The 143,380-nt window shown below is 40.2% G+C and overlaps 10 protein-coding genes, 1 long non-coding RNA gene and 2 pseudogenes across 18 annotated transcripts in view; 4 read left to right on the top strand and 9 right to left on the bottom strand.

The window, feature by feature from the left end:
• The first annotated feature begins 5,087 nt into the window (after positions 1 to 5,087).
• On the top strand, positions 5,088 to 7,952 carry LOC146367805 (chemokine XC receptor 1-like). The gene is made up of 3 exons (XM_084912696.1): positions 5,088 to 5,653; positions 5,825 to 6,707; positions 7,881 to 7,952. The coding sequence occupies exons 2-3, from the start codon at positions 5,835 to 5,837 to the stop codon at positions 7,950 to 7,952; spliced, it is 945 nt and encodes a 314-aa protein (XP_084768822.1). The 5' UTR covers positions 5,088 to 5,653; positions 5,825 to 5,834.
• Positions 7,953 to 26,325: 18,373 nt separating this feature from the next.
• On the bottom strand, positions 26,326 to 29,238 carry LOC146367804 (chemokine XC receptor 1-like; annotated as a pseudogene).
• A 7,555-nt stretch (positions 29,239 to 36,793) lies between these two features.
• On the bottom strand, positions 36,794 to 38,412 carry LOC146367803 (chemokine XC receptor 1-like). The gene has a single exon (XM_084912891.1). The coding sequence runs from the start codon at positions 38,405 to 38,407 to the stop codon at positions 37,418 to 37,420; it is 990 nt and encodes a 329-aa protein (XP_084769017.1). The 5' UTR covers positions 38,408 to 38,412; the 3' UTR covers positions 36,794 to 37,417.
• A 1,109-nt stretch (positions 38,413 to 39,521) lies between these two features.
• LOC146367802 (chemokine XC receptor 1-like) lies at positions 39,522 to 51,576 on the bottom strand (annotated as a pseudogene).
• A 1,907-nt stretch (positions 51,577 to 53,483) lies between these two features.
• LOC146367801 (uncharacterized) lies at positions 53,484 to 55,658 on the top strand. Its single transcript, XM_084912776.1, has 3 exons — positions 53,484 to 54,268; positions 54,970 to 55,134; positions 55,212 to 55,658. Exons 1-3 carry the CDS (start codon positions 54,212 to 54,214, stop codon positions 55,377 to 55,379), a joined length of 390 nt encoding a protein of 129 aa, XP_084768902.1. The 5' UTR covers positions 53,484 to 54,211; the 3' UTR covers positions 55,380 to 55,658.
• A 1,741-nt stretch (positions 55,659 to 57,399) lies between these two features.
• LOC146367800 (chemokine XC receptor 1-like) lies at positions 57,400 to 59,115 on the bottom strand. Its single transcript, XM_084913347.1, has 2 exons — positions 59,070 to 59,115; positions 57,400 to 58,932 (listed from the first exon to the last, which is right to left on the bottom strand). The coding sequence occupies exon 2, from the start codon at positions 58,920 to 58,922 to the stop codon at positions 57,927 to 57,929; it is 996 nt and encodes a 331-aa protein (XP_084769473.1). The 5' UTR covers positions 58,923 to 58,932; positions 59,070 to 59,115; the 3' UTR covers positions 57,400 to 57,926.
• A 3,671-nt stretch (positions 59,116 to 62,786) lies between these two features.
• LOC146367799 (chemokine XC receptor 1-like) lies at positions 62,787 to 63,988 on the bottom strand. Its single transcript, XM_084913346.1, has 2 exons — positions 63,952 to 63,988; positions 62,787 to 63,816 (listed from the first exon to the last, which is right to left on the bottom strand). Exon 2 carries the CDS (start codon positions 63,804 to 63,806, stop codon positions 62,787 to 62,789), a length of 1,020 nt encoding a protein of 339 aa, XP_084769472.1. The 5' UTR covers positions 63,807 to 63,816; positions 63,952 to 63,988.
• A 1,328-nt stretch (positions 63,989 to 65,316) lies between these two features.
• On the bottom strand, positions 65,317 to 69,415 carry LOC146367797 (chemokine XC receptor 1-like). 2 transcript variants are annotated; one of them, XM_084911939.1, is made up of 2 exons: positions 69,343 to 69,415; positions 65,317 to 67,197 (listed from the first exon to the last, which is right to left on the bottom strand). In XM_084911939.1, the coding sequence occupies exon 2, from the start codon at positions 67,163 to 67,165 to the stop codon at positions 66,152 to 66,154; it is 1,014 nt and encodes a 337-aa protein (XP_084768065.1). In that variant the 5' UTR covers positions 67,166 to 67,197; positions 69,343 to 69,415; the 3' UTR covers positions 65,317 to 66,151. The 2 variants fall into 2 exon arrangements, with proteins under 2 accessions (XP_084768065.1, XP_084768064.1); XM_084911938.1 differs by lacking the exon at positions 69,343 to 69,415 and adding an exon at positions 67,775 to 67,817.
• LOC146367798 (chemokine XC receptor 1-like) lies at positions 67,299 to 69,414 on the bottom strand. Its single transcript, XM_084911940.1, has 2 exons — positions 69,343 to 69,414; positions 67,299 to 69,169 (listed from the first exon to the last, which is right to left on the bottom strand). The coding sequence occupies exon 2, from the start codon at positions 69,139 to 69,141 to the stop codon at positions 68,134 to 68,136; it is 1,008 nt and encodes a 335-aa protein (XP_084768066.1). The 5' UTR covers positions 69,142 to 69,169; positions 69,343 to 69,414; the 3' UTR covers positions 67,299 to 68,133.
• A 147-nt stretch (positions 69,416 to 69,562) lies between the features above and the next one.
• LOC146367796 (chemokine XC receptor 1-like) lies at positions 69,563 to 74,867 on the bottom strand. Its single transcript, XM_084911937.1, has 2 exons — positions 73,634 to 74,867; positions 69,563 to 71,774 (listed from the first exon to the last, which is right to left on the bottom strand). Exon 2 carries the CDS (start codon positions 71,760 to 71,762, stop codon positions 70,719 to 70,721), a length of 1,044 nt encoding a protein of 347 aa, XP_084768063.1. The 5' UTR covers positions 71,763 to 71,774; positions 73,634 to 74,867; the 3' UTR covers positions 69,563 to 70,718.
• Positions 74,868 to 74,906: 39 nt separating this feature from the next.
• fyco1b (FYVE and coiled-coil domain autophagy adaptor 1b) lies at positions 74,907 to 100,354 on the top strand. 3 transcript variants are annotated; one of them, XM_084911935.1, is made up of 18 exons: positions 74,907 to 75,010; positions 75,550 to 75,633; positions 76,616 to 76,722; positions 77,734 to 77,859; positions 79,189 to 79,295; positions 82,215 to 82,358; positions 83,732 to 83,828; positions 83,935 to 86,367; positions 87,623 to 87,715; positions 88,976 to 89,094; positions 89,478 to 89,645; positions 89,987 to 90,127; positions 91,434 to 91,642; positions 91,796 to 91,931; positions 94,156 to 94,260; positions 95,993 to 96,203; positions 98,191 to 98,300; positions 98,392 to 100,354. In XM_084911935.1, exons 2-18 carry the CDS (start codon positions 75,573 to 75,575, stop codon positions 98,465 to 98,467), a joined length of 4,443 nt encoding a protein of 1,480 aa, XP_084768061.1. In that variant the 5' UTR covers positions 74,907 to 75,010; positions 75,550 to 75,572; the 3' UTR covers positions 98,468 to 100,354. The 3 variants fall into 3 exon arrangements, with proteins under 3 accessions (XP_084768061.1, XP_084768060.1, XP_084768062.1); XM_084911934.1 differs by having other exon boundaries at positions 74,908 to 75,010; positions 91,790 to 91,931; XM_084911936.1 differs by lacking the exons at positions 74,907 to 75,010; positions 75,550 to 75,633; positions 76,616 to 76,722; positions 77,734 to 77,859 and adding an exon at positions 77,982 to 78,090 and having other exon boundaries at positions 91,790 to 91,931.
• An 11,411-nt stretch (positions 100,355 to 111,765) lies between these two features.
• LOC146367794 (uncharacterized) lies at positions 111,766 to 132,681 on the bottom strand. Its single transcript, XR_014797641.1, has 4 exons — positions 132,182 to 132,681; positions 131,614 to 131,656; positions 126,070 to 127,981; positions 111,766 to 112,558 (listed from the first exon to the last, which is right to left on the bottom strand). It is a non-coding gene; the product is annotated as an uncharacterized LOC146367794 (long non-coding RNA).
• Positions 132,682 to 139,903: 7,222 nt separating this feature from the next.
• LOC146367792 (pituitary adenylate cyclase-activating polypeptide type I receptor-like) overlaps positions 139,904 to 143,380 on the top strand; it is a 34,042-nt gene continuing 30,565 nt past the window's right edge. Inside the window, exons 1-2 of one of the 5 annotated variants that reach the window (XM_084913513.1) lie at positions 139,904 to 140,233; positions 143,370 to 143,380. The exon at positions 143,370 to 143,380 is cut by the window's right edge and continues 159 nt beyond it. The gene's annotated coding sequence lies outside the window, so the exon portion shown is untranslated. Of the gene's footprint in view, positions 140,419 to 143,369 lie in introns of all 5 variants that reach the window. The other 4 variants (XM_084913512.1, XM_084913514.1, XM_084913515.1 and 1 more) reach the window with 4 other exon arrangements.

Genomic DNA, 143,380 nt, shown 5'->3' with positions numbered 1-143,380 from the left:
TCGGGTGTATCCTTCGTGGTCCAACCTATCCCAGAATTTTCTGGGATAGGTTTTTCCCATATTTTTAGGTGAGAATGTAGCTGTGTAAACTTCAAACGTCTGCTCAGTTTATCGAGACATCACATATTTGCAAAAGTGCTCTGACGTTTTCGGAGACGTCTGTTACCCACCAACTCGATAGCTGACCGGGTGGTCAAGGTTCAATAGAGCCGGCTAACACCGGACTCCCGGCACATCGTTTTCAGACCCCGCGGGGTCTCTTGCTACTCAGGTTAAAGATGATATATAAGTCACTAAGATAACTTTAAAATTTTATTGTTTGGCTTTTTTCAGTGTTTTATTTGTTCCTGGGTGAATTGGTTTGGCTGAGATTAAAGTTACAGTTTTTATACAGCTGAATAAACATCAAACAGAAAACTGATTAAACAAAAGTGTGAGATGGTTGAGAATTTACTCCAGTGTCCTCTTATATTTTAGATAACAAGGAGCAGACGGCTGGGTTTATTAAACTCCACCGAGACAGCGGTGATGCAAATCTGAAGGCTAGACCGTCCCATTTCAGAGGTTCACATTTACAGCCTTCTCGGTCTTTGGAGGACCCGGCCTTCGCGGTCTATGTGGGCCGGGTCCTCCAAAGGATGCAACTCCTGAATTGAGACACAGCTAATATGTCTGGGTGCCCAGGATTTCTTCCTCCATAAAGTAATCTAGCAAATCACCAAGTGGTAATCAGTGGACAGCTCAACACTAAGCTCGTGAGTTTTGAAAACCTACCTGTTACGACGACAGGGTAATTTGCTTGTATATCTAACAAAATTTTAGCAAACTAAAAAGTCTAAGTTGTATGAATTTATTAGGAATCATTTTTAATGAAATTAGGATATGAAAATAACCACAATATACCATGTGAGGAAAATATCTCAATTTGAAAATTTGAACCATGGGGAAAAAAACATGGAAATAAAATCTGTAGCTTTGTGCTAGTTTAATTTTAGTATGTTTGTCTCCTGTTTTAAATGTCATTAACCCATATCAGTTTGATGATCTGTGTTTGATGTTATGTTTTTGCATTTATGTGTATTAATATCATGTTTACATATTTTCAGCAAGAAATACTTTCCTTCCAAAAGAATACTGGGGTTTCTGCCTTTTTATTTATTCTAATTTTAGATACCCTCATGCTTTACACAAAAAAACAGAACAAAAGTTACATTTCTTTTTGAGTCTGTTTCAGTTAGTAAAAAAATATATAAAATAAACATAGATTTTATTGTTTATTTTCAGTGTAAAGAAAAAAGAGGCTGTTGCTCAAGTCACCATATGGGTTTTGTATAGCTGGCACAATAGACAGTTATTTCCCAGGATTATTTTGATGAAGCTTCATTTTTCATGTGAAAAATTGTTGCACAAGATAATTTAAACCTTTTTTTCATGATGTCATTTTTGGGTTTTTTGTGTAATCTCTGACTTAGTGGGAAACAAAAACAGGAACTAATGAATTTCAAAAGAACATCCATTTCACAGCATTTTCACAACAGTAAAATTCAACGGAAGACTTGACAGTTGTTGTTTGGAGTAAGTTGCTGTGTCTGTTTTCTGAAATTTGGTACTTTATTAGTCCTTTTGGTGTGATATATGTGAAAGATCCACAACAGACCCAAACGCATTTTCATGCTTTTCAGCCTACACTTTTACTTATGGCTGAAGCTTTTCAGCTCACCGTCGACCACATACCAACAACAACCACAACAGGACCTAGTTCGGTCTATTGGTGTGTGTGTTGACGCCGCTCACCTCCCCCACAGCTGCACCGCACACAAAGCTCTGCCACAATATAATATACAAAATAGAACCAAAATCAACAGTTTCTGTCATTTTAGAGAAAACTGCTCAATCATTGTGTTCAATTGTGTTTTAATTTCATATTTACCAGAAAATTCAAAATGGCAAACTTCACATCCACTGATGACAAAGTGAGTGATCATGCTGTATACATTTGTTATGCAAAGTTTTGCAAGGTTTTGCTAAGCCTTGCAAAACCGTCTTGAGGGTGGCGGTTTTGCTAAGCCTTGCAAAACCGTCTTGAGGGTGGCAGAGAGGTACAGGATTATAGCTCTGCTTTTATTGTCACATCACATGTTCTGGTACACTGGTACAGCACATATGAGTGAAATGCTTGTGTGCAAGCTTCACAAGCAACAGAGGTGTGATACAATAAACATAAGACACAACTAAATGTAAGAGCAGGAATGTCAGAATTTTAAGAATAAATATATGTACAAATATAAGAATGTATGCACATTACTAGATATTTATACTAATTATATATATACAAATAAAATAAAATATACAGAGGTCAGCAGTTGAATATTGTGCAAAAGAAATTGCATAGATGTACATATGGAGTGCATAATGTCAAAGTTGCCTGATGGAAAAAGCTGTCTCTCAGTCTGCTGGTTCGGGACCGGATACTGCAGTACCTCCTGGCTGACGGAAATAGTTTGAACAGTTTATGGCTGGGGTGACTGGAGTCTCCCTGCTTTCCTCAGGCACCGCTTTTTGTAGATGTCCTGGAGGGAGGGAAGCTCACCTCCAATTATCCGTTCAGAGTACCGCACCACTCTCTGGAGGGTGGTGCAACACTCTATTATTGCAGCCTTTTTCATTTGCTGGGGGCCATACCATATTTGGCTTTTAATCACCTCTTTCTATATACCCAAAGATTGTAAGGCACAGGAATACTTGCATATCGCTTACAATATTTGTGAAAAACGTACGTATTCTCATTGCTGGGTAAAACCTCTGATGTGTATGCTCTCGCAGAAGTTGTGAAAGCATCTGTTGAATCTTTTGCGCAGTGAAAATGTCTGCAGGAAGAACAGAGAGACAGACACTGGTCAGACTGTAGATTTCACTGCACAGAGATCTGCTGTTCAGTTGGAATTACACAACCTTCCATTAAACAGCCACTTGTTAAATTAAATGTTGATTCAGTCTGTAAATACTTTCATACAATACATTTTGTATTTATTTAATGTCACATCTTTTGCATAATCGCTTGAAGTCATCCAAATCTATTTTTCACTTTTTAATGCTTCAAATCAAAGTTTTGTACAGCTAAAGATGTGCATTTTAATGTTGCACTACTGTTCCTGGAGATAATAAAATGCTGTCAAAATCCTATGAAGCTGTTTTTATTTTTCTCTTCTCTTTGAAATCTGTGACATGTGACTTTAGGTTAGACTGAAAAATATTCCATTGTCATCGGTCACCGAGGAAAAACATTGAGTAATATCTAGAGTGAAATGGACTCCACACACAAGCATTTGTTGTCACAGGATCACAGCAGACTCATTTCATATTTGATGCCATTTGACACGGCCCACTTAATTAAAATTGCATTTAATCTTCTGATTTTTATCGCTATACTTCTTTTTACATTTCATTTATTTATTTTTACAACTGTGTATATATTTGTACCAAATGCATTTATTTAATTCGTTGAGTTACATGAACTTGACCACATCAGTGATGTGATCGTGACACCAGCTTCGGCTCCGCCCACTGAGGAGGACACCATATTTTTTTGAGGTCTCTGCAGACAAATATGAAGGCTGAACCACGGTAACATAATAATGCAAACACATGGCAGTGAAGATCGCTAAGGTGGTGTACAGTACAGTACAACACAGGGGAGCATGATTGCAGAAATAAGGGTGCAAAAGCAACCTAAAAACTAGATAACCAAACTAAAACCTGACATTACAAAGAATAGGTGTAGAGGAATTACAGCTATAATAAGAAGCAAAACCTGGAACACAAACAAGTGTGACCAGAATCAGAGTCTTGGTGAAAAAAGGGGTGAGTGTTAAATCGACGCTCTTGAATTACCGGTCAATCTACGTCCCTACGCTCACCTATGCTCATGAGCTTTGGGTAGTGACTGAAGCCAAGTCAAGTCAAGTCAAGTTGCCCTGCAGCGAAATGGGCAACTTGCCCCCCCCCCAATAATCCATAGTATTATGGAAAAACACTGAAATGTAAAATACAATGGGCAAGTCGAGGAGGGGGAAAAAAGATACCTCTACTAGTTTTTTTGTTTTCTGAGAACAGAAAACAAAAAAAACTCCTCTGCACAAAGAGCACATAAATGTCCACATCACAACATCATGAAGCACGTGACAAGCAACAGGAGTGGGTAAGGGGTGAGAAGCCGATGCAGACACAGCCATCCTGCCCTGCAGCTATTTTTCCAGTGCTAGGCCCAGACCCGCCGTCCGACTTAGCCTTGGACATAAGCGTACGAGGGCGTTTGGAACGAAGAGTCTAAACACAGTTTGTTATTTGTTGTCCTACAAGGTACTGCAAAGGTGTAACAGAAAAAAACAGATCAAGAGTGTGAGGCTTCTTTTTAACAACAGTGATGTGTAACATGTTTTGTTTCATCAAGTTTTCTTCCTCCACTTATCTGCATACTGATCAAGAGCCTTTTCCTGTTGTTCAAGTTTACCAATTTTAGTATGTTCTTCTACTTTTTATGCTCTACAAAGAATTAGAGATATCATACATTTACATCATTTTGATTATCTGTGTTTGTTTTTGTCAATGGAAAATTGTACTTAGTAGTCAGTATAAGCTTTTAATGATATAAGTTTACATGTGATAGAATACTGCATGATGACCTTTTTCTTACTTAGAACTGATTGCTCTTTATAAAACTTGATATTTTTATCTGAATCTTCCCACAGCGATAGTAAGAAGCTGAACAAGCAGTTCTGAACTCTTACCAGGAAAAAGAGCTGCTTCCCACATTCCACACACACACACACACACACACACACACAATCACATACGCACATGCTCACGTACCAACATTCCACTGAACAAATGTATTCATTATTGTATTACTTTTCTTGTGTATAAATAAAGACAAGTGCAAGAACAGAGCGCTGATCACAGGGCCCCCACTCTCGTGTGAGCGCTCTGTGACTGCCCTTACAAGTAAAATCTGCAGCGTGTGTGTGTCTTCACTCTCTGACTCTCAGCTGAAGAAGTGTCTTTTAGAATAAATCTCTTGACAGTTTTATATGTATTCATATTATGTCTACATTTTTTTCCAGCAAGAAATAGTTTCTTCCTAACAGTACTAGGGTTTCTGCTTCTTTTCTAATTTTTTTATCAGCAGTATCCTCATGCTTAAAAAAACACAAAACAGAACAAAAGTTTTTTTAGTCTGTTTCAATTACACAGCTAAAACAAATGAAGTAAAATAAACATGTGTTTTATTGTTCATTTTCAGTGTATAGAAAAAGAAGAGGTTGCTCACGTCGTGATGTGGTTTTTGGTAGGGCGGCACTCTAGCTCAAGAACACAACAAACTTTAAGATATCTCAGGAACGTCACAGGTTTTTCACCACAGTGCAATTCAGCAGAAGACCTGAGTTTGAGGTAAGATCAGAGAAATGCAATATGGATGTAGGCAGTTATTTGTCAGGTTTAAATTTGGTGACATTTTTTTTCATGATGTAGTTTTTGTTAAGGCAGAATCTCTGAATTAATGTGAAACAAAAGGAGTTTTCCTTTTCAAGAGAACACCCTACAGCTTTTACACAACAGTAAAATTCAGCGGAAGACTTGAAAGTTGATGTTTGTGGTAAGTTGCTGTTTTTTTCTGAAATTCGGTACTTTAATCCCTTTGGTTTTATCTGTTATACAAAAACTAGAAACAAAACCAAATCAACAGTTCCTGTCATTTTAGAGAAAACTGCTGAGTCATTGTGTTTAGTTGCATTTTATTTTGTATGTATGTTTTATTTTTTTCCAGAAAACTGAAAATGGCAAACGTCACATCTGGACTGAGTAATGATGCTGAATACATGTGTGATACTAATGTTCCCACCATCACTGGTCCCCTTTTCATCTTGATCTTCATCCTCAGTATCATAGGCAACAGCCTCCTCTTATGTGTTGTCTTCATCTACGAAAATCTGAAAAGTATTACAAATATTTTCATCCTGAACCTGGCCTGCTCTGATTTGATCTTCACCATCACACTTCCATTCTGGGCTGTTGATCACCTACACCACTGGGTCTTTGGGGACTTTGTCTGCAAATTCGTGACTGCTGCATTCTTTGTTGGTTTGTACAGCAGTGTCATTCTGCTGACTGCCATGACAGTGGATCGTTTCATTACTGTGGTACTGCACAACTGGCCGATCAGCCATGCCAGAGTGAAGAGGTGTGCAATTGGTGCCTGTATAGCTGCCTGGGTCATCAGCATCTTAGCGTCCCTGAGTGATGCAATGAAAGTAAAGGTTGAAATCTGGGATGGTAAAAACTATTGCAATGATGAACCTGAAGACAAGCTTGGACATTATCTCCAAGTGTCACTGCTATTCTTCCTCCCATTTGCCATCATTATTTTCTGCTACTCTGCCATCCTCAAGACAGTTTTGCAAGGTTTAAACAGAAGGAAGTTCAGGACTGTGGCTGTGCTGTTGTGTATTGTTGCAGCCTTTTTCATTTGCTGGGGGCCATACCATATTATGCTTTTAATCAAGTCCCACTGTGCAAAAGGTATCACATCACATCAGCAACATGTGAAAGGTACACAGACTTGTATACAAATACTCAATACCCTTGAAAAGTACCCCCTTATCTCACAATGTTGCCCTGAGGCAACGGAAAGAAAAACTGAATGTCTGAATGTACAAAAGAAATTTTTTTAATAAAACCTTACAAAAAACCCTTTCTATATCTTTTATATCTTACTCTCAAACATATTTTTTCTTAGAGTTTATCTCATTTTTAATATGATTACTACGGCAAATATTCTTAACTTTCTTCTCACACAATATGGTCCTGTGACCATTTGTCAGAAAAAGATTCAAACACTCCTATTGGTTGGCATAATTTAAATTTACATTTGCTGGGAATGAGGCTTAAAAACATTTTCTGTTGCCCAGGATCAACACTGTACTCTACAGGGCTAAGATTACTGACCCAGTATTGTTTGAAAAAAATGTATGTAAAAAAAGCAAATCCAATGTTGATATTATAATCCCTTCAGCTATATATATATATATATATATATATATATATATATATATATATATATATATATATATATGTATGTGTGTGTGTGTGTGTGTGTGTGTGTGTAGTGAAAGACTCTGCAGTTTGATGTAGAAGTATTTATCTTTTTGTCCTACCCCCTTGGCACATAGTGCTTGACAATATGGAAAAACAAACAAGTGGTTTGCAGGTGGGCACATGACATAGGGTGGAAAAGTGAGAGCAACTGGCTTCTCTGTGCTTAGATTATAATAATGTAGCTGTGTGTCTGTATGTGTGTGCAGGTCAAACTGACTCAATCAATGAGGCAAGGCAACACTAAAAATGGATAAATGGATTAGTTAGAAAAACAACACCCAGTATATTTCCTGTTAAAACTCAGTGAGGTGTAACAGTATAGAAATATAACTGCAAAAACCCTAAAATGATAAAGTGCATAGTGTAAGGCTGTTTTGAGAGCAACTGTTGCAAAGCCACATACTAGCTAATCAGATATCAGTCCTGTTGTTCAGGAAAATGTGGTTGCATTTAATACAGAGAAAGGATTGGTTGTAATCTGTGAGACATGCGGACTAAATATTGAATTGACGACCCACATCCAGACAACGACAAGTGGAGTGTGGTGAAATTAAAGCAAGCTCTTAATTTCCAGGCTGTTGAAATCCAAAAAGGCAAAACACATAATCCAAAAAAGGTGAAACTGAAACTACTGTATTGGGGAAGGCTTCAGGACCCAGGGGATCAACGGGAAGATATAAAAGAGGAAGTAGAATCAGATGCTCTTATTCTCTGATGTGTGGCTCTAGACAGTTGTGGTTTTGGAATGCTGGGAAGTTTTTGAGTGTGAAGAACATGAGATCTGGTCCCTGGGCCCTTAGAACATGAGGAGATCTGGTTGCCATTTAAGCACTTTATGATCATACTGCCCTTTATCAAAGATTCAAGGTGTAGACTTAATGTTTTTTAATGAAGTTTGTTGAAATGTATTGGTGATGTCTATTGTATTCATTAATCATGTGGTTTGGCAAGCAGAGGAGTCAGTTGGAGTTGACCTTTGACCTTTGAATATAACATGAAAAAAAAATATTGTCAGGTAACACTGTATCGTCTCCTGCAGGACGGGCTGCACATGTGTCACCATTTTTCTTTTCTCCTGTTGTCGATCTTACACCCTAGTTTGTTTTAGGGAAAGGGCCGTATTTTAAAAAGGATTATTTTATGCTTGGGTTTGTGTTCATGTCAACTGGGCTAGGGGCAATATTGTTTGGGCAATGTGCAATCCCTAAGTAGGGCGCTAACAACTCATAGGAATCTTCCCTTGTAATTGTTTATGATGAAATTACTTGTTGTGTCTAGTATAATTTAGTTGCAGTGGTATCAATTATTTTCTCACGGAAGCACATAGTGCATGTAATAAGTGTCCCTGTGGTATCGTATTTACTTGGAGTGGATTTAGTTAAAAACAGCACCTGTGTGGGTTGTAAGGTTGTTAGTGGTCAAATTGTATTGCGAACCCTAATACAATTGTATAAAGATTTGCTGAAACTGACCTATTGTGTTATTTATTCTTGACTCGTCCCTGGACGATCTTTTGACTTGAAGTTTGTATAAGTGGGATTGTAGTGATTGACCCAACACAACTTTGAGGAGTGTTTATTGCAAATCACACAAAATGCTTAGTTGACTGGTTTGGTACCCAGTTCAGATTTTCAGATGGTCTCCAGCACACACACACACAAGCTGTGTGTTAGTGGAAGCTGCCCTGGCATCCCTGTGTGAAGATGTTGCTGCTGCATTTGCAAAGGAGAGAATGTTGGAACTGGAGACCCAGAGCAGAAAGGTGCATTGCTGCATGTAATGGGGAAGGGATAGATGGCAGAGAAACTGGAAACCCTGTGACGAGAAAAGGTTTGCTGCAGTTTATTGAAAAGGAGGGATAGTGGAGCAATGAACCAGCAACCCGGTGCCAGTAATGTTCATAAGGTGAATGATGGTCAAATGGCAGAAAAACCAGCCCCTGGTGCCAGGTTTGCTGCTGCATACTGCAAAGAAGAAAACAATAATGTAGAAACTGGCAGGAAGGGCTGCTGTGTTACAAATGAACAGTACAGGAGAAGAAAAACTGTCATCCCGGTTCCGGGAAGTTGCATCTGCATGATGCAAAGGAGCGATAGAGGAGAGAGAACCTGGACAAAGAACTGATATGGAGAAGAAGACTGGCAACACGGTGACGATAATGTTTTGTTGTTTTTAATAGTAGATGGCACAAGCTGCTAATCCAGTGCTGGAAAAGTGAGCTGCTATATTTTGCGAATGGAGGTTAGAAGAGAGAGAACTTGGTATCCCAGTGCAAAAAGCTTTGTGCTGCATTTGCAAATGAGGGATAGAGAGAGTGAGAACCTGGCGTCTTAGTGGTAGAAAAACTTGCTTCTGCATTTTGCGAACGTGAAGCTGGAATCCAGGTGTCAGGATGCCGGTGCCCAAAATCTTGCTGCTGCATTTTGCGAAAGAGGGATAGAGGGAAGTGCCCATAGCTTTTTTGTTTTTTGTTTTTTGTTTTGCAAACAATAGATAGATGGCAGAAAACTGACATCCGGAGGCAGAAGGGTTCCCTGATGCCTTTTGCAATAATAGATGCAGAGAGGTTTGTTGCTGCATTTTCCAAATGAAAGATAAAGAAAGAATCTGGCATCCCAGTTCTGGAAGGGTTCACTGCTGCTTTGCATTTAAAGGATCAATGGAGAAAAACTGGATTTTTTTAAAAACCGCAAAAACATAATAACCCAAAGACGAGGTGTGCAGTCTCAGATAATAAATTCCTGTCCCTACTCCACAGACCCACTCTCCGAAGATCCCGTCATGGAGTTCTTTAAAAGCCTCAAAATTGCACCACAGGTTAGAAACTGAGTTGCAGACGTAGGATATCTGATGTGATCTTCCAAGCTTGTTCCCTTTAGAAAGACCCACAGGAAGCTGTTTTAATGCAGAGGACGTAAAGTGCTGATTTCTCCATGTGGAGCTCAATTAAGCTGCTTTCATTGCAGTGTGTGTTCACACAGCGCTGTACACAAAAAGACTAAAAGTGCCATAATAGCCAATAAAAAATACAATAAAACACAATTAAAAAAAATGATAGTTTCAAAACAAATAAGGAATTCAAAAATAATATTTATTATTTAGTGACAATAATTACATAATGGTAGTCCCTCTTCAAGAACATGATTTACATGTTCAGGTCTTGTCAGCAAATAACTACTGAGTAACCGAAGTAATGACGATATAACATTATTACATCATTAATAGTTAAAGCTGTATCAATCAGGTTAATGTCATGAACTGAATTAATAAATGCATTGTGTTACAAATACATTAGTCACATCTTGATAAAAACAAATGCAGTTTAGAAGCATCCAGAAATAATCTTGGAGCCTGAGAAGGGGCAAATGACAACACCCAAAGTCCATCATGGATAAGAGCTATTGTATAAGGTGAGGCTCAAGAAATTAAAAATCACACATAGCAATGTTTTTCTTTTCTTTTTCTTTTTTTTTAGATTTTTTTTTTCTGAACAACTAAAGAAGCAGGATGTGCACTGATCAGCATGAAAGCAAGAGATAGCATTTGTGCAAGAAATTGATCAAAGCATTACTAGAATAAATATTCATTCTGATACACAAGCAAAGCAACACCTAATACATTTCCTGTTAAAACAGGAAGTTAATTCAGGTGCTACGAAAAGGAACTAACCAATCAGACCACAGTTCGTTAGTTCAGGAAATTGTGGTTGCATTTCATTATAGAGAAGGAGCTGTCATAAACTGCAAGATAAGCAGACTAAATGTTGAATTGAGGCCTGGCCCGTGAAGGGAATCATGTTTCCATGGAAGCCTTGTTGTGTGCTGTTTAAGAGACTTTTCTCTTTTCAGAAGGCTTTATTCTTGTCCCATTATCAGAGAGATCGAGATCATTTGGTACTTTGACCATTGTACTATTCAAGAATCTGCTTGTTGATCTGGCTATAACTACAGATAGGCCGTTGTGTGTGCGCTGATTTTTTTTCTAAAACTTGGTTGCCTGTTTTCTGTTTGATGTCATTCAGGGACCGCCATGTGAGCGCTAATATTTAGACCACCAAACAGGTGGTCCTCTGATTGCAGGCACTGTTGTCCTGTTTTGTTGTTTATGCATAACAAAATTTTCAGCCCAGGTTGAATTTCAGATTGGAAGTGAAACGATAATTCAAGTGAAATGAAGTACGAAAGCATATGATTTAGACCACTTTTATTTACATATATATTATTAATTACATGAACAACAGGAGAGGATAAAAGAAGAAATCAAATTCTTAGTGTGTGTGTGTGTGTGTGTGTGTGTGTGTACTTGTTTTCATGACATCTTAGGACAATTTTATGATAACACACTCACAAAATGAGGACGCTCAGAAAAATGAGGACATTTTTGAGGTCCTCATTTTTCTGAGCCTTCTAAAGTGTTCTAGAGGCTCCCAACATGCTCCCAAACCAAAAATCTCGAAAGTCCTGAAACATCACAATTTTATGAAAAAGTGTGTTTAAGTGTGTTTAGCGTTTTTGCTCACTTTCAGTTTCACGCCCTACTGGCCAGTTTTGGAACTTAACACACTTTAAACACACTTTCAGTGACGTCACTCTGCGAGTCCTCATATTGTAGGTGTGTCAGACACAATAACACATTTGACCCAGGTTATACCCTTCTGGGGCTTAGCGGACACATGCGTGGACAGCACCTTTTAGCTCTTATGTCCACAGTCGTATTCAATGTTGAAATGGAGGTGAACTTTATTTGAATCATTCGTGGAATAATAACAGATGAATTTTGAGGCTTCTGAAAATTGTTTGTTCAAACCTTGCCAATTAAACAATCATTCTAACACGCATCAAAAACTTTTCACATTTTTATACATATTAAGGTGAGCTATAAGCAAGGGTAACAACAGTTAAATCAGGCAAATCTTGACAAAAATGAAGGTCTTTAGATTCAGTTATCAGTGCCTGCACTGCTTGGTTTTCTTTTGTTGTTGACAAAATGTATCGAAATATAAAGTTTCAACATTTGTCTAATTATATTACTATTAATTAATGAGTCTTACTTCTCAAGATCAATGCACAAATTGTCTGACCTTCACTATGCAGAATGATGTGTGTGCAGATTTTGACCCTTGAAGAGTTTATATTAATCTGCATTAATATAATTGCATCTGCAATCTGCAGTTGAACTTGGAGATTCCTGCCGCTGTCATCTGATTCAGTATGATCATCAGGCTCAGTCTCGACTCTGTGTATCTACAAGAATTGATGAAAAAAGTCAACACTTCATTAATTATATTTTAAATTCAACTTACCTTATACTTTTTACAATATAGTATAAAATGCATATTGTTTCTTTAAAAACTAATAACACACTATTAAAAACTGCAGAATGCACAATTCCAGCTTCATTTAGTAATTCAATTAGTAAATAAAAGTGAGTAATTAAGTCACTTAATTAACTAAGCAACTGTAAATGTCACAGTATGCAGCAGTACAATTCAATTTCAATTCAATTTTATTTATATAGCGCCAAATCACAAAAAAAGTCGCCTCAAGGCGCTTCATAGGTACAGAGAAAAACCCAACAATCATATGACCACCTATGAGCAAGCGCTTTGGCGACAGTGGGAAGGAAAAACTCCCTTTTAACAGGAAGAAACCTCTAGCAGAACCAGGCTCAGCGAGGGGCGGCCATCTGTTGCGACCGGTTGGGGTGAGAGAAGGAAAACAGGATGAAAGACATGCTGTGGAAGAGAGACAGAGGTTAATAACAGATATGATTCAATGCAGAGAGGTCTATTAACACATACTGAGTTATAAAGGTGACTGGAAAGGAAAAACTCAATGCATCATGGGAATCCCCGGCTGCCTACGTCTATTGCAGCATAACTAAGGGAGGATTCAGGGTCACCTGGTCCAGCCCTAACTATATGCTTCAGCTAAAAGGAACGTTTTAAGCCTAATCTTGAAAGTAGAGATAGTGTCTGTCTCCCGAATCCACACTGGAAGCTGGTTCCACAGAAGAGGGGCCTGAAAACTGAAGGCTCTCCCTCCCATTCTACTTTTAAATACTCTAGGAACAACAAGTAAGCCTGCAGTGCGAGAGCGAAGTGCTCTAATAGGGTGATATGGTACTACAAGGTCATTAAGATAAGATGGGGCCTGATTATTTAAGACCTTGTATGTGAGGAATAGAATTTTGAATTTAATTCTAGATTTAACAGGAAGCCAATGAAGGGAAGCCAAAACAGGAGAAATCTGCTCTCTCTTTCTAGTCCCTGTCAGTACTCTTGCTGCAGCATTTTGGATTAGCTGAAGGCTTTTCAGGGAGTTTTTAGGACATTCTGATAATAATGAATTACAGTAGTCCAGCCTGGAAGTAATAAATGCATGAACTAGTTTTTCAGCGTCACTCTGAGACAGGATATTTCTAACTTTAGAGATGTTGCACAAAAGAAAGCAGTCTTACATATTTGTTTAATATGTGCATTGAAGGACATGTCTTGGTCAAAAATGACTCCAGGGTTCCTCACAGTATAACTGGAGGCCAAGGTAATGCCATCCAGAGTAAGAATCTGGTTAGATATCATATTTCTAGGATTTTCAGGGCCGAGTACAATAACCTCAGTTTGATCTGAATTAAGAAGCAGAAAGTTAGCGGCCATCCAGGTCTTTATGTCTTTAAGACATTCCTGCACTTTAACTAATTGGTGTGTGTTTTATGGCTTCATGGATAGATAGAGCTGCGTGTCATCTGCATAGCAGTGTAAATGTATGCTATGTCTTCTAATGATACTGCCTAGGGGAAGCATGTATAATGTAAATAGAATTGGTCCTAGCACTGAACCCTGTGGAACTCCATAATTGACATTAGTGGGTGAAGAGGACTCTCCATTTACATGAACAAATTGTAGTCTATTAGATAGATATGATACAAACCACTGCAGCACAGTACCTGTAATACCTACAGCATGCTCTAATCGCTCTAATAGGATATTATGGTCAACAGTATCGAACGCTGCACTAAGGCCTAGCAGGACAAGCACAGAGATGAGTCCACTGTCAGAGGCCATAAGAAGATCATTTGTAACCCTCACTAAAGCTGTTTCTGTGCTGTGATGAGCTCTGAAACCTGACTGAAACTCTTCAAATAAGCCGTTCCTCTGCAGATGATCTGTTAGCTGTTCGACAACTACTCTTTCAAGGATTTTTGATATGAAAGGAAGGTTGGAGATTGGCCTATAATTAGCTAAGACTGCTGGGTCTAGAGATGCTTTTTGAGTAAAGGTTTAACTACAGCCAGCTTGAAGGCCTGTGGTACATAGCCGATTATTAGAGATAGGTTGATCATATTTAAGATTGAAGCATTAATTAATGGCAGGACTTCTTTGAGCAGTTTTGTAGGAATGGGGTCTAAAAGACACGGAGGTTTGGAGGAAGTAATTATAGAAGTTAACTCAGAAAGATCAATTGGAGAAAAAGAGTCTAACTTAACATCAACGGTACTAAAAGTAGCTGTAGATAATATTACATCTGTGGGATGATTATTGGTAATTTTTTCTCTAATGATAAGAATTTTATTTGTGAAGAAGTTCATGAAGTCATTACTAGTTAACGATGGTTGGCTCAAAAGAGCTCTGACTTTTTGTCAGCCTGGCTACAGTGCTGAAGAGAAACCTGGGGTTGTTCTTATTGTCTTCAATCAGTGACGAATAGTAAGATGTTGTGGCTTTGCGGGGGGCTTTCTTATAAATCAGCAAAATATTTCTCCAATTATGATGATCCTCTAAATTTGTGACACGCCATTTCCTCTCCAGCTTACGAGTCATCTGCTTTAGGCTACGTGTTTGAGAATTATACCACGGAGTCAGGTACTTCTGATCTGAGACCTTAGTTTTCACAGGAGCTACAGTATCCAGAGTCATACGTAGTGAGGAGGTAAAATTATTATTAACAAGATAATTGACCTCTGTTGGGGTAGTGTTCAGATAGCTGCTCTGCTCTGTGTTGGTACAGGGCATTGAAGATGATAACAGTGGGTGGATTACATTCTTAAACATAGTTACAGCGCTTTCGGAAAGACATCTAGTGTGATAAAGTCTACTCTCCACTGCTGTGTAATCAATTATTGTAAATGTAAATGTTATCAGGAAATGATCAGACAGGAGAGGGTTTTCAGGAAACACTGTTAAATGTTCAGTTTCTATGCCATATGTTAAAACAAGATCTAGAGTGTGATTAAAGTGGTGGGTGGGTTCTTTTACATTTTGAGAGAAGCCAATTGAGTCTAATAACAGATTAAATGCCATGTTGAGGCTGTCATTCTTAGCATCTACATGGATGTTAAAATCACCCACAATAATTATTTTATCTGAGCTGAGAACTAAATCAGATAAAAAGTCTGAGAAATCAGAGAGAAACTCTGTGTAAGGCCCAGGTGGACAATAGATGATAACAAATAAGACTGGTTTCTAAATTTTTTCAGCTGGGGTGGACAATGTTAAGCATCAGGCTTTCAAATGAATTAAAAGTCTGTCTTGGTCTTTCATTAATTAATAGGCTGGTGTGAAAAATTGCTGCCACACCGCCCCCTTGGCCTGTGCTTCGAGATTTCTGGTAGTTAGAATGACTCGGGGGTGTTGATTCATTTAAACTAACATGATCATCCTGCTGCAACCAGGGTTCTGTAAGGCAGAGTAAATCGATTTGTTGATCAATTATTAAGTCATGTACTAACAGAGACTTGGAGGAGACAGACCTAATATTTAATAATCCACATTTCACTGTTTTACTCTTTGGTTAAGATGTGGATACTGTATTGTTCTTTCGTTGTGATTTTTTTAAGTTTAAGTTGTTTATTGCTGGTTTTTATTTTGTTTTTTGTCTGTTTGGGAGCTGACACAGTCTCAAAGGAGATGGGGTTTTTTTGGGGGGGGGGGGTAACAGGAGGAGAGAAGCTGCAGAGAGGTGTGTAAGACTGCAACTCTGCTTCCTGGTCCCAACTCTGGATAGTCATATTTTGGGGGGTTTAATTAATTTGTCCATATTTCTAGAAATGAGAGCTGCTCCATCCAAAGTGGGATGGATGTCGTCTCTCCTAACAAGACCAGGTTTCCTTCAGAAGGTTTGCCAATTATCTATGAAGCCCACATCGTTTCTGGGACACCACTCAGACAGCCAGCAATTTAAGGAGAACATGCAGCTAAACATGTCACTCCTGGTCTGATTGGGGAGGGGACCAGAGAAAACTACAGAGTCCGACATTGTTTTGGCAAAGTTACACACCGATTCGATATTGATTTTAGTGACCTCCAATTGGCGTAACCGGGTGTCATTACTGCCGACGTGAATTATGATTTTACTGAATTTACGTTCACCCTTAGCCAGCAGTTTTAAATTTCCTTCAATGTCGCCTGCTCTGGCCCCTGGAAGACAATTGACTATGGTTGCCGGTGTCTCTAGCTTCACATGTCTGAGAACAGAATTACCAATTACCAGAGTTTGACCCCCGACGGGTGTGTCGCCGAGTGGGGAAAAACGGAGTGGACCCAAAATGCAGACCCAAAATGCAGACACAAAGGAAAGTGAAAGAAAATTTGAATATTAACAGAAAGCAAGCCGTTTATTAATCTCTACTTTTAAGATTAGGCTTCAAACTTTCCTTTTTGCTAAAGCATATAGTTAGGGCTGGATCAGGTGACCCTGGATCCTCCCTTAGTTGTGCTGCAGTAGACGTAGGCTGCCGGGGGATTCCCATGATGCACTGAGTTTTTTTCCTTTCCAGTCACCTTTCTCACTCACTATGTGTTAATAGACCTCTCTGCACTGAATCATACTTGTTATTAATCCACAGCATGTCTTTGTCCTGTCTTCCTTTTCTCACCCCAACTGGTCACAGCAGATGCCCGCCCCTCCCTGAGCCTGGTTCTGCTGGAGGTTTCTTCCTGTTAAAAGGGACTTTTTCCTTCCCACTGTCGCCAAAGCGCTTGCTCATAGGTGGTCCTATGATTGTTGGGTTTTTCTCTGTATCTATTATTGTGCGATCTACTGTACAATATAAAGCGCCTTCAGGCGATTGTTGTTGTGATTTGGCGCTATATAAATAAAATTTAATTTAATTTAATTAAAAGATTACAAAACAAAAGGCAGAGGTGAAGCTAAACAATAACCTAACCTGGGGAAAATATTTTTTATTAAAAAAACAAACAAACCATGAAACCTGACATGGATACAAAGATACCTGGAAACGTGGCACCAAAGACAATCGATGACCTGACACTGAACAAATGAGGACAGGACTTACAGTGGCTTGCAAAAGTATTCGGCCCCCTTTAACTTTCCCACATTTTGTCACATTACAGCCACAAACATGAATCAATTTTATTGGAATTCCACGTGAAAGACCAATACAAAGTGGTGTACACGTGAGAAGTGGAACGAAAATCATACATGATTCCAAACATTTTTTACAAATAAATAACTGAAAAGTGGGGTGTGCGTAATTATTCAGCCCCCTGAGTCAATACTTTGTAGGACCACCTTTTGCTGCAATTGGATTCCATTAAAATTGATTCGTGTTTGTGGCAGTAATGTGACAAAATGTGGAAAAGAGGGACGAATACTTTTGCAAGCCACTGTAAGTACACAGAGAGATAATGAGGGGATGAGGAACAGCTGGGACAAGGGGAAACAAAACTAGACTCACTGCATATAGGACAAGGACTTTCCCAATAAAACAGACATCACAAGGGTAATCTAATAAACAAATGAATTTAGCAAACCTAAAGAACTTATAAATAAACATCGACATCCAAACAAACTAAAACTTAAAACGCTGGGTCAACAGACCCAGGAAAGTGACAGTAAAATCATTTATTATACACATTATACTTATTTTCTTAAATTGCTTATCTATTATCTGTATTTTCACCTGGGGGACAAGGGGTGCTGCTCTTCTTTTCATGACAAATTAGGACATGTTTATGATAACACACTGACAATATCAGGACAATTTTGGCCTTACTCTATCAGTGAACAACATGCCCATGCTAACTTAAACTAGACAGGCAAGCTAACCACATGTGTATTAAGTGTTACTTAAGAATAGGAACCAAACAAATTAACGGAACGAAATTAACTGTAACAGCAGTTTGCAAAACATTGTGACAGTTCTCAAGTGTTCCTACCTCAAATACAGCACGTGTTGCTGTGTTTTTGTTGTTAAATGGACGAGGAGAGACCGTGGCTGGTGAGAGGATGCAGCATTTCGTCAGTGGAGCATACAACGACGTCTCTGATTGGTCAACAAGTGAGTAAAGATGCATCTGATTGTTCGAAAGCCTCAACCAAAGAGCTGCTGGTCACGGCAAGATACAAACTCGCCGGAGCTCTGCGTGAACGGCACATCCGGGACCTTCAGCACTCAGGAGAGATTTATCTTGACGTATGTATTTACCTTTGATATCCATGCTTCGACGCACACTTGCAAGGTAAAGTTGTATGTTTAACAAGCTAATTAAGGTTAGTTAAACGGAATTAAAACAATACACAATCGATTTGAACAAATTGAAAGTGGTGAATGATGATAAATGTTAAAAAATTACTTAAGATTTATCTTTAACAATAGATATTAGAAGTTAAATTTAACTGTTTTTAAATTCCCACCGGAGTTAAAGGTACCTGCGGCCTTGCATGTGCTCTGCATCTTCAACTGCAGAGACAGTCAGTCTAAGCTCAGTGTAGCTAACTGCAACACACATTTTTTTTCAACACAAGATATGCTTGGGGGGATTTAAATGATAATATTAATGTTTTCGTATTCAGCACAAATCAATAATATTATAGTTATTTGCTCACGGTCTGGGTATCTGGCCCAGCGTTTCTGATGTTATTCTAAGGTTTTTGAGTATCTTATGTTTAATGGCGGGTTAGTTGAGTTTGGCTTAACGTTATTAATATCGTTTTAAGGAGTTTATGTTAGGGCTGTATATTACCACGTTTGTATTTTCATGCCATGTTTCCTGTTTTATTTTGAAAGAGTCTGTTGCGTTCAGTTCATTAATCTCACTTCCCTGTTGTGTCAATAGAATCATTTGTGCGAGCTACTACCCTGCTGTCCCTCTATCCTGTCTCAACCTCCAACAGGAAAGTAGAAGTCCTCATATGGTAGGACCAGTGATTATAGTGTGTGTTACATTGTCCTCATATTGTTTTAAGCTGTGAAGGACATGACTGTGTTTCAGTTGCCTTCCTCATGTGGTAGGACCAACAACTCTAGTGTGTGTTACACTGTCCTCATATCGCTGGGTAGCAGAACCGTACAGTGTTAAGTTTCTATAGAATCTTTTAAGTCTTTTAAGTCCATAATTCTTCTCCTTCCCCACTGCAATGTGGAAATATAAAATATTTAGGTATTAATGTCTCTCCTAAACTTTCAGAATTAACTAAATTAAACCACATCCCACTTTTAAAGACAGTAGAAGGCGACCTGGCTAGATGGAAATCTTTACCCATATCACTCATGGGAAGGGTCGCCGCTATAAAAATGATGATCTTGCCAAAAATAAACTATTTATTTTCAATGATCCCAAATAAGCCATCACAAGATTGGTTCAGATCTCTAGACTCGTACATTTCTAAATTCCTTTGGAAAGATAAACCCCCACGTATCAGCTTAAAAACACTACAAAGGACCAAGGATAAAGGAGGATTAGATCTGCCTAACTTTAATCACTATTTTTTAGCCAACAGGCTTCAGTTCATCTCTAGATGGTTTAAACACACCCTCTTAGATGAACCTTGGATAGATGTAGAACAGGCACTATGTAATAACCTAGAAATTTCAGACCTACCATTTATCAGCTCAAACATCAAACGACATGAATGCTTTAAAAGCATCAATATTAGCTCTTCTCTGACAGCATGGTGGGAGTTTCTAAAAATGACAGTCTTCATTAATCCCATGCAAACGTACACCTATCTGGAACAACCCGGACATATTACAAAACAATAATATGATAAACTTTTCAGATTGGAGTTGCAAAGGAATTAAATACTTGGAACATATATTGGAAGGAACAGACTTTATTTCGTTTGACAGACTAGTTATACAATATGGGATCAACAAGAAACGATTTTTGGAATATCAACAAATTAAATCCATAGTAAAAAAGAAATTTAATCCCAGTGAAGCTGAATTACAAACACCACCAAGTGTGGTACAATTTCTTAGTCTAAAACCCCCCAAATTATTGTCTAAAATATACAGAACACTTTCTAAAATAGATGAATCAATATCCCTTCCTATTGCAAAATGGGAAGCAGATTTATCAATCAACTTAGACCCAAACCTTTGGTCTCAGATATGCTTAAAAACCTTTGAATGGATCAGAAATCCCAGTTTGCAATTAATACAATACAAAATATTACACAGAGTGCACTATACTGGTCATAGGATGTTCAAGATGGGCTATACGCCTTCCAACAACTGCTCACACTGCACAGCAAATACACCGGACAATTACATCCACGCTCTTTGGTTCTGTCCACCAGTTCAGAAATTTTGGCGTGAGATATGTGAAGACTTATCAAAGTGTCTGAAATGTAACATTCCAGCCTCCCCTTTAGTATGCTTGCTGGGCAACTTGGATGAGGTCACTGCAGAAATAAACACAGCCCACGTTGTTTTTACGGCCCTATGCATTGCCAAGAAAATGGTCCTCATTAACTGGAAAAATAAAAATAATCTTAATTCTAACCAATATAAAAACCATCTAATAGATCACATTAGTCTTGATACAACCTCTGCCATCACATTTGATCAATCCCTTTGGGCTCCTTTGATCGGCTTCATCACCTAGTGGGGGTGGGGGGTCATGGTTTGGTCCTGCCTTCGCTATTGTGGTTGATGTGGGGGTAGGGACGGCCTTAGGGCGTCTGGGGAGTCCCTAGGGACGTTTCCCTGGAGGGCCTAACCTGGGGGCTGTGGCCATGACCTGGTTAGAAGCTCTGGGGCTCTTGGATGGTGTTTTCCTTGTGGCTGCGTACAGCGGAGATGGGGGAGGGTCTGTGCTGGCGGACGTTGGTTACTGGCCTGGTAGCCTGGCTGCCCCTGGGGGGGTCCGGGACGGGCGTGGAGGCTTGGGGGTCTGGGGGTGCTCCGCCCCCCGGTCTGGGGTGCTGGCCGGGCCTTGGGGGCTTGGGTCCTGGCTGTTGTGTCGCCGGAGCAGTGGGCGGGTGGGTGCAGGGGGGCTCAGCCCCAGTGCAGGGGACCTCTGGTGCATCGGCCCAACTAGGGGGCTCTCTAACTGGTGGGGAGGTTGTTACATCTTTGCAGGTGGTCTCCTCACTACAGGAGCTCACTCTGCAGGTGGGGGGAGAGATATAGGAGAGGGGAAGAATGAACTCAACCTGGGTGTCTATTGTCTTGTGTAGTTTGGGAGATGATTGGATGATGGGGTGGGTGCAGTTTTCTCTGGGGTGGAGTCGGGTGGGCTGCCCCGGACTCTGTGGGGCTGGGCAGTGCTGCTGCTGCGGGCCCCGGTCCGGATGGGCCTGGGCCCCCTTGCCCTGGTGGGTTCCAGAGTGTGGGGGTGCCTACTGGGGTCAGCGGGGGAGCTGGCCCCAGGGAGGGGCCGCTTGCCCCTCCCTTTCTTCCCTCCCCATCCTCAGCTGCCTCCCTATTCCCGCTCTACCACACCCACCCACACACGCAGGGCTTGGGGTGCAGGTATGTCACCAGGGTGCAGGGGAGGCACTCCCCCTCTGTCCCCTTCTGGCCGCCTGTGCCTCAATTTTATTCTGCAACCTAGACATCCACATTACTCACACTCTCACATAACACATACATATAGGGCCTTGGGGGTGGGCACGTTTTACAGCATCCAGAGGATGGTCGTTGTACTCCAACCCACCTCTGGCGCTGGTGCCCTACCCTCAATTTTAAATGCATTTAGACACTGAGGGTTTTCGGGAGGAGCTGTGCTGCTCTCTGAGAGGAAGCTAGTACCATGCTCTCCTGAGTTTTAAATGCACTTTAGAACAGCACACAACAACATTACATATGAGCGGGCGTAGGGAGGTTTGAGGTCTTCACTCACCCCGGTTCTGTTAGCCGTCAGGGCTGGGGGGCTGGGAGGAGGTGCTGGCCGTCAGACTGGGGTCTGGGATGCGGGGCCTCCCTGCTACTGCAGATAAGGAGGTGGTCCGCTTGCCTCCACCCCAGAGAGAAGGGTTACATCTCCTGGGTCTAGGTGCGGCTTGCCCCTCTGGGGGCGGGGGTACCTGGACCTGGGATATAGAGTATGTTTGGGGAGTGCGACTGTCTGTGCAGTGTCTATTTGTGTCTGTCTACACGTTGGGTGAGTGCCGAGTATTTGGTTGTGCATATGGGGGTGGGAATGCACGTCTGTGTCCGCGTGTGCCTGTTTGTCTGTGTCTATATGTCAGGTTGGGTCTTAGACTCAACCTCTCTGGGTACATCTCAGGCCCTCTAAAGTACGGAGGCCTATCTCCCCTCACCACACTCCCTGCCGGTGGCTGATGCCCTCAGACGTTGGTGTGTTGGTGGTCCTTGTCGTCTGGGGCTGGGCGCTCATGCATGTACCGGCTCACTCCTGGTGGCCGATTGGCGGGGCCGGGCGCCTGTGGCCCGGCTGGGCTCCTTCCGGGGGGTGGGATGCCCTCAGGCCTCTGGCCTCTGGGCCTGAAGCTCGGTCCTCTCTGGCACAGCTGGCTGCCGGCAGAGCCCGCGGGCACGCCACTGCAACCCCCTCTGGCCTCTGCTCCGTAGCTGCGGGGTGACCTCTCGTTTGGGGCTCTACTCAGCTCTTCCCAGGAGGGTGGCACGGTGACCCCTTTGGTGGTCCTCCTCGGGTCCTTGTACTCTGGGGCCTCTGGATATCTGGGGCCTGGATCTCCTCCATACCTGCTTCATACCCTGGTGGACGGGGCTATGGCTCCCCATACTCCCTAGCAGATCGTTACATGGAGAAACCTTTGGAATACAAGCATGCTGATCCACACAGGTATGCACACAGGTGTACACACGGGTGTTCACAGACGCGGACTACACCTTTCTTGGCTGCTGCCTCAAAGCACATTGTGCGCTGTCTATCTTGCGTGCTGCACAATATCGTTTATTATTTAGTATCTACTGTTATCTACTGCTAGCTAGTTTATTGTGATGGTGCTGTTTTTATTATGTTGCTCTTTGTTGTTTGCTTTCTCTTCTGTTTTTTTTCTCCATACAGGTGATCCAGGCATTTTGTTTGTTTGTTTGTTTGTTTTTTCCTTTCTTCCCCCCCTTCTCACCGTCTTTTCTCCCCTTTGGTTTTCTTTCTCTCCCTCTCTTTCTTTCATTCTTTCTCCCTGTCCTATCCCCCAGTCACGTCTGTCCCGTTTGTAGCAACCGAAAATAAAATAAATACATAATTATAATAAAGGTCAATCAAATGGACCAATATGGCAAGGCCATGATGATCCACTTGGTAAAATAAATCCGCTTGGCATCTTTCTTGGCCCTAAGACAACAATTCTGATGGCTAAAGATCCAAACGGGACACACAAAAAAAAAAAAAAAAAAAAAAACAAAAACAAAAAACAAATATGATCTGTAGTTAATTAAATAGTCGGGATTTATACTAGAGAATGTTTCTGACGTTATATTGTTGTCTTTTGTTGCAGAGACCAAGTGCTGAGATCCTGTCTCAACCTCCTTCAGACCAATTGGTGAGTGACATACCCACTTCATTCTTCCAACAGGTTACACATTATTTTTTTGTATTTGGAATCAAGTATATGTGTCAGTTGGGCCTAGTGTATAAATGAAATGCACTTTAATTGTATTAAAACAATCAGTTTGAGTCGAAGTTAACCAAAATCAACATTAGCATTAGGATAAAGTAACTGTCTATACCATTTGTTAGTCCAAACTTTCCCTTAAAGCATCAGCTTGATCTTTATTCTGACTAAATTTGATATTTTTGTCCTTTTACACATGTTTTTGTCCAATTAAGCTCCCGCTGATCAGTTTACATGATTTAATTTCTGGGGAAATAGATGGCTTTACATCAGTGTTGGGTTTGGAGCTTTTATTGACAACAGCAGGAGAAGTTAGAAGTCAGGAACATGAACTCTACACGTGTTCAGTCGTCATGTCCTCATATTGTTTTAAGCTGTGAAGGACATGACTGTGTTTCAGTTGCCTTCCTCATGTGGTAGGACCAACAACTCTAGTGTGTGTTACACTGTCCTCATATCGTTGGGTAGCAGGAACCGTACAGTGTTAAGTTTCTATAGAATCTGGTATAAGGAAGTCAGATCCTTCTGTAATAATGTTCACTGATACAAATATGATCTGTAGTTAATTAAATAGTCGGGATTTATACTAGAGAATGTTTCTGACGTTATATTGTTGTCTTTTGTTGCAGAGACCAAGTGCTGAGATCCTGTCTCAACCTCCTTCAGACCAATTGGTGAGTGACATACCCACTTCATTCTTCCAACAGGTTACACATTATTTTTTTGTATTTGGTATCAAGTATATGTGTCAGTTGGTCCTAGTGTATAAATGAAATGCACTTTAATTGTATTAAAATAATCAGTTTGATTGAAAGTTTCCCATATTCAACATTAGCATTACTTGTTTGTGAACATCTTAGGAGAAAGAAATTGGCGTATCATTTGTTAGTCCTAACTTTCCCTTTAAAGCATCAGCTTGATCTTTATTCCTACTAAATTTGATGTTTTTGTGTTACATTGTCCTCAGATTGTTTTAAGCTGTGAAGGACATGAATTTGTTTTTTTTAGCCTTTCTCAATTGGTAGAACCAACAACTCTAGTGTGTGTTACATTGAAACTGAACAGCAGGGATGTTTGTCATGATGATAATAACACTATCCGATTTCAAACAATCACACTGTGATGAGTATTATTAGTAGATTATGTTCACATGTAAAATATTCATATCAAATGGTAAATGGCCTGTATTTGTATAGCGCTCTACTAGTCCCTAAGGACCCCAAAGCGCTTTACACATTCAGTCATTCACCCATTCACACAGACATTCACACACTGGTGATGGCAGCTACATTGTAGCCACAGCCACCCTGGGGCGCACTGACAGAGGCGAGACTGCCGGACACTGGCGCCACCGGGCCCTCTGACCACCACCAGTAGGCAACAGGTGAAGTGTCTTTCCCAAGGACACAACGACCGAGACTGTCGGAGCCGGGGCTCGAACCGGCAACCTTCCGATTACAACTCTTGAGCCACGATCGCCCCTTAGCCCCTTAATGTAGAATTACACACTGCCCAACGCTGACTTTGCCTACAATGCAGAGAAAAAAGCAAACATACCTATTGCATGCATTGATTCTCATATTTCACTGTTACTTTTCAAAGGCTCAAGGACCAAGTATTCCGGGGGTTCCAAGCCACACGCTTTACTCAGCTGCCCTGGACAAGATGAAGGGCACCTCTGCCTCAATCACCCTGGACAACAAAAACATTAGCAACACTTCACCAAGAAGGGGTAAAGGCACCCAAATACAAAATGTTTTAGGTGAATATACTTGTGATCAAAGGACAAGTTTGTTTTCAGACATGACACTATTGAGAGCTTTTATCATAAATCATTTCATCTTATTTGATTCCCAGCAGAACACAGCACTTCAAATGGTTCATTCCAAGCATCCTTAAAGGAGCAATAAGAAATATCTTTTCACTGCTAGGTGTGCTGTTTTGCACTGCCTGTAAACCAAACCAAAGTCTATGGCTGGAGATCAACACAGAGAGAGGGATTGTGACTTCATGCTGTACTCCAGATGTAATTACACCTCTAGTTCTTCACATAGTCATTTTTAATTCCTTCAACCTAAGTATGATGAATTGTGCTTATTGCTCCTTTAAAGTGCTCCAGTAGAAAGCAAGGTTTAAGAACATTTTGTATTCACATTATAAACTAGAATATTTTCTATGTTTTCTTGCATTTGCATTAAGATATTTTCTTTTGTTTCCATTTATGACAGCTGGGACGGTGAGAAGCAAGTGGACAAATGATGAAGTGAAGGTTGCTGAGCGGCACGTTTCACTTCATAAAAAGCTGCAAAGTACCAGGTAAAAAGGAATGTGACTGCTGCCTCCAAGCAGAGCCGGCAGCTCTGAAAGGCAGAGACTGGGTTGTCATAAGGTACTGCATCCACAACAGGATCATAGCATTAAAAGAAAGATGCAAGAAAAAAAGAAACAAGCAAGAGAGATACTTTGTTACTTCCACAGTTATGTCAGTATTGCAGTTTTCTGTATTGCATTGTTCTTACTCATAAATCTGTGGTTTATGCTGGGTGCTTTTTGCAATTAAATGATAAGAAAGGCAGATAATGTTCCACGTTTTTATTCACATGAACATTCACTGCAAAATGAATTAATGCATTACAATATCAAGACTTAAAAAGTAGACTGACCACATTTGACCCATGTCTTTTTTTTTTAAGTCTTTACACAGCTTAGATTTACTGTTTTATTAACACATAAATGTCTGATATTTCTGTCAGAAGTTACCCGACTGGTGAGCATTACTATTGTGCATCCATGTCTATTATATTGTAATCTCAAAAGGAGCTAAGCTAAAAATACAGAACCTACCCTTACCTGGTCCTTATAAGTCATGTATACTTGAAAATTATGTGTTTCCATGGGCTTCACAATTCACCTAAACGTGAAATATCTGTGTGTGACCTTATGGTACTCATAAGTCATATAAACCTGACAGTGTCCTCACAAGTAGCATTAAATTCAGGTTTGACCAAAATTTAGCCCTAGCCAAAATCTCAACAGATGGGCGTGTTCCTGGAAGCATGGGTCAAACTTTTTGTGATTCCCATGCCTCTAGGACCTTCGGAAAGGCACGTTCCCATTTGTCACATTTTTGTCATACGTACTGATATATCACGAAAACACGTATGTGTGTGTGTGAATTAAATTGAATACATTCTTATTTCCCCTTCTACATATTGTAATGTCTAAACTTCAGAGCCCTGCATTAAACAGCTGTTCTTATTATTAATGCTAGGCCCGTGGCCAGGCCCCTCAAAAGCTGATATGTCCTCCTCTGAGCTTTCAAATTCCTGCTCTGATGTCTGGCCTTACTCCACCTATTGCCCCTTATAGCTGTCCTGAGTAAAATAATTTCTGCCTCATCCTGCCCTCTACTTCCTGAAGTATGGACATTGGTTGAACATGCGAGGTACTCACACTTCTTTTCGAAGGGGTAAAACTATTGTGCATTTCTGAAATCCTACTAAATCAAAGTTCAGACTTGGAAATAGAAGAAACAACTTGAGTTTAAGCAACAGAATCATGCTATCTACAGTACCACTCCCTTGTGTCCATAAAATCTGGAAGTTTTAATTTCCACCATTTTGAAAAGAACATACAGAAGGAGTCATATAGATTGCATAGATGGAGCTTGATGGAGCAGTCTAATACTGTTTTTCCCTAAAGTTTAAGTAACTGGATACAGATTGAATTGTCTATTAAGCACAATTCATTTAAATTTTCACATTGTATTTAAGGTTCTGGTTATCTAGTTAAGGTTGATTGATATTTCTGTTACATCAGTGTCAGCATTTCAATAATTTTAAAGCATGTTTATCCCAACCTTTACACTTTTTGTTAATTAAAAAAGTAATTTGTCTACTTTAAAATAAAGGTATAAGTAAAAATACACCAGCTATTGTTACTTTTACAGTCCAAGTTGACAGTCCAAGTTTGCCTCAGTTGGACTTTTACAGTCCAACTGAGGCAAACAGAGAGCAGTAATTAGATTTAATTACTGCTCTCTGTTTGCCTCAATGAATGTGTTAATACACTTACACATCAAAGTACTATGACTGTATCAGCCTGAATCAAGGTTTAATTTTATTAGTGACTGTTAAATGGATAGTTGTGCAGTTCCATCTAAACAGCAGAGCTCTGCAGTGTGAATTGTTGTGAAGTGTTCAGGCTGGTGCTTCTCTCTCTCTTCTTCCTGTTCACTTTTTCACAGCGCAAAAGATTCAACAGATGCTTTCGCAACTTCTGCGAGAGCATATATAGCAGAGGGTTCATACAGCAGTGAGAATAGGCAAGCATTTCACAGATATGGTAGGCAACTTCTATCCGTTTCAGTACCTTACAATCTTTGTTTGTATTGAGAGACTTGATTAAAAGCATAATATGGTATGGCCCCCAGCAAATGAAAAAGGCTGCAACAATACACAACATACACAGCCACAGTCCTGAACTTCCTTCTGTTTAAACCTTGCAAAACTTTCATGAGGATGGCAGAGTAGCAGAAAATAATGATGGCAAATGGGAGGAAGAATAGCAGTGACACTTGGAGATAATGTCCAAGCTTGTCTTCAGATTCAGGCTCGCAATAGTTTTTACCATCCCAGATTTCAACCTTTACTTTCATTGCATCACTCAGGGACGCTAAGATGCTGATGACCCAGGCAGCTATACAGGCACCAATTGCACACCTCTTCACTCTGGCATGGCTGATCGGCCAGTTGTGCAGTACAACAGTAGTAAAACGATCCACTGTCATAGCAGTCAGCAGAATGACACTGCTGTACAAACCAACAGCGAATCCAGCAGTGATAAACTTTGCAACTAGAGTCCCCAAAGACCCAGTGGTGTAGGTGATCAACGGCCCAGAATGGAAGTGTGATGGTGAAGATCAAATCAGAGCAGGCCAGGTTCAGGATGAAAATATTTGTGATACTTTTCAGATTCTCGTAGATGAAAAGAACACATAAGAGGAGGCTGTTGCATATGATACTGAGGATGAAGATCAAGATGAAAAAAGGACCATTGATCATGGGATCATTAGTATCACACATGTATTCAACAAGACCACTCGTTCTGGATGTGGATGTGAAGTTTGCCATTTTCAATCTTCTGGAAAACATACATATGAAATAAAATGCAATCAAACACAATGACTCAGCAGTTTTCTCTAAAGTGACAGAAACTGTTGATTTTGGTTCTAGTTTTTGTATATTATATAAAACCAAAGTGACTAAAAAAGTATCAAATTTCAGAAAACAAACACAGCAACTTACCGCAAACATCAACTGTCAAGTCTTCTGCTGAATTGCCCTGTGATTCAGCACAAAAGCTGTACAATGTTCTTCGGAAAACTAATAGTTCCTCCTTTTGTTTCACATTAATTCAGAGATTCTGCCTTAACAAAAACCACATTATGAAAAAAAAATTCAAAGTTAATTTGTGCAACAAATTGTCACATGAAAAATGAAACTTCATCAAAATTAAACCTGACAAATAGCTGTCTATACGCATGCTACATTCCTCTAAACTTACCTCAATGTTCGTGAGATATCTGATAGTTTGTCTCGTCTTTGAGCTAGAGTACCACCCTAACGAAAGCCACACTGTGAAGAAAAAAAAAGCAAAAAGCTTGAGCAATCACTTTTTTCTACATTGAAATGAAATGAAACAATGTTGAATATATGTTTTTTTTTTCAAAGCCATCTAATCAAAACACTCAATCGAAAGTTACATTTATTTACATAAATAAATGCAGAAACCCTAGTATTCTGTTCAAAAGAAAGTATTTCTTGCTGAAAACATGTAAACATGATATAAATACAACTAAATATGAAAACATAAAATCCAACACAGATCATAAAAATGGTGTTGATTTATGATATCTCTAATGCTGTGTAGAGCATAAAAAGGTAGACCAACATATTAAAGTGCTAAAGTAGTACAACAGCAAGGCTCTTGATGAGGAAGCAGATAAGAAGAGGAAAAAAACTAAAATTGAAACAAAACATGTTACACACCACTGTGGTTAAAAAGAAGCCTCACACTCTTATTCTGTTGTTGTTGTTTTTTTCTGTTAGACTTTTTACAATAGGGCCACACTCTGACCCCACCAGCCTGATTTGTCTGAGATCTTGCCACCAGAAATTTGCCATTGTTATAGAGCCTGAATATTTGAGTTACTGTAATAGTTTTGGTAGTAAAAACCATCCATCCATCCATTTTCTTCCACTTCTCTGGAGCTGGGTGTTGGAGTGATTTTGTTAAAAGTTGTCATTGTTGCATTTAAAATTGTAAACCTTGTCTTAAACTGCAGGCACACTTGCAGGTAACATTCTGGTTTCCTTATTTAGTAAGGAATGTTTACTTCCTGCCATTTATGGGCTCAGCTTGTATATGGTGGACCATTAAAAGGGGTTAAGCCATATACGGGGTGAGGGGAGATGACCCTTTTTATGACTAGGGATGTTGTTAAAACAGTTGTAACCAGGAAGTTACATATACAAACACAAACACACACACACACACACACACACACACACACACACACAGTGCCTTAACTTTTATGACACACCATATGGGTTTTACAATGGGAGGGGAGACTGGAGTTTTGAAGTTGGCTGGGATCAGGTGGGGAGCTTGTAGCTCCAAGATCCTGACCAGACCGGCTTCCCTTGCAAGTTAAAATGGATTGAGCTCTGATTATCTTGCTTTGTTCATGGTGAGAAGTCTCTGAACTAGCAAGGCCTGCAAGTGCAGACCTAACACCGGGTTGCAGGGACAGCAGCCAAAGCAGAGAAAGCCAGACCTGCCTTTCCCTGCAGGGACAGCAGCCAAAGCAGAGAAAGCCAGACCTGCCTTTCCCTGGCGACCTCCTCTAGGTTATCAGGGGAACACCAAGGCATTAACAGGTCAGCCAAAAGGTATATTCTCTCCAGCATGTCCTGGATCTGCCCCAGATTCTTCTTCTGGTGGGCCAAAACCACCTCAACTGCATCCTTTTGATGTGGAGAAGATAATCGGAGCCCCTTCCAGATGGCCAAACCTCTCACTAGGGATGGGTATCGAAAACCTTGTTGAGAACCGGTTCCCACTGTTTCAATTCCTTGGAATTGTTTGCCATTTTTGTAAACGATTCCCTTATCGATTCCAGTCGCCCCGAATGACGTCACCACGTTGCGGAGCGTCATTTACCTGGAAGGAAACATGGCTGCTCAAACGCTCAAAAGTTTGATTATACTTTACGAGAACGGATGACAACAGGGCAACTTGCAATACTTGCAAAGTAGATATTTCATTTAAGGGAGGAAACACTACGAATATGAAAAAGCATTTGCTCACAAAACACACGATAACCTTAAATGAATGTCATGTTTTTAATTCCGCTCGACTTGTGAATCTCAACCCAGCAGCAGCGGTAACGTTTGCATGTCCTCTCCCGTTAATGCGGCAGGTAAATAATCAACTAACAGTGCATATTATGTTAGCACGATCTGCCTTATTACAAAACCTGCCATTACTGTGCATTTAGGTGACCATGATGAGAGAGACAGACAGAGTCTGGCTGGCTCAGATGCTGGCAGTTCTCACTGCAGTCTACTGGTAGCGTCTCCTTTTAGGCCAGGATAGACGAATGTCACCGAGCAGTGACTACGTTTGTGGTAAAAGGCTTGCACCCATTTGCCACAGCAGATGCCCCCGATTTTCGGTAAGTGAATGTGTTTAATTGTAGGCAGGGACATTTTTGTATATTCTTGTGTAATTGCTACAGAATAATTTATGTTATACTTTGTTATTGCTACAGAAGAATATTTATTTTATTATTTTACATTTACAATTTTTTTTCCTGGGGACCCTGTGACACCCCATTGAAGAGCCGTAGGCTGTGGATCTCTTAAGATCTCACTGTTGGGTTTGTAAGGCCATGTTACTCCTAAATTTCTATCTTGTTCAAAGAGAAGATATAAAACAAAGTTCTAAGCTATTCGACCTTAGTGTTCTCCTTTTTTAAAAAGAATCGATAAGAGAATCGATAAAGAATCGAATCGTTAAACAGAATCGAAAATGGAATCGGAATCGTGAAAATCTTATAGATACCCATCCCTACCTCTCATCCTGTATCTAATAATAATAATAATAATAATAATAATAATGTACACTTTACTGATCCCCGTGGGGAAATTCCTCTCTGCATTTAACCCATTCACTCACTAAGGGAGAGGCCAGCCACCCTTTGGAGAAAGCTCATGTTCACCACTTGTATCTGCAGTTTTGTTCTTTCAGTCACTACCCAAAGCTCATGACCATAGGTGAGCGTAGGGACGTAGATTGACTGGTAATTCAAGAGCATCACTTTTACGCTCAGCTATCTTGTAACCACGACTGCATTATTGCGGCTGCAGCACCAGTCTGTCCATCGCTCTCTTGCCCCCCTCTCACCTTAGCTCAAACCAATTTTTAATAATCTTCGCTAACCAGCAAAAGTTAATATCTGCCATTGACAGCTGCCACTCCCTTTTAATGTTGTTTTGTTGTGTTAATCCCAAATTATTAAATGTTTCTAGAATACTGGAACCAGATCTTTGTGCACAACAAATCTCAAGTCACTTATCTCTTAAATTTGGCTTGAACAGCTAAGCCTCTTGACTGTGTTTGTAGGTGCCAGTCACTTATTACAACTAATTTTCTAACATAAATATTTTTAAGTAATAGAAGTAGTTCTAATCTGAGTTGAGTAGAAGTTTGGGTCTGGGTCCCAGTGGGTCTGTGGCGCAATGTTTATGATTTTGGTCTTTTATTTCTGGTTTCTTTAATGTTCTGAGGTTAAGATTGTGTTCCAGGTTTTGTTTCTTATTATAGTTGTAATTGCTCTATGCCACAGGTGTGGAACTCCAGGCCTGGAGGGCCAGTGTCCTGCAGGTTTTAGATGTGTCCTTGATACAACACAGCTTATTTAAAGGCTAAATTACCTACTCAGCATGTTTTGAAGTTCTCCAGAGGCCTGGTAATGAACTAATTATTTGATTCAGGTGTGTTAACCCAGGGTGTTATCTAAAACCTGCAGAACACCGGCCCTCCAGGAGTGGAGTTCAACACCCCTGCATGCCTACTCTTTGTAATGTCAGGTTTTAGTTTGGTTATCTACAGGGTGGGCCATTTATATGGATACACCGTAATAAAATGGGAATGGTTGGTGATATCAAAGTCCTGTTTGTGGCACATTAGTATATGTGAGGGGGCAAACTCCTCAAGATGGGTGGTGACCATGGTGGCCATTTAGAAGTCAGCCATCTTGGATACAACTTTTGTTTTTTCAATAGGAAGAGGGCCATGTGACACATCAAACTTACTGGTAATGTCACAAGAAAAACAATGGTGTGCTTGGTTTCAACGTAACTTTATTCTTTCATGAGTTATTTACAAGTTTCTCTTTGTTCACAGCCATTGACATGTCGAAGAGGTTAACACGTGAGGTGCATGTATCCAGTCTAAAACCCTGGTATAATTTGCAGCCACTACAGAGGTTAGATAGCGCCTCCTCACAGTTCGCACCGAGGTCTCCCACTGAATAAAACCGGTGATGTTAAAAAACACACAGTAGTGGTCAGAGACAGCCAAATCAACAACAGAGGACACACTGGTGGACAGCCCATGGGTGATGACCAGGTCCAGAGTGTGTCCTCTGTTGTGAGTCGGCTGCGTGACGTGCTGGGTAAAATCCATACAGTGAAGAATGTTTAAGAATTCTTTTGATGTACAGTCAGAAGGATTATCTATGTGCAGGTTAAAATCACCGGTTAAAATGATCATGTTATATTTTGAGTGTATGTTTGTTAAAAATTCTGAAAATTCCTTGATAAAAGCAGCACTGTCTTTAGGTGGTCTATAAATTGTGACAGATAAAAACTGGAGGTGTCACGGTCCGCTGTGGCAGACCGTGTGGAGAGTGTGTGGAGGACTCAGGTGCAGACACAGGCGAGGACACGAAACTGAGTTCGAACGAAAAGCGAGCCTTTATTGTGGCTGAAGACAAGGAGTGCAAACAAGGCAAAAGCGCAGTGACAAAACTAAACCATAACCAAACTGGGAAAGTGATACCAGGATAAACTATGAAGACACAGGAAACCATAACTATGAATACAAAGGACTGGCTGTGACAACATGGAGGGTGGGAACACAGACGACGCGACACAGACTGTATGAAACACAGAGACTAAATACACATGAGGGATGATCAGGGGAAGTGGCCACACATGGGAGCACAGCTGACACACATGAACCTAACGACAGGACAGGAGAGGTGAAACTGAATACACTGACAATGAATACAGACTTTCAAAGTAAAACAGGAAACATGGAGATCAGACATGACATGAACTAAACATAACCACGCAGACATGACGCATGAACCAGGGAGACTTAGTACAGGGGGAGATGACATAAACAACTAAGGAACAAAACTAAACTGCAATCTAGAAATTAACTAGGTGAACTAAGCTAAGGCACAAATGAATACAAAAGATACATAAAACTCAAACACTGGATCGCTCAACCCAGGGCCATGACAGGAGGGCTGCTAAAAACAATAGCATGGAATTCAAAAGTGGTAAAATTGTCAAATAAAATTTGTTTGGTGGTGAGTGTAATTCTGTTGCTCTCTGTTTGTGATTGTGACGGGTATTGTGTTGACTGTGGGAGAGAGAGGTCCGAGTCCAGAGTTTTGTGTATTACTGTTAAAAGTGGAGCAAATATAGGAGCTGGGACCAGGGGGACATCAGTCAGTGGCGGACAGATCAGCAGGTAATGTCGGTTTGGGGTAATGACAGGGCCGTGTGCGGGAGTGCCGGACATCAGATCTCAAGCAAGATCTGATGTCCGGTGCTCGAAAAAAAAAAAATCGATGCTACACATTTCTTTCATTCAAAGCATTTAATTTATCCAAAAATTTTAAATATCAAATCTGTGATCACTACAGAAATCAGGTGAACAGGAAAAGAAATGTGCACTGAGCAACAGGAGAGTAAAAACCCCAAAATGATAACCTGTATTATGTATGGCCATTACCAGACTTAAATCTTTGAAACTCAAGTCACAAACTTATCACATATCAGTTCCTTAGTTCAGGAAGCTGTGGTTACATTTCATTACACAGGAAAAGGCTTTTTCAGCAGCAAGTTGGTTGACTCAGAAGAAAATCTGTACAATCTAACTAGCCAACGCAATAAGTTACATTATAATATCTTAAAATAATCAAGGCTTCATAGGAACATTATTCAAATGTGAAGACCATACATTCTGTCTCAGTTTTTAACTGACCAGGGAGGTAATGTGTTTTCAGCCATTGTGCTTATGGTTTACACACATCATAACTAAAACAAACCATATGTTGCCTGAAATGAAGGCCCTTTTGTCACGGTTGGGGCAGCAGTCGTGTGGTGTTTGTAGGGAAGAGGACCCAATATGCAGGAAACGGCTAGATGCAGGTGAGCGTTTATTTATAAAGGGTGAAATATAAACAGGAACAAGGGTGGCGAGGACTGCACAAAGACACAAACCTAAACTGGGAAAAACTAATAAACCTGGAACACGAGATGAGAACAGAGAGACAGAGAAATACCAACTAACGCAGAGTAACACAGACGACACGACGAGGAACACAGGCAGGTACACACTATAAATACACACAAGGTAATGAGGGAATGACACACAGGAGGGGAACACAGCTGAACCTAATTAGACACAACGAGACACAAACCTTCAAAGTAAAACAGGAAACACACAGAGTGTTTTACAACACAAACTCGGGGACATGAACAGAGCACAGAGTAAAGACACAGGTAGGGCTGATAAAACACTAAAGCACTAAACACAAGAACCAAAACCTGAGAACTAACACAAAATAAGAATTAACACAAAACATAAGATGATACCAAAATGAACACAAAACGCTGGGTCAACAACCCAGGATCATGACACCTTTTGATGCTTCTGTTTCCATATGTTTGTGTATGAATGTGATCCCAGCTCTGACACCAACAGTGGAAATGATTAAACCAACAGATTATGATTAACAACTTTTACAGTCACTGATGAGTTCTCTTTTTTCTTGAGAATTCGTGAGGATGTCTTTGAAGCATTCAAGATAACTTGAATTTTGTCATTTTTAATCTGATATTAAGAGATATTAAGTACATCTCCCCAACAGCCTTCTCATCAGTAGGCGAAGATGAGGTTAACCAGAGATCTGCATGTTAAGTAAGCAGTTCACAAATGCAAATAAGTACATTTGGCTTAGAGAACAGTGTCCTTTATTTAGGACATACAAAATGATTTTATGAGTAATTTGCTTATTTAGGCATATTAGTTGCTGCATTTAGATCACCCAGAGAACTTCATATGAAAATGTTTTATGCTTGATCAATTCTACATTGACGGCAACCTGCCACACTTGCCTTGTATGTCCTGCAACATTGCAGATTCCTTACCAGCCGATATGCCCTTGGACATTCCTGCCTATTCCAGTCTCACTTCTTGGAGAAATGTAACTATTTATTTAATTTTGCGGAGATAAAGTCACCCTCTACCAGGAAACAAAATAAAATAGCCTGGGTTTTTATTAGTTCCATTTCACTGCATGTGCCCTTCATAGCAGATTCAAGTTAAGTACATTAATTAGAATTAGAATTTAGATTCAAATATTTGTATTCTGATGTAGTAATATTATTTGATTATTATAATGATATAGCACAAGATTCAGTTACCTTTATACTAAAATGGTTAGTAGAATTGTGCTTTAAGAAGCTACTTTTTACTTTCTCGCTTTGAGTACATTTCAGAGCTTCTACTTTTTCACACTGGAAGTTTTGTTTTGTTTTGTTTTTTTTACTTGAGTAAAGAAGTTGTTTCAGTACTTTGTCCCCAGCAATTTTCAGCTCAGGTATCTGTACTTCTACCTCAGTAAAGAAAGTCTATACTTTTGCCAACTCTGTTCAGGCTGACAATTAATGCATGTAATTATACAGGATTTACTCTCTTCTGAGACTGAGCCAAATGCTGCAAAACTGATCGCACAGGAGTTTAAATAGATAATGACCCAAAGCATACTGCAAGCAAATTAAAGAGTACCTTTAATTTATCTTCCAATGGTCAAGTCAGTCATCTGATCTTCACCCAATAGACAATGACTAAAGTCAAAGCTGTGACTCTCAAACAGAAAGTAAAGGTGGCTGAAATGGCAGAAAATGACTATCAATGAAATATTTTGAAATCTAGCATACCTTTACATATACCACAAGTAGCAGTGAAATATGCATCTTTAACTTGTTACATTAAATTCAAGAAAGTTGTAATGTCATTGGATGATGTAATAAGATTTAACAATAAATAAACCCAGTTTTTTGTTATAAAAGTATTTACAGATTAAATATGTATTAAATGTAAATAATTTAAACAGCAGAGCTCTGTACACTGAAAGCTACATTACGAGTAACAGAAGTGTTGAGGCTTGTACTTCTCTCTCTGTTCTTTCTGCCCACATTTTCACAGCGCAAGAGATTCAACAGATGCTTTCGCAACTTCTGTGAGAGCATATACAGCAGAGGGTTCATACAGCAATGAGAATAGGCAAGCATTTCACAAACACGGTTGGCAACTTCTAACCGTTCCGCTTCCTTACAACCGTTGGGTTTATAAAGAGATTTAATTAAAAGCATAATATGGTATGGCCCCCAGCAAATGAAAAAAACTGCAACAATACACAACAGCACAGCTACAGTCTTGTGCTTCTTTCTGTTTAAACCTTGCAAAACTGTCTTGAGGATGGCAGAATAGCAAAAAATAATGATGACAAATGGGAGGAAGAATAGCAGTGACACTTGGAGATAATGTCCAAGCTGTTCATCAGATATATCGTAGCAATAGTTTTTACCATCCCAGTTTTCAATCATCTTTACTTTCATTGCATCATGCAGGGATGCTGAGATGCTGATGACCCAGGCAGCTATACAGGCACCGATTGCATACTTTTTGCTTTTAGTATGATTGTTATTCAACTTGTGCAGCACCACAGCAATAAAACGATCCACTGTCATGGCAGTAAGCAGAATGACACTGCTGTACAAACCAACAAAGAATGCAGCAGTCAGGAATTTGCAACTAGAGTCCCCAAAGACCCAGTGGTGTAGGTGATGAACAGCCCAAAATGGAAGTGTGATGGTGAAGATCAAATCAGAGCAGGCCAGGTTCAGGATGAAAATATTTGTGATATTTTTCAGATTCTCGTAGATGAAAAGAACACATAAGAGGAGACTGTTGCATGTGATACTGATGATGAAGATCAAGATGAAGAAGGGACCAGTGATGGTGGGAACATTAATATCACAAACGTATTCAGCATGATCGCTCACTCCATCATAAGTGGATGTGAAGTTTGCCATTTTCAATTTTCTGGAAAACATAAACACAAACCTACATTTTAAAAACGTAATTAAACACATTAACTCAACACTTTTCTGTAAACAGAAATTGTTGATTTTAGTTTAAGTTTTTGTATTTTAGGTAAATATAAAAAGTAATTATGTAGCACATTTGTAATAAAAACAAGTACTGATCAACTTACCGCAAACGTCAACTGCCACGTTTTGTGCTGACTTGCACTGTGATGTGAAAGCTGTGATAGTCTTGAGATAAGTAATAGTTCCTTTCCTCATTTCACTTCACACGAAGTCAGAGATACCGCCCTTAACATAAACCACATCTTGAAAAAAATAAATAAATAAAACCCCATAAAACATTTTGTCTTTTAATATTTTTGACATAATTTTACACAAAAATTTTTTTGCAAGTATATAAAATATAATATAAATATAAATATAAGATTTTTTGTTATTCATTTATTTGTGTGTTGTTATGTATGGCATAGTCAGTAGATCAACATGCTATCAAAACTACTACATTAACACAGCACTGAAAGGCTCTTTGAATTAGAATTAAGGATTAGATAATCACAGGTAACTACATCGAAAAAACTTTATGTAATACAACATGTTACACAGCCTCACCCACTGTATTCTTCTTGTTTCAGTTACCCCTCTGCAGTACCTGGTAGGACGTCACTCTGACCACACCAGCCTGAATTCTCTCAGATCTTACAATCTGCATGACACACTTCACTGCTAACTAGATGTTTTCTGCATACAAGTTTTTTGCACTTCCCTGTTCCTGTACATTTTCTCCTTCCTATTTCTACATCATAATGAATACCCACAAAATAATCTTTAGACATTATAACTTAAACTGCTACATACATACAATACAGATGTTCACACTAGCTATTAACACTGCAGACAGCAACACTGCCAGTGGGAACAGTAATTTTGGAATAACATGTTGGCAGTTAATTCCTAAGTGAAGCAGATTTGTAATGTACATGTTGCAAAGTCACAATAAAGATAAAGATATTCTTTTTTTAAGAATCATGAATTTATGTTAGAAATTTTGAGAACTGCCCATGTTAATGAATAAGATGTCTTTCTTCTGGTTTTCCCTACATTAAGGCACCACTGACAGCTCTTCAGCATTTGTCAACGATGTCACTGTGAGCTGATTTTGCCTACTGCGAAAGCTGTTGTTGTTGTTTTTTGGGGGGCCTGAAATCTTTATCAGATTCTTTAGGTGGCTTTTGACTTTAACCCCCACAAACACATAAAACACGGGATTAAGGCAGCATTGCGAAAATGCAAAAAGTCGAGTAATCTCAAGTGCATATATTGACAATCGTCCTCTAATGAGTCACTTTCTCTGGGCCAGTAAGAAAATGACTGCAGAAATATCACTACATTGTAAGGTAACCATCCAACAAGGAAAACAACCATGAGAATAAAAATCAGTTTCCATGTTTTGTTTCTTCTTTTTTGTTCATCAGGATGAAGCAACCTGCACATGATATGAGTGTAGCAAAACATGAATACCACTGAGGTAATTAGAAAGAGGATGTTTCGCTGGTAGATTCCCCACAAGCTCCAAAAAGAATCTGCATATACACAGTACTTTGACTCTGCAACTTTGCTGGCAGCGAAGGCTAGACTGGATAGCAGGAGGCTAACTAATAATAATAATAATTTATTATTTATATAGCCTTTTTCTAGGCACCCAAAGCGCTTTACAGTTCCACTATTCATTCACTCTCACATTCACACACTGGTGCAGGCAAGCTACAGTTGTAGCCACAGCTGCCCTGGGGCAGACTGACAGAAGCGAGGCTGCCATATCGCGCCATCGGCCCTTCTGGCCAACACCAGTAGGCGATATGGTAAAATGTCTTGCCCAAGGACACAATGACCAGGACAGAGAGAGCTGCCCAAATGATCACAGATGCTACAATACTGTAAAAACCTGTGGCAGAAATAATGTCAGACAGAGGCTTTAGATTGGATTCATAACAGTGAGCAGTCATCAGGATGAGGAGGATACCGCTGCTGTAGAATCCAAGGCAGAAGATAAAGTTCACTATTTTGCATGCATGCTCCCCTAAGGTCCATCTGTGCATGTTGTAGTAGGCCCAGAAGGGCAGAGTAGCTATGAAGAAGAGATCTGATACAGCCAGATTCAGGATGAAGGTGTTGGTGAGGGATTTCAAATTCTCAGACTTGACCAGGACCACGAGGACCAGGATGTTGCCAAAGATGCTGAGAATCACCACAATGGAGAAAAACACCAGAGTGAAGATCGCTCCAAATTGGATGACACTTGTTTTGTTACAGAGTTCATCGTTGTCATAATCATAGTCCCAGGTAAACTCATAGTAATCATCATTGCTGTGTAAAGTTGAGTCGATTGTATCCACTTTCTTCTAGCACAAAAACAAAATCAAAATTTAAAAAAAAGGCTTTGTTAGTCAAAAAATCAAGTAGGTCAAATTACACAGTAAGACATGATATTGTTATGGCCGAGAGGGCCAGGCTGTGGGTGTGGACTCAAATGCAGACACAGAGGGAGGCAAAACGGGCGTGAACACAGTGCTTTATTTACAGTGCCTAGTTAACTTACAAAGCAGGAAACTATGAATGCTATGAACTGTGGAAGCTATGAACTGAGAACTGTGAGGCCAAACTATGAACATGAAACTGAGTGCTATGACTAGGTGCTAGATTTCATGGATGGATCCTGGGAATGGAAAAGGGGGCAGCGGCTTGGATGGAGGTACGCAGTCACTATAATGAGAGGAGACAAGTAGTCAGTGGCAGTCTAGTGAATCACAGCTGAAGGATTAGACTATGGTGGTTAGGGCTTACGCGTTGCAGGTTAAAGTGTCATGCGAGGAGGGGGTGTCCAAGGGGTTCCGGGTGAGGAGTGTCCAGAGAGGATCCAGAATATACTTGGAGTGAGGAACTTGGCAGGGAGGCAGGCAGGTGTAGTCCAATGATGGAAAGGAAGCAACCAGATGACAGAACCAGCGTCCAGGCGGAGATGTGAGTAGTTTAGCTTGGGAAGTGCGACTGCCACGTGGGTCCTATGACAAAGAAAACACGGTGAGGAGAAAAGCAGTAGTTAAGGGCTTGGTGGCCTAGCACTAACGTGAATTAGCAGAAGATCTGGCAGAGGTCTGTTGTGAATGCTGGTCTTATATGCTGGTGACTTGATTGGAACCAGGTGTGGAAGCTGATTGGAGTCTCTGCCTGAAGGTGGAGCCCAGCGGAGTGGAAAAACCGCAGAGTAACACAGACGACAAAAGCTGCTCACTGACCTATAAAATCTGTCATGGTCCGTAGGACTTCAGCTTCATTAGATGTTAATCTATCATGCTGTTTTACTCTGACTACATTCACATATTTTTGTTTCATCACATTACGCTAGTGATATTTAGCCACTAATTAAAATTTTAGATTCGTTTGCTGAAGTTAAGATTTCTGTCTCCATCCCAGTGCAGCGAAAGCTGATTTTACATTTTGCTCTGAGATTCATTCAAATTCTTCTAAATCCTCTATGGTCCCAGAAATATGTCTCCATCTTGCTTCTTTTTACTTTAAATATTCATGTAAGCATGGAAATGTTTTTTATAAAATGTATTAATGATATCACATCTATTTTCTATCTACAAATTCTACAAAATGTCTTATTTTTGGGGGGAATTCATATCAGCCAATAAAGCATGACATAAAAAAAAAGATTCATGAAAATTAAACAACAAACATCTTTTTCCAATAATAGTGTTTGTGTTACTTTGGTGTTGATGTGTTTTATAGGTCAGTGAGCAGCTTTTGTTTTAAAATTTGTTCTAAAAAAGAAATAAAACAGAGGTTAATCAGTCCATACATATTATTTAAAGCATGAACTCAGAGTTGTGACTACCAAGAAGAAGAATGTTCAAGAAATTAACTTCACATCTAAAATTCACATCTATATCTCATTTTTACCCACAAGAATAACCACAGCAAGCAAATTAGTAGAGCTCACCATCAAAGTTAACCAGCCAACACCACTTTAGGCCTTGAAATGGGACAAAGAGAAAATATGTTGATATATCATCAAAACTAAGAAAACAGTCAAATGGGCTTATACTGTAATTAATCATATTTACAGTATATCTCACTTATCAATTAATATTGCAACTACACAAATTACCTTCCGCTTGAGCTGAAAGTATACAAAAGTCAACTGTCCAGTTTATATGCAAAATATACAAAACAAAATTTTACGAAAAATACAAAAAAAAATACAATGTCAAAAACAATCACTCAAAAAAAATATGCAAAGCAAAAATGATTGAAATGCTTTTCAGTTTTGTACAGAATGAAAGCAAACCTACAAAGAGTGTGGTAACTAACCACCCAGGCTTACTATAAACAATTTAGCTGGTTTTCATGCACCATCACTGAGTTTGTTTGAATGTGCTCGAAGGCAATAAGATGCAGTAAATTTTATGTAAAATTTCCACGTTCCAAGTTTACATTACATAGAAATTTGATAGCTTCTTCTGAAACAGGGAGGAGGTGACCTATACAGAGGGCTTATAACTATGAGCTAAACAAAACAGTAAACATCTGCAACACAAGCTCCAAAAAAAGCACAAATACAATAAGCAGCAATGTTTTAAATTCAGACAGAGGCAGCAGAGAGATAAAACAGACTCAAACCTGTGACAGCTACAAAAATCAGGTGAATAAGAAACAAGATGTGCACTGACTTTTCTACCTAATGCAATATGTTGCATTATATTATAAAGGTTTCTTAGGAACTTTATTCTGCCGTGTAGACTTTATATTCTCTCTTAGTTTTTAACTTAATGTTAACTTAACATTACTATTGCTTTTCACATTCAGTCTGATGTGACAACAATATATTTCCTCACAGTGGTTATCTTACCATTGACGTAACATACGTTTGCAGCAACGATGCTTGTGGTTTACACAAAACATTACCAAAGCTCACCATATCTTGGCTCAAATGAAGACTTGTTTGATGCTTCTGTTTAAGTTACATCATTATTTATGAATGTTAATGATATTTTTCCTGTTTTATTTTGCTTATTTAATTTTTTTTTCTGCCCCAGAAGGATACATACTTTGTAACAATCTACTTGTAAGTTACAATGTGATCCTAGCTCTGACACAGGCAGTGGAGATGATTAAACCAGCAGGAAAAATTGGAAAATAATTAACTCACATTTTTGTGTATATTCTTGACAACGTGTAAAGATTTGATATTTACACGTTTTGATATTTAGACGTTTGATATGAAGAATTGCCTGACAGCATCTACACCATGACCTCCTCTTGATCAGTGGGAGCTCACCAGTCGTAGAGTTTAATCATAGATCTGCATAGTAAGTAAACTGTCACACATACAATAACTCAAGTATGCCTTTAAATATAATGTCTTTAATGTGTGCCATGCAGCATCATTTTAGGAGTATATTGTTAATGTAGGCATGTGAGTAAATGAAGCTTATGTGTAAGTTCAATAAGGAAGATCCACAGTCCCACATCTGTCTGGTTAATCTGGCTAATCTAAGCTTACATGACTTCCACTTTGCCACACTGTGAATGTGTGATGTTGCAATGGGAAGAGAGAAATATGGAGAAGGAGAGAAACTGGTCATGATCCAAAGCATACCATATTATCTGGGAGGCATGGTGGAGACAGGGTTATCACATGGACATGTATGGCTGCCGGTGGAAGTAGGTCACTAATGTTTAATGAGGATGTGACGGCTGATAGAAGCAGCAGGATGGCGTCTCTGACTAAGATAAATGCAGAGAGAGCGCTAAACAGAGATGGTGTAATCTGATTACTTTTTTCAAGTAACTAGTAAAGTAAGGGATTACTATTGCAAAAACGGTAATTAGATTACCGTTACTTTCCTGTAGGAACGCTGCGTTACTGCGTTACTAAAACCGTGATTTTTTTGCGAGAATGTCTCATGACAGTGACGTAAGCGAGTGTGACGTTCGTGACAACAGCTGTGTGCAGATTAACAATGGATAATATATCGAGTGCGGGAGAGAGGGTGTGTGCGTGCAGCGTTTAAAGCGTGGAAGTACTGACCTTATTTTGAGTTTGATTCCATAAAAAGTGACAAAAACATTAGCGTCCGTTGTGCGTGGGAAGAAAACTTCTTTTTACAGCGAAAAAAAAACCCTAAACAAGCACCGAGTGCGCTACCACGTAATGGGAAATTCACAGAGAAGCTGCTGTATCCTTCCACTGACCGCTGCGGCACACCTGCACCAGAGCACACCTCCGTCTACCCTACTCCTGCTTTACAGGTGAAAATAGAGCAACTTTATTTGACTTTATTTATTTTCTGCTGTGATGCTACTTGCATCTATTTGAAAGACTGAGTTTAAACACAAAAAAAATATTTTATTTTATGTGCTGGAATGTGCAGAAAATAGGTTTAAATGTTAAACTAATTTCTTCAAGTCAGAGAATGGTGCATATAATTTAATTTTTGCTTGATGCATAAAGTTAAAAGATTAAAACTGATAAAACAAGTTAAAAAAAAAAGACTTTTCCATTTGATTACATTTTGTATGATGGATTATGCAGAAAAAGTAGAATTGGGCTGACAGATCTATCGCTTTATCACCTATTCAGGTTGTAAATCGTGTTTTTAAAAGTAACTAAGTAACTAAGTAATTAATTACTTTTGAAAATAAGTAATCAGTAAAGTAACGGGATTACTTTTTTGGGGAAGTAATCAGTAATTAATTACTGATTACTTTTTTCAAGTAACTTGACCAACACTGGCGCTAAACAAGCAGCACCTGAAGGTGGCTGCAGAGCGTCTCAAGTGAGGAAACACAAGATTTGGTGTCCATGGGTTCTAGACTTCAGGCAGTCATCGATCTAAAAGGATTGTCTTCCAAGTATTAAAAATATGTTATCTGTTACACGTGAGAGGTGGAACGTTAAAATTACCCTCATAGGCAGATTTGGGAAGTCTTTTCTTTCTTTACAACATAGGTTAAAGTAATTAGGGTATCTTTGTTTGAGCCTAATCACACTCTTTTACATCACACTCTTTCTCTGAACCTCCATCTGTGTCTGCTTTGTGATAATATATTACAGAGCAGTAACAAAGTACTGTATTTAAGTAGACTTTTTCATTTTTCATCGGCAGTCCGATGTCATTGCTGTATATCCTGGTGGTGTGGATCAGTGAATCGATGTCTCATTCACTCTTGACATACAGCTTGATGTCATCCATAGCCAGTCTTGTCAGTGATCTCACTGAGGGGGTTCAGGCCTATGCAGAACAGCAGTGGGGACAGAGCATCTCCTTGGCAGAGCCCGCACTTGATTGCGACTTGGGCTTGTAGTCTTATACACCACATTCCCATCGAGTTCCTGATAAAGGCTCTTAGGGTCCTGTTGATTTTGGATAGTTCTAGGCATTCCACAGGTTGGTCAGCCTATAGTCTTGCAATCTCGGGCAACTGCTCTGTCTACCAGTAGCTGGTGTTTTGCGCCTCTGGTGCTCTTGCCAATTTCTTTCTGTGCCCCACTGAAGAGCTCATATTACCCTAGTTCAGGGGTCGGCTCTTTAGTCCTTATAGTGCGGCTCCGCGTGGTTTGGGAAAATAAATTAGAAGTATTTAGCTGAAGTGTATGTAAGTTGTTTTTTAACTTGTAGTTCTAAATTGGAAGATTATTGTGATATTGAAATATAAAAATAGAATTATATTCTATTATTATTTTTTTCATCGCTCAAAATAAGCGTCACACTCGCGGAAGCCGGTGTACCCGCCGAAACGCCGTGCATTTATCGAGACTTTCGACCCCAGGTAGGCCAATTATGGATCTTCGGATCCACATTATGTCAGCAGCTATTCTGCACCGTGAACTATGTTAAAAACAAACACCGCTCACACCTCACAGATGACAGCTTACAGTCCTGCGTAAAGATGAAAGCCCCGATTTGCAGACGCTGTGCGCAGATGTTCGGGACCAGAAGTTCCATTGTAAACATACCACGGCAGACCCGACGATGTTTGCATGAACACGCTTTTCAGCATCTCTTTATTGACCATTTTACACACACGGTTGCTGTACGCATACAGCCGGCTGTAGCTTTTCAGCTCACAGCCCGACACATACCAACACAACAGCATAGATAGCACAGACGTAAAGGCGGCAAGGCGTGATTGCGGGTGCCGCTCAGGTGCGTCCGCCTCCCCTGCAGCGGCGCTGCAGACCACGCCCTGCCACAAACATTAACCAGGTAAAATACATATTTAGGCAGAATTTTGCAAATATCTATTTTTCATTTTTTAGCAGCATAGTGCTTTTTTTTCCAGTTATTTTTTAAAAGTCAGGTCAAGGCTCCAAAAGCCCAAAGGCAATATAACAGTTTTTGTTTGCTACATGGATCATTTTAGTTCAGCTGGGTGTCTTTCCTTTTGTTATATTTCTTTAAGAGTTTAAAATGTGTTAATTACATAAATAAAATGTAATTTTCTCTGTAGCACTTCAAGGATTTCATAAGCAACACACCTTAGTTGTTCACACAAAGCATAAAGGTAAAAAACAATATATACAGTGTTATCTTCATTTTATATGTCAAAAAGTATTTGCGGCTCCCAGTGTTTTCTTTTGCATGGAAACCGGGTCCAAATGGCTCTTTCGGTGTTAAAGGTTGCAGACCCCTGCCCTAGTTCTTCAGCAGCTTCACTGGTTGCCCATAGAAGCCAGGATAAACTTTAAAATCAAACTTCTCACATACAAGTGTATCCATAAATCTGCTCCTTCCTATTTGTGTGACCTGCTTCATATCACCACTGTTTCCCGCCCTCTCAGATCCTCATCTGCTATTCATCTTACTGTTCCATCCGTACGTCTTATTACTATGGGGAACAGAGCCTTCAGTCGCTCTGTTCCTCGGCTCTGGAACGCTCTTCCTCCAACCATAAGAAATATAGACTCTCTTCCCGTATTTAAGTCACAGTTAAAAACACATCTGTTCAAACTGGCTTATTCGCTTTAGTGCTGATTTTATCTGTTGTCAAGTTCTGTTTTGCAATTTTAATTTATTTTATGTATTTTATGACTATTGCTCCTTTTATTCATTTTGTTCTTCTGTAAGGTGACCTTGGGTTTTTGAAAGGCGCCCTCAAATAAAATGTATTATTATTATTATTATTATTATTAGTGAGCCATGTGCCTATTCATCTTAGTCGCTATGATGTCTGACAAGAGCTTCCATGTGGTACACTCAGAAAAATTATGGTTCTTAAATGGTTCTTCAGATGTCTTCATGGTTCTTTAAAGAACCATCATACGTCAAAGAACCTTTTTATTTTGTGAATGGTTCTTCAGCTATTACAAATGGTTCTTTAAAGAACAAAAGGTTCTTCATCCTTAGCAATCTAAGTTTGATGGTGTAAATGGCATAAATATTTATTCACTATAACGAGGCTGTGAATTACTGTGCATTACTTTTGAGATTATTATAGATTTTTGAAAATATAGCATAATGATAATACTAGTCATTGTAAACTTTACAAACCACCCAGCAGTATGTAAAGTCAAATTATAAAATACAAGTAAATAACAATTGCAGAACAGAATGTCAGTGTAATGAACACACGCTTCGTTTTGACAAAGCACACTGCTTAGGTAAATGATCTGAGTAGTTGTTCATCACTGAGCAATTTGTTAATATGTGTTTCGAGCCAAATAAATGACAGGGGGAGAGAGAGAGGACACGTCAAATGCACCTTTCAATTGTTTGCCAACCGCAAATATAACTGTAAGAAAGAAAGAAAGAAAGAAAGAAAGAAAGAGGACACGTCATACTAAAACCTCCCGGGAGCGGACGGAGGGGGTCAGTCGTTGGGATGCGCATGCGCAGACAGAGTGCGCGAGCGGCGGGCCTTGACCTTTCGGGGAAAAAAACTCTTTCTCATGGACGGTGACAGCGAACGGATAACAGTCTTCAGTACCTGCTGGACTTTGAAGCTCTGGATTCTGGGACTGTTGGAAAAGGTAAAACATTTTCATTAAAACCTTATTACTGTTTTGTTTTTGTTACTCATCATTGTAGCTTGCTGTTAATGTTGTGCTAACAGTAGCGATTAGCTAGATACGTTAGCCGTTGACGTCAGCGCAATTTAGTATCCGGTATACAGAAACTGTTTTCCTAACAAAACCACTGTTATAATTAAGTGAAGCTGCTCCCAGCTAATTTGAACCTTTGGCTTCTAAAATATGTGGTTCAATTGCGTGCTGCGTACATAACCTAATGTCAGCGAGACCGAAATTAAAATTTAATACGACGGGTCCCGATGGTGCGAGCGCACCGCGGCGGCGGCCCGTCGCGACAGATGCTAGGGCAATGCTTCATGGGCTACCTCTGTCGACCCACACGCCGAGTCCCCAACCGCAAGCAGTTATGCCTACCACGCCAGTTAAGGTACCGAAATACAACGGGCTAACCCCGTTAGAGCCCTACCTCTCACAAGTGCGGCTAGCCGCCAGACATAGTGGCTGGAGCGAAGAGGAGACTGCTACACACCTAGCACTAGCATTAGAGGGAGATGCACTGCAGATACTCCTTGACCTAGCCCCGGCAGAGCAGCATGAGCTCCGGGCCCTCACCGCGGCACTCGAGAGGCGATTCGGGCAGCGGCACTCCACTGATCAGAGCAGAGAGCAGCTAACCAACCGGAGCCGTCGACCAGGGGAGAGCCTGGGCACCCTTGCGGCAGACGTGTTGCTGTATGCTCGTCGTGGCTACCCGGAGTTTCCAGCAGCGGCCCGTGAGGAGCTTAGCCTGCATGCTTTTCTGCGAGGACTTTTCCCAGAGCGACTACGCCAACACGTCCGCCTGGCCATGCCTCAGACCCTCCGTGAGGTGCTCCTTGAGGCTGAAAGGGCCGAGCCGGTGCTCACCTCGCGACCTAACCAGCAGGTCCCCCCCCCCAAACTACCCCCAAATCAGAGCCGCAGACTGCGACGGGGAGGGGGAGGTCGCCGAGATGTCCCAGCTGCAACCCTCGGTGCCCCGGAGGCGTCCTCGTCGACCAACCGACCGCTGCTACCGGTGCGATGAGCCTGGCCACGTGGCGCGTGACTGCCCAGCGCCAGCCCCGAAGACCGGAACTACGCAGCCTCAGGGAAACGAGGAGGGAGCGGTGTAGCGAGGGGACCACCGCTCCAGCTTCCTGCCCCCCTCCAAGGACGATGCACAGTGGTGGGCCGAGTTGGGCACCTCAAGGGACTCCACCTGAGCTGCTGTGTTGAGGACCAGCCATGCCAGGCCCTGGTGGACACGGGGTCTACCATTTCCCTGATGCGACCTGGCGTGCTCCCTGAAAAATCCGGGCCACTGGTGAAGGGTTGGTTGCCCACAGACACCCAGCTGATGACAGTGACGGGGCAGAAAACTGTTATGCGGGGGAAGAAACCGTTGCAGATCCGAGTGAAGGATCTGGAGCTGGTGCACGACTTCTGGCTCGCCGACATTCAAGACCAGTGCATCATTGGCCTGGATCTGCTGAGCCGCTGGGGGGCCTGCGTCGACACCGCAAAGCTGGCTATCACTCTTGGCACAGAGACTTTTGCTCTCCAGCGCGGCCAAAAGCAGGGAGCGGGGACCAGACGAGACAGGCGTCGGGCAGCTGCCGCTCAGCAGATTTCGGATGCCGGTGGCTCCGGGTCATCTCCACTCGCCTCAGCCTCTCAGCCTGACAAACCTCCTTCGACCGAGACCATCGAGACTGTTGATGACCTTTGGCAGCGCAGCAGCGTAGGCCTCAACGTCGACCAGCGCCAGCGGTTGAGGTGCCTCCTGGACGAGAATGTGGACATCTTTGCCGCCAGTGACAAAGACTGCAGGCAGACGAGTCTGGTCCAGCACACCATCGACACCGGCTCTGCTCAGCCCATCCGTCTGCGCCCACACCGGCTGCCCCTCTCAAAACGGCAGGTAGCGGAAGAGAAGATCCGTTAGATGGCTGCGGCTGGGGTGATCGAACCGTCCAATAGCCCATGGGCGGCACCCGTGGTTCTGGTGGGGAAGAAGGATGGCAGCCCGAGGTTCTGCGTGGACTTTCGCCGTCTCAATGCAGTCACCAAGAAGGACTCGTACCCGCTGCCGCGGATCGACGAGGCCCTAGATTACGTTACCGGCTCCAGTTGGTTCAGCTCCCTCGACCTACGCAGCGGTTACTGGCAGGTGGAGCTAGCCCCCGACGCAAGGCCTAAGACTGCATTCACCATTGGACAGGGGCTGTGGCAGTTCAGGGTCATGCCATTTGGGCTCTGCAATGCGCCAGCGACGTTTGAGAGGCTGATGGAGAGGGTGCTCGTGGATATCCCTCGTAGCCGCTGTGTTGTGTACCTGGATGACCTGTTGGTGCATGGTGGCGACTTCGACAGTGCACTGTCTCACCTGAGCGAGGTCTTGAGTGCCATCCGATGAGCTGGGCTGCGGCTCAACCCCGCGAAATGCCGCCTGTTGGCGAGAGAGACCACGTTCTTGGGCCATGTGATCAGCGCTCGAGGTGTCGCCACTGACCCCGCAAAAGTGGCTGCGGTCCGGGACTGGCCAACTCCCTCGAACGTCCAAGAACTGCGGAGCTTCCTGGGCCTAGCCTCCTACTACCGTCGGTTCATCAAAGGGTTCGCGACAATGGCCAGCCCCCTCCACCGCCTGACTGACAAGGGACAGCTGTTTGGCTGGGGGGATGCCTGTGCTGCGGCTTTTGAACAGCTGAAGGAGGCCCTCACCAGAGCCCCAGTCTTGGCCTACCCCGACGCCCGGCAACCTTTCATTGTGGACACTGATGCTAGCAATGTAGGGGTCGGGGCGGTCCTTTCCCAGCAGGACAAGGCTGGAGAACGGGTGGTGGCGTACTTCAGTCGTGCCTTGGGGCGAGCCGAGAGGAACTACTGCGTGACCCGGCGGGAGCTGCTGGCCGTAGTGCTAGCGGTGCGGCACTTCCAGCCATATCTGCACGGCTGCCGGTTCCTCCTGCGCACTGACCATGCATCTCTGACTTGGCTCCTGAACTTCAAACATCCAGAAGGGCAGGTGGCCCGCTGGCTGGAGGTCCTTCAGGGCTATGACTTCGAGATTCAGCATCGGCCAGGTCGACAGCATGGCAACGCTGATGCCCTCTCCAGACGGCCCTGCGTAGCCGTCGAGTGCCGCTACTGCCTGCGACAGGAAGAGCGGGCCCAGGAGGTGCTGGGGGTGGCTACTGCTCAGGCCACAGCCGGCGGAGGGGGGTGGCTCCCATTGACAACGCAGCAGCTGAAGCGGGAGCAGGAGGCCGACGCGACGTTGGTTCAGGTGGGGGCCTGGCTGGAGGCGGCGCAACGCCCCGCCTGGACGGGGGTGTCGGGACAGGAGCCCGAGGTGAAGGCCTACTACTCCCAGCACAACAATCTGGAGACCCACGACGGCCTCCTGTACCGGAGATGGCGGGCCCCCGGTCAGGGCAGAGATCTCCTGCAGCTGTTGGTGCCTCGGTCGCTGCGGTCGCAGGTGCTTGAGCTGGTCCATGGCTCGGTGGGGGCAGGACACTATGGGAACGCCAAAACTCTCCGCCGCCTCAGGGGACGGTTCTACTGGCCTGGCTGTCGACGGGATGTGGAACTCCATGTGCACTGCTGTGACACCTGCACGGCACAGAAGGGCCCAACTCAACGCTCCACTGCCCCCCTTCAGCAGTACCTGGTGGGGGCCCCAATGGAAAGAGTGGGAGTGGACGTCCTAGGGCCTTTCCCCGTCACAGAGTCAGGGAACCGGTATGTGTTGGTGGCTATGGACTATTTCACGAAGTTTCCAGAGGCCTACGCGGTGCCGGACCAGAGCGCAACGACGACGGCCGAGAAGCTGGTGGAGGAGATGTTCACCCGTTTTGGGGTCCCGGCTGAGCTCCACAGTGACCAGGGGCGTAACTTTGAATCGAAGGTCTTCGGGGAGATCTGCCGGCGACTGGGGGTGGAGAAGACGAGAACCACACCGCTCCACCCACAAAGCGATGGCTTGGTTGAGCGCTTCAACCGCACGCTGGCCACCCAGCTCGCCATTCTCACCAGCCGCCACCAGCGAGATTGGGACCGACATCTGCCCCTGGTCCTTTGGTCGTATCGGACTGCGGTGCAGGAGTTCAGCCAGTGCACACCTGCCGCTCTGATGTTTGGACGGGAGCTCCGGACGCCTGTGGATCTGGTGTTCGGGTCCCCCCCCGAGCCGGAGATTGATGGTGGGCCAGAGATGGACTACTACAGGAGGCTCAGGGAGCGGCTGCAGGTGGTTCATGTCTACACCCGCCAGGCCCAGGCCAGCGCCGGAGTACGACAGAAAAGAGCCTACGACACCAAGTGCCGAGGGGGGGTTTTCATGCCTGGCGACAAGGTTTGGGTGTACTGCCCGGTTCGCAAGAGAGGAGTGTCCCCCAAACTCTGCAGTCACTGGCAAGGGCCGGCAGAGGTCGTGGAGCGGCTAACAGACGTGGTGTACCGTATCCGCATGCCGGGCCCGGGGCGCATGGTGGTGTTGCACCAGGACAGGCTCTCACCGTACCGACCGCTCGCTCCAGCAGATGCCGGAGCAGGGGATGATGGTGGCACCCCATGTTCTGACCCAAGTGACTTTTCCCCCACCGGTCGTGACCGGCCGGTGCGCCAAAAGAAGGCACCTGGACATTTGCAGGACTTTGTGTGGGGTAATGGGGTCGCCGGGGATGACTGACCCCTTAGGTGGGGGCTATGTAGTGGGTCAGGGCTGTTCGGGGTTCTGTTTGTACAGTTATGTTTTGTTTATGTTGCCATAGTGACAGGTGACGCCCTCTCGCTGCGACGGTGTGTCCTTCCGGGGTCAGAGGGCGCCCTGTGTTGTTGTTGTTGTTGCCGCGCTGAGCAGTTAGCTAGCGGCAGTGTTTTTCTGCGAATGGAATAAACGGCTGTGCTCCCTGGCTAGCTGAGGGGAAGCAAGACCAAACGATACCTCCGTCTCCTCCTTGTCTGAGTTCGCCACAATATTGTTAAAGTCACTAAAATGGCGCCTGAAGCCTGTTGTGACGTGAGCTCTGTGTCTGCTCTAGAAACTCTGAAATTCTGTAGATCTGAGCCGTACATTAAATACTCACATGAACCTGTACTTTGAATTCTGTAAGAGCTGTATAAAATACAGCTATGCATAAGTGTTTTGAATGAATAATTAGATTAGATAACTCTTTATTGTCTAATCTAATTGTATAGAAATGTGAATAGAAATGAATAGAAATGTGACATGAGAAGGTGTGTCTTTGACTGTTCCTGCATAACTTATTTTCGGACTAGTTAACAAGTTATGCTCCGGTCATTTGATGTTTCCAAGATAGATGTTCTTTTGTAATATAGTTAAATTTTTTTGCATATTTCATTTATCCACCATCATACATCATACATACAAGCTAAGAAGAGGTCGTTATACTAACAAGAGGTATCAACGCTGGGCCAAAGTTCAGCACATGGTTAAAGTTTGTAATCCAGCCAGGGTGTAAATATCACTCAGCAGCCAGAGCTGAAGCAGGTAGCATCAACACATAAATCTACTCTACCCGGTTTAAATCACAAGAGCACCTCTGACCAAAAAGCTGTAGATTTTTCTTGTTTGCACAAATTAATCCAGATTCACATTAATTGTGTTCACAGCTCCAACAAAATGAGGAAGAGGAGGGGGAGAAACACAATTAGGTTGAATTACAATTGGATGGAAGGCGAGGACAAGGAGAAGGAAGCTTAGGATGAGGAGGAAGAGAAGCAGCAGGTGCATCTTTAGGGATCCCTATGATGTCATTGAGGTTTGTTTCATTAACATGGTCCTCTCACAAAGAAAGATGACTTGTTTTAGTTCACCTACTTCCTGTATTAAATAGTGATGTGCAAAATGTTGTGAAAAACCACAGAGCAGGCACGTATAGGGCATCTGCAGGTAAATGAACATCAAATCTCTAAGACAGACTGAAATCTGTATATTTATCACCCTTATGATAAAACCCATGTCAGCCATTGGTTTATGGACTTTGTATTTTGAAGCCTCAACATTTGCATTATTGCCGTTGCTATGTTGGGACCATATTAGGATGAGAGATCAGAATCTGGAGTCATGCACACTATTGTTTCATTTAGTGTGTATCCATAAGATTCGTACAGCAGATCCAAGTTGTGCCTTGAAAACAGGAAAGTCGTCTGCGTAGAGGAGAACTTTAATAGCAGGCTTGTACAAAGTGAGGCTTTGTGCACTCGTTTTACTTCTGTCACCCTGTTTTGATGCAGAATTCACTTGAAATCAGGCAAGAACTGGACTTATTTTTTATAATGTGTTCTTGTGAATTGATTGTGTATCGCATATGTTTGATTTGACTTTCTGCAAGACAGCAGTCGTCCGCTGGCCAAAAAAGTTTTCCAAATACCTCCACGTGATCTAGCCTGGATTTAGAAAAGGATAGCAAAAAAAATCTGCACCTCCTGCTTCAGATGCAATTTGTGTTTCTGTGTTCAGAGGCAGCGGCGAGAGGGGAGACCTCGGCTCATCCAGCTGGAGAGCCTGACCAGGAGTGGTCGAACATTAACTCAGCTCTTCCAGGGCACCCTGCAGACTCGGCTGTTGGCATCGACGAGGGATGACGTGAACGCCAAACTGGAGTCCATCACAGGTCAACTGCAGGTATGCGAGTCAGACCTTCTGAGGAGGGTTTCACTTCTCTCTCTTCTTTATAATTGACTCTTTTCTCTCTCTTTCAGCTCCTTGTCTCAGAGTGGGAGGGATTTGAAGCACAAAGGGAGGAACTTGTCGTTTGGTTGGCTGATATGGATGTCCGCTTGAGTGAGGTTGACCAGCTAACAGGAAACACCAGTGAAAAACTGAAACAACTGCAGGTGTGGGCTTGTTTTGATATGACATATATTTGATATGAAACATACGTCAGAGACATTATCCTAAACTGGACTAACAAAGGACCATGAGTACAACATGAAACGTACATTACATAGCGTAAGGCTAAAGTTCATTGATCATTTTAATCATAAACTTGTTGTTGAAATATTTTTACTGAACATGCAAACATCTGCTGATGAAAATGTGTTGATTTATTGGTCTGTTATGAAGCTATTGCTATTTCTAATGTGTTTTATCACTTTCTGATGTTTTACTAATTAAACAATACATGTATTAATTGTTGTGTTATCTGTAGATATAGTATTTATATATATTTATTTATAGTATAGCAAATATATTTAATTATTACTGTTTAAAACACTAATATGTGACATGTATTAGTAGTTATGTTGTGCTGAAAGTTAAAATGCCTTTTTGTCTTTTGGTGACAATAAAACATTAATATATGTCTATGCTGTGCTCGTATTTATTTTACCCTACTCAAATTCAATTTATGATGCATTTTATTTTGAAAGATTTAAAATGGTTTTTTAAAGAACCACCCAAAAAAGGTTCTTTAAAATGGTTTTTTTAAAGAACCATTTGAAGGACCTTTTTAAAAATGGTTCTTTAAAGAACCATTTTTAAAAAGGTTCTTTGAAAAACCATTAAAGGTGCCCCAAAGAACCATTTCTTGATGGTTCTTTGGGGCACCTTTAAAGGTTCTTCAATGAACCACTGAAAGAAATGGTTCTTCAAAGAACCATTGTTTGAAAGGTTCTTTGTGGCACCAAAAAAGGTTCTTCTATGGCATCAGTCTAAAGAACCACTTTTGGTTCCAGTTGGCACCTTTATTTTTCTGAGTGTACTGTGGCAGGTTATTGGTCAGTAGTTGGATGGGATCGGTCCCTTCTGGGGGTCCTTGAGGATCAGGACTGTCCGGCCTTCAGTTAGCCATTCCAGGTGTCTCTCAACTAGCAGCTGCACGCATGTGTGTGGGTGTGTCTGTGTGGGGGTGGGGTTTCCCGTGTTCCTGGTTTTCCTAGTTCCCAGTTTGCAGTTCAAGTTATGTTTTTCTTGTGTTTAGCATTTTTGTCACAGCAAAATAAATCTGCCTTCCTCAGTTAATCATTTTGAGTTTCGAGTCTTGCATTTGGGTCCTCCCTCTCCCTCCTACACAGCACTCACATGACATAGGTGTGGAGGCAAAATTCACCTTCTACAATTTAAACAACAAAAAATATTACATTTTTAAAATTCTCTTTCACTGCTTGTGTTCCTCCTTTATGGTGAGTAGATTCGGAAAAATTTGAATTTAGATGAGACTAACATTTGTACTCTCATGTACTAATATTATTTTATTATCATTTCTATAAGGAGAGATCACTTGGAGGAATTGAACATGATTTATTGTGACAAAGAAATGAATGTAATTCGCGATAAGACTCCGATAAACCCCCCAGAGTCTAGACGCTGGAGGTGGTGGTGAAGATGAAGACTGAGGCTTGAATAGAGCTTTGGCCGAGGTGCCTGAGGTGGAGATGGGGAGGAGGTGGGTTACATGAAAAGAGACTCAAAGAAATCAGACATGTCAGTATTGAGATTGACAGCATGGGAAAGAAGCCAGGATGTAAAGAACAGAAATATCAATATTAATATTGCAAAAGGTTCAGTTACTTTTGCAAAGTTGCTTCACGGAGCTACTTTTTACATTTATCTTACTTTTAATAGATTTCAGATCCTTTAATTTTTATTTTTACCTAAATAAAGAAGTTGACTCAGTACTTTAACTTTTCTGGAGTATTTTTTTTTAACGCAGGTGTCTGTACTTCTACTTAAATAAAGAATGCCAGTACTTTGCCACTGCTCTGTTTTGTATCTTACACTGTGATTAATGTTAAATGATCAATGATTTCCCCTCCCTTCAGGTGGAGTGGTGGCTCCACTTTTGGGAGCACTATTACTTTCTGGACATTTCTTCTCAAAACAAGTATATAGAATTCGATTTTAATTAAAAGGACCACTTTAAATGGCGAAGCAATAATATGACAGAGATCTTTAATTACATTAAGTGAGCCTACAGGGGTCGCTGAGAGTCAAAGAAACAAAGGGTCACAGCAAACATTGTTGCTTGCATAACATCGACATTTCCTTTCTTAAATGATATATCTGCACATCTGCATTACATAAATTTGTCTATTAAGCACCTACCCTGTGTCACTCTAGGTACTGCTCATTGTATTGCATATCACACTAGTTTGACTCTACCTGGGATGCCAAAAAATGGGTGTTAATGGAATAATCTTCACATGCCACAGAAAAGACACATTTTCCCATGAGACAGCAGAAAAGACACAACAGATTCACTGGATTTAAGCAACATTTTAAAAAGAAGAAACAGAAAGTGATGGTGCAGCATAAAATACACATTTTTACACACATACATCCTTTAGTTGGCACATTAAACACCTGACAAATAGATGCATATTGTTTCAAGAGAATATATAAAAGACGTAAATTCAAATGAAAGTATTTATACACTGAACCAACAGTTCATTTGTGCCTGCTTAATGGATCAGTGTTCAGTTACTCTTAACAACAGAGCTCTCTGCTGTGAAAGCTACATTCTGAATAACAAAAGTCTTCTGACTGATGTCTGTCTTTCTGTTCTTCCTGCACAGTTTTTCACAGCACAAAAGATTAAACAGATGCTTTTGCGAATCCTGTGAGATCATATACAGCAGCGGGTTCATACAACAGTGAGAATAGGCAAGCATTTCACAAATACGGTAGATGATACTCAAGCACTCCTGTGCCTTGCAACCTTTGGGTGTATAGACAGACTTGATTAAAAGCATAATATGGTATGGCCCCCAGCAAATGAAGAAGGCTGCAACAATACACAACAGCAAAGCTACAGCCCTGTGCTTCTTTTTCTTTAAACCTTGTAAAACTGTCTTAAGGATTGAAGAATAGCAAAAAATAATGATGGCAAATGGGAGGAAGAATAGCAGTGATACTTGGAGATAACGTCCAAGCTGTTCATCAGATCCATCCTCACAATAGTTAAAACCATCCCACTTTACCACCTTTACTTTTATGGCTTCACTCAGGGATGCTGAGATGCTGATGACCCAGGCAGATATACAAGCACCGACTGCATACTTCTTTCTTATAGCATGGTTGCTCGGCCACTTGTGCAGCACCACTTTAATGAAACGATCCACTGTCATGGCAGTCAGCAGAATGACACTGCTGTACAGCCCAACAAAGAATGCGGCAGTCATAAATTTGCAGACAAATTCCCCAAAGACCCAGTGGTGTAAATGATCAACAGCCCAAAATGGAAGTGTGATGGTGAAGATCAAATCGGAGCAGGTCAGGTTCAGGATGAAAATATTTGTGACGTTTGTCAGTTTCTCGTAGATGAAGAGAACACATAAGAGGAGGCTGTTGCCTATGACACTGATGATGAAGATCAAGATGAAGAGTGTCCCAGTTGAAATTGGAAAGTCAGTCTCACAAAGATAGGCAGCCTCATTACTCACTTCGTCATTGATTGTGAAGGTGTTTGGCATTGTTAATTTTCTGAAAACATAAACACAAAGCTAGATTTTTTCTCTAAAATGACTCAAACTGTTGCTTTTAGTTTTAGTTTTTTCATGTTACATAAACCATGCATTCTAGTAAAGTACAAAATTAGAGGAGCAAACACAACAACTTACTTCAAGCATCTCTTGTCAAGTCTTCTGTTGAATTGAGCTGTGCTGACAAAGCTGTAATGTACTTAAACAAATCAGTGTTCCTCTTTTTGTTTCAAATTAAGTCAAAGATGCCTCCTTACCAAAGATCACATTTAAAAAAAAAAAAAAAAAAAAGAACCCATATGCAATCCTTTTCTCATAGTGAAACTGAAAGTTGAAAATGAAACTCAAACTGTCAAGAACCATAGTTCAAGCACACAAGCTGGACCCAGAAGCAAACACAATACGCAGAGATGCACGCAAAATAAACAAACAGAGACAAACAACTCGGGAACGCCATGATCAGGACCGTGAGAGTTACTGGGGAGCAGGGAGATAACAGCATACACGGGGTAGAGTTATTTATCTTACGATCAGGGCTGGGCCGTGGGAACCGGAGGGAGGGGTGAGGGTCTGCGGGAGAGCTCCAGGGAGACGGAGGAGATGATGACCGGTGGTTTATTCGAACTCCAGGCGGGCAGGAGGACAGGCAGATGTAGGCTCAAACACACCGAGCGATAACCGCTGAATGGTGACTAATGGACTGGCGTGGAGCAGCCGGCTGAGCGGGGTTAAATAGTCCTCCTGATGATCGCCTGGAATGGGATGCAGGTGTGGAGACGACAGCCACACCCGTAGGCGTGGGCATCCCATCTGCTCCTCAGACACCGGGCCGCGGACCATGACACAAACTGACTGTTTGGAACACAAATGTTTGAATATTTTTTTCTCATACTTATAAGGGACATATAACTGTGTACAAACATGCTGCACAGATCAGAACACACATAAACATAGATGTATGATTGCTTTTTGTAAAGCATGAAAATGCTGACTATATCATTTTATGTAAAAGCACAATACCAACCATTGTGTTGGTAAGAAAGTATTTCCTGCTGATAAAATGAAATGGATCCATGATATCATCAAAGTGACAGATTTATGATATCTCTGATGGTATGCCCAGTGTAGTAGATCAACATCGAAAGTTTTCAGTTGTAAAACTGCACGGTTTTACAGCAAGAATAGATAACTACAAAAAACTACATGAAAGATACCAAACAAAGCACATCATATTACACATCAATTAACTTAGAGTGGTCCAGATATGCAATACAGAAGTCAGAGTTGACTATTAAGAATGCAGGCAAAAAGACTGACACCATGTACGCAGGTAATTCCCAAGTGAAACTAGATTTAAAAGAAGACTGAATTTCTCAAACTGAAATTTGAAATCAGAGTGTGTTAACATATTAGGCAAACAAAGACAGAAGTCAATAAGCTGTTGATCAGTTCATGCATATAATTTAAATCATCAACTAAGAGCAGGAGTACCAACATTCAGCAACAAGATCTCAAACTGAGACCAAGGCAGCGGATAAATAAACAAAACCGTGACAGCTACAGAACTCCAGGTGTCCAGGTCTGACCAACAACGTCATTGTGTCTTCACCCGAATTCTACTGACACACACACAAAAGTAAATCAAATGATCTGAAAATGAAAGTCTTAAATACCCACTAGTTATTGCAGTAACAACCAAGCCCATGGTAATTATTCAGTTCATAATGCGAGACATTTCTTTTTGCCTTTGTAATGAAATAGTAAAAAGAGTTCACTTTAATTTCACACCCATATAAGATCCAGAGTCATTTTTTCAAAAACATTTTCCTATATTTCTCTTTGAAACCTTTAGATTTTAATTATTACATAAATCATTTCCCATTACTATGTTGTCACCTTACTCAAAAGAGATAAAATGCCACGGAGAGCTTACCGTGTGCTTGCACTCCATGTGACTTTAGGTACTGCTCAATGAGTCTCTCCATGATTGTGTTATTGCACTCATACTTGACCAGTCTGACTCTACAGGGAGTGCAGAATTATTAGGCAAATGAGTATTTTGTCCACATCATCCTCTTCATGCATGTTGTCCTACTCCAAGCTGTATAGGCTCGAAAGCCTACTACCAATTAAGCATATTAGGTGATGTGCATCTCTGTAATGAGAAGGGGTGTGGTCTAATGACATCAACACCCTATATCAGGTGTGCATAATTATTAGGCAACTTCCTTTCCTTTGGCAAAATGGGTCAAAAGAAGGACTTGACAGGCTCAGAAAAGTCAAAAATAGTGAGATATCTTGCAGAGGGATGCAGCAGTCTCAAAATTGCAAAGCTTCTGAAGCGTGATCATCGAACAATCAAGCGTTTCATTCAAAATAGTCAACAGGGTCGCAAGAAGCGTGTGGAAAAACCAAGGCGCAAAATAACTGCCCATGAACTGAGAAAAGTCAAGCGTGCAGCTGCCAAGATGCCACTTGCCACCAGTTTGGCCATATTTCAGAGCTGCAACATCACTGGAGTGCCCAAAAGCACAAGGTGTGCAATACTCAGAGACATGGCCAAGGTAAGAAAGGCTGAAAGACGACCACCACTGAACAAGACACACACGCTGAAATGTCAAGACTGGGCCAAGAAATATCTCAAGACTGGTTTTTCTAAGGTTTTATGGACTGATGAAATGAGAGTGAGTCTTGATGGGCCAGATGGATGGGCCCGTGGCTGGATTGGTAAAAGGCAGAGAGCTCCAGTCCAACTCAGATGCCAGCAAGGTGGAGGTGGAGTACTGGTTTGGGCTGGTATCATCAAAGATGAGCTTGTGGGGCCTTTTCGGGTTGAGGATGGAGTCAAGCTCAACTCCCAGTCCTACTGCCAGTTTCTGGAAGACACCTTCTTCAAGCAGTGGTACAGGAAGAAGTCTGCATCCTTCAAGAAAAACACGATTTTCATGCAGGACAATGCTCCATCACACGCGTCCAAGTACTCCACAGCGTGGCTGGCAAGAAAGGGTATAAAAGAAGAAAAACTAATGACATGGCCTCCTTGTTCACCTGATCTGAACCCCATTGAGAACCTGTGGTCCATCATCAAATGTGAGATTTACAAGGAGGGAAAACAGTACACCTCTCTGAACAGTGTCTGGGAGGCTGTGGTTGCTGCTGCACGCAATGTTGATGGTGAACAGATCAAAACACTGACAGAATCCATGGATGGCAGGCTTTTGAGTGTCCTTGCAAAGAAAGGTGGCTATATTGGTCGCTGATTTGTTTTTGTTTTGTTTTTGAATGTCAGAAATGTATATTTGTGAATGTGGAGATGTTATATTGGTTTCACTGGTAAAAATAAATAATTGAAATGGGTATATATTTGTTTTTTGTTAAGTTGCCTAATAATTATGCACAGTAATAGTCACCTGCACACACAGATATCCCCCTAAAATAGCTAAAACTAAAAACAAACTAAAAACTACTTCCAAAAACATTCAGCTTTGATATTAATGAGTTTTTTGGGTTCATTGAGAACATGGTTGTTGTTCAATAATAAAATTATTCCTCAAAAATACAACTTGCCTAATAATTCTGCACTCCCTGTATCAGCAATCACAAAAATCTGCTGTCAGTGCATTTCTTTTCCAACCCAGTCTATCCTGACATACCATAAGAACAGAGAAGTGAAAATAGCTTCAACCGATTCTAGCAACATTTTCTTTTTTACAGGCACAGTTGATTAAAGCGGTGAAATACACATCTTTACACACATAAATCTTTGACTTTGCACATTAAAAAATAATTTCAGGAGAATATATAAAAGATGTCAAATCAAATAAAAATAGTTACAGACTGAATTGGTGTTTAATTTCAACTGTGTATGTTTAATGGATGCAGTTCCAACTGAACAGCAGAACTCGCAGTTGTGAAAGCTACATTACGAGTAACAGAAATGTTCTGGCCAGTGTCTTCCTCTCTTTTCTTCCTGCACAGTTTTTTACCGCATAAAAGATTAAACAGATGCTTACGCATCTTCTGTGAGAGCATACATAGCAGAGGGTTCATACAGCAGTGAGAATAGGCAAGCATTTCACAAATATGGTAGGCAACTTCTAACCGTTCCTCTGCCTTACAACCTATCGGTTTATAAAGAGATTTAATTAAAAGCATAATATGGTATGGCCCCCAGCAAAAGAAAAAGGCTGCAACAATACACAACAGCACAGCAGCAGTTCTGTTCTTCTTTCTGTTTAAAGCTTGTAAAACTTTCATTAGGATGGCAGAATAGCAGAAAATAATGATGGCAAATGGGAGGAAGAATAGCAGTGATACTTGGAGATAACGTCCAAGCTTGTCATCAGATCCATCATCACAATAGGTATGATTTTCCCAGTTTACTGCTTTTACTTTAATAGCATCGCTCAGGGATGCCGAGATGCTGATAACCCAGGCAGCTATACAGGCACCAACTCCACACCTCTTCCTTTTAACTTGGTTGCTCGGCCAGTTGTGCAGCACCACGAGAATGAAACGATCCACTGTCATGGCAGTCAGCAGAATGACACTGCTGTACAGCCCAACAAAGAATGCAGCAGTCAGGAATTTGCAGGCAAAGTCCCCAAAGACCCAGTGGTGTAAATGATCAACGGCCCAAAATAGTAGTGTGATGGTGAAGATCAAATCGGAGCAGACCAGGTTCAGGATGAAAATATTTGTGATACTTTTCAGGCCCTCGTAGATGAAGAGAACACATAAGAGGAGGCTGTTGCCTATGACGCTGATGATGAAGATCAAGATGAAGAAAGGGCCAGTAAAAGTTGGAAAGTCAGTTTCACAAAGATAGGCAACATCACTCAGTCCATGGTCACTCATTGTGAAGTTGTTTGTCATTGTCTGTTTTCTAGAAAAAACATAAACACAAAACTAGATTTATACAATGTAGGTACATTACCTCTGCTTTTTCTATAAAATGACACAAACTGTTGAGTTTTAGTTTTCACCTTATGTAAGCAACAGGGATAGAGAAATCACTTACCCAAATCATCAGCTGTCATGCCTTGTGGTCAGTTGCATTGTGCTGGAAAAGTTGTGATGTTCTTGTGTTAACTTACAGTTCCTCTTTTTATTCAGAGTAAGTCAGAGTTGCAGTAACTGTTTTTTCTCTTTTGCAAAAAATATGAATATTGCTGATGATATTAAAATGTGATTATGAGGACAGTACCCAAAACTTGTTGGAAAGCAGTTATTTTCAGCTGAAAATTGGAAAGATACAGCAAACCTACAAAAAACTGACAATGATAACCTAAAATATACTTCTAATAATATGTACAGCATATTCAGTAGGTCAATGTATTTTAAAATTGCTACAGCAGAATAACAATAAAAGGTCCCAATCATATGAACTGCAAAACCTGAAAATAACTTGATGAAACACAGCATACACGTCAATGTTATTAAACTAAAACTTCACGCTTTTTATCCTAAGTTACACTTTCCAGTAATTGTTACCCCCCATATGAAAATGAAAAAAAAATAACCACCCCTTAGAAGGGATAGTATGCATGTGAATCTTAAGCTTTGGCTCTCTTCCAGAGGCCTGATAGTTTGAGGGTGCTGAGCAGTATCTTAGATGTTCCCATATCTGCAGTCTTCTGGACAAACACCTCTGATGTTGTGCTGGAATCTGCTGGAGCCAGTCTTCCAATTTCAGATTTATAGCTTCTAATGCTTCCTTTACCACTGGGACCACTTTGGACTTTACCTTCCACATCCCGCTGTTGCTACAGTCCCTTGTACATCTCTATTTTCTCATGCTCCTTCTTTCTGATGTTGTTGTCCGCTGGGATTGCCACATCTATCACAACCTCAGTCTTCGCTTCCTTGTCAGCCACCACTGTGGTGGTTGCTTGGCCAGCTGCTGCTTGTCTGTCTGAAACTGGAAGTCCCACAGGACGTTAGCCCGGTTGTTCTCAACCACCTTTGTTGGTGTCTCCCATTGGGACTTAGGGACTTCAAGTCCATATGCAACTCAGATGTTCCTGTATATTATCCCAGCTACTTGGTTGTACCTCTCAGCGTAAGCTGTCCCAATTTGCATTTTACATCCTGCTGCAGCATTGATAATAAAGACCAGTTTATTAAATCCAGTATCCAAAATGCTGGTGCATGCTCATTTTTACATTTATTAAATCAATTTGAATATTGGTAGTATCAATACCACTGCTGGTATCAATGCTAGCATGATAGGATCGATACTTTGTTTTGCTACTTGAAAGCATACTTGAAAAAGAAAGTATGCTGTTAAGAAAATATTAAAAGGTATCTCTTTCATATTAAATAAACTTCGACAAGATACAAAAGTTAGTTTTATTTTTTTTTAAATCAAATGCATTGAGAATATTTTACATGAAATAAAATGTGAAAATAATCATGATATCAAATGTATAAAAAATAATTTTGAAAGTGATTTTTTTGACAACAGAAAATGTAACACATGTAATCATAGAGACCAATCTACAATATCACTTCTACAATGTACAGTATAATCAACAGATCATTTTGGAGTAGTAGAAGTATAAAATAGAAGATTCTGATCAGAAAGTATATAAACACAGATAAAAACATTAAGAAAAGGTATTGAAACACAACACATTACACAATGTCAAAATGAATTTGTCACTTCTGTTTCTCTTTATATGATGGACACCTTTGCAGTAACTGGTAGAATCCCAGTCTAACCACAGAACACCCTGAATTTTCTGTGCATGAAGCAGCAGATGTAGCATTTGTCTTTCTATAAAGCTTGACTAATTGAGCTGTTTTTTATTCATTTACCATTTTGAACCACTCTGTACCAAAGAGGTATGCTATGAGAATGTTGGCTTTCTTTGTCTTACCTGGCTCAACAAAACTGAAAACCCATGTGGGACATAACGAATATTACAAAGGTGGTTATCAACTTTCACTGGTTGGGTATTCAGCATGTTACCATGGTGATTTAGCCAGGTAAAAACAAAGTCACTTTCGTAACAGAAAACTTAGGTCACTAAGCCATTAATCTTGCTGTGTGGTACACCCCTTTGGCATCAACAAAGTCAGACTCTATCATTAATAGGTGCTGCCCATTTTTTGTTCTTGTTACTGTTGCTTGTACTATATTAAGTTCAGCTAATTTATCTAATCAAACCCTCAAGCATCTAGCTGTCTCATCCTAATGCATGCATGCTACAGTAAATTCAAATTTCTTCCGCATTTTGGAGAGGGATTAATGCCATTGCACTGTCAGTTTTAGTCTCATCTCTGCACAGTGATAATGTATTGCACGGCATGGGAAGATACCTCCTAAACCTTTGTACTCCTATTAAATGCACCAAAGGGATAAAGCAGCAGTAGATGTCAATGATGGGATGAATGATCAACCAAGCATAGTTCAATGCATATATCAGTTCATGTGTGTACTCATAAAAATCCAATAGTAGCAAGGACTGTATAAACATGTGGATGCTATAAGGGGCCAAACATAGAAAAGTACTGACAGTTATGCCTAAAATCAATTTTGAAGGCTGTTGTTGGCTGTTTATCCTGCCCTGCTTCGCCATTATCCACATGTGAACATAACAGAATGAAGTGATAAGGACAGGAATGAGAAAGAAAAGAAAAATCTGTGTGTAGATTACAGTGAGTTTCATGGTTAGTGACTCCACCAAATTTACACACACTTTAATGTCAGCAAATTCGATGACTCTACAACTCACAGACAGTTTAATGCTTGCAGCAGCACACACCAGCCACATCACAATGCTACCTATGAGAACACCATATTTTCTTAAGGCCTGTACAGACAAGCACCAAGGCTGAACCACAGTAACATAAGAATGCAAAGACATGGCAGTGAGGATCACCACGGCGGTGAACAGTCCCAGAAAACAAATCCCTGTACCTACTCCGCAGGCCCACTCTCCAAAGACCCACCCATGGAGTGCATTACAGGCTGCAAAAGGCAATGTCACAGTGAGGCAGAGGTTAGAAACTGTGAGCTGAAGAAGTAAAATATCCGATGTGATCTTCCAAGCTCGTTCCGTCCAGAGGACCCACAGCAGGAGGCTGTTTGCAGGCAGGCTGATGCAGAAGACGAGACTGCTGACAGCAGCAGGATAGTAAAGTTCTGATATCTTAATGTCATACTCGATCTCGCTGCTGTGAGTCTCATTAAAGTGTATGTAATCATAACTGTCGCTGTCCAAGGCCATGATTTACTTGTTTAGGTCTTGGGAGGAAAGTGCTGTTGAGGAAATGAAAGAAAAAATCTTATACTGTGAAGATGATTTTTTTATTTATTTATTTATATATAGTAACATAATTAATGCATTTTGGTACAAATATATTAGTCAAGATAAAAACTAATGCAGTTTAGAACCAATGATTATAAAGTTGAACAGCATAATATTCATGCCTTCAACAGCATTCAGGAAAAATTTAATGTAGAAATGTAAAAAGAATGATATAACATCATAAATCTATGAATGGCAAATAAAGCAAGTCCACAGGGGTTATTGTGAACCAGTGAAGAAAATGGTCAAAACATATAATGTTGCTTGCATAACAGCACTGAAGTTTTATTTAATATTCTCTGGTTAATTCATATCGCAGTAATATCAAATTCCACTCCATATTCCTACATTTCCTTACATTTCCTGTATTTCTGTCACAACATTTATTTTTGTTAATAATAAATAAATAATACTTTATTATTGTTATTATAATAAATAATAAATACTAATATTTTATTATTACATGAATCATTTCTTATGAGTATTATCACCTAATTCAAAAGAGAAAAACAGCCAAGAAGAGCCTACCTTGTGTGTGCACTCTGTGTTTCCCTCACTGATTGTGTTAATACACTTACACTTCGTACTAATATGACCACAGAAATTTGCTTTCATTGCATTTTTTCCATCTAGCCTATCATGACATGTGCAGAGAGAAGAGAGAAGTGAAAACAGCTTCACTGGATTTCAGCAACATTTTATTTTCATTTTCTTTTTTACAAAAACAGCATTGCTTGTAAAAGTGCAGTAGAAAACAGATTCTTACACACATACATTTTGCTTTTACTTGGCACATTAAAATAAAAAATGCATGTAATTTGTATTTAATTTCAGGAGAACATAAAAAAGATGTCAAATTAAATTAGAATATTTACAGATGTTTAACTTCACAAGTGGCTGTTTAACTGATCGTTGTGCAGTTCCAAGTTTATAGCAGAACTCGCAGCTATAAAAACTGCTTTCTGACTAACAGAACTGAGAGCTGTGTCTCTCTCCCTGTTCTTCCTGCACAGGTTTTCGCAGCACAAAAGATTCAACAGATGCTTTCGCATCTTCTGTGAGAGCATATATAGCAGAGGGTTCATACAGCAGTGAGAATAGGCAAGCATTTCACAAATACGGTAGGCAACTTCTAACTGCTCCTCTGCCTTACAACCTATGGGTTCATAAAGAGATTTAATTAAAAGCATAATATGGTATGGCCCCCAGCAAATGAAGAACGCTGCAACAATACACAACAGCACAGCTACAGCCCTGTGCTTCTTTCTGTTTAAAGCTTGCAAAACTGTCTTGAGGATGGCAGAATAGCAGAAAATAATGATGGCCAGTGGGAGGAAGAATAGCAATGATACTTGGAGATAACGTCCAAGCTTGTCATCAAATTCAGGCTCGCAATAGTTTTTACCATCCCAGATTTCAACCTTTACTTTCATTGCATCACTCAGGGACGCTAAGATGCTGATGACCCAGGCAGCTATACAGGCACCAACTCCAGACTTCTGCCTTATACCATGGTTGCTCAGCCGGTTGTGCAGCACCACGGTAATGAAGCGATCCACTGTCATGGCAGTCAGCAGAATGACACTGCTGTACAGCCCAACAAAGTATGCAGCAGTCAGGAATTTGCAGGCAAAGTCCCCAAAGACCCAGTGGTGTAAATGATCAACGGCCCAGAATGGAAGTGTGATGGTGAAGATCAAATCAGAGCAGACCAGGTTCAGGATGAAAATATTTGTCATTGTGTTCAGTTTCTCGTAGATGAAAAGAACACATAAGAGAAGACCATTGCCTATGACACTGAGGATGAAGATCAAGATGAAAAGGGGGCCGGTGATGTTTGAAAAGTCAGTCTCACAAAAATATTCAACATGATCACTCAGGCTATAGTCACTCATTGTGAAGTTGTTTTCCTTTGTCAATTTTCTAAAAAACAAACAAAAAACTAGATTTTTAAAATGTAATTAAAGACGTTAACTGAGCAGTTCTCTATAAAATAACAGAAATTCTTCATTTTACTTTTAATCTTTGTACATTATGTTAGCAACTGGGAGCAGCCAGTTGAAGTCCAACTTAGGAGAAATAATACAGCAACTTACCTCAAAAATCAGCTGTCAACTCTGGTGTTGAATTGCGCTCTGGTCAGATAGCTCTGATGGTCTTGACTAAAGTAACAGTTCCTCTTTTTGTTTCACATTAAGTCAGAGAGGCCGTCTTAACAACAACAACAAAAAAAAAAACATGCCCAAAAACCATGGGCAACTTGTTTTTCTGCATTGAAAATCCAACTTAAACAAAATTAAAAGTACATTTTAATATTTTCCCATAGTTTTATTAAAAATGTAACAGACTACAAGCATGCAGCACTAGCCAAAATGAACACAAAAATAACTGCATGTATTCTTTTGTTTATTATTTTGTAAAGCAAAAGAATAATGCTGATGGTATTAGAATATGAAAATAAGCACAATACCCAATACTCTGTTGGGAAGAAGTTATGTTCTGCTGAAAACTGGAAAGATATATATATTTTTTAATTATTATCATGGATAATCAAAGTGACATATATATATCTGTAATACCATGTACAGCATAATCAGCAGATCTAAACACAAATGAAATTGCTACAGCAATAAAAGGTTCTTTGATCATAGAAGAGTTTGGTCAGAAACTATAACCACAGATAAGTACATGAAGCAAACTTGATTAAACATAACATATTACAACATATTACAAAATAGTACAACATATTACCCACCATCGATGTTAAACAGAAGTTTCCCACTTTTCTATTCTTCTTGTTTCAGTTGCACCTTTCCAGTTAATTACACAACTGCACTCAGACTTTGCATTAAAAAGTCAGTTTCTGTTATTAGTAACTGCCAGTCATTTCAATTTGTGCTTTTTTTTTATACCATTATCTGTAAACCCCAGAAACATAAGTCTTAATCCCAGATATCTCAAAAAGTTTCTGAGACAGTCAAACCAGCTCTTCTGGTTTAAAATCATATAGACCACACTCCATTATGATGTTTATGATGACAATAAACCTCTTGAATATGTGTGCATACTTTGATCACTGATGGCTAAAGACATTAGGAAACCAAATGCAGTTTCACAAAGAAGTAGCAGGTTATGTTGCTCAGTCTATTTTTGGCATTTTATTTTTTATTTAATGTTATTTAGTGAATGTTAATATAAACATATTTGACTGAATAATAAATGGCAAGCAATAATCTGATGAAAATAAGCCGTTATGCTGCATTGATATAGGTTACTGATCAGTAATTTTAAAGAAGAGTCAGAAAATGGTTGTAAAAAGCACCAACATTGGGGAAAATCATTTTGGAAAAACATATTGGCAGTTCATTCCCAAGTGAACCCAGATTCAAAAGAACAACGAAATCCGTTTGAGACATTTTGAGAATCAACTATGTTAATGAACAAGATGTATTAGTTCTGTTTTTTTACAACATCAAGGTGCAAATGACAACTCTTCACCACTTGTTATCGATGTTATTGTGTGCCGGCCTTTTCTGTTGCGAAAGCTGTTATTGTTTTTTTTGCGGCCCAAGCTCTTTAGCATTTTCTTCAAATGGGTTTTGAATTTAACCCCCACAAACACATAAAACACGGGGTTAAGGCAGCATTGTGAAAAGGCAAAAAGTCGAGTAATCTCAAGCGCATAATCCAGATTTTTGCTATATTGACAATCTTCCCCTAATGAGTCACTTTCTCTGGGCCAGTAGGAAAAGGACTGCAGAAATATCACTAAATTGTAAGGTACCCATCCAACAAGGAAAACAACCATGAGAATAAAAATTAGTTTCAAAGTTTTGTTTCGTCTTCTTTGCACAGGATGAAGCAACCTGCACATGATATGAGTGTAGCAAAACATGAATACCACTGAGGTAATTAGAAAGAGGATGTTTTGCTGGTAGATTCCCCACAGGCTCCAATAAGAATCTGCATATACACAGTACTTTGACTCTGCAACTTTGGTGGAAGCAAAAGCTAGACTGGAAACCAGGATGCTAACGACCCAAATGATCGCAGATGCTACAATACTGTAATACCCTGTGGTGGAAACAATGTCAGACAGAGGATTTATAACAGCTATATAGCGGTGAGCAGTCATCAGGATGAGGAGGATACCGCTGCTGTAGAATCCAAGGCAGAAGATAAAGTTCACTATTTTGCATGCATGCTCCCCTAAGGTCCATCCGTGCATGTTGTAGTAGGCCCAGAAGGGCAGAGAAGCTGTGAAGAAGAGATCTGATACAGCCAGATTCAGGATGAAGGTGTTGGTGAGGGATTTCAAATTCTCAAACTTGACCAGCACCACGAGGACCAGGATGTTGCCAAAGATGCTGAGAATCACCACAATGGAGAAAAAGACTGGAGTGAAGATCGCTCCAAATTGGATGACACCTGTTTTGTTGCAGAGTTCATCGTAGTCATAATTATAGGTGTACGAGGTTGAGTCAAGGCTGGTGCTGATAGCATCTACATTATCCATTGTATCCACTTTCTTCCAGCATAAAGAGAAATTTAAAAAAGACTGTTAGACAGGTAAATCAAGTAGGTCAAATTTCACAGTCTTACTTAAGGAATTATAATATTATAAACCTTTGTTAGACAAGGCTATCTAACAAATATTAGCTAATGGTCATTGACTCTGTATTTGGATGCATATCTCACTTTTCTCACTTACTCTCTATTATAATATTTAACCAAGAATACATTTTAAAAGTTATTTATATTTATGGACTTAAAAAAATGTATTTATGTAGTATATTCTATGCACTGATTTGTGTTTTTTGACAGGATTTTATCAAAGAAAATATCAAAGAAGAAATGCAGCAAACCTAGAAGCTAGCAAATAAAAACTAATCAAGGACTGTTTTTGACTGAGCCACTTTTGTGTATATTTAGTTATTGCAGTGGGTACAAACTGGCTTGGAGAAACATTGCAGGTTGAGAAGGTACAGCACATTGTGAATTGCCTGACCAAACAGTCTGGTAGAGAACCTTAGAGAAGATGAAGGGCTCAAAGCTTTAAACATAAACCAAAACTTACTTTACCTTTTCACCCTGACTTTTGACTGAGTATGCACTATGGAGAGCAAAAGAAAATAATATAGCATGTGTAGATTATATTATTTAAGTTTATTTTCTATATTTTAGCTCATATTTTTAGCTGTTTTGCTATTTCTTATTTTTACTAAGTATATTTTTCAGTTTTCTTATCAGATTATTAGGCATACACACAAAAGGTGATTTTGTTTAAAGTTTGATTGACTAATTGGTAATTAGAGATGCACTAATCGACCAGTCAGGAAGAGGAGCCATCTGATTGTCAGAGTTCTCTGTCCTGAGCAGTAAGTCAGCCTCCCATATGTCTGACTGTGAACTTCATTCCAAGTGTCATTCAGTTGTGCACAGATACTCACAGGTGCATACTAATGTGTCGTTACCATGGAAGCTCCTCACTGTGAGTGAAGACACAAAGTTGAATTTTGTTTGTTTATGCCATCAAGTACAGGTTTTAGAAATAAAACTGGAACATGAAAATTGGTACTGAGAGACACTTACAAAAAATTGGAATTTGGAATTGACTAAGAATCAATGCATCTTTAATGTTGATCAATATGTAAATGTTGGAATATTTCAAGTAATCAGGATTGGTATGGTTATTAGATGGCCTGTTCTTTAAAGCATCTGTAATTTCATGTTTTATGAAAGCCTTGTGATACAAGGCTTATGTTAACACAAGAAGTATCATGTAGAAAATGAAATAAATCATATTAGAATTGGGGTGTAAAGTTAGTAAATCTAAGTAAAAATTACCTTACCACACAGAATAAAGATAAGCTACTCCAAGAAGTTTTGTAATTTGAGAAAAAGGAAATTGTTGTGTGTTGCTAGTATAATTTTCTTGAGAATTTTTTTGCAAAAATCCATTCTAAGTAATAAGTAGGATTTTTTTTGAAAACATTCTAATTAAAATGTAGAGTCCTAGATTTATTTATGTCAATGCAACTCAGTTTGTTCAGTGAATATAAGATAGCATTAATGATCATAAAAGGGGGGGAAAGCCACAAAAAGGCTACATACATTCATTGTGTGCAGTGCACAAAGTGCTGTTGTGTGTCATTGTTTTCAATTTTCTCCATAGTTTCCTTAATCAGTGTCCAGGTTTTCATTAAATCAAATGCACAAATTAATCAAAATGTGTGCACAAATCTGCAATAGCAGTCACGCCTGAAAAATGTTCCCACTCTATAAACATTGATTGAACCTGTACACACTCTAAACTTTAACGTCACTCTCAGCAAAGGTCAACCTTAGACTTTGACTGAAATGAAAGAAAATCAAACTATACTGTACCTGCACAAAGGGGGTCTGCACACCAGGGTCCTCAGCAAGGTTGTTAGCGAAAGGTTGGTGAGGGTGGTTTTGAATATCACAAAGGTGAACAGAAACTACGCATTTTTTTCAGTTCATCCAATAAGCAGTGATTGTGGGACTTGTGTTTCACATGTGATGAAGACATGTTCCCTGTAACTGAAAACACTTAGTGGTGTGTACAGGTTTCATTTGTAAATGTGTGTTCTACCTGTAACTGTTTATTGAGAAACTTTCATTACTGCAGATAAACCAAAGACAATGAAAAGAGCCGATAGGGAAGAGATATCAAATCAGTTTTCCAATACATCAAAGGTAGTCCTTTTACAATAAATAGACATTCAGGAAGTGCTGTTGGCTTAGCCGGATGATTCTAAATTGCCCATGTAAGAATGGTGAGAATGAGAATGTGAATGTTTGTCTGTCTGTCTGTTAGCCCTGCGTGAGACTGGCGACCTGTCCAGGGTGTAGCCTCCCTGTCCTCCTACTGTAGCTGGGACGGGCTCCAGCCTCCTCGCGACCATGATAATTGGATAATCGGAAGATAATGGATGGATGGATGGAAAGAAGTATGTGTCTAATTTATTAATATGTAACCCTTAGTAAACACAAATTACATTTGATGTCACTTCATGGCTGTTATTTAACCTACCTACCCAGATGCTGAGTGTTAAGAAAAGTCTGAGCAATAACTAGAACAGAAAAGTCAATAATGTGAATAAATGCACACTGATTTTGTGCGTGCTTGTTTGAGGGCATATGTCTGTGGTCACTTTGGTATTTTTATCCTTATGAGACTGCTAAACTAACAACAAGAGCTTTTTTTTCTAAATAAATTCAGGTTCAGACCTCTTTGAGTACCCCAGATATTTAATCTTAGTCAGTTGTTTTGCAATTCTTTTATTTAGCTTGGATTTTTTTTTTTTTTTTTTTTTACGTGAAATGGTCCCTTTATTTAAGCAGCCATCAAGTCCTTAAGTTTTTGAATTCTAACAACTGGTTTTGAATACCCTGCACTAATTTTTTACTTTCTATTATGAATTTGAACTCTTAAACGGTTTTACATTGTATTTATTTTATATATTGTATCGTGTATATCCAGTATTAGACTGTATTCAGCTTTCTATTTTACCTTGCATTTATTTATAATATATATCATGTGTATTCCGTGTCATATAAACATAGCATGTTTTCAGCTTTCTGTTTGTTTATGGTGTGTCTCAACCAAACGTGAACAGACCTCGGCCATACACCGTGGTTAGTCAGCCGTCAATCATTTCCAGAGCCCGCCCCCCAACGGCAGCACGTTTCTGCTATACCACTGATAAACTGGACAGTCCGGACAATTTTATACATCAAGTACGTGTTTTGTATTGTGATTTATTTAACACCGAAGTCTTTATCCTTATTTACAACCAAAGTAGGATGATTAGCGACAGAAATGTAGATGAAATAAACCAGGAAACGAGTCGCTGAGAGCAGGTGCATGTCCATCCTGTATCGCTCGCTAAGGTTTTGACAAATCGATGTTTATGTCGCGGTTTGTTGCATTTTAAAGTGATACGAGTCAACTTTATTGGCTCGTCATGGCGACGGTGGATAAATCTAGACAAATCTTGTCCCAGTGCGCTCTGACAAAGACGATGTAGCGACAAATTGTGACCTGTCGTTGTCCCTTTGTACATGCAGTTAAATTTTGTTAACTTTACTGTTACTGCGTTTTACAGCCACCAGAGCCTTCATGAACCTCCTACTTTACAGCAGGAGGAACTAATTTAGGACTGCACTGTTTACCGCCGAGTGTTTTCTGTGTGTGTGTGTGTGTGTGTGTGTGTTCTGGAGAACTCGTGGTGACGTGCTAGATAACTTGAATTTCCCTTTTTTATCCCTCTGTGAAGAATTGCCTGAGTACATCCCTACAATGGCCTCCACCTCATCAGTTGGGGATAAACAGTTGCAGAGGATAATCAGAGATCTGCATGGTAATCTAGCTCTCCACACATACAGCAAACCCCATATGTGCGTTACAGTAGATACAATATCATGCAATATGCATCAGGTGTCTTGTCCAAAGGATTCTGCAATATTTACATCAGCCAAAGATTTTTTTTTATATGTAAATGTTTGTTTGTTTGTTTGTTTTACCAGATGAACTATACACTAACCAGTTACAGCATTTACCAGCATCACCAGACAAATACTGTGTCAAGTCTCCACCTGCCACCAAAAAAGCTATGACCTGTCTGAGCTGTTTTGGCAGCTCGTTTAGGAATGTCCTGGGGTGCAAGAATAGGGAATCAGATATGGGTCCAATTTTGTGCAGTTGGTCTAAATTCGGTGTCACTGAGCTTTTCATGTACTTTATTCATAGCTGAAGAGAGTGAGTTTTTGCACACCTGATATGTACAGAACCTTTTTTCATACTGTATATCAACACTATGTGTTCAGATTAAAAAAAGAAACAAAGCAGTCACATTAAAAATAATTCTGCAAGATTCCTTTTTTTCCTCACAGAAAACATAAAAAATAATCAATTACAGTAAAGTCCTTTAAAAGCTTTTCAGTATCCAAACCCTACTTGGGCCTCCATACTGTAAATAGGTCATGTTTCTGTACATCCCATTAAGTTTAGAGGCTAAGTCAACATACTAGGATCAGTTTTTTTTGGTGTGTCTCATAATTTTGCTGTGGGAGGTCACTACCTTGGGGAATATTCTTCTTTTGCAATTATGTTTAAGGTGTGTCTTGGTAGTGTCCACATGACCCAAGATTTCCCAGCCAAACACGGTATTATAGTGACACGACCAAAGGTATTCACTCCACCTGTCTATGGCTTGAGTGATGTGGCTGCTTGGTTTAAATGTCACAAAAAATATTCTGGGACAAAAAAAAAATCTATCTACACAAAATCACATATTTGTGTTTGGGTTAATAATGCTCTTGTTCTTCTTTTTTAAACTGTAGATGCAGTGATAGAGTTAAGTAAGGAACACAGGGAGTGTGGTGAACCCATAACGGACGACTTCGCCAACCTGCACAAGTTCTTCTACAAACTAGAATACCTGCTGCAGGTATGTCGCCATATCAAAGAGAGTAGCATTGGGTAAATTAAACCATAAGTACCTACCACTCCCCCCACACACTCTTCCTTTATCATATGTGCTCACATAGCCCTTAATGGATCTGAGCCAGAGAACGCATCAGTTAAAAATAGCATCTCAGCACTTCCATCTAATGCTTGCTTTTCCCTTTATTTCATTCATTCTTTCTTTTGTGGTTTCACAATTTTATGTGTTTTTCTGCATAACTGGGGAAGTGGTCACACATTGTCTTGAAGCTATTTGTTAATTGCTTAGCAAAGGTATTTCTGTGGGGGCCGTTGCTAGAGAGACAGTTCCTGAGGCATGTCTAGCCATCAAACTATGTGCATGCTTTACCCAATCCAGTTGACCTAAACCTTGGGCCCCGCTCTTTTTCAACCAGATCAAGGCACAGTAAGGTTAATCACACCAGAGTATGGCACGCAGCGATCACACTCAGTAAATACTCTCCAGGATTGTATAGATTGCCTAGTGTGAATACACCATTAGCTTCTGGTGGAAGTGGCTAATTTTAAGGGGATCCCGGTGTAGCCAGTGGATTTCTGAGCAAAGAGATCAATTTCTGCTTGCAAAAAAAACAAAACACAGAACTATTTACCTGCATGTAACAGAAGCCTGGTCAAACATGACTTGTCAGTACTATTGGGAGTGCTGTAGACTAGTGTTCTTAAGTTGTGAATTCTTAAAATGAAACATTTCACAAGACTCATCTCACAAGCCTTCCTGTATTTAAAGGTTATGAGTCCTGATACCAGTGAGTAATTTCTTTAATGTGCTTGAGCTGTTCTTGTAAAGTCCAAGTTGAAGAAAATACACATTTGTGTAGCTCAACTATGTCTTTTTCTTTCCCTTAATCTTCTTGAATTATATTAACAACTACTAAACACTAGCAACTCAGTCACCACGGTGATGTAGTACAGTCCACATTACAGAGCACGTTGTATATGAATGCAATAATTTTGTGTCCTTTGTGTCTCTTAGTTTGACCAAAAAGAGAAGACAACCTTTCTTGGCCAGAGAAAAGACTACTGGGATTACTTCTGCGACTGCCTGATTAAGATCAAGGGAGCTAACGATGGCATCCGTTTCGTTAAGTCCATCCCTGAGGTAATCCTCCTCTGCAGCACACGCGTACACTTAGTCACCCTTCGTGCCTCAGCCCTTCCATGGCGTGAAACACATGCGCACATGTATACAGACAGTGACCGTATAACCATGTAACTAATATTCTGACCAATCAGGTGCACTAAGGCTCAACGCTGCTAATTCACATGCTATCTTACACTTGTGCCACCTGTACTGTTTCCTCCTCACTTTTTGTCCTGGAAATTCACACTGGTGAGCCTCATACTTCAATAACTATTCATGATTTGGTCCTAGTTTGTATTGTAATGAATTGGTTTCCTGTTGAACTGTTAGTAATATTTGGTGGTTAAGTGATCAAAGTGTTCTTTGTGTATTGGTTATTAGCATTTACAAGTTATGTCGTTCTATTTGTAAAGGCAACAGCTATGACTACGTTCATTATCTGCATGATTATTTTCCTTCATTCCAATAGACGTTGGGTACCCACTTTTATAGATGATAATTTTAGGGTACTGAATTATGTGCCAGATAATTTTTGACTTATCATCTATTTTTTAAACTATTTTTGTAATTCTTTATCACAAGCCTGTTAATATTTTTTGCTGTTAAGTAATCATTGATTTGATAACATAAGGAAGACAGATCTGTGGTTTAAAGTTTTTTTGAGGGGGGAGGGGTGGGGTTTAAATGGGTCAGCGTGTTTATTTTCAGAAGTCACACAGTCTAGTCAATAACATCTGACTGATAATTAATAATTAAAAACCTTTGGCACTCTGAAAACCTAAAACATTATTATTTTTTTCTCTTCTTTTACTGTTTTTATTTGCTGTCCATTGGTCACAGACATAAAGACGTCTCCAGCTGGTGTCTGTCTGGTGTATCTGTGTCTCTTATCTTACTTAAATCCCTCCATCTGCCAATGCATTGGAGAGTCTAGGCTTAGAAATAACATTGTACATCTATTCTCTATATGGTGATCATCTTTAAATTTAGATATCTTTAAGCTGAACTGTTATTTATGCAGTAGAATTTAACATTTCCATGTTAAATTAAAATGGCCAAGACTGTTGCTGAAGACAACTAAAACTTTGATCCTTAAAGTCTGCGATGAACAGATTTTATATTTACTAACCTCAAAAATGGAAAAAGAGCTGTAGTCTTATTTTAAAAAGTCTTAACAGTTTCATTTTAATGCTTTATACAATGTATTTTAGGAAGTAGAAACTGTATTAAGTCTGACCTATTTAACAAGTTAGATAAGAAACACAGTGGAGGTTAGTCCACCTTGGATTGAGTTTGCCAGTGTTGTGCATGTTTATGACAAAAGAGTCTATTTTTGTGTGTCCTCAGTTGAAGACATCACTGGGGAAAGGAAGGGCTTTCATCCGCTACTCGCTCGTTCACCAGCGTCTTGCTGACACACTGCAGCAGTGTTTTATGAATCTGAAGGTCACAAGGTGAGAGGACACATCAGCTCAGATTAATCTAATGTTCACTTAACGCATCGAAATATCGTAACATTTAAGACTAAAAATAATTAGATGATTATTTTTAGTCTTAGTGTTATGGGCAAAATAATTCTGTAAATGATAGAAACTGGAAACGCTATCTGTAACACTATTTTACATTTTAAAGTGGATACTATATGTGCTTTAGTTACATCGAGCAGTTGCTTCTGTGATCACTTCCTAGTGATGTCATTTTCTGTACTTGGACAAGATAGCGCTAAACATGCCCCAAAATCTGTAACTTTAAACACTTATTTTTAAAATCTAGTTTTAAGTCTGTATCAGTTTATGCAAGCAGGACTCGATGGTATGTTTCATGTCTGCTTTAAGAAGAAAAAAACATGATATCGAATTGAATGCCTGACTTAAACATTGAAATCTATGGACATGTTCCATGACAATTCAGTTTAGTGAGAATATTAAACCCGTTTCGATGCACACTTAGGCTTAAATTCATAAATACTATTGTTTTCATGGTAGCTGATGATATTGAAATCTAAAAGGTCAGCTTTAATGTATTCTGTGCTGCAAGTTGTGAAATTACGAAATTCTGGATACTGGGCAGTGATAAAGCTGACATTGCGCAAATGACTGCAGTAAAGGTTTAATCTCCACTTATCTGAAAAGAAGAAATTATTTACAAAAAACTGACAAAACAAAATTAGGAAAACATAATTTAATAATGGAAGCTTAAAGTATTTCCCTGGACTAACCGATTAATCAATGCTAATTAGAATGTGTAATTCTGTTGACTGCATGCATTTCCTTCATGGCTACATGCAACATGAACAGTGGTTTATCTCTAAATGTCCTAATTCATCAAAGAGTACTTGTTATTGAAGATAAATTGATACATTTTATAGTTCCTGACTATGACAGTTAGAAAACTGTTGCCAAGATGTGTGTTTTACTCCAGGCATACTGTACTGCTTTGTTTTGGATGTTCTTAGGAAGTGTGATTCTCCCTTCCTTTTTTATGTCCTATTTCTCCTTTTTGACTGAAATCACAGCAACCAAAAAAAACTTGACCATAGACCTTTGTGGCACTGCTCAGTTCCTGTCTTTTCTCAAATCAAAATGTCAGTTTTATTTTTGCGTTAAGGAAAAAAAGAAGTAGTTTATTCTCCACGCATAATAAAACTAAACACAGCAGTTTACACCAATGACATGCTAAGTTTGCCAGTTTCTCTTCACATAAACAATATTCAAAATGTAAAGAAAATAAAAATGCAATTAATAAAATGCAGGCTTAAGTAATAAGTAATTAACAAATAAAGAAATGAGTTAAAAAAAAAAATAGCTTATCTTAAAAACCAGAGATGCAGTATCTGTGGCTTTTGCAAATAAAGGAAGCGCTGTACAAATTAGCCGCAGTCTAATGGGCCATGTTTGGCAGTATGAAAGAGAAAATATTTAACTTATATTTAAACACGGTGGGTTTTGTAAGTATTTACATTCAGTAGAGATTCAGCGTAGTTAGCAAACACACTGGAATGAGGAACCTCAGGAATGGACCTGAAACAGGTTTGGTGTTTTGGTGGTGGGTGGCAGCTTCTATGTTTGAGCAAATAATTCTTCACCTCTGGGGTGCAAAAGTATTTTTCCCAATATGAACTATGAAAAAACAAAATACCATTTTATACGACCTTTGGTGCTGGACTGAGTGCGCTTAGAAATAGTGCCTAGAAATAGTTTTTCTTTTCTTTTTTTTAAATTTCAAGACTTCAGTAAAACTTTCCCTGTTTTCAGTCTATAGGCTCAGCTTATGTAAGACAAACCAACTGGATGCTGACTGTGCCATCAGATTTACACTGCAAACATGCTGACAGTTGTTTTATTTAAAGCGTTCTCAGAAAGGGTAGCCTCATTACTTTGTCTTCATTTTTTGTCTGAATTCTTTTTTAAATCTTTGAAACCTTTATTTCTCTGTTCTCTAGATAGCGCAAAATGTCTTCTGTTTTTCAGTATATGAGGGAGTGTTTATTATTGTTGATAGAGCAAGGAAAAGGAATAGCAAGGATATTGATATTTGGTTGCTATAAATAAATACATTTTATTTTATTTTATTTTTTTGGTTTCCCTTTAAACGGTGCCAAATTTGGGAGGAAAATATATTTGGGGGTTGAGCAGCAACTACTGAGACTTGTTTTAAGCTTGAGCATGCTGTTTGTGACAGATTGACCGACACAACCACACTGGTGAACTTGTAACAACTTCCGGTCAAAGAACCATCCCACAGCAGTGTGTGACCAAGTTCTTGACCAGCATAATGGGGAGGTGCCAGGCTATTGTGTGTATGGTTCCTCCACATGCCTCCACTGAGGCTGCTGTTTATTTAACTAATACATTGTTGAATTTGAATGTATAAGCGTTGAATGGATTCTAATGCAACTTTGTGTAGAGTAGAGTCATGTTAACAAGAAATTTTAAATTTGCGTTACTTTCACCAAGGTGTTCATGGGTAACTTAATGAGTTACTGGTTGAAAATTAACAAGAAGTCTTATAACTTGGAAACAATTATTATTAAAAGTGTGATGTGTATTGTCATTATGTAAAAGGTACGGTATAAAGATATAAAGATAAAATATCTTGTCATGTTTAACAAGGTTAACAACAACGAGGTGACAATAATGCTTTATAGTGCTATTTAAAGCTATGTTTTTTACTGCCATTGTTTCTATTGACAAGTTGTGAGCATAAAGGGAAAGCTTTAATTTGAATATTAGCTTTGTATGCCAATGTCTGTGATGTATATCATACCTTTAAATGTATTTTTTCTGAATGTTTCTGTTTTTACTAGTTGAAATTCTCTGACTTTCATTTTGTGAGTTGTTTTTTCAACTTTTTTTTGTATTCTTCCGATAAAGTGACTGGTATTATGCCCGGAGTCCTTTCCTCAAGTCTCACCTCACTGGAGACATAATCAACAATCTTTATGAACTCAACCAGATCCAATTTGATGTGGCAGCCAGAGGTTATGACCTTGATGCAGATTGGCCAAAATTTGCAAGGTATGTATGTATGAACAATAGAAGACTAAAAAACTTTATAACACATAATTCTTCAACCTGGAAAACATGTAAGGTCACTAAATAAATGATCTGATCTCAAAGAGACTAAATATCTAGACTGAACACATTATTTTTTTGCAAATGTTGAATTGTGGTGAAAGCGTACTGGGTTTTTCACAACTTGAAGTTAACGCCTAATTATCTTATCTCCCTGCACATTCACAGTTCTGTCTTTTTGCTGTGTTGCTCGTGTGTGCGTGGGTGTGTGTGTGTGTGTGTGTTTGTGTGTGTGTGTGTGTGTGTGGTTGCTGACAGTGTGTGAACTTGGATCATTGTTTCTTCTATCAGCAGCTTTGTCAAAACTTTCAACTTCGTTGTGATAAATTCAAGCAATACTTTCATAACCTTGCTCCTCCGTATTTGTGTGATCTTACATACATATAGAGTGCACTTTCACCAGATCTCCGGACTATAAATGCCCTCTACATTTAAATCACGACTCAATCTGTTCAGAACTGCAAACCCTTCATTATAACTTGGTCTTAGTCTATTGTTACCTCAATTATTTTTGTAGTTGTGATTTTATTTGTTTACTTTATGTTTTTATTTTACTGAAATAATGTAAGGTGACCTTAAGGGTTTTAAAGGTGCCTATAAATAAAATGTATTGTTATTATTATTTTTACAAGCTATTAGAAAAGAAGACAGTAGAGTCCTGCACTCTTTTTAAGAAATTCTTAAATAGAATTTGCTGCGGTTGTCAATTCTATTTCCAATGAGTAGCATGAAATCATCACTTTCTAATTCCAGAGAAGAAATGTGTAACGTCTGAGTGACTTCCTTGCTTGTATTTGTGTAAATTGACTCATATTTTCTCCACTAACAAGAAAAGCATAAAAGCTGGACTACATTTCAAATCTGTTCGTCCATTTAACATACTGCTAAAATTAAATTAACTTTTCTCAGTTCATCGAATGAACTAATCTCATCTAAAAGTAGACTTTATGGCAGTCTATGGGATTTTTTTTGTTTGTTATATTAATCTTTTCTACAGAATAAAATGCCGCTGAGTGTGGGCTCCCACAGTAAAATTAGGCAGGATAGTTCCTTTTAAAATGAAGAACTAAGAGTTTTTTTAAAATGAACTCAGTTATACTCTGTAAATATTGCATATTTTCTTGGGTTCTTTAAAATCTTGGCATGTTCTTGGTATGTGTATTGTATATAGGTGTGGTTTTTACTTCCTGTTAACCATTTCTAAATAATACAGTTCTTTCTGGTATATATTACAGAAAATTAGCAGAACTTTAAAATAAAGCATTTTCACTGTTTGTCGTTATGTGACCCTAATATTTGGTGTCTCATTAACAAAGGCGAACATTAGGATCTGGCTCCTCAGCTTACCTTTGGAAACCCCCGAGTCGCTGCTCTAGTGTGAACAGTCTGGTTAGCAGTTATTCACACTCACAGGTACACAAAAAATATTATATCAGTATTTCCCACAATTTTCTGGTTAAATGTGACTAATGTTTAATGCACCTGACCTCTGCTCTCTCTTTTTCCATGCACTGAACAGGGTCAGGAGTTCCTTCCAGTCCCAGACTTGAGCCACAGTGGTCTTGATGAACTGGGGGAACCTTCTTCCTGCAGCATTGCAGAGAATCTGCGCATTGAGCTTGACCAGTCCGAGCTCAGACAGCAGGAGCTTTTGGTGCGGGTTCAGGAGTTTGGCAAGGAGGCTGCGGAGCTGAAAGATATTGTAAAGCACCTTCAAGAACAGTTGTCAGCTCAGAAGTCTGCCAATTCGACATCTACAGCAGTCCAAAGTAACCCAGAAACATACAGTGAAGAAAGAGTTAATCACTATCAAACCTGCAGGGAACCGATAAGAAGTGAACTTCAAGATAGACTCACAACTGCTGAGAACAAAAATATGGAGCTTCTTTCTAAGTTAGATGAGGCTCTTAAAGAAAGGGGCCAACAAACTGCTAGTTACTGTGAATCAGCCTGGAAAATCCAGGAACTCCTGGATAAACTCAAGTCTGCAGAGGAGGGGAGGCTGGAGGCTAAGAGAGAGGCTGAGGACAGGGCGAGGCACTGTGAATGTCTGTCGCAGGAACTAAAACTCAGGGAAGAAGAATTGAAGAATGCTGAGGAGAAGCTAGCTGAAGTAAAAGCTGGAGCTGATGACGAACGGGAGGCAGCGCTCACGCGGTTAGAGGAGCTCCAGAGTGCGGTTGGTCGAATTCAGGGGGCATTGACTTTGAAAGAGAAAGAGACAGGGAATTTGAGAGCACAGCTTCAGGACCTGCAGGCCTCACTGGAATGCAGGGAAAGGCAGGCGGAGGAACTGAGAAAAATGCTCCAGGAAGAGAGGGAAGAGGTAGAGAAGCAGTGTAGTCTCAGTAGCAGCCAGAATGAGGAACTTGAGAGTCTGAGCTTGGATTTAAGAAAAACGCTTAAAAGCAGAGAGAAAGAGCTAGCTGCGAGTTCAGAAAGAATCAAACATTTGGAGGAGCAGTTAGATAAGCTAAACGTGGGGAAAGAAACAGTGGCCCCTCAAATTATTGATGATGAAATAACATCTTGCAGTCAATCAGAGAATACTGCAGATGACAAAACACAGTTCAGCAGTCTAATGGAAATAAATGCTAAGCTTCTCCAAACGGTTAGGAAAAGTGAGGTAAGCATTTCCGAGCTAACTGAGAGCAGGGCTGCCCTGTTAGACCAGCTAGCTTCTTTGAAGGCGTCTGAGAAGCACTTCAGAAGTAGAGTGGAAGCTGCAAAGATGAGTGTGGAAGACAGAGAGAAAAAGCTTTTAGATGAAAACCTGAAATTGGAGGAGATGGTTCAGAAGGCGTTTATGCAAAGGGAGCAATCTGATGCTCAGTTAAAGAAGCTGGAGCATGAGAATACTGAGCTTCTCGGCAGTCAGTCCACACTGAAGAAACAGTTAGCCACAACTCAACAGGAACTGGATTCATTCACTACCAAAGCTGAAAAGTTAGACAAGAACATTATAGCGTCGCAGAAAAGCCAAGCAGAGTTACTTGAAAAGCTCCAGGAAACCGAAGCTAAGCTAAGAGACCAGACTGTAAAATGTGAGCTTCTCCAAGGTCGAACTGATGAGCTGGAAAGCAGGAGTGGGGAGCTGCACGATGAAAAAGGAGCCGCAGAGAGCAACGAAAAAATGCAAAAGCTTCACAGTGAGCACCAGACTTCCTCAGTGGAATCCAAAGAGGACCCATTCAGGCTGGTTATAGCTCAGGCACAACTGGAAGTCAACGTGAGAGAGGTAACCAGGCTCCAGGAAGAGGTGGTGGAGCTTAGGGCACAACTCCTGGCAGGAAATGAGGAGAGGATGAAAGCTCAGGCCCTGCAGGAGGTGACAGAAACCTCCAGAGAAGACCTTCGTGTTTTAGTAGAACAACTGAAGGCCCAAGTGGAGGAACTAAACCGCCGGCATGTGGATGAAATTCTTAGATCTCGCGAGCGTGAGGAGGCTCTTATTCGTGAGCGAGATGGCGAGGCACAGGCTCGAGCCGGTCTTGCTGCAGAGGTGACGGCCTCTAGAGAGGAGCTTGATAAGTTTAAGATGCGTTACAATGCTTTGTGTCTGGAGAACAGTGAATCAAGGGAGGCCCTTCACAGAGCCAACACAGAGACCGCAGAACTAGGCGTGCACGTGTGCATGCTGACCGCTGAGAACGAGGAGGCTCGGCTGCGCTGGGAGGGTCAGTCAACAAAGCTGCAGGAGCTGGAGGAGGAGGCGGCTCAGGAAGTAGGAAGGCTGAATGCCTGCATGGAGCAGCTGCGCAAGGAGAACCAGGAGCTCCACAGTCAGCTCCCAAACACTGAGAATTTGATGGCATCCAAGGAGAAACTGGAGAAACAGTTGAGGGAGGCCCAACAGGAAGTCGAAGCTGTGCGGGAGATGAACCAGGAAGAGAATCAACAACTCCGGTTGCAGCTCAGCAGTGAAGCTGTGAGCCATGAAGACCAGCTCCAGGTCAGGCAGAGTACAGTATACATGTACAACGTTACTGTTGTCTTCCCGTTTATGACGTACTTCCTTGTAAACAAAACTGTTTCTTATAAACTGAAAAACAGTTTTACGCAGCTTAATTTTTTGAAAGAAATCTGTTAGCGAAATTACAGGTTTCTTTTTAATGTTAACTTTAATGCAGATTTAGGATTGTGCACCAGTCTTGTCCTTGTAAGCTGTGATTATGGTTGGTTGGCATTGTTCATGTGTTCTTCTGAATGAATATGTCACAACCCATCAGTGCTGGTATAGAGTTACTTAAGTTAAAGCAGGAAATAAAGCAGGTATTTTTTTTCCTTTTTCTGACCATCTCTTTGCTCCTGCTTTGATATATAACTGAAATATTAGTACAGACTGACCCTCTTGTGCACTTTTATCTCGAGTCTGGTCGGTTACAAAAATTCAGATCTTACACGATGAGCTGAAATGACACTAAAGTTGAGCACTCAACAAAAATGACATCGAAACACACATCATGTGTTTGGAAATATAAAGCAGATTATTCAAGTTTCAGTCATGAGTACATACATAAAGGAAGCCTGATCTAATTATAGCATACAAGATCTTAAATAGAGTCAGGACATTTGAGAAAAAAAGGTGTTACTTTTGGAGCAGTGGTCCCAATTTGCATGTGTACTGCACTTTCATTTACATGTGAAAGCCTCCCCAGCACTAGAGGAGATTTTCACGCTTTGCGTTTTTGTAAAACTGCCAGAAATTCCACAAATTCTATGTCAGTTTGTGGAAGTTTTTATCTGCTGCCTACACTTTTCTTTGAAATAATATTATCCTCAAATTGTACAGCAATTTACAGAGCTGTTTGATGATTCCACTTTTTAATATAGTGAGGTGAGCGACAGAACCTGCACCTGGTTATCGGGGAAAATCACTGGTTATTACAGAGAAATACAAATGCATTCCCATATTCTCAAATAATTTCATCTGCAGTCCTGAGAATAAGTAACCATACCACTGAACTCTTGCTAAGATGCAGACACGTGCTTTTAGAAAAAGTTGCACAGTCTCACTGCACTGTACACGAGCAATATAAACAAGTCATCTTTTTTGTTACTACTAAAATATTTAGGCCATGATTTTGAAAATAACTAGAATGTATAGAAAGATTTATACCAACTCGGCTAGAGTGCAACTAGATATGTTTTCCACGTACCCTGCTCAACTTTAATGATGAATTTCTGATTATTTTTTGTCCATCTAGAGCACGATTCAAGAGTTAGAGGATGTTAAATTGCAGCTCCAGACTGAGCATGAGAAGGTAGTTGCCCTGGAGAACAACCTCAAGGGGCTAGAGGTAAGAGGATAAAAAATTCAGTACGGTGTCGTAAACAGAAAGTCCATCCATCCATTTTCTTCTGCTTATCCGGGGCCGGGTCGCGGGGGCAGTAGCCCAAGCACAGAAGCCCAGACCTCCTTCTCCCCAGCCACCTCCTCCAGCATATCCAAGGCGTTCCCAGGCCAGCCGAGAGATATAATCTCTCCAGCGTGTCCTGGGTCTGCCCCGGGGCCTCCTCCCGGTGGGACATGCCCAGAAAACCGCGCCCAGGAGGCATCCTTGTGAGATGCCCGAACCACCTCAGCTGGCTCCTTTCGATGTGGAGGAGCAGCGGCTCTACTCTGAGCCCCTCTCGAATGGCCGAACTTCTTACCCTCTCTAAGGGAGAGGCCAGCCACCCTTCGGAGGAAGCTCATTTCCGCCGCTTGTATTTGCGATCTCGTTCTTTCGGTCACTACCCACAGCTCGTGGCCATAGGTGAGGGTAGGGACGTAGATCGACCGGTAAATTGAGAGCTTCACTTTTACGCTCAGCTCTCTCTTCACCACAACAGACCGGTACAGCGTCCGCATCGCTGCAGCCACTGCACCAATCCGTCTTGTCGATCTCCCGCTCCCTTCTCCCATCACTCGTGAACAAGACCCCGAGATACTTAAACTCCTCCACTTGGGTTAAAGAAGAAAGTTAAAGAGCCAAACTACCAAAAAACAGACTCCTCTTAAAAATAATTTCTGTTGGTTTTTGACCATTAAAACCAACAGGTTATGGTCCTGAGTGGGAAATTCATGTAAAGAAAACATCTTCTGAATACTGCTTTATGTGAAGCATTTTGTATTTTACATCTCTAATTATTTTAGAGAACTTCCCTGAGATAGTTTTTTTTTCTCCCACATTTATTTTGAAGGCTCTTTGTCTGTTATTCATCGTCATAAAAGCCACCTGAAACTCGCTTTGGTTTAATTTTGCAAGAAGATTTTTAGTTGTGGTCAACATGCTGACAGTATTCACATAGTGAAGTGGTTTTACATGTGGAAATGGAACTTCTTTGCTGTCTAACACTGACCACACTAAAGTCATCGCTGGAGGATGATGCGTGACAAAACGCATGTGTAGCTTGCGCAGCTCGATCTGCATTTTCATGTGTGGGGTTGATAAATGGGAATACAAATTGCAGTTCCATTCTGTATATTGTCAATTGAAGTAAACATAATGTTATATTCACAAACATAATTCACAAAGAGCAAGAAATAAGGCTGTGCTTTGCTGCGCTGATTGCAGGCTGAGAATCAGAGATACTGCCAACAGATTGAGGAGACAAACATCCAGATGGCCGAGTCTGAAAACCTCATCCAGCAGAAAGAAGATGAGATAATCCATCTGAAAGGGAATTTATCAAGGTGAGATACTGTATTCATAATCACACATTCTGGACCAAATTAAAGCTCCTGATGAAAGTTTTTAATCTTGTCTGTTTAATCTTGTCTAGCCCAGAAACAACCAAATACACATTGTCTGTGTTGGTGGCACAGAGTCGAATCTCTCTGGGTACTCCCTCTTTGTCACACAGTCTAAAGACACCCATGTTAGGTTAATTGGCGAGTCTAATTTGGCCGTAGGTGTGAATGAGAGCATGGTTGCTTGTCTCTGTGTGTTAGCTCTGTGATGACTGTTAGCCTTTCTAGGGTGCACCCTGCTTTCCTAGTGACAGCTGGGATAAGGTCTGCATGGATGCTTGATCCTCCATGTTTTTTTGGTCAGCATGTATTTGTGCTATATGCAGATCTGAGGAGGCGTTAGCAGTTGCTCAGCGGGCCTGTCAGGAGATGGCTGAAAACCTACGGAGAGTCACACAGGACAAACAAAGCTTTGACATGAAAATGACTGCTGAACTGGATGATCTTTACCGTACCAAAATCAATTTGGAAGAAAGGCTTGTAGAGCTCATCAGGTATAAACGTCTTTTCTTTTTCCACAGATTAGCTTAATACAAATTCATTTCTGGGGGTTTTTGTTTTTATTCTTAAGTTCTTTTTTACCTTTTGCTTTTGGTTAGGCTATTCTGCAACCATCACATTTCAGTCTGTCTCATAAAATATAATGTTAGCATTTTAAATAAACTGCCTCCAACACTCCTAATAATGGAGTTTAACTTTAAGAACAGTCCGTATCAAATTGGCTGTCAAAAATCATTCTACTGGTATCAGTATAATCTAAATTTCTGGTACCGTGACATCCACACTGGAAGGGCGGATTTTTAAAAGTGTACAAATATGCTTGTCCTTGTTGCAGGGAGAAAGATGCCCTTTGGCAGAAGTCAGACGCTCTGGAGTTTGAGCAGAAGCTGCGGGATGAGGAGTCGGAGAGGGACGTTAACTACTGTCTGGGCTGCCACACTCAGTTCAGCTGGTGGTTCCGCAAGTACAGCTGCAGGTGATGGTCCATCAAAACAGAAACTGCTTGGAAGCACCAACCAGTAAAAGCACACTCATTTCTTTCACAGCTTCTCAACACTCTGAGGTCATTCACTGCTTGTTTACACTGTGGTTGTGTGATGACTGTTTTCTCACACATTCCTCACTTGGTTTACATTGTGCATTGCAAAGCACTTCTACAAACTTAGTTCTGCAAAAGACTGTGCTTATTCAAAACATGCACACGTGTAGGTCATGATAATGCATGACTGTGACCCTCAGTGACCTGAGGAAATTGAAGACAAAGTCAAAGTGACTATGATACAGAACTCTTTGTGCCTCATGAAGCTTTGTGATGATTATTCAGATATACTCTGTTCTACCACTGAATGGTATCCCTCAGAAATACATCACTCTCAATTCAGCAAATGTACCCGGTTGGACCCTCTCTTGCCTTCATAGTTGCCTCAAACCTTCATGGCACTAATTCGAGAATTTGCGGGACGTTTCCTGAGCTGATAGGAGTGACACTCGGTACAATCTTCTGGTGATGTAATCCGTCCTTTTCAGCATTCAGTGTGTTATAAATTCAGAGATGGTCTTCTGCATAAATTGGTAGTAACAAGTGGTTGCTTTCCTATCAGCTTGAAGCAGCGTTACTATTCAGCTCTGACCTCTGGCCAGGCACTGTTACTCAGAACTGTTGCTCATTGTAGATTTCCTCTTTTTAAAGCCATTGTCTGTAAACCCTACAGATGGGTGTGTGGGAGTATTCCAGTAGATCAGCAGTTTCTTAAACACTCACACGACCCTGTCTTGCACCAACAACACGATCAAGTTCAACGCCACTTAAAGATTTCTTCGCTGTTCTGATGCTCTGTTGGAGCTTCAGCAGGTCGTCTTAACCACATTTACATGCCTAAATGCTCTTCCTTTCCTTTTACCTTACATCAGTAGTGCTCAAGCTTTACTCATAAGTCATTTAATTGAGCTTTTTTCTTGTTTATCCACTCCACCTCTGAAGTGGCTGTTATGAGTTACATGTTTTGTCCCATAGCACTGCTTTAGGGTTTTAGATCAGAGACTGCTGACTACCCAGAGGTGAAGGCTGAAAACTAAGGAACTATCAAGTCCTACAAGTTACATTTTTACACGTCTTCTGTTTTTTAATGCCCTTTTTTTACCTTTGATAGTTTCATTTCTTTTTGTGCAAATCTATACTTCACATAAAAGGAACTACAACGCACAGGTCAATTCTCTCCAGTGAACATTTCACAGCGAGTTGCACTAACACGCTCTGTCTCAATCTTTTTGCCTTTTTCTAGGCTGTGTGGTCGTCCTTTCTGCTACTACTGTTGCAGCAACACGGTGAGCACCCAGCAGGGTGGCAACAGAGAGCGCTGCTGTAAGGACTGTTACAACCAGCACAGTGCAGTAGTTGAGCGCCACCCGCAGGAAGAAGTGACTCACAGCACACCGGGAACACCATTTAGGCGCTTTCTGCAGGCTGGCCTGGCTGTAAGCGGTGTTTCAGGTAGTCTCATGCACACTCACTGGATTAATGTGTCAAAGGATAAAATATTTACATATTAAATTTATATTGGGGACACAGTAGTGATATACACACTACAGTAAGAGCTAAGAATAAAGATCTATGGTGAATATGATGTTTATCTTCTAGGAGCAGGTGGAGATGAGAAACTGGACGATGGTGTTTTTGACATTATCACAGATGAGGAAGTGATTGGAGTGTACGACAGTGAATCCCTGTCTTTTGTCCCCGCTTGCTCGCCTAGACATGGACAGCAGGGGGCAGCACAACTGTAAGTATCTCACACACAGATGGACAGGTATAGTAAGCAACAGGATTATCAGACACTGCATGGCAGATTAATAACAGCCACCAAAACAGATTTTCTATTTGCACCTGTCCTTTGCAACGCGCCTCCTCTGAAACAGTCTACTTAGTGTGCTCCAGATTAATCAGAAACAGCCAGAAATAAGCATGGCTGCTAAAGTGATTATTGAAAAATTCACTTACCCCGGAATATAATTACAATTTTATATTTAACACATTTGCATATCCCAAAACAAATGACATATGCTCTAAGACATAGATTTGTACTTCTTTAGCAGTACGTTGGCGTCTTTGGTATGTGAAGTCAATAAGCTATTACTTGTACTTGAGGTCTCTATTCTTGAGGATTTTATTGTTAATTTATTTGGCTTTTATTGTTGTTTTTAAATGTATTTAAGTAATGTGCAAAAGTCTTGAGCCACTCCTCAGTTCTTCATATTTTTCTTCCAAGCAGTCCGATTTTCCTGTTATTGTTTTTTTCAGTTTTTCTTTGGACATTGGCAGCTTTTTTACTTCTTCCCACTCCAGTCATTTTACTGGATCATTTTCAGAAGAATGTTCTTTTTTGCTTTGTTTAACAAACTCAAGCCAGTCAACACTGATCTATGAGTAATTCAAGAAAGTCACCTAACTCAAAGGATGAACCAGTGTTGTGACTACACATAACAGAAAACTTGTACCATCGGATTTTGATCCACCATGCAATGCCATCTGGAATTTATAGCTTGGCAACAGCGTTCATCCCAAACACAATGCCAGTTAGACGATCACTGTCCTCCCCAGAGACTGGACATCAACATTATTATTGAAACAGTGTGGGATCATCTCGACAGAAATGGTAAATGGCCTGTATTTGTATAGCGCTTTACTAGTCCCTAAGGACCCCAAAGCGCTTTACACACCCAGTCACCCACCCATTCACTCACACATTCACACACTGGTGATGGCAAGCTACATTGTAGCCACAGCCACCCTGGGGCACACTGACAGAGGTGAGGCTGCCGGACACTGGCGCCACCGGGCCCTCTGACCACCACCAGTAGACAAGGGGTGAAGTGTCTTGCCCAAGGACACAACGATCGAAACTGTCCAAGCCGGGGCTCAAACCGGTAACCTTCCAATTACAAGGCAAATTCCCAACTCTTGAGCCACGATCGCCCGAAAACAAAACAAAAGGTAGAAACATCCAAAGAAGACCTTTGAATGCACTTCAAGAAGCCTGTAGAAGTACCGATGTACTTCTACAGGCTTCTCTATGGTTCTATGATGACTGCTTAAAGAGATCACAAGAAAACTTGGTCAGGCTGTGCTGAAGAATAAAGGTGCTCATACCAAATATCGACTTTGTTTTTTTGTTTTATTTTGTCCCGTTTGGATCTTTAGCCATCAGAATTGTTGTCTTAAGGCCAAGAAAGATGCCAAGCGGATTTATTTTACCAAGTGGATCATCATGGCCTTGCCATATTGGTCCATTTGATTGACCTTTATTATAATTATGTATTTATTTTATTTTATTTTCGGTTGCTACAAACGGGACAGACATGACTGGGGGACAGGACAGGGAGAAAGAATGAAAGAAAGAGAGGGAGAGAAAGAAAAACAGAGGGGAGAAGAGACGGTGAGAAAGGGGGGAAGAAAGAAAGAAAAACAAATATCGACTTTCAATTTGTGTTAGCGCACGATTCTATCAGTTGCTGCCATGGTTATTATAACTAACTGAAACTACATTTCAGTAAACTACCATAAAAATAAAAACTAGACGTCTGAATAAAATTAAAAACACTAAATTATATAAACTGAAACAATTTTGTAAAACTTGAAAAACTAGTGAGTTTTTTTTATTAAATAGATTTTGTTTTTAAATTATCAAAACTTGCCTGATGAGGCTTTAGTAGATATATTTCTTGATGCTTTAGATGTCTACAAGACTGTGAATCAACTGCTTCCAAAATTCAGTGTTTTTATTGTAATAACTGTACTGATTTTCTTAAATATTGCCTCCCACATATGCCCTTCTTACAATAATTTTCATTTGTTTAGCAAAATATAACGAAAGAAGGGGAAGCTCAAGACTGCTGCTCAGTCTCATACATGTATTCAGTCTAGTGTTTTTGTAAGTTTCAAAAAATGTTTGAATAATGAGCCGTAAAGCATGTGTTGATCTGAAATATAAATGCCGTTTTGATTAGAAACAGCAGTGCCAGTGCAGGAGACCTCACATCAGAGGATACTGACGACCTCAGCGCTGCGGTACAGGACGCAGAGATCTGCCTGCTGAAATCTGGAGAACTGACGTAAGTTTCTGTGAAAGTTACACCTGAAAGCCACAAGTGTAGTTGCATTTTGTGAGGTCAAATGTTTTGTTTGGGTTTCTAATTTTCAGAAGAAGTTTCTCTTGTCTTTTTGTGATAAAAGTGTTGAACTACATCCTAAAAGGGAACTGAAAAATGAAGCAAATCTGGTTTGGGGGTTATCAACTTCTCTAAATATTGTGCAATACATGTTGCAGATCCACAGTTTCACTTCTGGTATAACCTGGAGCTGGTTTGTTCAGGCAGTGTGGAAACTTTCTGCTGTTAGCACTGTTTTTCAGTTACAGTGTTAAAGAACACACCTTTGATAAGGTCGAAAACTGTAAACAGGACTTTGAATTTCAACATTTTAAAGGGAAAGTCTATTTATTCTATTTATAGATTCAGGGAATGCACTACTTCAAACGTGTAAACATGGTATAAAGTGATTCATATGACCATATGATTTATGCCACTCAGTGAGCGTCAGATGGAACCAATCAAGATGAAAATGATTCAAAAAGATTGAAGTGAAATTCCAGACTTTTGTAATCATTTTTGTAATCAAGGGGTGAGCAGCTCAAGGTTGCTTGCCAGCTGCACACTACTAGTATTATTCTTCTTGTTATCAATCGATCTGACAGCTGATCAGTGAAGGTTTGGTCTGTAGGATTTCAGACGTTTCTCATTTCCAAGATAACTTTTTCAAATTCCTTTTTAATCAGAAAAGAAATGTTGCAATGTGAGCTTGTGTTTTTGCACGTCAGTCTTTTCAGCTCTACAGAGATTTATGAAATTCTGCAGAAATCTTCAACATACCGTAGTTTTCGGGTCATAAGCCGCTACTTTTTTCCCCACACTGTGAACACTGCGGCTTATACTGACGTGTGGCTAATGCATCTTTGTTTTTTTCATGCAGCCAAAAACATTTTGCCTGGTAACAGAAGACCAATAAAATTGATAAGTAGTATATATACGGTATATATTTTTACCGGTTGTTAAGAGACGTTGTAAAAAAGCCATAAGCAACGTAATTTGTGTGTTACTGATACGTACGTGTACTTAAAGGTAGCCGTGTTACAGGCGCTGTTCGAGGAAAAGAAGCATTTGCAGTATGTATTTTTGTATGTTACCATAACGTTTATGTTACCATGTTTATGTTACCTTACGGATTAAATTAAACGTTAAAAATCCTCACATGTAATATTTCTGTGTAAATATCTCATATTACAGGTGAAACGCATACGGCTTAAAATCCGGTGCGGCCTGTTCAAGTACAAAATTTATTTTCTTTCTAAAATTAGAGCATGCGCCTTTTAATCAGGTGCGCTCTGTAGTCCGGGAATTACGGTACTTCTTATTACCACTGTGTTTTGAGAAATGTTAGCGTTTTAGCTGCTCTCAACCTGCTGCAAATTCAGTCATGTAGCATAAGATACCAGCCAACTATATTTGTAATTAATATTTTTTACAGTTTAACAGAAATATGACCCTGAAGTTACTTATTCTAGCTCATTAACAGTAAATGTGGTGTGTTTCTTAAGGTGTTTGATAGATATCGGAATACTTTTTTGTGCACAGTGACTGGATAAACTGAAAAAACCCCTGAAAAATATCAAGTAAATTGGAAATTAGGATTTTGTTTAAAAAATGGATAAATGATATGGGATTAAACTGGGTTGGGTACTGCAGTGCCACTGTTTCAGCGTGAAATGTTTCGTTCCACACGCTGCAGGTTCTCTGTGCATTTCACGGTGGATGACATCGCAGCGTTTGGCGACAGCCCCCGAGAGCTCTTCATCAAATCCAGCTGTTACAGCACCATCCCCATCACCATGAGCAACCCTGGTCCTACTGTGTCCTGGACCTTCACATCTGAACCAAAGAGCATCTCCTTCAGTGTGGTCTACAGGGAGAGCACTGAGAATCCACTGGAACAAGCCAAGGTGAGAGCCCAGCATGTGTATAACCATGGGTGAAGGACACGTCCTCACAGAGATACATTTCCATCCAATTCCATTCCAATAAAGTGGATTTATTCAACTGTAAACCGATCTCCAAAGGAATATAAACTCACCAGTGAACATTAACGTGAACATTTGATCTTATTTGATAGTTATAAAATGAAAAGGGTAAGCAATATGAAAGATTAGAATCGATCTACAGAAAACAGTCGCTCGCATATGCAGCTCATCACAACACTGGGTTTGTTGGTTATCTTTCAAACTAATTTTTTTTAGCACTGACTCAGTCTCAGTGTTCTTGGTGTTCAACAAACACAATTTAACAGCTGCTGAACGCAGTGGAGCGTTCAGCAGCTAAATAGCCAGATGTTCCCCTCAGGAGAGGATAGTGACCAAAAGGCACTACTGCCGTGACTACCGCCACACAAACATGACTCCAAATGAATAGTAATGGATGTGTTAATAGCCAACTTTTAACACTGATGCGATATGAAAATCAATCTGCTAGTCTGATGTCTTAGAATATGGAGGACTTCCTGTGCATGCAGCAGTTGTCGGGGCTAAGCTTTCAGGTCATTACTTACAAATGAAAATTAATTTAAAAAAAATAAATCGCTGTCAGACGATAGCTGATGGTTTCAGATGTTTTCTGGCAAATGCCGCCATTTTTTTGCTTTCTATACAGATCGTTCACCTATGTGCATCCAAAGCCCGCTCAAACCTGATTGGTCAGTGTTTCCCATTTAAATTCTGGCACTGATGGGTTTACATATACACAGATGTGCATACGGGTATATGTACACATGCTTTTGTATATAGTTTTGTATTTTTACTTTTATTTATTTTTTTATTTTGCATATGTTTTTTCTATTTGCCAGGCAGTCAATGACAGATAAACTGTACATGTATATATGGTGCCAAGAACCTCCAGAGATGTAGCTGGCAGATAAACGAGAAGTGAGAAGAGGTGGGGCTAACTAGTTAGCAGTGACCCAACTTTAAAAAATGACAGCAAGAGGACTCACCTTCTTCTTTCAGCTGCTCCCTTTAAGGGTCGCCACAGCAGATCATCTGCCTACATCTCACTCTATGCCTGGCATCGCCCTCTGTCACGTCAGCCCTCTGCATGCCCTCCTTCACTCCATTCATGAACTTCCTCTCTGGTCCTCCTCTTTTCCTCCTGCCTGGCAGCTTCAACATCCTTTGTCCAGTATAGCCATTATCCCTCCTCCGCACATGTGCAAACCATCTCAGCCTTGTCATAAAGATCGGTGCAAAACTTAAAAATGAGTTGGGTGGGTCACCAAGTTAAATTCTCTGTGGGTAACACTGCTTTAGAGTGTGGACTATAAACCGGGCCTTGAAATCTGGTCGCTTGCCTAGAGAATGTTTATATAGTGTAACCTTAATAATACCGTGGATGTGTATTTAGCCTAACCGTCTAACCACCAGTGATTGAAGTAAAAGTTTGTGTCAGTTTATTTCATCCAAGTCAACAAAACACCTCAGACTGTGGCAGGATTTTTCCTAAATATTTATTAGCAATAAATCAAGTCAGAGAGGGACAAGCGGCCTTTCCCAGCCTGCTGATAGTGTGGGGCTGTATTCTGTGACCCCTGATGTAATATGCAGTGTGCATGCAGAAGCAACTAAATTATTCAGTTCATATTTCCTCAGTGATAAAGCAGAGCTAATATTTTATTCTACTGTGGTTCTTATGCAGCCGTAGCAGAGCCGCCCACTGTGTAAGCTGCCCGGCAGCAAACATAAAAATGTGTCAGGACAGGGTTAAAAAAGGTCACGGAGCAGTGGAGAAAGTCCGACAGCTTTTCTGCACATTTATTGGGATTTAGATTCAGTAAGCTGATTCTGAATTGGTTTCACAGTTGGTAAAATGTTGCCTCCTGTTGCCATCTTGTGTACACAGAAGAAATCCTTAACCAGGATTTCTCTCCTTTACTCTCTGCAGGTTTTGATCCCTCTGACCCGTTGTAACTCCCACAAGGAGACAATACAGGGGGAACTAAAAGTCAGAAATCCTGGAGAATACACACTTATCTTTGACAACTCCTTCTCCAGGTTAGTCACGCTGTGCTCTAAACAACAACTGTTCAGAATAAGACTGAACAAAGCAGAACATAAAGCCTTCTCTGTCTCTCCTGTTTGTCAGGTTCATCTCTAAGAAAGTGCTGTATCATCTGAGTCTAGACAAGCCTGTGGTCTACGATGGAACCGACCTCCTCTGAGTGTGGCAGGAGCAGCACGAACATGTGTAACACTGACTTTTTCAAACTGTCAAGGCTGTTTAAGCGCATAGGTATCACTTCAGAGTTCTTCTGATGCTGAGCAGCCTCAGCGGAAAGGTCACAGCATTAAAACACATAAGTAAATAACAATATTACACTACGGTATGTCAGCATGCACTTTTATGAAAGCTAGTTTAAATATACATAAGGAAGGATATCCAAAGTTCAGGCGCTTTCGTATTTGAATGTGACCACTTAATGTGTGTGTCAGTTAAAATCTTCTTTTCATAGTATGAGAAGTTTTATGTTTTGATATCCAAAAGTATCCAAATCAAACAAAAAGGGTTGAGAAAGTGTTTATATACTTTAAAAAAAACAGGGAGGGATGTGGGGTTTTGCGTAAATAAGTGGCCATAAATACATCAGATAAAGATGCTTTATGAGGAAAAAAAATAATATACAGTAATAATTGTAGTACATTGTTCCCAGAAAAGCTCTGACTGCTGGCAAACACATGCGATTGAGTCATAATCAAACAGGGAGCCTCTTGTTGTGAAAGCGTCTGTGGTTGCAAGCTGAGATCAAATCTAATCACTTGATTTATTAACGGTAACTTTGATTGTAAAACTTTTCAGTGGAAGAATTCAACTCTGATGTTAACAGAGTCTTAACTGACGCTTCAGTGGACATTAATGCTGCGGTAGAATGAGCCCAGCGGTCCTTTCACATATCTTTCTTACTGTTGCCTTTTCAGCTGTCAGAAATTAGATGAAATGGATGTGTTGCAATCATGACGAAGCTTAAATGGAAGAACCAGAACCACAGGAAGAACCCGGAAAGCATTTGGTTTTATTTATCTTGAGTAAACAGGCTTTATTTCAGTGCTTTGTCTCTAGTGGTTGCAGCTGAAGACAGAGGGGAATGTGGCTGCTTGAGTTCTGTGCATGCAAACATTAAGAGTGTGTGCAAGCTTTCCCAACTTCATTAAGCACATATCAAAATGTAAGTTTCAGTGCTTCAGTATTTAGTTGTTTTTTCCCCATCAGTTTAACCATCACTCTTGATGGTTTTACATTTAAAGTGAGCAAAAATGGGACAAATTCTCATGAAAAGCACAAAGCTGTTACTGTCTCTAGAAAGAAAAAAGAATCATCTTTAGAATCATTTTCTTGGGTTTTTTTATACTTTTGCTGTGTAATGTTCTGGATGAGTTAATTAGAGTGTTTTGTTATGAGAAATGTGTAAAACCTGCAGTGCGTCAAACAGAAAACACGAGCCTCAGCCTTTAAATCACACAAGTCCAAAAATTCTGTTACTTTAATACTTGAATTTTTTCATATGTGGACCTTTAAAAGGTTTAATGTGGAAGATAATCCAAGTTTTCAATCAGCAATCCTCTCAGTGTCTCATCATTTAACAATACTGACAGAGTAACATTGATTTAACTGCTTTGCTCTATCCAGAGGTTTTACAAAATCTCTTCCACCATTTTAAACCCATTTTGTAATTTATGTTGTGAAGAACTGACAGGAGAAAAGAAAATAAGGAAAAATGCTAATTGATTTTTATACATCTGCTCATTAAGAGTGACAAGTTGCCAAATATATTTTACAATTCTTAAATGGGAGTTTCTATTTAAAGACACTGCGACATGACTGCTGTATAATGCACTTTGTGAAAGGGCTTTTTGCCGATATGTATCCCATGAGCCTTTGTGCCAGATGATGAATGAGGTTTTTTTCTCCTCCATATGTAGGCAGTGTTTGATTGTAGATGTTTACAGCTGGATTTACCAGAGGGAATCTGCCGACACGTCTTATGAGAACTAAATATTTATACTAGAAATGATGTAAGGTTATGGTTAATAAATAAGGATTGTGTGATGAATGTGTGGTTGCATTTTAATCTGAAGCATATCACTGTGATGTATTTGATGGTCACATTGTTTTTTAGCCACACTGGTCTGTGGATGTCAATCTGCTCACGATGGAAGTGTCTCGACAACCACCAGAAGAGCTACCATGCACATTCATGCATGTACGGTTTGCAGAGGAGCAATTCAGCTGAATTTGCTGAAGGTTGGGAGGTTAACAAGGAGTAAAAGCTAGCCTGATGTTAAAATCCTCAACTGTGAAGCATTAGAAGGCATGTTTACAGAAAGTAGTTTTGGCCTATATAGATAGTTTCCCCCTTCATAGATGCTCTGTGGGGCGTGATTTTTGCTTGTAATCTCAGAGGAGCTACGGTGTAAACAACAGGGTTTCAGTGCTGGAGCTGATACAGTGATCATCATGGGGAACGTTTGATGAGCTCGGTGAGCTGATTAAGACCAGAGGGAACTCAGTGAGTTTGATGCGCTCATGCGGCGCTGTACCGGGACTGTCACGCCCTGACTGCACTGACCACAGCATGATCATACCTGGCTGTACGACTTCTATGGCGGACAGGAACTAGAAGCTGGTAACATCCCAAGACCAGCTCTTGGGATGAAAAAGGATACGTTCAGTGACTACTGAATCTGTTGTTGTTACACCGCGTTTATTAAAATGTACAATGTATGTACAAAAGCAGAAAATATTTTTATGTTACACTTTTGGAAAGAAACAACAGCACGTTATTTATGATTCAAACAGCTTTAAATGAATGAACAATTTTTAATTTGCATATTTTAGTCACATAATGCTGGTATCCACACAGCTGGAGTTGGAGTGATAACATTATATATTTGTTACAATTTCTGTGTAGTTTTCACACTTTGCAAAGCCACCTTGTGGGTTAGACTGCTCCCTCTGGTGAGGATAAATTTCCCGACCCACCTTACTTTACATCTACAATCTCAAATTTCACATTAACTGCATTTTTTGTTATCTGAACAGCATTTTTCTCACAAAGCAACAAAATGTTCTCAAAGCACAGAGTTGGTATGTTAAATACAAAAGACTCCTCAGCCTGCTGTTGGTACTCATAATGCAGTGGACAAAGAGACATAGGCAGCATGTAGCTGGGAAAAGGTTGGGTTGGGGAAACGGTCCAAATTACAAATCTGAGAAACACAAAAGAAATATTAAATCTGAGGGAAACTACAACATGTAACTTGCATACAACTGTAAGTTACATTTTTATCATATTTATATATGAGTGTTTTAGTTGCTAAGATTGTTAACTTGCATTCATAATTGGTATAAATTTAATTTGATACTCTGTTAAAATAGTACAGTAAGACTGTTTTAAATATACTGTGTACTCAAAGAACTGTTAGGTAGTCTGTACCTGAGATGCAGAACTACATGTGCTAGCATGTCCTTGTTAATGTCCGGTGTTAGCATGCTCTTATTAGCTTATAGCTCATTGCACTCAAAGTGCAGGATATTGTACCCATATCCTTAAAATCGCTTCTTCTAGCAATCCTTTTTTAAAAATATATCCAGGTAAAAATCTCATTGAGATTAAAAATCTAATTTCTTCTTTCAGCAACTCTGTTTTTACCATCTTTACCCCCATCCTCCTCTGTCACACCAACCGTCCTCCACTATCCATGAATCTTCTCTGTGGTGTTCCCCCTTTCTTCGTCTTTTGTCTTTGTCCAACATTTGCACCTTTTCCACCAGAACCCTGTTGTTCTGGGCCCTGACTGAATCAGTATGAAAATCTCATCCGCATGTTTGATTTGGCAATGATTTCATGGCGGATGCCCATCCAGATGCAACCATCCCAGTTTTTTCCAGGCTTGGGACCAACGCTGGAAGTACTGTGGCTTGAAGCCCACTGTCTCTGCTGTATAAAATCATGATCAGATATAAACATCTAAATGTCTTAGTATATCATTTTCAAAATCAGAATGCATGTCTGAATATTTTTGGTTAGCTGAAGTTTTGCACCCTTTCTCCTGAAGCAGTCACTTCAGCTCTGAGCAGCTACTGCATTAATTGTGTTTATTGCATTTTAAGAATTTGTCTTCTTACCCAACCCCCCCCCCCCCCAAAAAGAAAATAGGAGAAGGGGAATATAGTTTGCTTCTCGTTTCTTTCTCATTGTCCCTTTATTTTGCCACTTCTTGTTCTTCTTCTAGTGTGAATCCATTACATCTTCACCGTGTCTGGGACACAGCTTAAGTCGTGTTATTTTAAGGATCACAGGATGTGTGTTTGCCTTTTCGTACATCAGTCTGTGTCTGTGTGTGTGTCTGTGCGTGTACACATGGTATTGTTCTAAGAGGGTGTTTGTCTCAGAGATAGTGTTTATGTCACACAGGCCATTCTGTTTCTCAAGGTTAATGATCTCATTGTAAATCATGTCACATCCACCTTCCCTCTCCCCGACTCCCCTCTCTCCTGCTTTTCTCTCCTCCTGCCTGTCGCCTTCACTGAATCTGTCATTTGCTCTGTTGCTGTGCACATGTATGAATTTGCGTGTCTGTCGGAGGCGGTTGTTTATAATAGTGACTGCGTGTTGAATGTAGATGGGGACATTCACACGTGTGAGCATGTAAGGGGAAAATCACATTGTTGCACAAGTGTGCATACGATGCACATTTATATGAAATGTCATTCCACAATTACAGTACATCACACTTTCCTTTATATGTGGAGAAACTGCTTTACAGCCTCCTCTGCTGTTCTGCTCTCGTCGTCATGTATCTGACAGTTACACAGAAGTGTGTCTTTTTCCCCCCGAAAACTCATTTATCAGTCCAACTTCTCTTTTCTAGTTGAAAAAAGTAAACACATGCAGTCCTTCACAGTATTGGTAGTTACCAAAAATCATTTTTTATGTGTCTGTAATCATTAATCCACCAGCATGTTCCAGCTCTTTGATTGAAATATTTTTAATTCTAAAAATCGAATTATTTTTTACCGTTTTACAGAAAAAAGTACTGCACACTATTATTGTTGATTAAGATGCCAAATTACAGTTTTTTAATTTGCATTCCTGAACAGATTAATTAGTTTTAGTGGTCAGATGTTTGATTTATTTCTGACTTCCCAGAAAAGTCCAGTATGCCGACTCAAACGTGGTATAAAAACACAACATCAGTTCATTAAGTAAGTTTTTAGTTTTAGACAAGTTTTTGACAGATTTCTAAAATATATTTCTTTTTTATGATATGTTGTCTAATAAATTTGTTACGCACTGTATTTGTGTTCTGCTACATTAATTAAAAGGGATGCAACACCTTGCAACTAAAGAGTAAAATGTGTGAGGTACATTATCTCTGATGTGCTCTTGTTTGGAGTGGAAGATATTAGCACCTCATAGGTGACAGCTGATGAAGAATCAAAAGAAAAGTCTGTTTTTATTACCTGATGATTGATGTGAAAATGAATTACAGTATTTTGTTGTTGTTCTTTGTTTAATGCTATAAGAGATCTACTAATGAAGTTAATCATAGCATGCACTAGAAACTCTTGAAACGTTTTTTTTCTTCGTTCATGTGAAAATGGAGCTCATAGTGCAAGACAGTGCCCTAAAAAAGTATCTTACCTAACCTATTAAATAGAACTTATTAATTAACTTATTTTGGAATGCAGAACAGTTTTGTCTTTAAAGCCCTTTTATTCACTCATATTATGCTGTAATGGTGTGTAATTCTAAAGCTTGCACACATTTAGCCTGTAGCTCTACAGCCCCCTGGAGTCTTTGAGCTCAGGACGTTAGCCCACATTGTTCTCCATCTCACATTGCTCCAACTGATTGCTGTTGACAATGCTGGCATGGTAATGTTGAGGTTGGCAGAATCATGCACATGGGTTAATCCTAATGTGCAGATTTCTGACTCACTGTCCATCAATCATAATGTGTATTATATCAGCATTACTGGCAGTAAAATGAAATGAAAAATTCATTTACTGTGCATAGGTGGGTGTTTGATAGCCTGTGTACAGTCAGAGCAGCGAATTAGCCCAACACAGTGGGGAAAATACATTGTAGTTGCTTATATAATTTTAAAAAATGGACATTTTGTCTCTTCACTATAAACACAAAAAAACATCCTTTGTCAAAATACTGTGTGTTTCTAACATATAACTTATAGTACAGTAGACCTAAACATCTCCAATTTGCAGTGGATGAAGTCTCAGACCACCCACTGTCCACAGTAACACTCCTGTTTAGAGACCTCTCATGCTTTATTAAAGTCTTCCCCTCAGACACCTTAACATAACCTGTACCTGCGTGACACTGCATTATCATAACTGAATAAAGATGGGTCTGAGTGAGTTGGCAGCCTGTCTATGTGCAGAGAGCACATGTGAATGTGCCTCCATCTGTTTGCTCACTGTATGTGTGTTTCCTCTCTCGACACTTTCTCTGCTCAGGATTTGCAGCCCCCTGTAGTGGTAATGGCAGGTCGCGTTGGCCCCTCTCAGACAGTTTGCTCCTGTCAAATATAGTTTCGTAGTTTCAACCAGACACTTTCAGCTCCTGCTGCCCTGGGACCCTCCATCACAAGCTGCAGGCCAGTCAGACATTTTGCTCACACAGCAGCAGATCTCGTTTTCCTCTGCTGGACTCCCCTTTCCTTTTTTTGAACTTTCTCCTGTTTCCTGATTTCTTATGGCTTCACACCTGTGCTGCAAAAAATGCACAAGCACACACAGCCCAAGCTAGGAATTGTCCTCCAATGTACTCATACTTGCTGTTACACAAACTTCTTAGGCCAGTATATAGCTGTGTGTTTTACATGTTTACATCAGGTAAAGATACCTTGTGAGAAGTTAAAAATAGACATTCTAATTACTTTGGGTAAGGGGCAACTAATGGGGCATTTATAAAATGCAAACCTTTCAAAAACTAAACCTTTGTGGTAATTACATTAAGGACCACATTTTGCCATGGTATCACATCCCAACAGTCTGAACTGACTGATGTAAGCTTCCCTAAAAACAACACATAGTCTAAATTTTAAACTACACAGTTTTTGTGACATGGCAGATGGGGTGCAGCACTTTGGTGACAGTGGGAAGAAAAAAACTCCCTTTTAACAGGAAGAAACCTCCAGCAGGCTCCGGGAGGGGCGGCCATCTGCCGCAACCGGTTGGGGTGAGAGGAGGAAGACGCAACAAAAGTCCTTATGTTGGTTATAAAGCACTTAGACACGTGTGGCTGAATGAGACACATTGTATATAGTCCTTAAGTAAAATAGGATCTCAAAATTTTGGTGACCACTTTCAGAGCAGATGCCTTAATTGTTGCATTTATACTTTTATGTACTTTGTGACTTTTGTGTGACAGAAGTCACAAAGTGATTTAAAATCTAGCGGATTGGAGCTGAACAGCTGGAGGTCTATGTACTCTGGAAGTGATTGGCTAATTGGAAACAGGTGTGACTAACACAACACAGGTGAAACTGATTAAGGGAGGGCAGCAATCACAAAGGAGAAGTCACTAACAAAGACAGTAAGTAAAAAAAATAACATTCAGTGTAAAAAAAAAACAAAAAAAACACAGGAAATTGCATAACAAATACCCAGCAGGTTTGACCTGGACATCCCTAAATAAATGATCCGGTTCCTTCACAGGTGGGGTCAACACACTTGGCTTTTCACCGAAGTCTAGAGTTTAAGTCTTTTATGGGGCAGATTAAAATGAAACTACTTTCTTAGGAATAAAAAGAAAGAGCTTGAGGGAACAACAAGTGCACGCATTTCCTCCGAGAGTCAAAATGTGGAGTTGAATAAAAACCACAGTAACTAGTGATGATGACCTCATCATGCTGCATTATCCTGCAGTGGTCGCAGACCAAAGTATTATTACTACATATCACAGCTGTGCTGTGTGCTGTGCACACAGCTTGAGCCTGTACTTTTTTGCTGCAGGTATCACATGAAGCAGTGATTTTTTTTTCTCTTTTTTTTTATGCGTCTGGAGTTTTGTTTCTCTATTTGCAGCGTCTCAGCCAGGTTTGTCGAAGCTGTTGTGATGAATGCATAGGAGATACAGGAGGCCTGACACATAGATCCAGCAGGCTGATCATTAACAGAAACAGATTCATGAGGAGAAGCAGCAGAGAGCTTAGGAGAACGAATATAAATGTCCTCGTATATGTGCTGGATACACTATTTATATGAGTGAGTGGCTGCCTGAGAACCATATTTATTTTTTTTTTCCAGTCGTACATTAATCCACCCACAAATCCCTACCATCTTAAATCACATATAGAAGCAGAAAGGGGAGGGGGAGGAGGAGGGGGAGGGTAGGGCACAGTTGTTCATTACAGCCTTTCTTCTTTGTGGAGGTAGCTTGATGGCCACTGTTTCCATGGTAACTGTTTGAGCAACCTCTGCCCACAACATCTCAAAAGATCAGAGATGTTATTTTTAAAGAAGCATGAAAGAAGATGATTTCTCAAGCCCCAGGGAAACAAATTCTCGCACAGACGTGGTCGACCATTAGCGAATGTTGGGAGTCATTTTTGATGAAATGCACGGCAAAGGGCCTTGACATCCGCGCGTTTGTGTAGGACTTTAATAGCAGCTATGCCATTACAGAGTTCAACACAGACACTGAAAAACAATGATACTCACATCCTGTACATCCCGAGTTCGTTCCAAAAGAATAAGACAGTGAGTTTTGGAAACGTTTTAACTTCTTTTGCACAGTTTTTCAGCTTGTAAAGTTTATGAAAACATAAAAATATAATACTCACTGTTTTTATCGCTTTCTCATCGGTAAGGATTTTTTGAACTTGTGATATATTTGCAGTAAAATTATTCATTTACTGCTGTGTTCACGAATAATGCACCACTAGTGCCTAAAAGTCGTTGCCCTGCTGTCATGGTATTTAAAATATTACAATTTCCATCTGCGCAGGCTTTAAAGTTCAGACACAAGGTTCATTGTTGTTTTGTTTATATTTAATTATACATTTATGGCAGGGTGAGGTGTTTGTCTGCGTTTACTTTTCCCTTAATTTTGTGTTACTATATACCAAATGAATAATAAACTTGTGTCCTTATGTTTTCATCTAACACTTGTCACATTTTTTGCTCTTCTTTCTTTCACACCCTCCCCTCCAGATAAGCCTCATTTAATGTGGACTTGAATCTAAATACCTCACTCACACGTTTGATTTAATTTCCAGGGGACGATGTAATGTGTCTTTTTCCACATGTACTGGACTCAGCAGGACTTGGCTCAGACAATAAGAGTCTCTCTCTCGCTCTCTGTTCTCATTTACTGTGTCTGGGGTTGATTTGTCACCCCCTCCCCCCTCTTTCTTGATGAGGGACTTCAGATGAGCGTATACAGCAAATCCTATGTAGCGCTGCAGGCTTCTCAGTGGACACACTTGCCAGCGTGTGTTTCCATGGAGACGCAATTTGTTCACGTGCCCCTGCAGCTTGTGTCATTGACTTCAATTAGTGCAGAAGGCCATCTTGCCTGAGCACATACTTACACAGAGAGCCAGCCTCAAAGGTGGGAGAAAATTGTCAGAGGAGATCTAAGAGCTTGGGATCTGTCCGAGACTGCTTTACAGGACTGCGGAAAGCTTTGTGGCGTAATGGCATTCATTTAAATACTGGGACATTGTCAAAACAAACAAAAAAAGACTCTTGGGACTCTAAGATGGACTAAAGCTGCAGCAATCAATGGAAACTGTAGAGCCAATCATGTATACTTTATGTCAGTAGCTACAACAAGCATTCTTTTAAATTTTAAGTAGGTGTTTTTTGACTGCTTAACCCAGAAATAAAGACTGCTATAAAGGAAAAATCATATTTGAGACCTAGATATAGACTTCTGGTGCTGGATAAAGGAGGCAGAGTTCACCAACAAAAAGCGATGTCGTAATAGCTGACTGTCAAATCCAAAAATTAAACATGAGTCCAAAAGTAATTCAATTTCTAGAGCAGAAGTAATCAAAAATGCAGGGACAAACAGGACTTTACAAAAATGGAGCATACAGAAGAACATATGCAAGACTAAAGAGGCAAAACGACAAATGGCAAGCTGAGTACATATAAACGTAAGGCTAAATGAAATAACAGTAGTACTACTGGTGCCCATCAAACCACCAGTGCTCATGTTAGGGAACAGTGTCAACACAACAAAATGCATAAAACAGGCATGGTTGGCAACACTGACTACACTGAGAGCACAGCTTGCACTTTGTGTTTGATTTGAGGCAACATTATGGAGATTAAACTCAACTGCTATACAACTTATTATACTATGTGCACAGAGTACTATATGAGAGTGTAATTTGAATTGAGACTTGTAAGGTGAAGGGATCTAAATAGCTTATTGCTATAGTCAATAAGGAGGTTTATGCTACAAGCTAAATTTAAGCCAAGTTTAAGTGCTTTCTTGTATATATTCAGTGCTTTAACTGGCACACCCTAATCAAGTGTCAGGTATAGATAAGTCCAATGTCTTAGCCAAGGATACTCCTGTTGCCATTATTTTTGTATGTATTTGGCGTTTTATCGAAGTGAATATCCTCTAGACACATGTGACATCTGTTTTATTCAACACAATGTCAGGATATTCTGCTCAAAATTAAAAATGTTAACCTTCAGCAGTACTGAAACAAAAGTGGTCAGAAACATGTGCCATCTGGTAGATAAAGCAGATCACTGCATGTATACAAAGTCTGGCCTGCTTTTAGAGGAAATGGTGAAATATCAAAGCTCAACTGTTGTTGTTTTCCCTCTGGAGGCCATGGTAATCTGTCCTATCCCTCTATCCAAAAATGCCCACGCTCCAACTTTTAAATGAATTAGTCCACCTTAAAGAAAGGTGAAGCCTGTCCCAGGTTTCATTTGCCAGAAGATAATTTCTATTTCCATGTAGACAGACAAAAACATTATTGGCAAATTGGCAGGATGTGTCTTTAAAGTGATTCAACCTTGACTATCCCAACTCATTACAAGCACACTCCCAGGCTGCATCTGTAATTACTGTGAGCAGGTGCATTACTCAGCCTCATCGCCACAGAGTTGGAGATTTAATTTAGAGATGCTGCCCGGGATATTAACCCCGCTAATTACCACAGCGAGCTCTACGTTCAGCCACAGGGATGAAACGTTGTGGACCTCAGGGCGCGGAAAAGCACACAATTACTTTCTCTTTTTTTCAGAGGGGAGCACAGGTGGGGAGGACGTGGTGTTTGCACAGAGGAATTGAGCTCTTGTGGGCAAATTGTGCGAACACCGTGGAAAACTGTTTCTTTTTTGTATGGATGGATTCACAGGAACAGAGGTTTTTGAAGTTAAAGCGGAAAATTAAAGTTAGTCAGTCCCAGATTTGTAAGGTCTTCATCACATCCCCCCAAAATGCTGGCATTGAATTAAATGGACTGACACAGCAAGAAAATATGATGCTGATTTTTTTCTCTGGTGATGAGCTCAAGCATGTCCACTATTGCTGTAATAAGAAACATGATTATGTTATTTAGCTGACTCAGAAAATTATTTTTATTTATGGTATGTACACTGTTGTTATTCCCAAACTTTCTTCTGCACACCCAATGCACTGAACACACACGGTCACATAACACTAGATTGATTCATAGATTCATTGATGATAGGCAGTCCTGTTTAACCTGTCAGCCCTTTGAAAAACTTATCCAGTTTCTATCTGGGCAGAACCATGTGTCACTTTTATTTAGCCTTGCTGCACTCTCCCCTCCCACTCATTCCTCTAAAATGTGCACCATAGCCCCATCTATCACCTGCTGCTTTATCCTCCTTATTTTTCTAAAACTCAGTAGCAGTGGTTAGCATGCATGTATACTATCTCTTCTTTAGCTGGGCCCCATTGGCTAGGCCCTGGCCACCAGGTGCTCTCCCTCGCTCTTGAGGCTTTACTCCAAGATTATGGACAGAATTTCTAGGCGTACCCAGATGGCAGAAGGCTTCCACCTTAGCAGCCTCAGAATCTCATGTCTGCTTTTTGTGGATGATGTGTTTTTGTTGGCATCATCAAGTGGTGGCCTTCAGCTCGCACTAGAGTGGTTCACTGTGGAGTGTGAGGTAGTGGCTATAAGAACTTCCAAATCTGAGGCCATTGTCCCCAGTCAGAAAAAGCTGGTGCTCACTCCAGGACCCTGTGGAGGAGTTTAAATACCTTGGAGTCTTGTTCATCAGTGAGGAAAGAGGGGAGCAGGAGACTGACAGACAGATTGGGACCATGGCTTCAGTGACACGGACACCGTATCAGTCACGGTGAAGAGAGAAGTGAGGTGTTTCAGGCATGTCCTACCAAGAGGAGACCATGCGGTAGACCAGGATATGCTGCTCCCCAGGATAACTGGAGGAGGGAGCTGAAGAGAGGGAGCTCTGAGTTTCTTTGCTTATGCTGTTGCCCATGTGACCCTGACCCAGACCCAGATAAGAAAATGAATGGATGGATGGATGATTATGAGCCAGTACTTTTATCTATATATTATAACTATTCCTGTGTCCCCCTGGATGTGGCTGAAGTACCTGATAATTACAAATAGCCTGTGTAGAGTAGCATTGTGGCTACCCTGGCTAAGAATTGGTCAAGAAACCCTATTTTGATTTGTCAACCACCTGATCGCTAAACTAAAACAAAGCCAAAAGCCTAAAATGTTATTTTTTCTTTACCTGTTACTACCACTCTGGATCTAATATTGTGAACGTGTTGAACAAATAACATTCTTTCTACACAATCGATGCCATTTGGATATGTGAGTGGTTATTTATGTAATCCCATTTGCAAGTTATTTGAAACTAATTCAGTGCCCACCATCATAGATATGCTATCCACAAAGGTAGATTTCACAATAAATGGGCATTATAAACTATATTTCTCACAAATCATCTTCCATAATCACCTGTGTGACATGTGACTCCTATAAAGCCCTTTGGAGCTGTCTCCTAGTGCAACAAGAGACCTGCATTATTTCTAATGTACAGCAGGGGGCAACTCTACAGGCTTATTGATTTCAATTGACTTGTTACCTCAGTAAATATTTTCTTAATACGTTTGTGGTTTAATTAATTTCAAGTCTTACTTAAAAAGGTGTGACACTTACTTTGCATATTTTAGATATTTAGAGTTAAATACATGAAACCATACGAGTGTACAGTGTTCTCGGTTTAGCAGCCTCTTATCCTGTTTCACCTGGTTTGAAAATAATCATGACAGCACCAAAATGCTCCACTTAAAATTTAAAAATGGAGTCCAGAACTCAGTGTCTTGCCATCTTTTATATACAGTGCATGCAAGGAACAAATCTACATACAGATTTCCACGTTTATTTGTGACATTCTGCACATACCAAATAATTTATTTGAAACTAAACTTAATACAAATTAAAATAAGAATTTAAATCAAATAAAGCAGCTTTTTATTTAGTCATTTGAAATAGATTTTTTTTTAGAAATTCTTTCTAAAGACTGGGTTTGCCAAGAGAACAACAAGGAATTAAACAGACAAATGATTCTGCCAAAAACTACAAATGAGTGAAGTATCCAGTTTATGTGGAATAAAGGATCAAGGGCAGAACAGGTACAATTCCAAACGCTCGTCAGTGCAAATTTAACGGAGAACGATCACACTGATCCCTTTAAAAAAAAGCTGTAATTCCAACAGATCTCACAATTTTAGGTCCCTCTGAATGTAAGAGGATGTAGAGCTTGATGACACTTTCAGTCACTGAGCAGAATTTTTAAAAAAAAAATCAATTTATTCATCTTGAAAGTAAAATATAATCCACAGAAAGTCCAAGAACAACCTGTCAAAAAGGGCACTGCTCTGTCCACAATGACTCCTTCTTACTAATGTGCCAAAATGTAAAAAAAAAACAACCCAAAACAGTCAACATGTGTAAAAAACAAAAACAAAAAAACCCCCAAAAAACCAAAACCCAACAATGAACTTTGAAACTGCACATATTTGATTACTTGTTCTTGCTCAACCTTTTCTTCTCTCACACAGTCTCAAAACACTGTGGCATTTTTCATTTCATGTGCATCTGCGTCAGAATTTTTCCTTTCATTGGAAAACAGAATAGGGTGATAGCTGCCCTGTGATCTTTTATTCATCCATTCGTCCTCTTCTCCTCACTCCTCGCCTCCGCATCAGGGAGCTCAGCATCTGACAGCCCTCACTGAAAACCACCAGCTGGAGTGACAACAAGAGGAGAGAAGGAGGTATAAAAAAACCGAGAGCAGAGAAAGTGTCTGTGTGTGTGTGTGTGTGAGACATGGACAAGAGGGCAGTTGGGGGCAGAATGTGATGACAGCAGCCCGGCCCTCGGAGCAGAGCAGATGGTTAGGACAGGACTGGCTGTGGTTCCAGATCAAAACCTCATCTCTCAAAAGTCACAAGCTTTGAAGAAAATGAACTTTTGGGTTTCAGCTCACTTTGTCCTGTTTTATATTTATCCTGTTTTTGAAAATGTGAAGCTCCTGGAATACATTTTTAGACATTTGCGGATTAGATATGCAGTCATTTGAACATCAAGAATGACTGTCGCTATATTTACTTTATTTTTTATGTTATTATTAAAAATAAAAGCAGAGGCCATTATTAGACATGCTAGTTAATCAAAGCGTGATGATATGTGATGCTAAGAAAGTACATGACTCTCTCTCTTCATAGTCAAAGGTTTTACATATAAATGCATAAAAAAAGTAATCTGGTCCTTTGCGGGTCAAGTTAAATACAACCTTCGACTTGCGTAGTAACTCAGTGCCCTTAATCAAATTTATTTATGATTAACTGATCATCAGTAAGTGTGATTACTTCTATAATAGCAGACATCTTTAGCAGTTTGCAGGTCTGGAGCATTCAGATGTAGTGACATACTGTCCAAGGTTAGCAGTGATCTTAGAGAAGCAATTATTGCTACTCATTCTAGGAAGTATTAAAAGGTCATTTTAAAAAATCTGAATCAGCCTTTCTACAAAGAGGAAGATTATTCACAAATGGAAAACATTCAAGACAGCTGTCAGTCTTTCCAGGAGTGGAATTCCAAGTAAATTCTCTGCTAAGTTTCGATCATGCAGTGCTCAGAGAAAAAGCTGTAACAGTGCAGGCCTCAGTTAGCATGTTATGTGTTAACATTCATGACAATACAATTAGAGAAACACTGTCTTGTTTGGAAGCATTACTAGGCAACTCTCTGAAAAGAACATAGCAGCTTAGGTTGTAAAGCTGCATTTGAACAAAGCACAAGACTTAAGATACTGACTTAATCAGTGTTGTTTGGAAAGATGAGACCAAAGTGGAGATGTTTGGCCATAGTGCATAACACCACATCATGAGGAAACCAAACACAGCATGTTGGCAAAAATACCTCAAGCACAGTGATGGAAGTGTGGTGATTTGGGTTTATTTTGCAGCCACAGGACCTAGGCACCTTGCAGTCGTTGGGTGGACCATAAACTTCCCAATACCAAAGTATTCTAGTGTCCAATGTAAGACACTAGATGTCTGACAGCTAAAACTTTGCCCAAACTGGGAAAGGTTGATGAAAGAAAAGAAGGCGTTGCATTTGTCAAACTCCGCACTCCTCAACCTGAAATGATTACTTTCGTTATCCAGTTGTTAAGTGATGACATATGAAACCTGCTTCCGGGTCCAAACCACACTGTGTTTATTAAGGCTGTTGTCTTTTTAACCTTTTTTGTATCTTGTTCTATTTAGTCTGAACAAGCCCTTAAAATAGTCTGTGATCACTGTCTGCCTCTCTGGGTTTTTATTTCTCTATTCATCTGCAGCGTGTTTTAAAGCTCAAGTTTTAAAACCTTATGATGTAACTTCAGCCCATTAGCTCACAGTTTGCCAGAAACCAAATACCTGAACATGTCAGAAAAGATTCACTTTGAGGCTAACAAAGATTTGAATGGGTACATAAAGCTGAGGAGTAAACATTTTTTCACACAAACTAATCCAAACTATACAGCAGTATATTAATGACTAACCTCATATTCCATATGGATCATTTCAGAGGTTGTCTTTACTAATCAGTTTTCAGCATCTTTTTCCTGCCATGCAATTGAATGTGTCTCTGCCCAGTGGCGACGCTCAAATTAACTATTAAGGGGAAAAAAAGCTAGCATTGATCCACCAGCTTCACTGTGCTAATGCATTTATACTATCTTAACTGTAGCTCTGTAGCTAGCCACCACACAGCATATTATTATATGCCAGTTAGCCCAATTTCAGTAATATTACAAATATTGCTGCTGTTTAGTTTTCTGTCCTTATTTATGTCCAAAGTGATAGCAGAACTGTAGGTCTTAGTTTTTCAGAAATCCATCAGTCAGAACGTGCTATATCATTGATAGATCAAAGCTAGCTAACTCCCTGCTAACATCTAATGCTGTTAAACGTCATGAAACCTGTTTTTAATGGATGCCTGGATGTTAAACTTTATTGTTACACCTGGTAGGGCAGCCACACTGATTATTTTATTAAAGATGAAAGAATTTAGAAGTTTGTTTGAGTTTGGGAACTGAAGAAGAATATTGGACCTGGAATCGTCTAATGGCGTCAGACATAAGAGGCAGATTCTTACTAGATGTGGCTCTACAAACTACTCAACTATGGGGTGTACTTAATTTTTCACACAGTGCTACTATATTTTGTCTTAGCTTTTGTTAAATAAAAATATAACACAGTGTAAGACGTCATGAGTTATAATTCATCTAATTTTAAAACCTGGCAAACACTAGATCATTTTTTGTTATATCCTGTATAAAACCTTTTTGCCATGGCTGTATATGGTTTGTGGTTCTTTTATTAACATTTTTCCATTGAAACTCTTGGACTGCATCAAACATTTTAACTTATTGTTCAATTCATTGTTTTGGTTTTACCACCCACGGTTTTACTGTTTCCATCTCACCGCGCTCACCAGAGGCATTGGCCTCAATCCCTCAGGTGCTGGAAACATGAGCCTATTTTTTCCTTCATGAACTCAAAATTATTATTACCAAAGACCACCATCCGATTGACCCATACTTTGGTTTAGAAAAAAGGCAAAAAAAAATCTTCTGTGGGCTGAGAACATAATAAAGCTCAACTTCACTTGAAGAAGGAACCACCTATCTGCTGCATCTAATTTATTAAATTATTTCATCCACTCATCTTATTTGTCTGTCTCTTTGTGTGTTTTCTATTTTGTGACTTTATCTGCCCTTTTTCATTTTTTCATTCAAATCATCTCAGCACCCAATTCCAAATTCAACCCTCACAGGTCTGACAGATGAGAGCTCTGCTTATTTCATCACGGCTTCTATGTTTTGTCAAACATTCACATCAGTGAAATGACATCGGAAATTTCCAGCATTTCCCGGTGCCTGTAAAACACACTTCTTGTATCCATAACTTCGTATTATTGTATCATTTTTTATTGTATCTTATTAAAACTGCTACTTGTCTGAATCTTACCACAATCTTAAAACAGGTCTTAATTTGGCTTAAATTTTGGGGTCTTGCTTTTCTCCTGTTATAAGGCAGAGATGCCCCAGTAATGTGTCTGTGAGAAGCAGATTTAGGTCCCCACAACGTGATTAAATCCTGACTCACACACAAGTCGCCGAGCCCCAAGTTGCCATGACAATCTGATGAAAAGGACTCATGATTGAATGGCTCCGGTGAAAAATGTACATGTGCTTTGATTTGATTGCAACAGATTGCCATTATTTCAGCTTTCACATAACAGACAGTGATCATTAATTCTGATGAGTACCGAACCAGTTTAAATTTGCTGTAAACTGTAGCGCAATAAGTGTGGTTTCACTGTTTCTGAGGGTGGTTTTGGGAATAAACATATGATTATTTGTTAATATTTAAAAGGAAAGTGAGACATTGTGAATATAAGTCTGTGTGGGACACATTATATGTGAAATGCATCATCTGAAAACTGTAACATAAACCAGAAATGTAAGAATTCTGATACCAAGTATCAGGGGGGGTTAGACTTGATCTAACCTGTAACCCATAAAAGAAATGATGCTCACTCTCTATATTGTGTGTATTTAGAGTAAAATATGTATAATATCTTATGACTTATTAAAATAGATGCATCACAGTATGAGCAGCACAGGGGTTCATTATATCCATTAGATGGTGACAACAGTTTTAGAGAAAACTGATAACCACAGAGAAAGCTATAAGGTCAGGGACACAGTGCTGACTACATATTAATATTTGAATAGAAAGGGAAAAAATGTTTTCTCTAAATTTTGTTTTGCTTGTTTTAGAGTTTGCTTATATGATATTTGATTTTTCTAGATGATATTTGGGTTTGAAGAGAGGACCCAAATGCAGACACTTGAGACAGGACTGGACTTAACAAAAAGCGAGCTGTTTATGTAAGCTGGATGAAAACCACGCACGAATACAAAACAAAAGGCAAAAGGAGACAAAAACTAACGATAACCTAAACTGGGAAGTACTAGTAGCATGGAAACATGGAACATAGGTGAGACACATGGAGGGAGACAAACTGACGTTCCAGCAAGAGATAAAGGGGAACTGACACAATAAATACACAGGCAGGTGATTAGGAGAGTGGAGTCAGCAGGGAAACACAGCTGGAACAAATTAGACACAGAGACACAGGAAGCAAAACTAAACACAAAATAAAACAGGAAACACACAGACTAAGACACACAACTTGACGTGGGAATACAATAGCACCCATAGCAGACAGACATGACAAAGCTGAAAGACAGAGCGAGCCAGGGAGCTAGAGACGAGAGAGAGAGAAAGATTGCAGGACAGAGAGAGCAACAGAGGCAGTCACGAACAGAAGGAAAACAAAAAGATAAACACACAGGGCGCAACTGACTCTCACAGAAGACACAGGGACGAGACAAAGACACAAAACCTAACAAACAAGAAACCATGAACCAGAAGTACAAATAAACTCAGAGACACTAACAGAACTAAACTCAAAACTAAACCATACAAAACTTGAAGGAAAGAATCACAAATGCAAAATAAACTCAAAATGCTGGGTGAAAGACTCAGGTCCATGACAACAATGACACAACAATTAATAGATAGTACATACACTCGTAAGTCATCAAGACACAACAAATGTTTGTGCAGTGAAAAAGGTCTATTTATGATAACTGTCATGACTTATATAAAACAATGTGACTTCTGTGACAGATGATGCTTTGGTGTCCATCCAGTATCTATCCACCCACAATTCACAGCATGCCCTACTACTGTTTGTATGCCTTAGTAACAACTAGTAATTATGTGTTGCACTGTATTATTATATTTGTATTGTATTGTATTTCCCTTCTTTCTGCCTTCATGTTTAATGTGGGTCTTCTGTCCCATGTGTCTTTTATAGTGTGTTTCAGGATTTACTTTGATAGATGGTTTTCTGTAGCACCTTGTTTTTTGCTTTACTTTCTGTCTATTTGTCTTGATTACTTTCACCTGTGTGTTGTTTGCCTCCTGTTTCTTGCACCCATTCAGCCCTCAGTTTTTATATAGCATATAAATAGTCTTGTCCGAATGTACCTTCTTTGTTCTTGTAAATGTTCCCAGTCTGCAGCCCTGTGTTGTTATAGCCCCTTGTGTTTCTGGATGAAGTCTTCTCCCCCTTTTCAAGTTTGCTACTGTGGACATGCATTTTAGATCTACAGCTGCTCAAGAATCAGAAAAGCGTATTGTGATATACTTAAACATATAAAGCTTCATAATTGTTTTTACTTTGTACAGTCACTCTAAATATTTTACCAGCTGTCTCTATCTGTGTCATTTCAATTTAAGCTATAAGCCAGTAATTGCACTGCTGCATTGTTTATTATGCCCTATGTCCTCATAGCCACATGGAAAAGCTGCACTGTAAGCCCACAGTCAGTGTTTACTCCTAAATATTGGCACATTTACCAAAGATCAGGCCGCCATGCTAAATATTTGGGATTAACACATTGTAAAGTCAGGGGAAAAACCTTTCCGACGTTTATTTTTGTGTGAAACAAAGTGTGGAGAATTTAGTTTCATGTGACTTCTAGTGTGCTTGTCTAAATGACTAAACAATAAAATATCAACACAAGGAAGAAAAGGCCTACTTTGTGTCAACTGTTTCTGTTTTTTTGAATCTTCATCACTTCATTTCATAGTCAGATTGCCAAAACAGACACTGATCTATGCTGATAAAAGGTATATTTTTCCCCAAAGACCTCTGTTATTAAAATAGGCTCATCCCAGTGTGAGGACCACAGGGGTTCATTAGGACTGTGTTTAAAATTTAATCAAGCATATATATATATATATATATATATATATATATATATATATATATATATATATATATAGTGTGACAACAGCTAAAGAGTAAACTGATAAGGGACAGAGGGATATAAGGTCAGAGACACATCTACACAAAAACACACACATCTCTGTGCAGATTAATGAAGTTATGAAGTTGAGGAGGAAGGTAAATAAACACCTTCTGAGATAATAGCAAGCAACATCTCTTATGCATCCTAACTGGTAGGAACTAAGAAGGGAGAAAGAGAAAAAAATCTGGAAGATATGTCAACATTATGAAAGCTCACACCACCACCAAAATGGTCAAACATGATGGTTGTTAATAATTTGAGTTTGGTGATGTAAAGTAATTCCCAGCACAGCTCCACCCCTCTTCAGCCTAAGTAGATGTTTATTTAACTGAACTTTTTTTAGATTATTTGTCTCTCTGTGTTAGCCCTGTGATACATCAGTGACCCATCCAGGGTGTGGGATGAATAGATGGATGGATGGATGGATGGCCTGGAATAGTTTATGTTTCTGTATGACAAAAAGGGGGTCTGAAATCAATTCTTTTTTTAATGAGCATGTTTAATTCGTGCCGTACTTTGTGAGTATTTTTGACTTCCTACCTCTATATAACTGCTTGGAGTTGCTGTAACATGACTCAGCCACAGCAGATGAGGTCAGGACACACAGTCTCAGCTCTGGGGACCTTTAAACTGTAAACTGTCTGAACAGTGTACACTGTATAGCGCTCAGCTCTCGTGATATATGCATTACTTCAAAGCACACTTATCATGTAGTCCTTTAAAAATGTATTTAACCATTCATAATTACACATTCTGCGCACAGCCAGCACTACTTTCTTTGTTGAACTTCTTCATACATACTACTTTGTGCTTTTAAAGCCCTTTTTGATTTACTTGTCCTCTGCCGTGTCTTAGCTCACCAGAGTCTGTGCTCATCGCAGGCTGCCAAACATTTCATGCTTGCTCGCATTGCTAAGCTTCAGAATTGCACGGCATGTCTTTTCTTCAGCTATCCAAGCTAAACATCTGTGTGTGCATGTCCATAGGACGGAACTTATTACATGCTTGTGGGCTGGTGCCTTTTGTGGTACATTTTCTCATTTAAAAAATATGTTATGCCTAATAATGTCTTTGCATGCAGGCTAGAACCAAACATGTATCACATATAAGCTTTCACATACTGTATGACTCTGAGAAATTGTAGACTGGCTTAAACTTTTGTTAAGTACCATGGCAAACTGTTTTTCAGGAGAACCTTAAGAGAAAATGATACCATATTTGTATTATAAAATGTTTAACTCATTCTTGTTTGCAACATGTGAGCTTGATTACACTACTGCCATTTAGTTTCAGTGTGCTTAAAAGAGACACACACACATTTGTTATCTATGTCTCTGTCCATGTAGTCTGAATTTAAAATGTTCAAAATGACACACCCTATTTAAAAAATATTGGGGGCAACAGCCTAAGCAGAGAGGCTCAGACCTCCATCTCCCCAGCCACCTCCACCAGCTCATCCTGGAGTATACCAAGATGCTCCCAGGCCAGCCAAGAGGTAATCTCTCCGGCATGTTATGGGCTTTCCTGGGACCTCCTCCCCGGAACCTCCTCCCTGCTCATAACATCTCACTCAGGAAGCAGCCAAGAGGTATCATACTCAGACACCTCAGCTGGATCCCCCTGAAATGAGTGCACTCCTCATCTTATCATTGAGGAAGAGGCCAGCCACCCTTAGAACAAACTAATTTCCGACTCTTGTATCGATGATCTCATTACTACACTACCCAGACTGCTCGTGACCATAAGCAAGCGTAGAAATATAGATCAACAGGTAAACTGACAGCTTTGCTTTTTATTATAACACTTTTCATTTCTAATGTTTATCTAAGAGCTTTACTGACTTCAGTTACTGTTGTTTAAGATTAGTCACAGCCATATTAATGTGTTTTTTCTACCATCTGGAGTACTATTTTCTTTCTTTTCTTTCTTTTAGCTGGCCAAACAAGTACAGTTTGTCTTGTGCTTCCAATTTTTCATGCTTCTCATCAGTTCAATTACACAAAATTATAGGATTTTGTAAGAAATGGCCCAGTCATTGTGAATTTAACAGGTAGGTAATTTGATTTGGGCTTTTTAACATGGTTCACTGTCCAACTTTATTTCTCCACGCCAAGTTTATTTCGTGATGTTGATGTCAACTCGATGCATGTCAGAAAACAAAAACATCTTGATGACTCAAAATATTAAAAAAAGCTCTCTAATGAAATGAAACAGCAGTTCATTAGCTTTTTTTTTTAGAGTTTGCCTGGTATTAGCTAACTAGCAGCTACATATCCAGCGGCTGGTCTGAGTTAAGCCTACACACCCATTATCCAAAAGTAATGGCTTTTATGAGCTGAGCCAATTATAGCTACAGGGTTGACTTAGCTTGCTGAATGAACAGCTGAGAATAATATTAGATTAGCTATGAACTACTTTCCAGTGGCTAAATAAGTGACTGACATTGGCCTGATCCCCTCTTAGATCCTAGCAAGGCCATTTAATTATTTTTATTTTATTACAATTGTGCAGGGGGCCATCAGATCTTTGACAGGTTTAGAAAATCAAGATTTCAAAGTGACCTTTGCATTTCATACCTTTACGTTATAACCCTCCAACTTCTATCTTCAGCAATTTGTAGCTAATCAGGTTGTTGGAGTTCAGAGTCTGTAAACAAGCAGATATTCTGATTGATGTGATGAACTTTTTCCATTTTTATTTTTTTTTCATACTTTTGCAGTTCTTGTAGTTTAACTTTTAACTTTTCATGTTAACGTCCTGTTCAGCCATTCATTTCTGCCTCCTGCTTGTACATTTGTACATGCAAAGGGGTTCATTTTAATCTGGTCTATTTAACTGACAGAACTGTGAGTTGCAGTGTGACTCAAGCTTTGAGAAAGGGATCCGATTCTTGATTGCAGATTCTTGAGCAGAGTCTGTGTTTATGTGTTGTATTAACATGCACTTAGACGCAAAGAACCAGGGTTTTTGACTCTTACATTACTTTCTAAATTGTGTTTGCTTGTTTTATTATCTTTTGAGAGATCTAACGGAAGAGACTGACATCTCAGTTCTGCACATTACCAACAAGTAGTTTATATACAAAGCACCTCAGATTCTTTTGTCTCCATGACAACTGGGAATTTTGTGCCTTGATTTTTCTGAAGCTGTGGGAGCCACATCCATACAGAGCAGTGCGTTGCTGCCAAAATCTGCTCCTGTTTAAAACTGCTTGGTTTCGGTATGCTTTGTAATCATACTTGGATTGTATCTGGTATAGATAACCAGTTGAATGCATATTAATATGGTAATTAGCAGAATACTGCATTGTATAATTAAAGAAGTAATAAATGATACTGCCTGGCACTAAAACAAACAGTTTCACTGTTTTCCAAGTTGAAAACCATAAAATTTGTTGTTTTCAGTTGTTGCTGAATTTTGTTGGATGATAGCTTTCTGAATTAAGCTGAAATCTGTATAAGGTTGAAATTGATCTCTGTTTCTAAGATCTAATGGATCTCTGTTTTTAAAAAATATATGACCATCATTTTAAAGCTATTAATAGCATGACTGAATCTTTCAATAATCCTGCCTTCTTTCACCAATATAGTTAATGCAAACTAAATACATTAGAAATGCCAAACAATACCCCAAATCATACTGTTAAATTTCATGACTTAGCAAAAGTACTGGGAAATGTATTTCTTTTTTGCTGATTGGAGATAAGCTAATGAGGTAATTTCGCATAATTAACTGCTTTCTGGCAACAAGTTCAAAGCTATTCTGAAGAACTGGACTCATTTGCTTTTCCCTGGCATTCAGCTTCTCTTTCAGTTTGATAATTTGTCAGGCGGTAGGTCATTTGGTTTTTGCCTGCTGACTTTGAATACAGTCCAGGATTTATACACAAAGACTGCTAAATGAATGCCATCGTGACTGAAATAACCTTTGTGGTGGAGAATGTCTCTTGTAATTAAACTGCAGAATCAAAGTTCAGCTGCGTGATGAGAAAGTATCAAGTCTTAGGATTAGCAAGTGAAAGGTCTTCAAACAACAGACTCATGGTCAAAAAGAAATGCATCAAGGAGGCCAATAGCCTCTGTGTCAAAAGCAGAAAGAAGCTTTTAGTCTAATGTAAGAACCCTTTTATTGGGTTTAATGTGGAAGAGTCCATTAAGTCTAAATTTACATGTAAGGGGATAATAAAATCAATAGACATCCAGTACTTAACTACCTAGGATACATATGAGGATGTGTGTAGATAAATCATTAAAATGAATAGGTGTTAATATCTGACAGGAAAAAAGTGATACATTATGCAAAGATTTAAAAGACAGTAATTAATAATGAACTTTTTCTAAAAAGCTCAGGAAAGCTGAAAATGTAAAAAATCCACATGGGTCAAGAAGATTAACTCTGCAGGAGCTGGCAACATAAAAAAGAGAACAGTCTGCAAATGCTTGCACCTCAACACCTGAGCACAGCTTAGTTTGGAGATCCTAAAATCCCTGTTTAGAAGGGTTTTGTTTTAGACTGTTTGCCATATTAATTCAGCCTGTTAGGATAACATTTGCTCATTAGTTTAAAAGAATAATGGGAACTTCTGAAGCTAATTCATCAACTGAAGTAAAACTCAAATCAAAGTGATGATTTTGGATCCCCTTGACTTTGATAAGTTGCTAATTTATTACATCCATTTTTTCTTCCACTTCCACTGGGACCTGCTGTGATAGGGCAAAAGGTCAGGGCTAAAACATAGACAAAGACCCACATTAATACCTATAGTCCAGGAATAGTCAACTCCAGGCCTCAAGGGCCGGTGTCCTGCAGGTTTTAGATGTGTCCTTGAGCCAACACAGCTGATTTAAATGGCTAAATTACCTCCTCAACATGTCTTGAAGTTCTCCAGAGGCCTGGTAATGAACTAATCATTTGATTCAGATGTGTTGACCCAGGGTGAGATCTAAAACCTGCAGGACACTGGCACTTGAGGCCTGGAGTTGCCTACCCCTGCTATGGTCAATCCAGAGTAACCTGGTATTTCTTTTGTCAGTAGAATGAAGCCAGAGTACATGGAGAGAACCCACATTTGACAGGGAGCCCACTTAAATTCCACACAGATAGGCCCCAGCTGGTGGATTCAAACCCAGGGCTTTCTTGCTCTAAGGCTAACCTATGCACCACTGTGCTGCCCAGTTGTAGATTTAAATGGATAAAATAAATAACATTTGCTTTAATCATATGGAATGTGCTGTTAAAACTTTGGATGGAGTCCATGTCTGGCTAACTAAAGTGTGTATGTAAGTGGTAAGATGAAAAAAGTTTTGAGGCCTGTTGAACACAAAGGATCGTGGGAATCCAACTAGTGCCTCTGGTAACTTTCATGAGTCAAGATTGCATGTGGCATCACCTGATCTGCATCGAGACCTGTGTTATAGTTTTTCATCTCTTGAAAGTGCAATTTGTACCCCGTCAAAGTCTCTGAGGATCTCTGTAAATAGATGACCAACCGTTGTGTTGAGGATTGTTCTGCTATCTCAAAGCCAGAAAGATCAGAGGGGTGACCATCAGCAGTGCCAGTGATTTTCTTGAGGTTCATTTGTAGACCATTAATGTTTCTCCCAGGACCAATGCAGTCTACTGCTACAACATCCTGAGGCGCCTGAGGGAGGGAACTTAAACTAAGACACGACAGTATGCAAGATTTTTGGCACGAACACAAATGTTACTCCCTCCCTCCCACCTAGCTCACCAGATTTGGCTCCCTGTGAATTCATGCTCTTCTCCCAATTTTTGATACAGTGTAGGATATTCAGCATGTGACGCAGATGGTGTTTAATGCGCTTTCTAAATAGGACTTCCAGTGAGTGCTCCAGGCGTGACAGGAGCCCTGGAGTGGTGTATTGCTGCACAAAATGACTAACAGACAACTTTAGATTAGGTATGGTTTTTGCTTTAATGGATGCAGTCAATGAGCTTTTTGACTGCAGCTTTTAAAGGTATAATCTAGATGGTATTCAAGTATAAGACCACATTAAAAAGTTCAACAACAATCTCTCCATCTAATAAATATGGAATCAAGCTGTCACTCTAGCAAAAATGTGTTCTGCAGCAATACAAGAACCTGCAGCTCACCAGCTCACTTTATTAATGAGGCATTGATAGCAGACTAACTAGATGGAAGCAACTCTGAGTAAGACACACAAGAGTTTCCTTAGAATTTGTCAATATAAAGCAGCCGCATCACTGAGCGTTAAAAGCAATCCAAATTCTTTCATCTCCAATAAATAATCAGTGTATCTGTTCACTCAGGTGTTTTATAAGAATTAGATGTTAGCAGGAAGTTAGCTTGCTAGTTTCTATCGAGATGATGTAGACCACTTTCTGACTGAAAGATTTTTGGAAAAAAAAACAACCCTCAAGTGTACAGCTCTGCTGTCACTTTGGACATAAATAAAGAACAACAAACTAAATAGCAGTGATTTTTGTTGGTTTCTGAAGTTAGGCTAGCTGACATATAATAGTCTGCTACCTGGTGGCTATGGTTAGGATAATATAAAAACATTAGCACATTCGAGATGGAGACTGAGGGTTTACGTTTTTGCCTTAAGTAAATGTCAAACAGTTTTTCAAATTGACAGAGAGAAATGCACACACATGGCAGGAAGAAGACACTGAAAATAAATTCAAACTTTGAGTTTAGTCATTAATAATCTCGTGCATGGTTTGGATGACTCTCTATGAACAATTTGTGATCTTGAGCTTCTTATCCTCAATAACATCTTATTCAATCTGAGAAAGATTCTTTTCTGAAGTCTGTCTGGCAAACTGTGAGCCTGTGGCCTTCTTTATATTTATTAAAACAAGATAAAAACTATTACACACAATAAAACAACAATAGCCTCAATGAATGCAGTAGGACCCAAAAGTTGGGCTGATAATCACTTAAGACGCAGATATTAAAGAACTGTGGTAGCTTGAGGTGGGTGGATTGTATCAATAAATATCGATAGTATCGATACCAACTCAGGTATTGGTATTGGATTAATATTAGTGCAAGAGGATCAATACTTTGTTTCTATCCTCTAAGTTCAGTATATGTCAATAACACCAAAGCTAACCCTGTCTTTTCTTGGTATTGGATCAATACGAAAATTTTCAATATCGCACACTACTAGTGATAGCAGCAACATTTTTGGGTGGTGCTTCTCAGACGCAGAGACAGGGACACCTTTCATAATTTAAACCAGAATGAATGCACTAAAATATAGAGAGGTCCTTGGGGTAAAAACCTCCTTCACAGTGCAGCAACCTGAGACTGAGGTGGCAGTTTACCTATCAGCACAACAGTGAATCACATCATGTAGACAAGGCTGGTGTGACTTCAGGGCAAGTCTCTAACTGTCTTTGAGTGGCCGAGTCAAAGCCTTTAGATCCTCTGTGGAGAAGTCTGGAGACTGCAGTTCACTCATGCATCACATCCAGTCTGACAGGATCTGCCAGGAAGAGTCCAGCTGTGCAAAACCTGGGAACAAATTTCAGGTTTTTTGCCTTTAGCAAATTTGCAGAAAAAAAAGGAGTCGTGTTTTCACTTTATTATTCGGTATCTAGTAGTAAATTAACAGTGAATTTATAAACAGACACACTCCAAATATGGCAAATGTTAGCCAGGCAAATCACTCTGAGGCTAAACAACCTGGAATCAATCTCTTAATTACAAATCCACTAAAAATGAATTTCTCATGGATCACCAACAAGTAGCACTAAGTAATACATTTGTAATCTTGCCTCAAGAGACTCATTAGATCTCAGTCACCAGTGCAGGCCAAATGGTCATTGTAGTGCACTGAAACCTCCAGCTGCTCGAACAAAGCCTGGAGGTCATGCAGCTGGCTTCCACTCACCTTATAATTAGTTATCTAAAGCAGGATGACAGTGATTACTACGTTGTATGTGGAACCATTAATCAACTGAGCAACTGCATAGTGATTAATGTAGCAAATCTTGGCTCACAGGAGGGTTTGAATCCTGAGAATATGTTGGGTAAATGTTTAGAATGAAAAAGAAGCCGAAACACGCACCTCTCTAATCCAAGTGGTAAAATCTTTTTTTTTTTTTTTTTAATAGATAACAGTAGATACTTTTTTAATTTCACCTGTTGAGAATGAAAAAAGAAAACAAGCAGAAGAAAACGAGAGCAATAGAATAAACAACATCATGATGATATATGGGAATATAACAGTAAATACTAAATATTAAACATTATTGTGCAGCACGTAAGATCGACAGCGCACAGTGTGCTTTGAGGTAGGAGCCAAAAAGGGTGTAGTTTGTGTCTGTGAGCACCCGTGTGTACACCTGTGAGCATGAACGCGCTTCTTTTAAAAGGTTCTTTCATGTAATGATCTGCTAGAGGGTGTGGGAAGCCACAGCCCGTCCACCAGGGCATCAAGCAGGTATGGAGGAGATCAAAACTCCAGACATCCAGAGGCCCTCAGAACACAAGAGACCAAGGAAGACCAACAGAGGGGCAGCCGCGCCACTATCCCAGAAAGAGCTGAGGAGAGTCCCAGATGAGGGGTCACTCAGCAGCCGTGGAGCAGAAGCCAGGGGGGGTTGCAGTGACGTGCCCGTGAGCTCCGCCGGCAGCCAGCTGTGCCAGAGTGACCGAGCCGAGGGCACCCCACCCCCGAAGTGGCCCGAGCGAGCCCCAGGCTCCAGGCCCCGATAAGCAGCCACCAAGGAGTGAGCTGGTGTGTACCTGGACACCCATCCCCGGACACAAAGAACCACCAACGCACCGATGTCTGAGGGCGTCTGCCACTGGTAGGGGAAGTGGTGGGGGGGAGATAGGCCTCCATACCTTGGAGGACCTGGGATGTCCCCAGAGAGGTTGCGTCTGATACCCAACCTGACATATGGACACAGACAAACAGGCACACACAGATACAGACATCCATTCCCACCCTCATGCTCTCATATGCAATTACTCAACACTCACCCAACGTGGAGACAGACATAGAGAGACACTGTACACACAATCACACTCCCCAAGCGTACTCTAAGCCCCGGGTCTAGGTACCCTTGCCCCCGGAGGGGGAAACTGCACCCAGACCCAGGTGGTGTTACCCTTTTCCCTGGGGTGGGGAGAAGCAGACCGCCCCGACTCCGCAGCAGCAGGGAGGCCCCACATTCCAGACCCCAGTCAGACGGCCAACTCTTCCTCCTGGCCCACCGCTCCAGCAGGCTGCAGAGAACGGGGGTGTGTGAAGACTCCAAACCTTCCTCCGCCCGCTCATATGTAGTGTTGATGCATGTGTGTTCTAAGGTGCCTTTAAAACCCAGGAGGGCATGGAGCTACTTGCCAGAGAGCAGCAGGTAAGCGCATAGCCCCTCCTGATAGCCCTCAATGTCTACGTGTATTTAAAATTGAGAGGTGGGCAACGATGCCAGGGGTGAGGTGTACACCCTGATGGTCTTTTGGATTCCGTGTAGCGTGCCCACCCCCAAGATCCTATATGTATGTGTTATGAGAGTGTGAGTAATGTGAATGTCTAAGTAGTGAGATAAGTGGTAAAATCTTAATATACTGTAGCCAAGAGAAAAAAAAAGAAAAGCTGATGACAGTCATCATCTGGTGATAATTTCTGCTTCTGTCTGGATTCAGGAGCATTTAGCATGATTGTTCACAGGATGGGGCTTTAATGTGAACAGAAGATGCATAATTTTGCAAACAAACCATTAAATTTAGACACAACCTGCAAAAGGCCATTTGGAATCATTTGCAATGCTGTCGCCTGCCGTCATTAGCGAGGCAGTGACTAAGAAATAAAAGTCATAGTGGTAAAGACAAAGACATCAGTGCCACGCTGTTTTAGAATAAACAGAGTGGCAATGAATACAAAATTAGACCCAAACTATCTCCAAATTAAATTCTGGGTAAAAACCATCATATAATTTCCTTTTTGTTTGGGGTTTGATGAAAATGCAATTTTTTCTGTTGTCCTGTTTCTCTGTAACATCAACTCTTTGTTTGCTACCTACATTTCACATGACAAACTGTACCTAGATACACCGACTCCAACAAATGAAACAACAATTTTGGTTATTATGAGCAGCAGATTGTGTCTGCTGTATTTTCTGGCATATTACAGACACAATTGACCATAACCACACTAATTTCTTTGATGGTCCACATAATGTTGTCTATAACAACAGTAGAACAACAGATTTTTGAGCCAATTCATCCCTCATCCCTAGGTTATGTATTTTGGCTTTGAAAAGGCACGGCCTCAGGTTATTTATGATCCTCATACAACAAAAACACATGCAAGTTTTCATACTGTCGATGTATCAAAAGACAAAAGAAGGCCTGATTGATATGATTTGCTTGCTGTTTTTGTTTTACGAAAGCGAATGTGGTGGTAATGAAAACCTGACTCTACAAAGCTGTGTGTAAGTACAGTGGCTGCTAGGGACAAAGGAAATGCAGGACAGAAAGCACAAACATTAATGAAAACAAGTCGAGCTTCCAGAAATTCAACAAATGCTGAAACTAAGTAGACAAAACGTGTTCTTACAAGGAAAATGCTGCAGGAACAGAAAAAAGAAAGTGCGCCATTTTAGAAGGGGGAAGCGATACGCTCTTCATGTCACACACAGATCAAAACAAGAGATCGTCTACTGCATTAGTTTTGCAGCATTAATGACTTCAAAACTCTTCAAGGGCGTCTGCACAGGAAGTGATTAGCTCATCGTGCATTGTTTTGTCGCTGGCTGCTAGCTAACATTCCGAACTCCAGTTGCCTAGGTAACCCCCTAATGTATTTCCTACTCTGTCTTCCAATCAACAGTATCCTCCACTCATTGCTATAGTTGCTGGAATTGCTTGCCTTGAAGCTGAGAAAACTTTAATTCCTGTTTTATAGTACCATGGTTGTATTCTTTTGCATAGATATTTGCCCAATGAGCGCTTACTAGGAGGGGTTTCAACCTATATAAATGTGCTCCAGTGCAGTTCTCCATAAATACTACAGCACGTAGCTCTCCCTATGCCTGCCACTAACAATAAAAACTTTATGGAGAGGTGCGTAAGTCGAATACTGATTACTTGATATAACTGAGGCAGAACTGAGCAATAGCAGAGTCCAGAAAGTTCACTGGAAACAGGAGAGGATAAAAAAAAATCAAACATCACAAAATACTGCATGAGAGGTACAGACAATTGCTGCAATGGACACTTAAATTTTTTTTTTACTTGGTTTCACTTCTGCTCTTTGTTTGTGATAACTTCTTGTTCTCTGTGGCTTGCTGAAGGACCAACAACAGCACAACTGAGGCAATTATGGTTCAGGCCGGTCGTGCCACATACTCTGAGTACTGCCTCCACCTGGCAACAGATGCTCTCTGCAGGTAGATGAGCTGCCTGTAGCTCCCTACACACTGCCAGCAGAGAACCATTTTCATCTTATTGCCTGAGACCTGCCTGACTGACGTCATTTACTTTTTCTGGTCTCTGCTGTTAGTCATTTCCCATGTGCCATATTTTGTAGACTGGGTAGCTGTTGTTGCATGCTGAAATCTCAAAATTGGCTCAAGAGAGATGAAGAAGAGAGTGCAGACAGGGTGGAGTGGGTGGAGCGGGTGGAGATAAGTGTCAGGGGTGATTTGTGACAGAAGGCTAGCAGCAAGAGTGAAAGAGAAGGTTTACAGGATGCTAGTGAGACCTGCGATGATGCATGGTCTGAAGACGGTGGCACTGACAAAAAGACAGGCCAAAGGGGAGGTGCCAGAGTTTAAGGTGTTGAAGATTTTTACTGGGAGTGACATGAATGGACAGGATTACAAACGATTACATCAGAGGGACAACTCAGGTTGAGCAGTTTGGAGACAAAGTTAGAACTGCAAGACTGAAATGATTTGGAAGTGTGCAGAAGAGGGATCGTGGATATATTGGATAAAAGATGTTGAAAATGGAGCTGCCAGGCAGGAAGACAAGAGAAAGTCCACAAAAGAGGTTAATGGATGCAGTAAAGGAGGACATGCAGAGGATTCATGTGACAGAGGAGGATGCTAGAGATGCTAGAGGGTGAGATGGAGGCAGATGATAGACTGTGGTGACCCCTAAAGGGAGCAGCTAAAAGAAGAAAAGGCTATTCATAGTTGTTAAGTATTTTTCTGTCTTGCTAGTAGGTTAAATCTAGTCCATTGTGGCAAGCTCACAATGCAATAATATTATTTAGCATATTGACATGAGGTCCGTTTTCCACCACCACCAAATCACATGGCTAGAGTCTGGCCACGTAGTACACCAAAGGTGGAGGAGAAGCAAACTTATATGTGTTTGCATACAATGGAAGTAAATTTGAATTCATACGATATGAAAGCTCATACCAATCTTTTCATATCTGAGAGGGTTCCCTTTCAACAAAGAAGTGAAAATTCTCTTCTGCGTCACCTAAAACGTCACCGATTGAAGTGAGATCAGGGCTCTAACAAATAAAAATATGCAGAAAAATACATATTTATTCCTGATATTGTCATAATTATTTTCAGCAGGTTAGATATATGATCCTCCTGTGTCCAGACAGCATACAATGAGCTAGCTAAACAACAACATAGTGTTAGCTTATAACGATAAGCTAACACTATGTTACGCTTGGGAAAATTACATTTTCCCTCTGATTACATCAGAGTTTATTCTTCCAACAATGTTAGATCCACTTCAGAGAAAGTGTCACTAATGCTACTGAAGAGCAACTAACAACAGCTAACAGCAGTTACACACTGTAACTTTAAAGCACCTTTGATATAGCGGTGGGCAAGTGAGCAGTGTGACTGCTACATGTGCATAAGAACAACAGTAGTATCAATCCTTACCTGAATGTCCAGAAGTTTTATCTGAGTTTATCTGTGAAAATACCTGCAGTATGAATAACAGGGTGTGATTTAGTTAAAATGAAGCAGCATGAGTTTAAGAGCAATGGCTTGGAAGGTCTCATTAAAATATTAACAAAATGCCAAAATGTCTGCTAAATTACAGGATAATTTCAGTTGTTTCACACTCGAGTTTAAATGTATTCAAATCAAGACAAGCTAAAAGTCAGTGTTCAGTTACGCAATGTGTGTCATAAAACATAGTTTTGCTTTAAAGGAGGTCTCAAACCAAAAGGTTGAGAAAGCACTCTGTAGGAATAATATTACTTGCACAGATTGATCTGTGGTACTGTCATGTCTTTGTATCCTGTAGTTTTAAAAAGAAAAGATAAAGTAGCTGCAAATTGTCTTTCTTTGTCTAGACTTCTGCATAATGTTCTTGATTCCTACTGATCAGCGAGTGATCACTGGTGGAAATGAACACAGAGACTAACAATTAACAAATGCACTGGAAACAGGCAGTCAGGCATGCACTCTCAAAGACACACAAACACTCCAAAGTCTCCCCTACCGAGACGTCTGCCGTGTGATTTGTCATTCTCTTCTCCCACACCAGTGAAAGGGCCTCGTGACGACATGTCATCCATTACAGAACATTTTGTTGAGCTGCTTTTCTCTTTCTCTGACAACCTGCAATTATATCCACATCCTCAGAGAAATCAATCCACACTGCCAGCCTCGCATTAAAGGCAATTCAGAGCTTTTGAAAAGTCTTGTCAGAAACAAATTGGAGGTCCAGGCCCTGTGCTGTCATACTAACGCCGACTGCTTAGAAAGAAGCCTCGGAAAGACGATCAGATATCATGACAGTTCCCACAGTATGTTTTAAAAAATTAGCTTCTGTATATTATTCCCAAATTACTATTTATGACGTCTTCAGTTATATTGTTTTTACAAGATGATATCTGTTTTGTAGCTATTTTTAAGAGCATTTTAAAAGTTACTGATCAACTTAGCCAATATTTAGACGGATATTTCGCTCATGTCTTTATAAGCCATGTCTCTTGTGGTGCTCCCTCCAACTTACTGGCATTTCTCTGCACGCATTTCTCGTTAAAAGCAAATAAGTGGGTGAGAGCTCATAACTGAGAACTCTGAGTTTTTTATTCAGCCTTTTGCTCATCTCACCATCTGCCATTTGAGAAAACTTTAGCTCCGTCTGTGCTGGAAGATCAACAGTCTTCCTCCTCTTCATTCTCCTCGTTTCTGTGCTATAAACCAATCCAACAGACGTCCTGTGAAGATATAATGTAAATGTAGCGGAAACACCAGTTGAAGTTGCCAGTCACCTTGGCAGAACTGTCTTTGTTTATGATAACTACTAAGACTTTTCCAAAGAGTTTAGTGCCCTGTGCAAGACATCCATTGCTACCCTGGAGAGACTTAGACTAGATGATGTTGTGACAATGAAATGTCATCAACTGCAAAGAGACTTTACATGAATGCTCGACTTTGTTCTAACTTATTCTACCTTTTGTCATGAGACTGATATGAAACAATGTATTATTAGTGTCTGTTTGTGATTCAAACATGATCTGTTTCTGATTATTTGTGCAGGAACTGATTTGCCCACATCAGTGTCCTCAAACTAGTGGTAAGACTTTAATTTATAAATGTCTGGATTATACTTTATGATTCAGTCTTTCTGTTCATTGTACTGTTAACCATGCACTTTCTAGACATTTCTGTTTTAACTTTGCATTAAGAGGATATATTTTCTCTTAATTTTTTGCAAGCATTCCTTTTCTGTAAATCTTATAAATTACCTACCGACCTAGTAGTAGCACTTAATACTTACTGCACTATAGATTGGCTGACTTTACATACATAAACTCTTAAAATTCTGCATATTATTATAGAAAATAAAGATTACAGCATTAACATTAAAGAAATCTCTTTTGCCATATCCCTGTACTCACTATCCACAGGAACACTGTGTGGAAATATAGTTTTGTATTAAGTCTGCACTGTAGGGTAGTACATCGTAACCACAAAACCTTTCTGAAACCATTACAATGTAACCTTCAGTGTAATAGTTGATTTAAACTCCTGCAGTCAATCTTCATAGAGTCTATAATCTGACATACACATAAGCGGCCGATGTCATTGCCAGCATTCGTGCTTGTGTATGGTTTATTATGTGTTAATTACTTTGTGGTTTTAAAAGCAGAGCCAGGCATGAAAGAAACAAATAAAATGCTGGGACTTTTTCCCCTCCTGGATCATGACTCTTTGTTGTGGTCACTTCTTTTTGGAGGTAACATATTTTCCCCATGTTCATATATTTCCTCGTGCCCATTCTGATCTGAGGAATTTGCTAACTTATATTTAGGCAATGATTATTGTTCCTTATATTGAGGTGATGATTGTTATTTCCTTACTGATAAATTCAAAAACTGTCGAGAATAGTAGCTGGAAATGCGTATAAGGGATTGGCACTATCTGAAGAGATCAAACACAACAGCTGCGGGCTGTGTCAGCAATGCATGCAGTTACATTTCCAGGAAAGTTCACGTCAGGTTACAGCACAGGTTGGGGCATAGGGTTTCAGAGGGTAATGCACAACATAGGTTTCACACAGAAGTATAAGAAGTATGCCATGTAACTGGGGATGCAATTTGGAATACACATTCCCCCCCCCCCCCCCGACATAGCAGCACAGGGATAAATGCTGGCAACAGTTTCAGCCACTTGAGTCATAGTAGCTATATAAATTTACCACAGAAGTCTTCATCAAGCACAAGACAAGACAATGAATGGTAAATTTAACATGTGTCAAGTTTATAACCACTCTGTAATCTTCCCATTGCCATAGGTGTATAAAATCAGCAAAACTGAATGCAGCCATTTAGTCTGCCTTTACAAACAGTTGTGAAAGTATGGATTTTTCTAGAAAGCTCACTGAATTTGAGGGTGCTATTGTTATAGTTCAATTCAATTCAATTTTAATTATATAGCACCAAATCACAACAACAGTTGCCTCAAGGTGCTTTATATTGAAAGGTAAAGACCCTACAATAATACAAAGGAAACCTTTTAACCTTTTAACAGGAAGAAACCTCCAACAGAACCAGGCTCAGGGAGGGGTGGCCATCTGGCGCGACTGGTTGTGGGTGAGTGGATGAAGACAGGACAAAGGGTTTGGGGTATACCCTGGGATCTCTTCCCAGTTCATTGTGCTCATAAAGCCTCCAAAGGGACGTGCCATGGAAGCATCCTAATCAGATACCCGAACCACCTTAACTGGCTGCTTTCAACATAAAAGAGCAGCAGTTGCACTCCAACTGGATATTTGAGCTCCTTGCTCGATCTCTAAGGCTGAGCTCAGCAACCCTGCAGAGGAAACTTATTATCCAGATTTCATGACCACAGGTGAGGGCTGGGGTGTAGGTGGACTGGTAAAAAACATTGCCTTTTGGCACAGCTCTCTCTTCACCACAATAGTCCAGTACAATGCCCACATTACTGCTGACGCTGCACCAACTTACTGGTCTGATTCACGCTCCACCTCCCCATCAGGATGCTAATGTTGCATCAAGTCAGTTTGTGAAATTTCTTCCCTTCTACAAACAGGCTTTAATTATTGTCAAGTTTTTAAGCTCTATAATGTTTGTGTTTTTGGCACTGTATCGCCAAGAAGCATAACTAAGGGATAGTTTTCCTCCTCCTTCCCTGCCTTGCCTCATGTGTATAGCTGATTGATTAATCCCCTCCATGTGAGCTGCTCCGTGGGAGGTTGACATGTGGGAGAAGAATGAAGATGGCATGGAAGTTAGGAGGAGGTCTTGCCTGGTTCCCCACAGCGTCCTCTCAGCGATGAGATGGATAGGTGGTCTTTGCACTCAACCGCTTGATGCTATCCTCCCACATGCTGTCAAAGATGAGTCTCCATGGCAATCCAATCTGATTAGTGCATGATGGCAGGCAGAGTAGGAGAGTAGTCCTGTGGTGAGCCTCATTGAGTGGTGGCCCAATGGAGCGTACGCACTTGTTATATCAATAACACAACTAAAGAAGCAAATTCTTCCTGGGGATGTTCTTGAATCTGTGTAAATGGACAGAGTGTAAAATGTAATGCTTAACATTATATTTGACAGTAGACTATGTGGAGCACCTTCCACTTGTGTACTTGTTTGCAGGTTTTATTGCTGTGCTACCAACTTTATTTATTCATATAAGTAAACAACCATTATTTGGATTGCCTTTTTAGAATTTTAATGTACCCTGTGGTCAAATCAAATCCTGAACCCTTTCATTTTCCTTAAACTTGGTACTTCCTACTTCTAGTAAGATGATGTTTGTTTGAGTTTGGGTTTTTTTTTGTTGTTTTTATGTATAGACATTCATGTGCCCTTTGGGATGATCAGTAGTAACACTGGTTATGACCAAATACCTACAAATATAATGGCCTTCCAATAACTTTCAACTGTACTTTGGGTTTAGTGTCAATTACAAAATGTTAGCATTTTTCTCCCCATTTATGCAGAGGGTTGATGCAGAGGAGGATGATAAAGAGATGGGGTGAGATGGAGGTAGATGAGCCTCTGTGGCGACCCCCAGGCACTGGCTAAAAGAAAAAAGTCTATTTCAGTATGTCAACAGGCTAAACTAAGACAATTAGCATGGTAAGCCATAAATCTGCTAAGCATCAACTATATGAATTTATGAATGGAGCTGTCAAGGCGTTCAGGTTACAAATGACAACATCTTAAATCATCTTTCAGTGAGGAGGGGAAAATGTGGTTTTTAGACATAAAAACCCCAAGTGACTCACTCTTGAAAATCTTTTAAAGCTTGATTAATATTAGTTCCACAACCTTTTAGAAAATATTTTAATACCATAGTATTTTTTAATAAAGGACAAAACTGTTCACATTTATCTCTTTCTCTCTTTTTTGTGTTTTAGGGTTTTTATTTGGATAAAATGAACACCAGTGTCATATAACACACAGGTTACCACTGTGGTTTAGAGGCTATTTTATATCCAGAGTTGGTGGTTTGACCCTTGACACAGACACACATTTCTATTATAGTACCCATTACCATCCATGACTGAATGCCCAAAACCCTAAACTGACTGTTTGTGCAGTAATTGCACTGAAAAACTCTATGAATGTGGATATTTTAGAAAAAAAATATAAACACAAGCAGCTTTATCTTCTTCTTGCCTTGCTATTCTGCGCACACACAGAGGCAGTTATCACAGCAGTAGGATTCTGCAATTGCTTTGCTGCTTGGTCTTGAGTTAATAGAGAACTGGAAAGCCAAATTACTGAAAGTAACTGGTAGAATCCGCGTTTGCCATGGAAACATGGCTAAAATCATTGTCTCACATGCTATGATGTACAACACTCTACAAATCTCTGACTGTAATAACAGAAGATTTTCTGAACTCGTCTCACTGGGAGCATTTCTGTGTCTGTCCTTGAGGCAAGTCCAGTAACAGTGTTAAAATGTTCCAGGAACAGAGGGAGGCATGCATCATTGCTCTTCATGGGCCCCACCCCCACCCCTATTTCATACATTTTGATAGAGCCGAGTGTCTTCAAGGCAGTTAATGTGGCCTTTTCAATTTCCTGTTTGGTTCTCTGGATTTAATACTTTTTATGCTTCATTGATTTATAGCCAACCCATCAAAAGCCTCATGCTGGGTGATCATTCACGTCTGAGTCGAGCCGCACTCAAAACACTGGAAACTGCCTATATCCTTGGATTCTGGGGCAGGTTAAAGAAACAGCTTTAAAAAAAAAAAAAGGTATAAACTGAGCATAAAAATAAGCTTCTTTGTTTGTTTCAATGAATCAATGCAGAATTAATTCATGTATGAACAATATGCATAAATAATATGCATAAATAGCTGCTGTATGTGACTCCAAATACCTCACACAGGTGACACATTTTTCTTCTGCACAGCATCCCAAAGTTGTCAAAACACTGGGTTCAGGGTGTGGTGTCAGGGCAGGCTGACCAGAACAGCTAACAACCATCGTCTAATCATGTCTGTCCTATTTGAGTATGATGCCGGGACCTGATGGGATGGCTGTGTGTGGTGTGCTGAGTGAAAAACGTATTGTGCTTGTAGTACTCCCATCTTCTAGCTCAAAGTTACTCACCAATTGACAAGGATCCTTTGTGGTCACACGACTAGTGGGGACCTAGACTATGAGGTGGTATGGTTGGATAGGGGATGACCCACACAGATATATCACATTCAACCTCCTAAAAGCATGGAGAGAGGCTGGAATTGTGTCTCTGGTGATCCAGGTGAAGGAGAGAAGAGTTGGAGCCAGAGGTGCCAAATTCCACTATTCCCCCTCTCTCCATTGTGATGACCATCTCACACAGGAGCAGACGTTGCTGCATTGCAACAGCATTTTACAGATGTGTTCGCCTCCCTACCTGGCCACACCGGTCTCATTGAGCACCATTTCGATACATGCCCTGGCATGCCAGTGTGTTCACAGCCCTACAAGTTACGTGAACATAAGAGACAAATTGTTCAGAGGGAATTGGCTGCAATGCTAAAGCTGGCAGTAATAGACGAGTCACACAGTGCTTGGTGTAGCCCCATAGTTCTTGTGGTGAAGAAAGATTGGTCTATATAGTTCTGTGTTGACTATCGCATGGTGAATGAAGTGTCACAGTTTGATCCCTACACCATACCCTAGGTCAACGAGCTCCTGGACTGGTTAGGCACGGCTTACTTTTTCACAACACTGGATTTAACCAATGGCTACTAGCAGAGGGCCTTCTCCTCTCCGTATGGTTTGTAGCAATTTGTCACACGTCCATTCCGCTTGTTTGGTGCAGCAGGTGGTCGCAGTCCTGGAGTCCCTGAGGTACGCGTGGCCCACGGCCAAACCAAAGAAATGTGCGGATGAAGGTACAGTATCTGAGGTACCACTTGGTAGGTGGGCAGGTGTGTCCACAGATGGATAAAACTGCAACCATTGCATCCTGCCCATGTCCCAAAACCAAAAAAGAGGTGAGGCGGTTCTTGAGGCTGGCCAGTTACTACCGTCAGTTCGTTCCCGGCTTTGCATAACTGACTAGCCTCTTGACTGATGTCACCCAAAAAGGTGTCCCAGATCTACCCACTGCTGCAGTGGTTAGACTAGGAGGGACAGCTCCATGGCCTAAGTAGGGTGATGGAGGTATGTGGCGGGGTGTAGGGGAGGGGTGGAGCAGTGGGTTCCGGTTGTGGTGTTAGCAGAGGATAACCAGAAATGCTGCCAACCATCGTCTAATAATGGTTTCCCTTTTGAGTGTGCAGAGCGGAGGGACACAGCTGGAAAGCTGCGCAGTGATAAATATATTGTGGGATACACTGCAAATAAAACACCATCAGCGTGCAACGCAGTGTGCGTGGGTCCTTATTCCTGTCACACTTATGTAATATGATTGTGTATCCTTTTTGTCTCTTAGTAATTCTTGATTATGTCTTTTTTTTGTCTTTATTGCTGAGTGTCTGGTTTTGCTCATTCTGTATCTTTTTATCTGTTCACTTTGCTTTTCAATATTGATGTTTTATGATGTTGCTTTGTATCCAGTTTCACTTGTTTTGCATCTGCAGGTTTTATTTCTCTTTGCCGTTGTTGGTACAGGTTTGTGGTTGTTTTTCATTCTGTAGTTTTGTCTCAATTGTACTTTTGCACTTCCTTCTACTCTTTTTATTTCATGATCGTGTAACCACAATAGACTGACACTTTGCACGATTCGAATGTAATTTTTTGCGGGGGGTTAAAGTATTGGTCATCTTGCTTGTTGCATGTCTTTGTGGCCTTTTGACGTGTTTCCCAAATCAGATCCCAAATGCTTCTTCTTGGCCTTTTGAGTAATTCATTTGTCTGGCTTCTCTCTCCTGTGTGGATACCAACAAAGAAACTCAACTGGAGATTTAATTAAAGCAGCTTAATATTGATACCTAAGCTTTGTTTAGCTGCTGGTAAAAGGTCGCGTGGTTGACTGGAGGCGTTGCTTTCAGTTCATTGGTTCCCTGCGGCGATTTCTTGTGTGTGCTGTCCGTGGTCCTGAAAGTAAACAGCATCGCCAGCGGGCCACAGTGGCCTCTGCGGGCCACGCCTTTTGGAGTCCAATTGACAGTCTTAACTCGACCAGCATGCAATTTGGGCTTTGTAAGTAGCACATGCAGGAATTCAGATGTTAAAGTTCTGACTAAATGTGAGTCACGCACATCACGCTGCCCACTCAGTGCCTCACAAATTGCGCACAGCAGGGGACCGGACCTTGTACCTTCTGGAGCGTCTGAAAGGCGCAGGCGCAAATGTCAGAGTTTTATGAGTAGTTTCTTTTTGGAAACAAAGTCCCCCGCACGCACGCGACGCAAAGACGTGAGGAGGATGTTTTTTCTTCCACCACATCCCAGACTTTGAAAATCTGTCTCCTCCCCGCGCTGCGTCGATGCACTTGTAGACTAAACAGCTGTCTCACTTGGCTTTCTGCGTGTCTGACGAGGCGAGAACCCCGAAGGTACTGACACCTTCATCATCATCATCCTCCTCCTCCTCTTCCACCTCGTCGTGGTGCCGCAGCAGCCAAAGCGGTGAGTGCGTCCTGCAGCAGCAGCAGCAACAACAGCAGCAGTAACGGCACCTGTCTATTTTTTCCCAGGACGGGCTTTTTTTTTAACTGTCTTAGGAGTGAAAACGAGGTAGAAACACCGCCGCAGAACCGTAAATGCCGATGGCTCCATGTGCAGACATTTGCGCCGGTGAAAATTAGGCATCGGTAAGTTGCTTTGACTTGTTTTCCGGGGCGAACGCAGCGCGCTCTCACTCACATCTGTGGCTTTCGATGTGACTGGTGAATTAAGGAGGCATTCAGCTGAAGCCTGCAGGTCTTTAAAATGCTGTGTGTGTGTGTGTGTGTGTGTGTGTGTGTGTGTGTGTGTGTGTGTGTGTGTGTGTGTGCGTGCGTGCGTGTGTGTGTGTGTGTGTTATTGAAAAATGGGAAGCAGTGAATTCGTTTCGAGTGAATGTGCCGTGAAAAGGGGAAGGCTGACGGTTTTTTTCCTGCTACATGTGCAAGCGAAGGTCACACACATGCCTGATGTGTTAAAGATGTGCGAATGTGGGAATAAAGGAAAAAGACGGGGCAAAAAAATCGCCCCTTCTGTGCGGTTTTAGCGAAGGAGAAAGCAACTGTCACTTACTGTGTCTTGTGTAGACTGATTTCTTCTCCCTGTGATATGATAGAAATCAACTGACGTTTTGCGATCCGCGGTATGTGGGCCATGTGACCTCTGTGCTTCAGCAAAGGAACATTCATTGAATGTATGTGGAGGTTTTGAATTGCGGTACACGTTCACGGCATTGGAAGTGGGTTGATTGGACGTGGTTTTCTCGGTCCTGCCGGGATCGCTTTGAATTGGAAATGATTTATTGATGCAACACAATGTTCTGGGGAATTCAACGCACATACACGGGAAGAGGGAACTGTTCTGTAAAATTCCCTGCGCAGTGAATATAAATCTTTAAGGAATCTGCGCTGGGTCTCAGATTTTCTCTCTTGTTTTTGTCATGCATCTGCTTATAGACACAAACACACACAGAGAGAGTCTTTTGGTTGATTGGCATCTTGGTGAGTGGATGTGTTTCCCAGTGTTTTCTTTTCAGCTTTTGTTGACATCTGTGCCAAACAGATGTGAGTAAAAACTGTTATAGCTTCGTCTTCTGCTTCATGCAGTGAATAAACCTGAATAGTCCCATGGCTGCAAACCTTCCAATATTTCCTGGTGACTCAGTACTGAGCGAAGCAGACTCTCTTGGCTTTCTCGCCCTCAGGGTAGTTCTGCCCGTCTGTTGTTTTCTGCACCAGAGCTTTCTCAGGACCAGAGACATTGATTTGCTCTACATAAGGCCGTTTTTAACTTCATTTGAAGCCCAGAGCAGCGTGACTGCTTTTGGGTTAAATAGATGGAGTGTGGGGGAAAAAAGCGGACCAATCATGCCAGTTCCCGTACCTATCTGCCCCTCTCTGTTTTATTTGTGCATTTCGGTTTGATTGCTCACCCTGAAAGTTTGCTTTCAGCCCTGTTGGACATATGTCTTCCTCCTCTGTATCTCTGGATTTTTCCTCTGAGCACACTCTGTCCTGTTACTTGATAAAGCATCCGAGAGATGCTTTAGAGGTAATTGGATTCGGTACAAGAAGGAGGGGATGCAGAGTGGAATTTGTTTCTATGTGTGCATGAATTATCTTTAGGAGAAGGTGTGCATGTCTGCTGGTTCACTGGTTGTGTGCTTGTTATGTGTTTCTGGTGTTGCTGTGTTTTGTGTTAGCAGTGAATCATTGTGTTTTCAGGAAGCTGAGCGGATGAGTAAGACATGAAGTCAGGGAGGTTCGGGAGGGGGATGTTTTAAATTCTGACCCGAGGCACATGAATTTTATTATCTTAAAGGAAATTTAGAGGAATCTTCCAAATTTCTTGCCTTTTGGAAATCAATTTGTCTTCCACAAACCCATGTTCATGTTTTCATTTAGTGAATAGATGATGACATCTCTTTTTCTGTTGTTTATTTACTCAGTAAAATGTTGCCTATGTGATTTAATCAAAGTGTGGGGTGCTTTAGGGACAAAATATCAAATGATGCACACCCACTGAAGGCCTGTGTTTGTTTATATGTTTGATGTGTCCTAGTATGAGAGTTAAGTTGTGCTCTGCAGTATAAATAAGGGTGTTTTTGCTTGTTTATATTCATGTTACACAGCTTAGGCAAACAACAAAATCCAACATTTGATGGAAATGTACAGAAATGCACTGAAGGGCTGCACCTGTTATTATTTGATATGAGTTGACAACTGATCTAAAATAACCTGCTGGTTAATTAACTACTTAAATTCATTGTTTTGATACACACACAAAGAAAAAAACACATCTAATTGTTCTTTTTCTATTTTTAAGTGACATTATCTTTTTTCTTCAGGGTTACTAATTACCTGAAACAATAACTGATGACAGAATTGATTCTCATTGTGTCACACATGCACATTGTTAAGTAGGACTGTGTGAGGCCAGTGTAAGTGTGTCAGAAGGTATCAAAAGATGAAAGAAACGATGAGAGGAACAATAAAACACATACTTTATAAGCAGAAGGGTAGGAAACATCCAAATTATTTCAGAGTTGCTCCATAAAACATCCAAAGATTGCCTTGAATAAAGGTTAAAGTGAAAGATGCCACAGTGTCCAAAAACTTTTGTGTAACTCTTATAAAATCAACTCAGTATGAATAAAGGCATCAGAAAGCATTTCAGTGTAATTTGGCTTAGACTTTAGCATTAAATTAACCACTAATTATATTTATAGTACACAGTTCTTTCAGTCTTTAGAAGTGCACTGTGATTTAAAGTCTGTTGAATAAAGTCTTGAAAAAATTAGAAATAATTTTTAAAAAAAAAAAAAGATGACGTTACAGGTCATTCTGGCTTTGCGTCTCGTTTACACAGATTCATTCACTTCATCTGACATGAGCAGTGACGTCAGCACTTGAAATAAAGCAGAAACTCTTAAGAATGAACCATTTTAGTTGCCACAGTAAGCAGCAGTAACATTATTAGTTTACACATGTGTATCTGCAAATTGCGATTCTTGTTATGACTCAGAAAAACTTAATGATGTTGTTGAGTGATGGTTGTTGTTTCTTCTTCTAGTGTTTTTTCTCTGTGTGCTGTGTTTCAGAGCCCTTGATG

The sequence above is a fragment of the Perissodus microlepis genome, chromosome 18 (assembly GCF_051167445.1).
Source record: "Perissodus microlepis isolate ML-2025 ecotype Zambia chromosome 18, ASM5116744v1, whole genome shotgun sequence".
Classification (NCBI taxonomy): Eukaryota; Metazoa; Chordata; class Actinopteri; order Cichliformes; family Cichlidae; genus Perissodus; species Perissodus microlepis.
The sequence above is the reverse complement of the archived record's forward strand: the minus strand, read 5'-3'. Positions and strand labels throughout refer to the sequence as shown.

What these genes read in the sequence shown, in the direction of transcription:
- LOC146367805 (XM_084912696.1), top strand. Translation starts at nt 5,835, where the DNA reads ATGGCAAACGTCACATCTGGACTGAGTAATGATGCTGAATACATGTGT. An exon ending in GAAAAACTGAATGTCTGAAT is followed by an intron (nt 6,708 to 7,880) that starts GTACAAAAGAAA and finishes GTGTGGCTCTAG; the next exon opens with ACAGTTGTGGTTTTGGAATG.
- LOC146367803 (XM_084912891.1), bottom strand. Translation starts at nt 38,407, where the DNA reads ATGGCAAACTTCACATCCACTTATGATGGAGTGAGCGATCATGCTGAA.
- LOC146367801 (XM_084912776.1), top strand. Translation starts at nt 54,212, where the DNA reads ATGAGGAGGAAGAGAAGCAGCAGGTGCATCTTTAGGGATCCCTATGAT. An exon ending in ATCCCTATGATGTCATTGAG is followed by an intron (nt 54,269 to 54,969) that starts GTTTGTTTCATT and finishes TTCTGTGTTCAG; the next exon opens with AGGCAGCGGCGAGAGGGGAG. An exon ending in CCATCACAGGTCAACTGCAG is followed by an intron (nt 55,135 to 55,211) that starts GTATGCGAGTCA and finishes TCTCTCTTTCAG; the next exon opens with CTCCTTGTCTCAGAGTGGGA.
- LOC146367800 (XM_084913347.1), bottom strand. Translation starts at nt 58,922, where the DNA reads ATGCCAAACACCTTCACAATCAATGACGAAGTGAGTAATGAGGCTGCC.
- LOC146367799 (XM_084913346.1), bottom strand. Translation starts at nt 63,806, where the DNA reads ATGACAAACAACTTCACAATGAGTGACCATGGACTGAGTGATGTTGCC.
- LOC146367797 (XM_084911939.1), bottom strand. Translation starts at nt 67,165, where the DNA reads ATGGCCTTGGACAGCGACAGTTATGATTACATACACTTTAATGAGACT.
- LOC146367798 (XM_084911940.1), bottom strand. Translation starts at nt 69,141, where the DNA reads ATGAGTGACTATAGCCTGAGTGATCATGTTGAATATTTTTGTGAGACT.
- LOC146367796 (XM_084911937.1), bottom strand. Translation starts at nt 71,762, where the DNA reads ATGGATAATGTAGATGCTATCAGCACCAGCCTTGACTCAACCTCGTAC.
- fyco1b (XM_084911934.1), top strand. Translation starts at nt 75,573, where the DNA reads ATGGCCTCCACCTCATCAGTTGGGGATAAACAGTTGCAGAGGATAATC. An exon ending in AACTAGAATACCTGCTGCAG is followed by an intron (nt 76,723 to 77,733) that starts GTATGTCGCCAT and finishes TGTGTCTCTTAG; the next exon opens with TTTGACCAAAAAGAGAAGAC. An exon ending in GATTGGCCAAAATTTGCAAG is followed by an intron (nt 82,359 to 83,731) that starts GTATGTATGTAT and finishes TCATTAACAAAG; the next exon opens with GCGAACATTAGGATCTGGCT.